Below are 144,106 nucleotides of genomic sequence, written 5' to 3'. Positions count from 1 at the left end.
GCCCTGCTCCGGGGTAGACACTGTTGTGTGGGGGTGACAGAGGAAGGCCATCTGAACATCAGGCTGCTGAGACACAGAAGCCTGAAAGGATGTCAGGACAAGGAACTGGGGCCACCTGCCAAGTGGGTGAGAGGCTGGGAGGAGATCAGCCTGCGGTGGAGGGCAATGAGGGCTGCCCCGGGGAAGACCTGGCGCCTTCCTGACCATGGTGTGCAGAGGAGGAAGAGAGTCAGCACCCTGAGGGCAAAGCTCAGGCCTCCTTCCTCTGAGCTCCCCTGGTGTCCAGCACAGAGCCTGGCAGACAAGACGCTCCAACACATGCTTGTGACTGAAGGGAAAACAGGCAGAGAGGCTGACCTTGTGAGGGAAAGGGACAAGAGGTGAAAATGCCCCTGGGATGTCTGGTGGATAACAACCCGGGGGTCCAAGCCCCCTGTGGCTGGACAGCAGAGGAGTAAGGAGTGGGGTGGCCGGAAGGGTGGTGGTGGGCTGAACATGAGTGAGCATAAGGAGCCTGGGCTGTGGTCCTTAAGCGCTAATAGGCAAGCAGGGTGTGACGTCCCCCCCTCTGCTGAGTGTTAGGATCCAGACTGCAGGCAGCAACTCCTCCCTGCCCACCAACAACCTGGCGAGGAATTGACCCCAGACTGACCACACCAGGGGACAGGGTAAGCTGGGCGGTGGGGGGGGGGGGGGGGGCGGCGGGTGGAGAGGCTCAGTCTAGGTGCCGCTGAAGGAGAAGGAAGGAACACATCTCAGAAGAAGGGATGGGCCTGCAGCCCCAGGACCTTCTTGTTGGGGGCGGGTAGGACAGTAGTTCCCAAGACTTGCTGGGATTGGGAGGAAAAGACTCAAGGGCTTCAGAGCCACAGAAACACCAGCCTTATGGAGAAGATCCCCTGCCCCCCACTGTCCCCTTTCCAGCCCTGAAAGCTATGATATTGAAGTAAGAACAGCATCAGAGGGGCTGCAGCAAGATTAAAACTGTGTAGTCTGGGGATCCCTGGGTGGCGCAGAGGTTTAGCGCCTGCCTTTGGCCCAGGGCACGATCCTGGAGACCCGCGATTGAATCCCACGTCGGGCTCCCGGTGCATGGAGCCTGCTTCTCCCTCTGCCTGTGTCTCTGCCTCTCTCTCTGTGTGTGTGTGACTATCATAAATAAATAAAAATTTAAAAAAAAACTGTGTAGTCTTGGTCCTCAGTTCCTGGCACAGAGCTCCTAAAAGTTTCGGAATTTCCTAAGTGATAGGACTGTGTTTTGTCATTTTTTTGGAGAGCCCTTAGGAGCTGATGTTAATGAGGGTTCTCTGGGTGGGCCTGCAGGTGGCTTCAAGGAAGGGGTCCTATTCCAGAAAAACCAACCTCTCCACCTCGGGAGGAGAGTTGAAACTTTCAGCTCCCCACCTCTGGAAGAGAGGGTTGGAACTTTCAGCCCCACGCCCACCCTAGGCTGGGGAAAAGGGGTGCAGCAGATTGATTTCAGTCACCAATGGCCACTGATTTAATTAATCATGAAAAGCTCGATAAACACCCCTGAAGGATGAGGGTCACAGAGACTCACCAGACTCACATGCTGGTGAGCACATCAGATGCTGGGAGGGTGGCTGGTGCTCGGGGGAGGGCATTCTCTCTCTGCTCTGTGCCAACCCCCAGACCCCCCTCCCACCATGTTTCCTTTCCATTGGGCTATTCCTGTGTTGTATCCTTTGAAGTAAGCTAGCAATCAATCATAAGTAAAGTACTCTCCTGAGGTCTAGTGACATTCTAGCGAATTATCGAACTTACAGGAACCCCCAAATCTGTAACCAACCAGGTGTAAGTGTGGGTAGGTAGCCTGGGGACTCCTCTTGCTGGCATGTGAAGTGGGAGCACTCTCATGGGGTCTGTGCTAACTCTGGGTAGTTCGTGTCAGAATCTGAACTGAATTGTTGGAACACTCAACTGTTCTCAGAGAATTGGTGTCAGAAGAAAGAAACCACAGGTTTGTAAAACCTTTGACTAAAAATTGATAGACTTGGTTTTAAATAAATGTTAGGTGAAGCAAGACCTGTCCTACCAAATCTCTCCTCAGACTCCTCATCTCCCTTCCCTGTGGTGTGTCCACCTTTTTTTTTCACTGGTGGTCGATGTTGCCAGCACCCAACACCTGGGAAGGTGGAGCTCTGCCTTTCTCAGTGGTACTGAAACATAAAGGAGTGCCTCTGAGAGAGAATTCACCTTTCCTGGTGATACTTCAGGTACAAAATCCTGTGTGGAGACAGTCCTGACGTTCCTCATTGCACCTACTAAGTGGCCTCCTCCTCTTAGGAGAGCCTACCGAAGTCTGCACGCATCGCCCTTCAAATTCATCCCAAAGACATCTACTGAGAGTCTACCCACTGGGTTGGGCTCTTGACATGTGGTATCTCGCTCATCCTCCCCACAGCCAGCAAGAGCAAGGAGATTTTACAGAAGAGGACACAGGCTCAGAGAAGCCAGTGCACCAACCAAGGTCACATGAGCGGAAGGGGCAGAGCCAGGATTCCTGGAAAAGAGCACCACATGCCTGCTTCCAGAACAATGCTGTCCATCCAGTAACAGGGCCCAATCTAGGAACAACTCAGTGTGGTTCAGGGCTTGGGGGGGGGGGGGCAGCAGGGACGTGGCAATCCCCAAAGCAGAGGAAGGACACAGGGGATGAAGGAATGAATTCCCAAGAGCAGGAAGGACTTTGTGGAAGAGGAAGCTTTTGGCCAAGGCCCTGGAGAAAGCAGGGCTTCCTTCCATGGACAGAGATGAAGAGAAAGGTGTGCAGGACAAAGTCTGGCCTGAGGAGAGGCTGGGCTCCCAAAGTACAGGACCCAGCCAGACAGCCCCGGGGTGTGTGTGTTTCGTGTACAAGTGATGCGGCGAGTGCTGTATTTGGGGCCCTCCTCCCGCACCCCTTCCATTGTGTTTTAAGCTTTTTGCTGATGAATGCCAACAACACAAAGCTTACGTGGAGCACTTCACGAGTATGATTTCATTAAGCTCTTCTAAACTGTCGGGAAGAGCAGGCATTGTTAACATTTTGCAGAGATGGCCTGACAGACACAAGGAGATACTGAATACATGCCGACTGGGTGAACGAATGAATGAATGAACTCACCCAAGGTCACCAGCCCTGAACAGGAGAATCAGGGCTGAAGCCAGCTCCGTTGCCTCTAAATCCCAGACTCTTCACTACTGGACATATCCGGGGGGACTTAACAATGCCATTGTGTGTGTGTGTGTGTGTGTGTGTGTGCACGCGCACGCGCGCACGTGTGTGCTGGGGGGGGTGGGAATTGGACTCATTATTGTGTTTTATAATGTGCTGATCGTTTGAAAAAGGCTCCAGCCCGAGAACAATACAAGCATTCATTAAAGTACTTCAATAGAATGACAGCAGCAACAATAACCTAAAATTAAACGAAGCAGAGTATCACATGTGACTCCTCTCTTAAGGAGTCAGTGCAAAGGCACCGGGCTTTGGGAAACAGGATGGGGCCTCCCGGGATGGGGGGCATGCGGCAGCGGGGGGAGGTCGGAGGGGAGACGAAGCAGAGATTTACAGAACCTGTGTGGGGGCAGCAGGCAGGGAAGGGCCCTCACCACCCAGGCTGGCAAATCCCAGTAATGTGGGACACCAGGCAGCTTCCAAGGGCCTCCCTCCTCTGGAGTTACTGTCATTTACTGAAAACCATGAGTAACCATCAGGCCAAGAAGAGGGGAGGGGCCTTAGAAATCACCCTTTTATTTTGCAGGGAAAAAAATGTTTTTGTTGGATGAACTTTGCTTTTTGGAGAAATGTGTCCCTTAAAGCACTTAGCAGAGTGGCTCTAGCTTTTTAATCCTGTTTGTGGTGTTTGCCACGAGTCCTTCATGTCATCAGGAGGGCAAGAGTCCAGCTGACAGAGGCCTCATGGAGTGAAGTGTGTGTGCAAAGCTGCTCCATTCTTTTACCCAAGAGAACACACACATACATATTATTGTGGGTCAGTCTGAGGGATGTATCAGATGTGTACTGGCCAGCCCCTGCCCCGAGGGAACGAAGACCTTATAAGGGGGTGTGCACAGTGCCCCTACCTAAGGCATAACTGTAAAATCAGTTTCCCTTTGATGTGTCTTTTCTCACTATATCCAGGACCTTCCTTGACCTGGTCATTGTTGTCATCATCACCACTCAAGGCCACAGGACGTTAACCTTCTTTGCCTCCTTCTTCCCCGCCTCTGACCACCAAAACATCTGGGCCCAGGACCCAATCTCTAAGGCCTCAAAGTTCTCCACACCTTAATCACAATCAATTTAGGAACCCAATTCTTACTCGAGTAATAGCTGATTAACACATTACCTCTCCCAGGTGATGGCATTTTGTCCGACTACAATAACTTCTCTAGAAGCCACGGAGGAATGACATAAAAGTTCGGAATTTTGGATGGCAAGGCAGGTCAGCAGGGAGGAAGGAGATATTTTTGGTTAGCCAGGTTTTTCCACAATTCTCAAATAACAACCATCTGACAGCCTAGGAGGACCAGTTTAATACACATTCATCTTTACATTCTTACTGAACCCGAACCCCAACTGTTTATGCAGCTCTTGTGTACGGGAAACCAAGAAGCTCTAGAATTTGTAATTAAAGAAGACAAGAGAGGCGCCTGTGTAGCTCAGTAGGTTAAGTGTCTGCCTTCAGCTCAGGTCATGATCTGAGGGTCCTGGGATAGAATCCCACATAGGGGACATAGCCTTCTTCTCCCTCTGCCTCTGCCCCTCCCCTCACTCCTCCCCCAGTGCTTGCACACTCTCTGTCTCTCTCTTTATTTCTCTCTTTCTCTCTCTCTCTCAAATAAATAAATAAAATATTACCAAAAAAAGACAAGAATAACTCAAAGGGAAAGAACATTAAGAAGACAATTGAGAGATAAATCTATGCTATTGATTATTCGTAGTCCTATAATAAGTCAGAGAAGAAAGGTGTGGGAAGAGTGGGAAGAGTGGGAAGAGTCCTGCTCTGTGATGGGAGGAAACTGGGTCTACAGTGTTGATGGAACACAAATATGGAATGTTCCGGGCCTTCCTAAACTTCCAAAGCTTCAAGAGCCTGTCTCCTCAAGTCTGTCCAACACTGAGGTTTGGAGTTGGGGTGGCTATCATACCCCAAACTGGATTTCTCATCAGCACCGGAGGACTGCAGGAAGCTTGCTTCCATTCTGGCAGGTCATGATCCTTTTATATAATCCTATACCATCAATCTGCCTCTTGGGAGAAGTGTGTTTTCAGCCAGAACTCCTAAGTCAACGCTGTTGAACTAGAAGAGCCAGAAACACTAAGGAGATAGTTTATCTTCCTGGAAGGCCCCAGAGAGGTTGCTCCTGGCTACCAGGGGGTGGGGATGTACCATCCACTGCCAAGGCCCCCCTGTGCCTGCCAGCTGGCCTGACAGAGTTTGGGAGCAGACCAGGCGATGACACCAAGGGCTCGCCCCAGCCAGCTCCAGGAGCTCTGCGGAAGGTCCTCAGCTGCTAACAGGCTGCCTCCGCCAGGCTTGTAGCTCTCCCCCAAACAGGAACTCTTCTTGTTTGTCTTGTCCTCCCTTCCCTGTCCTGGCCCTCTTTCCCTTCCTTTCTCTCCATTCTTTTGCTGCATCTTCACCCTCTACTCTTGCCTGGTGCCCAGGCACAGGGCTCCTGTCTTCTTGATGCACATTTCTGCCTCAGCTGCGAGCTAATGTCCACCTGCCCTGGGGCTTCCCTCTTGGGGCTGACAGTCAACTCTGGAGAAACCTGCTAGAAAGAAGGAATCAAGAGCCCACAGGGTGACATTCAGCCAGCAGAGGCCAGAGCTGGGGGATAAATGCCCCATTTTTGGGGCAGTGGACAGTTCTGTGGCCCCTCTACAGTGCTCCTCAGAGGCAACCAGAGGGTCATGACCCACTCGGCCTCCATGGAGACCAGTGTGGCAGCAGTTCCCCCCAGAATGGCTCTCCCTCCTTCCTCGTGCCACCCTTCCCAGTCCCTCCCTCCTGTTCCCAAGGACCTTCCCTAATCAACTACCTGTGTGACAGCTCTTGTCTCACACTCTACTTTGGGGGGAACCCAAACCTAAACCCCAACTCTTCTTCCTCTCCTCTGGTCCCCCACTCCCACCTGATTCACTCAATCCCCACTTGGGCTTCCCTCTTCTCTTTGCTAGTCTGCTTTCCTGTCTCCACACATATTCCCATCCCCAGTCTACCTCCGAGACAGGTGGTGTGTCCCCCAGGCCAACTGAGTGCGAGGACGTCAGACATTCTGTCACCATACCATCTCTTAGGAGCTTCGGCTCTGCATTGAAGTAGCGGGAGGCAGCAGGGATGAGAGGGACTAAAGATAGGAGGGATATTTGTGGTTTCTACAAGGCCTTAACTAAAGTAGAGGTAAGTAGCTGGGCCTGAGAGAGAGAGAGAGTGCTATACTGATCTCACGGCATTTTGGGGCATCTTGCTCCTGGTGGCCCAGTGCCCATTGGAGGGATCCTTCCTGCCCCACACAGCCTCACCCCCATACCTCCCACACCTGGGTTCACTTCCTTGTGGAGCTTCTCTAGCCTTGGGTGCCTCGCCCTCCCGTGAACAACACTGACCTTGAGCAGCACCTCTGCTCTCCACCCTCACTGAAGGAAGGATACAGTTTTTAGTCTCTGGAAGGGAACGTCCAATTGCTGAAGGATTTCTCCTCTGGGGCTGTCCCAGGCTGCTTGAGGACAAGTCACCATACACTTTTGAGAATGATAAAACTCTCCCCAAATTGTCACACTCCAGGCAACAGGTGAGATGAGGAGCTAAATTCTGATCCAGTTTAGGTCTTGGTAAAATTTCTGGGGCAGAAGAGGGGGAAGGTGAAAGCAACATTTCAGGACTTAAAAGGAACCAGAATTCATTGTTAGTGGATGATAATCTAATTCTATAACTCAATATGTGAGAAACATCACTTTCTTTATGCCCTATAAGTCCATTTAATTTCTACTCTAAGGCCCCCACCTGGCCTTGGAAAGGCCATTGTCAGTCATTGCTGAATTTTTACTTCCATTCCCCACATGGGATGCCCAGATCTCAAGTACCCAGAAAGGTAGGATGAGGTCTTATCTTCCATCCATGCAGATACATGATTTGCCAAAGCCCAGTGATGGGTGGTAGCTGGCTCGATTTTCATGTCACTTCGGGGAACAGAGATCATTGCTCCCACCCCATGAAAGAGGACTGGCCACCTCCATCATGGATGACTGTGCAAGGGTGAGGGCACCCACACCTCTCTCCCCTTCTAGGCCTTCATGATTTCTTCTCTCTCAAAAGTAAAGTTTCTACTCTTTACCCCTACCCTTCCTCCTGCCCCACAAAACCTAGTGAGTTTAGATTTTTTTCCCCCAAAGGACAGGAAGTCATTGAACCCCAGCTCCTCAGCTTTACCCCAAGCCCAAATGAAGGAATTACCAACAGGCCAATCTACTTGATGTGGAAGGGGTGGGGCTACCTGGGTGGCTCAGTTGGTTAAGCTTCTGCCTTCTAAAAAAAAAAAAAAAAGCTTCTGCCTTCTGCTCAGGTCATGATCCCAGGGTCCTGAGATGGAGCTCCCCGTAGGGCTCCCTGCTCAGTGGGGAGCCTTCTCTCTCTCCTCCCTGTTCGTGCTCTCTCTCGCTATCACTGTCGATATCTCTGTCTCTCTCTCAAATAAATAAATAAAAATATTTTAAAAAAAGAAATGGAAGGGGTGGGATGGAAAACTATGAGAGAACACAGAGACTAATATGTCCAAGTGTTATCATCCTGTCACTCATTCATACTCCAGCATTTTATGGACACCTGCTTTGGAGGCAAGCACCATGCTAGCACTGGGGTCACAGATGTGACCAGAGAAAGTCCTTCTAAGTGCAGCACTCAGCCTAGTGTGTCTTAATAGAGAACACAGACATGAGGCCACCTAACATTAGGACTATGGGACAAAATAATAGAAATATGTACTCAGAGTCATAGGAGCTGACATGAGGAAGCTGCTAGCATGACCTGGGCCCCAAGGAGGACTCAGCTAGGAGGAGACCTCTAAGCCAAGACTTGAAGAATGAAGAGAATTTTGTTTGGTAGAGAAAGAGAGGAAAGGTATAAGAGATGGGCTGGGCATCTCAGGGGAATCTAAGAGCCAGGCCACCCTGGCCATGAGTTGGCCTGGATACAGAGTGCCCATCTGGGAGCACCAAAGGCACCACGAAGAGGGGTTTGGGAAAAAGAACAAAATACCCAGAGAAGACTTAATATGTGACATGACCTATGGTGCTTTCGCCTTTTTTTTTTTTTTCTGGGGTAGGGGTGGAGGTGCAATAATTAAGCTTGCCTCTTCTCTTCCTCTAGTTTGGGAATGCATTGAGAAATAAGACCCAAGAAATAGATGAACATCTAAATGTCAACTTTATATGGTAGATAAAAACTAGATTGGAGGAGATGGTACACATGTGCCATCCCTAGGGACTTCCTGAGATGTTCCAGCCACTGCAGACAAACATTCCCCTTGCAGCAGAGAGATCTGGACAGACTCAGAAAGCAGGTCTGGTGCATGATGAGCAGCTCTGAATATACACCCTCTGTACTCAGGCGAGTCCTACAAGAGGATATTGTATTAGTTCACTATTGTATTAGTTGTCATAGTGAAGCATCACAGACGGGACCTTAAACAACAGAAGGTGATTTCCCCACAGTGCTGGAGGCTGGACCTTTGAGATCAAGGTGTCTGCGAGGTTAGTTTCATCTGAGGCCTCCTTGGTTTGCACATGGCCTCCTTCCTACTGTGTCTTCACATGGCCTGTGTGGTCTGTGTGGTCCGGGGCCAGTCTGAGTGCTGTGTCCTGACCTCCCAAGTATGCCGGCCAGGGTGGACGAGGATGTACCCCCAACAACTCCATTTTTGCTTAATCCCCTATCTTTAAGGGCCTTATGTCCAGACAGTCACATTCTGAGGTACTGGGGGTTATGGCTTCAACCTGTGAACATGGGAAGCTGGTGCTAGTGCCTGCTCAGCTCCTTCCCTCAAGCTTTCCAATCTGATGTCTTTCTTCCAGAGAGAGAGAGAGAGAGAGAGAGAGAGAGAGAGAGAGAGAGACCAGAGAGACTCTGGGCATGTAGCTCAATGGAGCCACCTCCACACAGAAACATGAGGAGCAGGGAGCCAAGGTTCCATATCACACCCCACACCCACTCCACAGGTGCTCACATTACTATTGTTTTCTGGAATAAAGAGCTATTCTCCATTTCTGTAGAGATCAAACTTGTCACAGCACTTGCATGTCCATGAAAAAAAGCATAGACAGAAAGGTAGGGGAGTTTCTAGGAATCACCTCATCCCCCTCCCACCTTTACCCGTGAAGGAGGCCAGGTCCAGAAGGTCAAGAGGCCAGCCTGGGGCCACTTGACCAATTAGCAGCCACCTCTACCAGATGTCACAGTTCATTTGATGTCAAGTGTCCCCAAGACAAAATTCTCTTCCCTCCCTATGCCCTCTTCTGGGAAGGGTCCATCCCAAAGGTCAGCACAACTGTTTGAAAAGGGAATGGAAGTAAAACATTCTGAGAGGGGCAGCTAACTGCTCGGAAGGGGCCACGTCCCCAGTCCACTGAGGACCCACCGTGGACCGGCCACTGGGCTGAGTCCTGCACACGTCGTGGCTGAAGAGCCTGAAGACTGAACACAGTCATTTCTCCAGCAATGGGTGAAGAGGGAACCCTCACACAATAGAGCTGTCAGCTTGGCCCTGATCGGGGCCTCTGCTGGGCTCGTTTGCTGGCACTTCTCCTCATCCTCCAGAGATCTTTCAGGGTCATCTTGGGCACTTTCCTCTCCTTTATCCTCATATTAAATTAGTTTCCTACTCCTCTCACATCTCTTTCTTTTCCATCTCTGTTGCCACATCCCAGCCCAGGCTCTTATCGCTTCGTGCTGGCCTGGACTCATGTGTCAGGCAGGGTTGGGCCTGGAGACCCCTGAGGCAGCTAGAAGGCTATCTCAGAGATCAGCCTGCAGGACGCCCTTGTTTTTTATCTCTCCTCCTGCTCCGTGGCTTATGTCTTCCTTCTTATCGGTCCCCCTCACATGGACCTCCTGCCTCCTCCTTCCACCGGCTCCCAGCTCCCCACTCAGCCGGTGCCCACCTGCCTACCCCTGCCCCCACCCCCTACTTCAGGTTTCAATTAACTAGCTGCCCATAGAAAGATTTCAGCAAATTTATTCTCCCTGAAATAGAAGTGACCCATAACAAGACTTAATGAGATCATCCCCCAAGGAATTTAATAAGGGACAATCACTTCAGCCTGTCACACGGGTGTGTCAGCTGTGGCTGGGGGAGAAGTTGGGGGAGGGGAGGCTGAGCATGGACACGCCACCTCTGGGGCCCCTGTGACAGGCAGTGGGAGTGTGGGAAACAAGGGGACATGATGGATTGGCCTGGTGGTGGGAGAACAGAGAAGCACACCCTCACCTACTTCAGAGCTTTGCCAAGAGCTCACAGGAAACCTGACGCCCTCCCTGACTCAGCTCCCTGTGCATCCCCCGGGGTCAGTTCCTGAGGTCATCAGCCCAAGAGCTTTAAGTGCCTGGAGATGAAAAGTGTGAGAGGGGATCTTTTGCCCCTTCCTAACCTGACAGAGACAAGGGAGGGTGCCCAGCATGGTAAAGCTTCCCTTCCAGAGCAGGGAAAGGAGAATGCTTGTTTTTCCTGCTTCTGAAAGATGATCGCTCCTGCAGCCAGGAGCAATGCCAGCTGTGGTCAGTGTCCGGTCTGGCAGCCAGGTCATCAGGGACTCAGGGTGAGTCCTCAGCTGCCTGAATTTTTTTCTGCTTGTGCACCAGAAGCCTCAATGGCATCCACAGCCTTTCCCCCTCATCTGCTCACCCACTAAGAAAACCACTCTCCTTCCTCCAAACACCAAAGCACCTGGCATCTGCCCCATACATAGAATCTCCGAAGCTAGAACTGTAAAGACTCCTGGGTGTGACCAACCACTTCCCTAATTTGCAGATCAACAACTGGAGGTTAAGGGATGTCTACAATGTCCTGATTCTCTATATTGCATGACCAATTACCATAATCTAGTGGATTAAAACAATACACACTTATTAGCTCAGTTTTCCATGTGTTAGAATTCTGGGTTTGGCTTATCTGGGCCCACCACTTCCCAGTTTTACTATGCTGGAATCCAGCTATCAGTTAGGGCTGCTATCTCATCAGAGTCTCAAGTGGGGAAAGATCCACTTCCAGGCCTCCTCAGGCTATTGGCAGAACTCCTTCATTGGCAGAATTTATCTTCTCATAGTTGCAGGACTGAGGTCCTGGTCTCTTGCTGGTGGTCAGCTGGATGCTCTCCATGACTAAAAGCTGCCCATAGTTCCCTGCCACATGGCCCTCTCGAGAGACCCTCTCACAGCATGGCAGCTTCTTCAAAACCAATATCTGAGAGTCTCTGACCTCAGGGAAGGTCTAGTCCCTCTTCTTTTTTTTTTTTTATATTGATTGATTAATTGATTTGAGAGGTGAGGAAGGGGCTGGGGAGAGAATCTCAAGCAGACTCCCCACTGAGTGTGGCATGGGGCTGGATCTCAGGACCCTGAGATTATGACTTAAGCCAAAACCAAGTCAGATGCTCAACCAATTGAGCCACCCAAGTGCCCCAAACAAGTCCCTCTTTTAAAGGCTTTTATCTGATTAACTCAGGCTCACTCAGGATAATTTCCCCTTTGATTAAATAAAAAATCAACTGATTTGAGATTTTAATTTTCTTTGAAATCTCTTCATCTTTGCCATATTCTATTACTTAGAAGCAAGTCACAGGTCCTGCCCACACTCAAAGGGAGGGGATTATACAGGGCATGTATAATGCAGAAAACATGAAATTTTCGGGCCACGCTAGGGTCTGTCCACCATATCTAATGTCACATCGCTAGATAATAGGAGAGTAAGATATAGAACCTAGATTTCATATAGAAACAGGTCCTAGGGGTGAGGTCTTAATGTTCGATTTTAGGTCCTAATGTTCGATTTTAGAGAGACAATCAGGTGCTTACATCATAGACTCACAACTTACTCAGTAGAGTCTGGGACAACACCCTGTGATCAAACATTGTAGATTTCTGTAGTGGAATGCATGAGTACTCACACCAAGTGATACGCATAGACTCAAACTGCTGGCATCGTGGTTCAGGTGAGGTTTTGCTGCCAAATGAATTCAGGTCAGATTAGTTTTGCCAAATGAATTATGAAAGACCTTTGGGTTTTTAGAGCTTCAGAAATTCTAGAAAGGGATTGCGGACATATAATAACCAACACTCATCAAGTTCTTGCCCCATGCCAGTCTTGGGCTAAGTGTTGTGTAGTCTCACAGCCCTGTGGAAAAAAACATTTTTGAGACACTAACCATTTTCCTCCCTTTTCCCTCTTCTCATTCAGGCGGGCTGTGCAATAACTGATGTGGGGGTGGGAGGAGGCTGGGTAGGAAAGAGCCTAAAAGTCTCTGTTGCTTATGTGTTCCCAATACTACTCAAACCCCAGATTGGGATGGGGGTGTGGGGCTCTGATAAAGCACGTCAGACAGTGAAAAACAAAACAAAACAAAAAACTGGAAATAGGTTCTTTACCCTTGGCTAGGAAAGAGAAGGGCTGGGCTTCTGGAAGCACCACCTTCACTGGGAGGACCCCAAGGGCCAGGGCTGCATGCTGCATCTGGAGAAGCGACTATCTTGAGCGGCCTCTTGTGTGCTTCTCCTGGAATGGAGAGAAGGAACATCCTAACTGGACCCTCTTTGCCTTGGGGCTGTCCTTACAGCATTCTCATAATGTTGGGCAAGTGAGGGCCCTCCCTGTGGCCAGAACAAGTCTGTTTTACCCCTGCTGATATGGGGCTGCTTCTTGAATAGATACTGCTCAATAAATGTATACTAACTCTCTTCAGTGAGGACTTGAAAGGAGGTGGGTGTGTGGGTGCCCTAGGCCCCCCACTGTGGGGGTTGCTATGCAGTTAACTTCTTCTAAAGTGTTTGGTTTGGGACACCATTTTACCTACTGCATTATGGTCCATGTCAGTTTCCATGACATCATCCTCTGCTCAAGGGACCAGAGCCTCATGATAAATTGGTGCAATCCCCAGGCCTGAAGTGGTTTGGGTGTGCTGGGCCATGTCTCTGTTCGAGAGAATCTCACCATGTGGATTAACTCTGGCCCTTGAACCCAGGGGATAGCGTCTCAAGGAATGGGCTTGTCCTCTTTCTTCCCCTGTGAAGTATTTTTTAAATGTGACTGCCCTCTGGTGGCTAAAATTACACATGTAAATGCCCCATGCCTTCAAATACAATCCAGACCAGTGTTTAGATGTCACGGCAATGAGAATTTGTTGGGCCAAGTCACTGGGTTTGTTTGGGGTTTGGGTGGGAGAGTGGGAAGTTACTCTTCTTTCTGCATTTGTTGGCACAAAAGCCAGATCTCAGGCACTGAATTGGATCTGGATCATTTTGGCTTTAAGCTTCCTAAGGGCTGGAACCACTTCTGTTCTGGCCCAGTGTTCTGTCTGAGTACCTACCAAAGGGTCTGGCATGCAGTAAGTGCCCAGAAATACTCACTGAATGAAGGGATCAGCTGCAGGCATGACTCAAAGAGAGAAAACACCACCTCATTCACTTTTCTCTTATTTTGATGCCTCTTCAACAGATGCTCCATAGATGCTAAAAAGGCATTTGAGAAAAATTCACTACATTTTATTTTTATTTAATTTTTAATTTTTTAAAGTAGGCTCCACACCCAACACAGGGTTTGAACTCCCAACCCATGAGACCAAAAGTCAGACACTCACTCTACTGATGGAGCCACCCAGGCCCCACTACTATTTATTTTTTAAAAACTTAATAAAATCAGGATAGAGGGACTTCTTTGACATGATGAATACATAATTTGGAACTAAGGCTTCAAGGTGCAATCCCTTTGGTGGAAGAATTTCTACTCAACTCAGGAACATAACAAGCTGTTCCTTTTGGAAGATTGTATGTTCCAAAGGTGGCCTCAAGGATATCTTTATCCCACGTGCTTTTCTTAGAATGTAATACTAACAACTCAACCACTGTGGGGAGTCTGTGTTTCTTTCTTGCCCTTGGACTCTGTGGGTGGTCTTTCGGGAATCTGCTTGGATAGATATAGTACAGTGTAACTGATGCTTTGTGACTTTTAAGGTTAGGTCATAACAATGCAATACACTTCTGCCTTGCTCTGTTGAGATGTTCACTCTTAAAAGGTAGCTACCATGTTGGGAAAGGAGCCTAAACTAGCCATCATGGAGTAATCACCCAGAGAAGGCATGTGTCAATGTGTCGCCTGGAGGCTGACAGCCTGAGACCCCAGCCAACAGCCCGCAAAAACTATCAGCTATGTTGAGTGAAGACATCAATGATTCCACCCCTCAGCTAGGGAATCATCCCACCCCTTAAATCTCCCCAATTTAAGGCACCAGATAATAAGAAGCAAGGATAAGTCATGCCCACTGTGCCCTGTCCAGATTCCCCATCTATAGAATCCGTGGTTGTTTCATGCCAGTTTGGGGGTAGTTTGTTACACAGCAATGACTAAAACACTTACTGTTACCATCACCACTTGATGTTACCATAACATGAGAGTACCTCTTAAGGAAAGAAATGAGAAGAATCAAAATTGACAAGGAGGAAGTAAATGTATCATTATTTGCTGTGAAATAATTACATGATAAGAAAAGCCAAGAAAACCAACTGAAAAAGTATTAGAACAATAAGATAATTCAGTAAGGGGCTGGGTTCAAAATGAAATTTATTTCCACTTTTTACTTACATTAATGACTAATCAAAATTGTGACTCCCAATGTCAACATTTCCATAACATTGGAATCAATTATCTTTTAGAGACACCATCAAGGGAAAATACACACTGGTGGCCAGGTTAGCAAATAAAAATACCAGTTAAATATGAATTTCAAATAAACAACCAAAAAAGACCCCTGTCATACCCTGCTTCATACATTTTTCTGAGAAATCCATTTTATCCCAAACAGATATTATTGCTCAAAGAGCAAGTATAGACACCTTTCTTCTGGAATTTCTTCCTTGGGCAATGACTTTATTAGATGAACCAAGGGTTTAGAACTTTTCCCACAAGGTTTGCATCTACTTGGTGTTGAACTAAATGGGTATATTGGTACCTCTGTCCCATGTGAATGATAAAAGAAGAACAGATGAATGGCAATGTTTGCACTTTTTTAAAAATTTATTTATTTTTTCAAGTAAGCTCTACACGAAAAGTGGAGCTTGAACTCACAACCCCAAGATCAAGAGTCTCATTGCTCTACAATGCTCTAGGCAGGTACCCCTACAATGTTTGCACTTTATATGTCCACAGTGTGGCAGAGGTCTGTAAGCCATTTACAAACATGTGTCCAATTAATTATCAGGTTTGTGAGATGATATTTGCTTCCTATAAAAAGGATGTGAACTGAAGTATACATTTCAGACCAGATGGGGTGGTACAGAGAAATCTACATTAAAGTATAAAAGTGGACCTAAGTGGGTGGATTAATCCTTTTGCTGAGAACAACTGGAAAGGCTAGAAAAATGAAAATGAAAATTCTGCTTGAAGGCCTCAGAGATCTGCCTAAACAGCCAGCACTCAAGAAGCCAAGATTCCAGTAAGAAGGGAAACTCTAACAGCTGAGTATTATAGAGGCCAAAAGGAGCCCCACCCCCCCCCCCCCCCCCGCCCAAGATGGGCCATTTTGGCATAAAAACTATTCTGAGTTAAAGTTAAGAAGCAATCAAAACCCAGCAAATTCAGGAAAAGCTCTGAACTCCCGCCACAACTGCCTAAAATAATTCATAGAGGACCTGCTCCAGGAAGAGAGCTAACGCCATTAAGTATAGTATGACGTGACCTAGGTACGGTGGGCAGGGAGGAACCTAGGAAGGCTTGTTGGATCAAACACTTCTCCATATGCCATTGTTTTCCAGTGGCCTGCCAAACATTCATTTACCAAACATTTATTCTTTTTCATTGTCTTGTAAATTACATTCCATTCCCCCCTCCCTATTTTTAAGACTTTATTCATGACAGACACACAGAGGCAGAGATACTGGCAGAGGGAGAAGCAAGCTCCCCACCTGGAGCCTGAAGCGGGATGTGGGATTCGATCCCTGGACCCCAGGATCATGACCTGAGCCAAAGAGAGACATTCAACAACTGAACCACTCAGGTGCCCCTACATTCCTTCCCTTTGAAGTCCCAGGCCTCTGCCCCTTTTCCTTGGTCCAAACTGACATATATACCCCATTTTGCCTGTTTTAGGAATTTCCATGTCTGTGTGGATTCCATATATGCAGGAAAATTTTACTTTCTCCTGTTCATCTGTCTCATATCACTTTGATTCTTAGTCTGGCTGATTTTTCCTGTCCTGAAGGGGACAGGAAATTCTTACTACCTGACCATATCTTTCCCCTTTGAAAAATGTGCTGAATCATAAATGGCGTGGGAGAGGAATGCCGAAAAGTGGGACAGTAATGCAACAGAAGTGTCTCACAAGATCCTTTTTAACGCATTTGCTACGAGGGTGAAGACAATTCTCAGCAATCAGACTGCTGACGTTCCAGAAAACGTCCATATCGCTCTGAAGGGATGCACTGTTATTGTGAAGGGCCCCAGAGGAACCCTGTGGAGGACTTTCAACTGCATCAATGTAGATTTCAGTCTCCTTGGAAAGAAAAAGAAGAGGCCCTGAGCTGACAAATGGCAGAGATATAGAAAGGAACTGGCTACTGTTCATACTCTCTGTTGTCACAGAACATGACGGAGGGTGTTACATTGGGCGTATGTTACCAGATGTGGTCTGTGTATGCTCACTTCCCTATCAGTGTTATTATTCAGGAGAATGTTCTCTTATGGAAACCCAAAATTTCTTGGGAGAAAAATATACCCATGGGGTGCAGATGAGGCCTGGCATCATTGTTCAGTATCTTGAGCCCAGAAAGGTGAGTTAATTCTTTTATATATTTTATTTATTTATTTATTCATGAGAGGCAGAGACACAGGCAAAGGGAAAAGCAGGCTCCCTGAGGGGAGCCTGATGTGGAACTTGATCCCAGTACCCCAGGATCACAACCTGAGTTGAAGACAGATGCCCAATCACTGAGCCACCCTGGTGTCCCAAGGTGAGTTAATTCTTGAAGGAAACAATATTGAGCTTGTACTGAATTCAGCTGTTTTGATTCATTAAGCCACAACAGTTAAAAACAAGGATATCAGAGAATTTCTGGGTGTATCTATATTTCTGAAAAAGGAACAGTTTAGCAGGCTGATGAATAAGAGCTAAGTTTCTCAGCTACAGAAACAGCAAGATACCAGATGATTCCTCAGACTTATTTGTGATATTTTAAAGATACAATAAAAGCTGTGTCTTGATTTGGGGCAGTGGGAGGAGGAAGTGTCTAACAGGAGTAGACTCACAAGATTAGTAATCTGGAAGATAGGTGGGTAAAAATATTCAGGCTCGAGAGAGAAAAAAGACACTAAAAATTGAAAGAGAAAAAGGATGGAGAATACAGAAAAGAATGTAAGAAACATATGAGATACAGTGAGGAAGTCTAATGTGTGGGTAATTGGGAATACCAGAAAGGAAAGAGAGAATAAAGCAGAAGCAATATTCGAAGACATAATGGCTGAATGTTCTCAAATAGATAAAAAAAACTATCCAGACACTAACATAAGAAGTTCTATAAAACTTAAGAGAAGTTCAAAGAAAAATACACCTGGAATATAATGGGATTGCTGAAAACCAAAGAGAAAAATCTTAAAAAGGAGCCACAGAAAAAAAAAAGGCACGTTACTTTCAAATGAATAATGTTAAGATAATAGGTGACTTCTTGGCAGAAATGATGTGTGGATAGACTCTTGTAGTGGCCCCTGTATGATCCACCCTTGAGGATGGACAGTGGTTTTCTTTTAATTAAGGGAATAAGGCAAAGGTGATGAGAAGTACATAATTTCATGAATATGTGAATGATGAGATTACACAATTATGCTATATAAGATCATGGCAGGGCGCCTGGATGGCTCAGTCGGTTGAGCATCCAACTGTCAATTTTGGCTCAGGTCATGATTTCCAGTTGCATTGGCCTCCTCGTTCAATGAGGAGTCTACTTGAGATTCTCTCTCTCCCTCTCCCTTTGCCCCTTCCTGACGTATATATGTGCATGCATGCTTTCTCTCTGTGTCAAATAAATAAATAAATCTTTTTTAAAAATAGAAAAAAGATTATGGCATCTGTCTACTCCCATTTCCTGGAGTCTCACCTCCCTTGCTGGCTTCCAGAAGTAAGTGGCCATACTGGAGCATCTCACTTGGCAAGGGACCTTGGGTAGCTAGCCACACAGAACTGAAGGCAGCCTCAGCTGATAGTTAGCAAGAAACTGAAGCCCTGGGATGCCTGGGTGGCTCAGTCCGTTGAGCAACTCCCTGTTGGTTTTGGCTCAGGTCATGATCTCATGGTTCATGGGGTTGAGCCCTGCAATGGGCTCCACACTCAGCACAGAGTCTGCTTGAAGATTTTCTCCCTCTGCCCATCCTCCCACTCACGCTGGTTCGTGCACTCTCTCTCAAATAAATACATCTCTTTTTTTTTTTAAGATTTTATTTTTTCATGAGAGACACAGAGAGAGAAAGAGGCAGAGACACAGAGAGAGAGAGAAGCAGGCTCTATGCAGAGAGCTTGATACAGGACTCAATCCTGGGACTCCAGGACCACAACCTGGGCTGAAGGCAGGCGCTCAACTGCTGAGCCACCCAGGTGTCCCAATAAATAAATCTTTTTTTTAAAAAAAAAGCATATGCGCTTATAAACCTAGAGACAGAGAGACACATAACTCTAGAATATGAAGCAAACATTAAGAAGAGTTACTGAAGAAATCCAAATAGAGGGAGTCCAACATCTCAAATTGGAAGAGAAAGAAAACTGAACTTTGTTAGAAAGAAAAGTGACAGAAAAAAAAATGGCAAAGCTGAATAAAAAGAAAAGAAATCTAATCTCTGTCAATCTGATTTCCACAGAATGGAGCTACAAGAGAAGGTTCAAGCCAGGACTGGTAAACTAAAAGGGTTTCTTCTGCTGCAGGGATTTCTAGACATCCCCTTTTTAATTCTTCTCACTCTTCCTTAGGTAACAAAAGCCCAGATTTATCCTGTGTAACAATGTGCCCATGAAAATACTACATTTTCCAGCCCCACTTGCAGCTGGAGTTGTCCAATGTGATGTGGACATGAAAACTGGTGCTGCGGGAGCCATTAGATGACTGTGAGGTGACCTAACGCAGCAGACATTATATGACTTGAGGATGGAAACCAATGCTAAAAAGATAGTGAATTACATAGAAAAAATCAAAGTCCCTGATGACCAGAAAGGCCCCCATCTTCATCCTGAACTGCCTGCTTCTGGTATACTACATGAAAGATAAACCTCTCTTCTGTTTAGCCATGGCTTTGTGTTTTCTATTATGCAGTTAAATGCAATTTAAGACAGATGCAATGTCTCAGAGAAACTTCTTGGTCAATAGAGAGTATTTGGTATCGTGAACTTGTGCTAATGATCCTGGGCAGCATGAGAACAGGTCCCCAATACAGAAATAGGTGACAAGACAGGGAGAACAAAGTTATCTATCAGGAAGGATCCAGAATCTATACATATACACAGGAAGACCTGTAGACTGGATATGTACCAAGTCTCATACAGACATGACAACTATTTTTCAAATATCATAGGTGCTATTTTGATGAATGAATTCCAATTGATATAAAAATGGTATTTCTTCTTTTAAAGATTTATTTTATTATTTTATTTTTCTATTTTTTAGATTTTTTAAAGAATTATTTATTCATGAGAGACAGCGAGAGAGAGAGAGAGGCAGAGACATAGGCTGAGGGAGAAGCAGGCCCCCTGCAAGGAGCCTGATGTGGGACTCCATCCTGGGCCAAAGGCAGAGAACTCAACTGCTCAGTCACCCAGGCATCCCAGATTTGTTCATTTTAGAGAGAGAGAGAAGGGGGAGGTAGAGAGAGAGAGAATCCAAGCAAACTCCATGCTGAGTGCAGAGCCTGACGCAAGGGCTCCATCTCCTGACCCTGATACCAGGACCTGAGCCAATATCAAAAGTTGAATGTTTAGCAGACTGCACTACCCAGGCATCCCCAAAATGGTATTAATTTCTAACTTCATGTAGGTTTTAGTTACTGTATATCTTCTCAATCATTGGATACTAATTTTACAATGTTAATGTAAGGCCAGGTAAGGAAAATTGAAGCTCACCACAGTTTAGCTAAAAGCAGGTGATACAGAGGAGAGATCCTTTCGTTGGGAAAGAAATGATCTGGGTTCTAATCCCAACTTGGTCAGTAACTGGGTGTGACATCTGGGCAGTCATTTTACTTCTTTGGGCCTCAGGCTCCTGGTCTATAAGACTAAAATTTGGACTGGACAGTCCCGTCCAATCTGATATTCTGTGAATTTATAAACTGCCTGTCTGAGACTGAGGGAAATTCTTATCTTTGAGGTCCCACAACCTAACACACAGTATTTAATAAAGCTTGTTACTAAATAAGCGAATGAATGGACTGAGTGATAAGAGAGGGAGGGCCACTATTACATCCTTTGGACACCTGAGAGTTTCCATGACGTCTCTAAGGTCACATTGCTAGAAGCATAAGATCTAGGCTTTGTGCTCGGTATCTAGACATGCTGTAGGAAATCTGGATCCTGAAAGGGCAGAGAGAACAATTCTCTTTCCCAACGCAGCAGAGGCAGGCTGTCAGCCCACGACCGTGGCTGCAGAATTTAAAGAAAACTGTCAATGTGAGAGCTGGGAGCTGTAAGATAAACCTAAAAATATATATCTGTACAACGTGAGAGGAAGCCAAGGTCAGGAGGACATGTGTGCATCATGGTACTAAATACAGCAGGCAGAGTGGCTTCTTTCGGTGGTGTCTCATCAAACCCAGGACCTTGAGGTACAGGGTCCTAGCCAGACGGTGGTGTACCGTCTGTCACGTGCTCCCCTGATCAATCACAAGGAAAAGATCCCCTGGCAACCAAGCAGACTCCAAGGACATCCACACACACAGTCCTCAGTCCTAAAATAGCTTCAGACACATTTTGATGAGGAATATCTTTTCATTCATGCTACACTTCCCAATATTGAGCTTCAACATACCTCCAAAGCAGCAGAAACTGTAATAGCTAATCCCATTCTGCTGGTAACTCGAGCCCCTGCCTAGGCCACAGCTTCTTAATTTAGTAATAGGCAAAGGCAACCCTATTGCCAGTACTGCCCTTCCCACAGGGAGGAACATGGGGCGAAGCTGAGTGACTCTTCAAGGCTTGGACCCCAAATGCATAGTCTCTTGATGTGTGCCGCCCTGGCTGGACTAGCTCAGACAGCTGAATTTGGAGGAGAAATGTTTCATAGACCTAGAAAGAGGGGTCTACCAAAACAGTAAAAGCAAAATGGTCAAAACCAGGTATCAAAAGCTGGCTTCAGAGAGAGACAATTACACACAAGGTATGGTCTCGGGTTGGAAAAACAATGGTTAGGAAGCACATTGTGTTATTTATTTATTTTTTTAGGAACTTTTTATGCCCCTGAGCAACCCACATTTTTTTTTTAGATTTTATTTTTTTATGTAATCTCTACACCCAATGTGGATGTCCTTAAAACTTGAACTTACAACTCTGAGATCAAGAGCCACATATCCTGTCAAATGAGGCAGCCAGCCACCGCCCCCCCCCATTTTTTTTTTTAAGTAAGCTTTACACCCAACGTGGCGCCCAAACTCATGACCCAGAGACCAAGCCAGTCAGGTGTCCCTGAATACCCCACATTTTTAAAGATTGAAGTAAAATTAACATACAGTGTTCTATTAATTTCAGGTGTACAACATAATGATTCAACAATTATGTACATTATTTAGCGCTCACCATGGTGAGGGCAGTGAGTCATCATCTGTCACCAGACAACATTTTTACAATCTTATTGATATATTCCCTATGCTGCATGTTTCACCTCTGTGACTTATTTATTTTGTAACTGGAAGTTTATATCTCTTAATCCCCTTTATCTATTTCACCCATCCCTCCACCCATGAAGCACACTCTTCAGACAACTAGAGAAATTTGAATAGGGACTATATATTAGATAGTAATATTTTATCAATGTTAAATTTCCTGAATTTGACCATTTTACTATGATCATCTAAGAAGGTCTCTGTGCTTAGGAGATCAATGCATTAGTCTTTAGGGGTAAAGCAGTGGCTCTCTATAGACATACAGCCCAGGAGTCAGAATTAGAGACAAAAAGAGGCCCCATTTCACACACTGATTCCCCAAACCCCTTCCATATGGGTATATTTGACATTTCCAGAAAATATGTAGGTTAGAGATCTGGAAATGGAATTAGAACAAAAGTTTTAATTCTGGGCTGCTTTGGATATTTGCTTGCCCATACACCACATCCACTCCCCTTAATTTCACCTGCAAATAGAAACAGCTCTACTTTTTTTTTAATCTGCATACCTTTTTTTCAACAGTTTTATTGAGATTTAATTCACATACCATACAATTCACCCATTTAAAGTATATAATCTGGGGCACCTGGGTGGCTCAGTTGGTTAAGTGTCCGACTGTTGATATTAACTCAGGTCTTGATCTCAGGGTCTTGAGTTCAAGCCCTGCATTGGGCTTAAAGACCAGTGTGGAGTCTACTTAGAAATAATAAATATATATATATATATATATATAAATAAAGTATATAATTCAATGGTCTCTGATATATTCACATGCAACCATTACCTCAAAAGGAACTCTGTGCCCTTTAGCTATGACTCCATATCTCTCATCTCCTCAACCCTAAGCACCATCAATTTCCTTTCTTTCTCTATACATTTCTGAACATTTCATGGGAATGTTATCCTATAACATATGGTCTTTTCTGACTGGCTTCTTTCACTTAGTATAATGACTTCAGGGTTCATCCATAGTGTAGCACATATCAGTACTTCATTCCTTTTTATGGCTGAATAATATTCCATTGTAGGGATAAACCACATTTTGTTTGTCTACTCATCAGATGGTTGGCATCTGGGTTGTTATGAATAATGCTAATGTAAACATTCACATGTAAGTTTTTGTGTGGATGTGTTTTTATTTCTCTTGGGGTATATACCTAAGAGTTGAATTGTTGGGTCATAGAGTAATCATTTGAGATCTTGCCTGTTTTCTGAAATGACTATACCATTTTATTCCTACCATTACTATATGAGGGTTCCAATTTGTCCATATCTTCACCAACACTTGTTTTTAATTCAACATTTTTTAAAATTCTAGCCATCTGAGTATGAGGTAGCATCTTATTGTGGTTTTGATTTTTACTTCCCCAATAACTAACGATGTTAAGCATCTTTCCATGTGCTTATTTGGGCATTTATAGGTCTTCGCTGGAGAAATGTCTACTCAAATTCCTTCCCATTTTTTTTAAATTAATTTTTATTGGTGTTCAATTTACCAACATACAGAAAAACACCCAGTGCTCATCCCGTCAAGTGTCCACCTCAGTGCCCGTCACCCATTCCCCTCCAACACCCGCCCTCCTCCCCTTCCACCACCCCTAGTTCGTTTCCCAGAGTTAGGAGTCTTTATGTTCTGTCTCCCTTCCTGATATTTCCCAACATTTCTTTTCCCTTCCTTTATATTCCCTTTCACTATTATTCATATTCCCCAAATGAATGAGAACATACACTGTTTGTCCTTCTCTGATTGACTTATTTCACTCAGCATAATACCCTCCAGTTCCATCCACGTTGAAGCAAATGGTGGGTATTTGTCGTTTCTAATTGCTGAGTAATATTCCATTGTATACATAAACCACATCTTCTTTATCCATTCATCTTTCGATGGACACCGAGGCTCCTTCCACAGGTTGGCTATTGTGGCCATTGCTGATAGAAACATCGGGGTGCAGGTGTCCCGACGTTTCATTGCATCTGAATCTTTGGGGTAAATCCCCAACAGTGCAATTGCTGGGTCGTAGGGCAGGTCTATTTTTAACTCTTTGAGGAACCTCCACACAGTTTTCTAGAGTGGCTGCACCAGTTCACATTCCCACCAACAGTGTAAGAGGGTTCCCTTTTCTCCGCATCCTCTCCAACATTTGTGGTTTCCTGCCTTGTTAATTTTCCCCATTCTCACTGGTGTGAGGTGGTATCTCATTGTGGTTTTGATTTGTATTTCCCTGATGGCAAGTGATGCAGAGCATTTTCTCATGTGCATGTTGGCCATGTCCATGTCTTCCTCTGTGAGATTTCTCTTCATGTCTTTTGCCCATTTCATGATTGGATTGTTTGTTTCTTTGGTGTTGAGTTTAATAAGTTCTTTATAGATTTTGGAAACTAGCCCTTTATCTGATATGTCATTTGCAAATATCTTCTCCCATTCTGTAGGTTGTCTTTTAGTTTTGTTGACTGTATCCTTTGATGTTTGCCTTTTATTATTAAGTTGTAAGAGTTTTTACAGATTCTGCATATAAGTCCTATATCAGACATGTGATTTGCAAACATTTTCCCCCATCCTGCGGATTGTCTATTCATTTTTTTTTCTGTAAAGATTTTATTTTAAATAGTCACTCACTCAACGTGGGTCGTGAACTTACAACCCAGAGATCAAGAGTCACATGCTCCACCTACTGAGCCAGCCAGGCACCCCCTATTCACTTTCTTAATAACGTCATTTGAAACACAAAAGATTTGAATTTTCATGAAGTCCAGTTCATCTATCTCCATACAGTAAGCTGGGGCAGTCATAGGCCTCACCTTGTTTTTTTCTCTTCTCTTATAAATTAATGTCCTGTGCTTCTTTGTTATTCAATATATGAAGACTATAGTTTCCTATTTTTTGTTTGTTTTTCTGCATAAAGCAAGACAATCAATGTGATCATTCTTCTGCATCAGAGTCAGAAGAAGAAACCCAAGTTTTGATACAGTTTTCACTATTGTTCAGTTCTAAATATTTTCTAATTTGTATTATTATTTGATTTATAGGTTATTTAGAATGTATTTCTTAAATTCCAAACATATAACTTTTTAGTTATTTTTATCTAATTGCATTGTGATGAGAGAATATGGTATATATGATTTCAGTGCTCCTCTAGTGGTTGAGCTTTTTTTACTGCCCACTATTTGGACTTTTTCTTTTTAGGTAAGCTCCATACCCAGTGTGGGGCTTGAACTCATGATCTGGAGATCAGGAGTCACATGCTCTACTGACTGAGCCAGCCAGGCACCCCTGGACAATTTTTATAAATGTTCTGGATTCACCTAAAAAGAACATGTTTCCCATGGCAGTTTGGTATAGGATTCTTTTTATGTCCTTTGGATCAAGTTAACAAACTTGATCTGTTTGGTGCTGTGCTGTTATTCACGAGATGGAGGTACCTTTTAAAGATGATGTTCACTTGTCTGTCCCGAGAACCTCCCACCTTCTAGCAACAGCATCACCATGTCCCGTGACCACCAGTGCCCAGAGCATGGACGTTGGTCAGCATTCCAGGGGCTCCCCTGATGGAGGATGGGATGAATGCCATGCTCAGCCCCAGACCCATTCCCCGGGAATGTCGATTATTCTGTCAAATGTATATCAACAATACACAATACAGAAGTCCAAAGTAAAAAAAAAAAAAAAAAAATTATGTTGTTTCAATATTCTGTATCTTCGCTAATTTTTTTCTGCTTGCTCTATCACTTATTGAGAGAAGTATGTAATGTATCATACTTGTGGATCCATCTATCCTTACTTTTAAGATATTTCGCTCATGTATAGCATACACTTACAGGTTTTTTTAAAAAACCTATTCTTTCTGTCTTCATCTTTTAACTAAGGGATTTTCTCGTTTACACCTAATATAATGATCAGTTTTATAAAATTATGCTGGTACCAAATTTCCTTGATTTTTACAGTGTGTTGTTTTTTGCTCTCCTTTTACTTTTTTTTTTTTTTTTAAAGATTTTTATGGGACCTCTTGTCAGGCTCCCGGTGCATGGAGCCTGCTTCTCCCTCTGCCTGTATCTCTGCCTCTCTCTCTCCCTCTGTGTGTGACTATCATAAATAAATAAAAATTTTTAAAAAAAATTTAAAAAAAAAAGATTTTAATTTATTTTTTCATGAGAGACAGAGAGAGAAAGAAAGAGAGAGAGAGAGAGAGAGAGAGAGAGAGAGAGGCAGAGACACAGGCAGGAGAACTGCTGCTATGCAGGGAGCCTGATGTGGGACTCGATCCCTGGACTCCAGGATCACACCCTGGGCCAAAGGCAGGTGCTAAACCGCTGAGCCACCCTGGGATCCCCTCCTTTTATTTTGAACATTAATTTCACAAACTACTTTTATCAATTATCTACTGTGGCAAGCAACCAGCCCAAAATTTCAAACAAACTTCAAACAATAATCATTTATTATTTCTCATGATATTATGGATTGATTTTGTGGGCTTCTGGCCTGGGCCAGCTTGGTTGATCTCTGCAGTCTGCTGGTGACTTGGCCAGGGCCAGATGGTCTAAGAAGGCCTCATTCACATAGCTGGCAGTTGGCAGCCTCCTTGGTCTTGGGTGGGGGCAGGGCTCAGCTAGAATCACTTGTTTCTGCTCCATGCAGTATTTCATCCTCCAATAGCCCAAGCTTCTTTACGTAGTGGTTTCAGAATTCCAGAGCCATAAGAGAGGGCAAGTTCTGAATACAACTTTTAATCCTCTGCTTTTGTTACATTTGCTATTGTCTCCTCGGTCAAACAAATCATAAGGCCAAGGCAGAAAGAAGAGATGGAGATACAGACTTCAAGGAAATACAAATGTCTTTTGTATACCCACATATTTGTGGGAAAGAGAGGGAGAAGCACCTGGGTGGCTCAGTGGTCGAGTGTCTGCCTTTGGCTCAGGTCGTGATCCCAGGGTACTGGGATCGAGTTCCCCATCAGGCTCCCTGTAAGGCAGCCTTCTTCTCCCTCTGCCTGTGTCTCTGCCCCTCTCTCTGCGTCTCTCATGAATAAATAAATAAAATCTTAAAAAAAAAAAAAAAGAGGGAAAATTTTAAGGTCATTTAGATAATCTTTAAAAAATTGATTGCAGGGACATCTGGGTGGCTCAGCAGTTGGGCGTCTGACTTCGGCTCAGGATCGAGTCCCATATGGGGCTACCGGCATGCAGCCTCCTTCCCTCTCTGCCTGTGTCTCTGCCTCTCTCTCTCTGTCTTTCATGAATAAATAAAATCTTTAAAAATAAATAAATAAATAAATAAATAAATAATTGCAAATAAAGCTCTTTTTAAAACTGATTGCTTTTTTTTTTTTTTTTTTTAAAGATTTTATTTATTTAGGCTCCCCCACAGGGAGCCTGCTTCTCCCTCTGCCTGGGTCTCTGCCTCTCTCTCTCTCTCTCTCTCTCATGAATAAATAAATAAAATCTTTAAACAAAACACAAAACCAAAAACAGTAAGGCTTTGGGGCACCTGACTGGCTCAGTTATAAGCACCTGTTTTCAGTTCAGGTCATGATCCTGGGGTCCTGGGATTGAGCCTCCCTGCTTAGCGGGGAGCCTGCTTCTCCCTCTCCCTCTGCTGCTCCCCCTGCTTAGGCTCTCTCACTCTCTCTCAAATACATACATACATACATACATAAAATCTAAAAATAAAATTAAAGCTTCTCCTTGGTTCTTTTTTCTTTTCTTTTTTTTTTTAACATTTAAATCTTTGATCTTTGGGATTATCCTGACATAAGGTGTGAAGTAAGGATCTAGCACCATGTGCTGAATTACCCACCTCTTCCCTACTGATTTAAAAGGTCATCTCTTTCATAAACTAAATCCCTGCATATATTAACATTTGGAGGTAGGCAGGTGAACTGATCAGAAGGAATGACAGCAAAACCCAGGAGGGAGGAATGGAAGAAGCATAACTGAGTTGCAGAACTCTCCTTTTCACATAGCTGACCTCATGAGTGACTACATGACAAATGTCATAATGTTTACCAAAGAGACCCAACAAAGGACACTTAACTGCCATCAACAAAGAGAACTCATAATGCTTTGTAATATGAAAACTATGTATTTGGGCATAGAAATGCAATATACAACTGGAAACTACTGTTCCATCAACAGTGACATTATTATCTAAGAACACAGGAGTTAAGTTATTAAGGAATGCCAAGAGAAAACAATTCTTTCAAGTCCTCTTCAATTTACTCTGTTTAGGGAAGATGAAGCATACTTGACTCTGGTCACAGTTCCATCATGTCTACCTTCTTTGTAAGTTCAGCTTCAATGGTGTCCTAAAGTAAGAAGAAAACACCATAAATTCTATAAATAAGGACATAAAACAAGTACTCTAACTTCCAGTATTATTTAAAATAAGGGAAGCGAAAAAGAAAAACATTAAAACAGAATTTTAGGGGCTCCTGGGTGGCACAGTCGGTTATGGTCTGACTCTTAATTTCAGCTCAGGTCATCATCTCAGAGTTTTAATTGAGCCCCACATGGGGCTCCACACTCAGTGGAAAATGTCCTTAAGACTCTCTCTCCCTCTGTCCTTCTCCCTGGTGGCATGCTCTCTTCTCTTTCCTTCTCTAAAATAAGTATATCAATCTTAAAGAAATTTTTAAAATACCATTATAAATATTAAATGTGCTTTTAGACATTCCTTGCCTTTGTATCTCCCCCCTCTCTTCCACAACCCAAAAGTTTTCTGACTTCTGATTCTAATAAACATCTCAAGGGAGAATAACCCTTTAAAGAGACGAGTCGGTGTATCAGTGTAAAGATACATGAACTCATTTTTCCAACATCTACCACTTGGGCAAAGTACTTGTGCAACGTCTCTCATGTCACCTCTTTTCCATTCTCGTTGTCACTTTCTCATTACTTCTCCCCTGGTCAAAACAGGCCAACTGGTTTATGCAATTTTCTTTCTTCCTCCTCCAATCCACCCTATACACTGACTCCAGAATAATCTTCCTAAACAACTGGTCTAACCAAAAAAATGTAGCTTTGATCACATTTCTCCTTAGCTTAGAAAATAAACACACAGCAATGTTCAGTGGTCCCCTAAACCCCTTTATATTTAAGATCCTTTATATCAAAACCAATTGATTTTCTTTAGCCCCATCACCATTGTATAGTCCTAAGCAGTGGGCAGCATCCCTTGCCAAAGCTCGGACAAGTACTGCATTTTTTAGCTCTTTTACCTTTGCTAATTCTTTTGCCTAGAATATTCTATGTCTCCCAACCCCCCTTTTCCACCCAGGAAAAGCTATGCAAAAATTTATAGAAGATAAATGATCACTGTGTATTTTTTATGGAAAGAAATATAGGGTGACCTGAGTGGCTCAGCTGTTTAGCGCCACCTTCAGCCCAGGGCCTGGTCCTGGAGACCCAGGATCGAGTCCCGCATCAGGCTTCCTGCATGGAGGCTGCTTCTCCCTCTGCCTGTGTCTCTGCTTCTCTGTGTCTCTCATTAATAAATAAATAAAATCTTTAGAAAAAAAAAAGAACTATATACACATATCCAAAAGTTTTTATGGCCTGGTCCTGGAGACCCAGGATCGAGTCCCGCATCAGGCTCCCTGCATGGAGGCTGCTTCTCCCTCTGCCTGTGTCTCTGCTTCTCTGTGTCTCTCATTAATAATAAATAAAATCTTTAGAAAAAAAAAAGAACTATATACACATATCCAAAAGTTTTTATGGAAAAGTTTTATGCAAAACTGCATAGGGGTGCCTGGTTGCCTCAGTGAGAGAGCATGTGACTCTTGATCTTGGGGTCATGAGTTCAAGACCCACAATGAGTATAGAACTGACTCAAAAAAACCAAAATTATTTAAAAAAATCATTGGTAATGACACACAGCAACTTTGGGACTGTGGTTTACCTCTGAATAAGAAGAATGAAGGGAGCTTTAATTATATGTGTCTTTTTTCTTTCTTTTTAAAAAATCAAAAGAAAAAAATGGAACTACTTACTAATTCCCGCTTTGCTTCTTCAATTTTCACCTGAGCAAGGGATGGGTTCTTTTAAAGAAAAATAAAACAAGGAGAGGTTATATTGTTTCAACTAGGACTCAAGGAGAAAAAAGTGTACATCTTTTTCAAAAGGCAAAAACCTTATAGAAGAGTATCCAGTGAACATATAATTCTGAAATTCAGCAGACTTTAAATCCTTCAACATGGATCCAGTATTTTCATGATCATTGAGTACTCTTGGGGAAAGTTAGAGATGACTTTTTTTTTAATTCATAAAAATAATTACCGGCATTAAATCTAAATATGACTCCAATTTTTTCTTCAAAGGTATAGTCTGCCGTTTTAGTTCTGCCAATTTCTGGGGGTGGAAAAACACAAGAGTCACAGAGTGATAGAGATATTCATAATGCAACTACACACTGCTCATTTCTGAAACCAAACATAATAAAGCATTAACATTAAGATATTTTAAATAATGCATCAAATTGTACCAATGGGTCAAATTTGATTCAATGACATTTGAATAACAAACTCATTTCCAATGGAAACAATCCTTATAAAATGCTTAAAAGAGAAAAGTTATACTCCCATTTATTAAGAACAGGATTAAGTAGGACATCTGGCTGGCTCAGTTCATGGAGCATGTGTATCCTGATCTCAGGGTTGTAAGTTCAAGCCCCACCTTGGATGTAGGGATTAATTAAAAATAAAATCTTTAGAAAAAGAGAATAGGGACGCCCAGGTGGCTCAATCGGCTAAGTGTCCAACTCTTAGTTTCAGCTCAGGTCATGATCTCAGAGTCCTGATATGGAGTCCTGTGTCAGGCTTTGCGCTCAGCACAGTCTGCCTGTGCTTCTCCCTCCCCCTCTGCTCCTGCCCTCCTTGCGGTTTCCCCCTTTCTTCTCTATCAAATAAATAAAATCTTAAAAAGAGAGATAGAGAATAGGATCTAAGTATGCTGTCTAGGAGTACAGAATAATGTAATTAAGAGGAATCAGAATGAGGGTGCCTGGGTGGCTCAGTTGGTTAAGGGTCTGCCTTTGGCTTGGGTCGCAATTCCAGGGTCCTGGGATCTGGCCCCATGTTGGGCTCCCTGCTCAGTGGGAAATGTGCTTCTCTGCAACTCCCCCTGCATGTGCCTTCTCTGTCAAATCAATAAATAAAATCTTAAAAAAGAAAAAAAAAAGGAACCAGAATATAAGGGAACATTTAGAATCTCAAATATGTATTTATGAATTGTCAACTTTAGATTCCAAAAATCAAAGTGCAAAAAATCTTAAAATAATAAATAATAATAAAATAAAACAAAACTCCCTCTTTATCCCTCTTCTACCAAAATAAATGATACTTATACCATCTAAAAACCCAGAATTGCATCCTATAGGAGTTTTCAGGTCTGCATTTTTACTGTAAGTGGAAAGAGAAGAAGAGGACCTAGATGGTTGACACATTATCCCTCAATAAATTTATTTTACAGATAAATCAACAACATATAACTGACTCTAACAAAAAGTTTCTAGCATATAGTAATAGTAATAAATACAGAAAACCAAACAAATGTGAGGATAGATGCAGCTAACCAAGTAATAAAGGTATAAATACTGGTGAACATAAAGTACAGAGGTTAAAAAAAAAAGCAGGTCAATAGTGAACAAAGCTCTATAAAAAGAAACAAAACATAAAGCAGATTGTGCACTAAAATTTTAAAGGAAGCTAAATTGGGTTAAAATGAGCTCACCTCTGAAAGTGCTACTAGGGACTGATGAGACAGAGAAGCATCCATGCCTCTGGCTGAAAGCTGCTCCTAGAATTACAAAAAAGGGAGTTCAGTCAAAAACAGTATTTTGAAAGTGACCATCATGACATATTTTCACCATATAACACAGTTATGAGGAGCTACAAATCATAGATGAAAAACTATACAAGCATCTAAGTACTTTATGCAGTATATGGATTATTTCAGTCGTAGATTTACCAAAAGATGGGTATAGTACTAAGAGTCTGGGCTTTGAGGCCTAGCTGCCTGAGTTTGAATCTGGATCTGCTGCTAAGTAGCTATGTGACTTTGGGCAAGTTACCCACCTTCTCCATAGTTCCCTTATCTGTAAACTGGTAATAATAATAATACTGCCTCGTTGGGAGGGTGAAGGTCAACAAGAAGTCTGAAAAGAATACATTCAGTCTTTTGTACAAACCTCTGCAGTTCTGATTCCAAATCTGAACTCCTCCGACTTCGCTTTTAGGAAGTCCATGTTCTGAAGACGATTGTCAACTTTGGCCCTTTCTGTAGAGAGATGCAGCTCTGCCTTCTTTAGATCCCTTTAAAAAGTAAAGTTGAAAACATTTTCTTCTCCGCAGTGGAATTACTATAAAGAAGAAACTCTACTACTTTTGGGATTTAATTCTGGACTATCAGAAGTTGATAATATACTTGCTGGATTTTCTACTATATAATTTATTTTATTTTTTAAAGATTTTATTTTTTATTTGAGAGAGAGAGAGAGAGAGAGAGCAGAAGCAGGAGGAGCTGCAGGCAGAGGGAGAGGGAGAAGCAGACCGCACTGAGCAGGGTGCCTGATGTGGGGATCATGGGATCATGACCTAAGCCAAAGACAGACGCTGAGCCACCCAGGTGCCCCTCTACCATATATTTTATATCCCAGAGTAGCTACCATGTATTCTTCTAGGTCATCTTTCCCTCCATGTTGCTACCTGGAATTTTTCTCAAGGAATACTAAGTAATTTTAAGATTAATATATGGCAATTATTCCTGGAGATATAAACCTGCTGCTTATGGAAGTCATTTAATATATCCAAGCCAATTTGAATTACGGACGTCCCAAAGTCCTCTTTCCTAAATGTGACATGACAGGGTCCCTTGCATATACATATTCAGTATTTGTTAAATAAATTTACACACCACCAAATTACTCGTGTACATCCATATTCCTGATTTACAGCACCTAATCTCTGGGGCAACTGGATCTAAAGAACATCCAGAACATCAAGATGGATACCAGAGCTCTAGGGGCACCTGGGTGGCTTAGTTGGTTACTTGGTTAAGCGTCTGATCTTGATTTCAGCTCTGGTCATGATCTCAGGGTTGTAGGATCAAGCCCTGCATCAGGTTCCATGATCAGGAGGGAGTCTGCTTGAGATTCTCTCTGTGCCCCTTCCTCCCCTTGCATGCATGCTCATGCACACATGCACTTTCTAAAATAAATAAACAAACAAGCAAATAAATCTTTAAAAAAAAGAGGGATACCAGACCTCCAGTAAGAATGGGAAACAAAATATAATGTGATTTTAAATTGCACCATTGCTTATAAGTAAAAAAAAAAATTCACATATATTCTCTAAATTATAAAACCTAGGCTATTTGTTGGGGCACCTGGATGGTGCATGCAGTTATGCATCTGACTCTTCATTTTGGCTCCGGTCATGATCTCAGGGTGGAGGGATCAAGCCCCACGTCGGGCTCTGTGCTCAATGTAGAGTATGCTTAAGATTTTCTCTCCCTCTCCTTCTGTCCTGCACTTGCTCACACGCTCTCTCAAATAAATAAATAAATCTTAAAAAAAAAATAATAACCTAGGCTAATTGTAAAAGAAAAAAAACAGTAAAAAATTGCATGAAATAAAAGATGAAAATCTGTACCAAACCAACCCCTATCTCCACCCAAGTCATTTTTTACTTAGAAAACCATTTATGGACCCCAGTTCCTAACAGGTATTTTAAATCATATCTAATGCTAAAACTAAACCTGGCAATGTCCAGTTACTGCCTTTATAATAACCATTTTCACCACTTCCAACTCCGTACTTACTCTCGTAAACATTTTTCTAACACTAACGTTGCAGTCAAATTTTTTTCAAGTTTTGCCAATTCAAGCTTGATTTCTTCATTTTTGGATTTGGTACAGAAAAGATCAGAGGTCAGATCATTCACTGCAGGGATAAAACTAAAAAAAGAATCTTGTCACATAAAAATGAACATTAAGGACAATAATGACAATTACTCCTCATTTCTAACAATGACTTATGTGGATTCTTCTATAATCATACTGTTTCAAGGCTCCATGCATTTTTTCTCTATGCATTTTTATATGCTGTTTCCATTGCCTGAAAAGCCCTTCTTCAGGCAAATTTCCATTTGTCTTTCAAAACTCAAATAAGATTTATTCCCATTTTGAAACTCCCTACCCCTCTGTGCTACTTAGCAACAGCTGGTATACTCTCATATTGTTACAGATGTCAAACAACACTATAGTTTTACATACCTAACTCCCTTATTTGACCATAAATAGAGACTATCCTTGCTCATAGCTATTATCCTACTCATCTCTGCCTCCTCAGTGCCTGTATGTATGCGTGTATCTATATCTGTATCTGTATCTGTACCAATATCCGTATCTATGCTTATACACTTACATATAACTAGTGTTTGGTGTCTGCTGAATTGACTTAATTCAGGTTTAGATTTCTGCTGCAATGTAGTCGTATGTTCTTATATCTGAAACACTACTGAGAATACATATAAATTCCAAGTCCTTATATGGGCAATTAAGTAGAATAGCTATACAATATAGCTAACACACGGCCACCAATGGTAATCATATGGACTCTGGAGTCAGATTGGGTTGGAATCCCAATTCTGACATTTACCAGCTCGGAGAAGTTATTTAACAGACTTTTCCTGAGCTTCAGTTTCCCCTTAGTATTGTTGAAAATAATAATATCATTATATAGCTGGAATGCCTAAGAATAAAAGTCCTTAACCTACTCTACCAGTAGGGGGAGAGTGACCATAATTCACTATGCTCAATCAGATCATTTAACCTACTGCTTTTCTTATTGTTTAGGTTGAGTGATGTAAGTAATACCTAACCTCTTTCCAAATATACATGAGAACCAACCTTTACAAACCTAATCTTGGAAGAAGAAAATTTAAAGAACATTGAACTTATCTGAATTAATTACACATACTCATTGGCAATGATAAGGATAAGTAAATTCAGTGTTTCTGCATTTATTGTTTATTTCCTATATAGAATTACCCAGAGAAAGAAAAAGTCCTCAGGTCAAGACCTTATAGTATATATGATTTCAGGAATTAAAATTGTCACAAGAATTACCTAGCTAGTGAGGTATCCTTTGTTTCAAGAGCCACTGCACTGTCAACCAAAGCATTCAGGTACCTAGAACCAGTGCTAGACAGATTGGCAGGGGAAAAATTCACACTCTCCATGAGAAGGTTCTGAAGATGCTTGGCTGAAAAGATATAGGAGTTCTATGGTAACTAAGATGTTTGTTTTATTTGAATTTTTAATAGCTTTATTGAAATCATCACATATCACACAATCCACCCACCTAAAGTATATAATTTGATGGTGTGTAGTATATTCAGAGTTGTACACCATCAATATGATCAATTTTAGAACATTTTCATCACACCCCCCCAAAAAAACCCCATATTTCTTAGTCATCATATTCCAATTCCCCAACCCATGAAGCCCTAGGAACCACTTACCTACATTCTGTCTTTACTCGTTTCATATTTGGGTATATACCTAGGAGTAGAACTGCTGGTCACACGCTAACTATGTTTAACCATTTTAGGAATTATCAGACTTTTTTCCAAAGCAAATGTATGATATTACAATCCTACCAGAAGTATATGAGGATTTCAATTTCTCCATACATTACCAACAGTTGTTATCATCATTATTATTATTTTTGCATAGTGGTCACTCACAGAACTTAATAATGATCAATATAATGATAACTCAAGACCCAAATACTTTTCTTTTTGATTGTAGCCCTCCTTGTAGGTGTGAAGTCGAATTGCAGTTTTCATTTGCACTTCCCTGATGGCTATCAATGCTGGTTTAATGGCCATTTTTGTATCTGCTTGGAAGAAATGTATATTCACACCCCTTGTCCATTTTTAATTGGATTATTTATCTTTTTATTATTGAGTTGTAAGGGTTCTTTATATGTTGTAGATATAAGTCCCCCCCCCCCTTTTTTAAGATTATTTGTTTGACAGAGAGAGAGAGAGCGCCCAAGAGCACAAGCAGGGGGAACAGCAGAGGGAGGAGGAGAAGCAGGCTCCCTGCAGGTAGCCTGATGTGGGGCTCAATGCCAGGATCCTGGGATTCTGACCCAAGCCAAAGGCAGATACTTAACCAAGTGAGCTACTTAGGTGCCCTGTAGATACAAGTCCCCTATCAGATATGATTTACAAATGTTTTCTTCCATGGTGTGGGTTGTCTTTTCATTTATTTGATGGTGTTCTTTGATAACAAAAGTTTTTAATTTTGACGATATCCAATTTATCTTTTTCCTTTGTTGCTTCTGTTTAGGGGGATCATAGTTAAGAAACCACTGCCAGATTCAAGGTCATGAAGATATATACTCTGATGTTGTCTTCTGAGTTTTAGGTTTAGCTTTTGTGTTTAGGTTTTTCATTTGTTTTGAGTTTACTCTTACATATGGCATGAGGGAGGGTCCAACTTCATTCTTGTACATGTGGATCATCCAGTTACTCTAGCACTAATCATTGAAAAAGGCTATTTTTTCCTCCACTGAATTGTCTCTTACCCTTGTCAAAAATCAACAGACCAGGAGTTAAGACTTCCAGCCAAACAGTACAAGATCTGCATACCTGCTCTCCAGTGAAACTGACGAAAATTGTAAAAAACAAAGTAAGAAACCCAACCATGTAAAAACAACAACAACCACCCAGAACCAAAACACAATGATTTAAAACCTCTGGAAATGGTCCTAAGGACAAATAGCAAATAAAGAAACAACTATTCTAGAAAATCTATGAAAATTCAGTAAGGAAGATGAGAGTTTGTGGTATTTAAACCAAGACCACCCTTACCTTCTCCCTCCCAGTTCAATGAGGCAAAGACTCCACTCCAGACTGTTTTGACTATTGGGAGAGCTTCTAGCATGCTGAGAATACCAGGGTCCCAAGGGTCCTGCACCAGCTCATGAGGTGGTGATTCCACCCCAGGAAAGGCAAACCAAGAGGCTTGTTTTTTGTTTTTTCCAAGAGGCTTGTTGTACTCCCCTGTCAACCAATCACTCAGCATCTACAATGGCAGTGCCACTCAGAGAAAAGCTTGTTAATGTTAATGTCTCTACCCCCAACTCCAGATCCCTGACTCAGAGATTCTGGGCAGAGGAAGAAGCAAGCCATAGAAGAGATAATTCCCAGCATCTTCCCAAAGGAATTGAATTCATTTGCAATAGAGCCTGGAGAAGTCCAAGCTTAAAGAGACTCTCAAGAACTGTGGAAGTTATAGTAAAAAGCAATTGGGAAAAGAATCAAGACACAGGTTAAACTGTAGGCTAGTTATAGTTAGTTTGCATAGGAGAAGCATAAAATAAGATACATGACAAAAGCCATCCTAGGGTCACAACAAATATCAAACACTGCCCTCTGAAACTATTCCTTTAAGGGTGCCAGAATTTGGTTGGATTCACTTGTAGAGCAATTTATATCCCACAACATTGCTGGAAACAATAATCAGCTGTCAATTAGCAGAATTTTGCAGTTGGATATAGTCCATGAAAGAGAGGAAGACAATCCTACCAAAGCCACTGCCATCCCACAGTGACTGTGGGATACTTAAGTATCACAGTGACTGTGGGATACTTAAGTATCACAGGCTAAATACCATCAAGGGTAAATAGATTTCATTAAAAACAGACAGTTATTAAACAAGAAAACCATAATGACAACAAGCTCTGAGGGGTTGGGGTGTTGGGAGACTTGTACCCAGAGTTACTACAATACATTACAGTATCTAAAAAGTCCAATTTCCACAAAAAAATAAATAAATAAATAAATAGAGAGGAATGCAAAACAAGAAAGCATGACCCAGAGCAAAAAGCAACAGAAACTGCCTGTCAGAATGACAGATGTTGGATTTATCAGAAAAGACTTCAAAATAGCATAATGAACAAGTTCATAGTACCAAAGAAAACCATGATTAGGGTAGCCCTGGTGGCGCAGCAGTTTAGTGCTGCCTGCAGCCCAGAGGGTGATCCTGGAGACCTGGGATCGAGTTCCACGTCCGGCTCCCTGCATGGAGCCTGCTTCTCCCTCTGCCTATGTCTCTGCCTATCTCTCTCTCTCTCTCTCTGTGTGTGTGTCTCTCATGAATAAATAAATAAAATCTTTAAAAAAAATTAAAAAAAAAAAAAGAAAAAGAAAACCATGATTAAAGACGCAACAATGGGCAGCCCGGGTGGCTCAGTGGTTTAGTGCCGCCTTTGGATCCTGGGGACCCGGAATTGAGTCCCACGTCGGGCTTCCTGCATGGAGCCTGCTTCTCCCTCTGCCTTTGTCTCTGCCTCTCTCTCTCTCTGTGTCTCATGAATAAATAAATAAAATCTTTAAAAAATAAATAAAAAACATAGACCCAACAAAAGGTATAATAACAATGTTGCATCAAATAGAGAATATAAAAAGAAATGGAAATTACTAAAAAAAATTAAATGGAAATGCTGGAGTTGAAGAGTACAATAACTAAAATGAAAAGTTGCTAGAGAAAATAAACAACAGACTTGAAGTGGCAGAATAAGTGAACTTGAAGATAAAGTGATGGAGATTATGGAAGCTGAAGAACAGAGAGGAAAAACGTTGAGAGAGAAAAAAAAAGCACCGCAGAAAAACAAGGAACACCATTAGGCACACCAACATATGCGCGTTGGGAGTCCAGAAGAAAGAAGTAGAAGAAAACAGTCAAAGGAATAATGCCTGAAAACTTATCACATTTATTGAAAAACAATAATTTACACATCCAAGGAATAACTCAAAAAACCCCACAAAACTTGAATCATTCAATAAATCCAAGCAGAATAAATGCAAAGAGATCCACAAACATACATACCAAGGTAAAAATGCTCAAGTAAAAGATAAGGAGATGATCTTGAGAACAACAAAGAAAAAAGGACTTATTATTTACAAGGAAATTCCAATAAGATTAACAGTTGACTTCTCGGCAGAAACTTTCCAAGGAGGTCAGAAAGAATGAGTTAACATATTCAAAGTGTTCAAGATAAAAACTCTCAAAGAGTCCTACATTTAGTGAAACTATCTTTAAAAAATGAATGCAAAATAAAGACTCCCAGATAGACAAATATGGAGAGAATTTGTCGTAAGCAGTTCTGATTTAGAAGAAATTCTAAAGAAGCTACTGTGGGCTAAAAGCGAGTGACCCCAAACAGTAATTCAAATGCACACACAAAAAAAAATGAATATCAGGAAAGGTGGCTATGGAATTATGAAGAGCATAAATGCATATTTTTTCTCCTGATTTTTATTTTTTTTTTATTTTTATTTTTTTTTATTTATTTATGATAGTCACAGAGAGAGAGAGAGAGAGGCAGAGACACAGGCGGAGGGAGAAGCAGGCTCCATGCACCGGGAGCCTGATGTGGGATTCGATCCCGGGTCTCCAGGATCGGGCCCTGGGCCAAAGGCAGGCGCCAAACCGCTGCGCCACCCAGGGATCCCTCTCCTGATTTTTAAAAAAAATATTTATTTATTTGGGGGACGGAGAGGAGAGCACCTGAGTACAGGGGAGGGGCAGCAGGAGAAAGACTCCTTGCTGAGCAGGGAGCCTGACAGGGGGCTCCGTTCCGGGACCCTAAAACCATGACCAGAGCCAAAAGCAGACACTTAGCTGACTGAACCACCCAGGCGCCCCTTTTTCCTGATTTAAAAAGCAATTGCATAGGGTGCCTGGGTAGCTTAGTCAGCTAAGTGTCTGCCTTTGGCTCAGGTCGTGATCCTGGGGTTCTGGGACTGAGCCCCATGTTGGGCTCCCTCCTCAGTGGGGAAGCTGCTTCTCCCTCTCCTCCGCACTTGTGGTCTCTCTCACTATCTCTGTCACTATCTGTCTCTCTCTCCCTCTCAAATAAATAAATAAAATCTTTAAAAAATAAAAAGTAATTGCATAAAATAATAAGTATATAAAGTATTGTTCCATCATGGAAACATAGCATATAGGCTAAAAGCAGTGCACCAAAACAAAAAGCCAATTTTGCTGTATGTTAATTTTTAAAAGAAAACTGGAAGAAAGCCCATACACAACAGATTTACAATATAATTTGTACTACATTCAAAATATTGCATGTAACATGTACCAAAGACATAGTTAAATAAATACAGGGCAATTGTAGGTCTCACTTTCTTCCTCTTTTGTATATTCCAACCCACTGAAAGGCTTTTGTCAATTCTTTTGTGTGTAGTTTGTATTATAAAAACAACAGGTGCCTTGAATGCACTTTTTCAAGCTACATATACACAGCAGAAAATTCTAATGTGATCCCATGAATACACAGCAATAGCGTGATTTGTTCAAGTCCGGCAGTTCATGGCTGTCACCTCAGACGTCCCGATGGGTCACTATAACTAAAGCATAAAGACTAAAAACAGACCAAAAAGATATGCAAGTGAAAAACTGAAGGCTTGTATGTCAGGCTAACTTTAGACTCCTGTGTTAGGGGTTACTATCTGGTATCAGAGTACCAATAAAATTGACATTACAATGAAGTTTATGATTTATTAAGTTGCTATAATAATGGAGTGGGAGGCAAATCTGGCTAGAACAAGAAGCAAAATTGACAAGCAGTCTATACTAAATTAACTTTGTATTCTTAGCGTTACAAAATGTAGTTACCTCGAGTTATTATCTCATCCAAAACTCTGCAATTAATCTCACCTTCTGATTCATATTCACTTGCTTTCTGCTTCAAGTCCTCTATAACCAGGTAGACGTCCCTGTCTCGGACCCTGTTGCGTTCGGAAAGGTGATGTAAAATCTCTGTGGTCCGAGCGTTCACCTCATATTGCGGAATGGAGTGATCTCCAAATATTTTCTTCAACCACGCAGCAACCTAACCATTATAAGAAAAATATTATAAGTCTTGTTTATTGTAACAGCATGAAGCAAACATCAGAAAGAAGTGATCAGAGGCAAGCAAAACGTTTTCTAGAAATATTCTGGCATCCTACTTACTTCACATTACAATTTGTCTTTACTTCACATTACAATTTGTCTTTACGAAAACAAAAACAAAAACAAAAACAAAACAATTTGTCTTTATGGAGACACACACCAGACAGATGTCAGGAAACAGAGGTGAGCAAGCACGATGAACAACATTATCAGAAAACAATCCACCCTTTCCTAAAGCTACAAAGTAGCATGGTAATAATCTGCATCACTCGATTGATTTTAGAACTCAACATGAAGGTGCTAAAGCATTATTATACGTGCAAAGTCTGAAAAAGGCGTCGCCCTCAACACACCAAAGGCCCCGCTGTACCGGGGGGCACCCGGGGTTGGGACGCAGGCCCAGGTCAGGTGTGAAAACCCTAACTAGGAAGCAGCGGTGAACGGCGAGGCTGGGCTGGAAGGTGGGTTCGGATTCGGAAATCCCACTGGGTCCAATGAGAGGGCTCGCTACCGAGGGGCTCCGCCGCTCTCCACGCCCGAGACCACGCTAGGAGAGCCCCGGGAAAGAAGGCAGGCGCCCTTGCCCGGGGGTCTAGGCAGGATGGTGAAGGCGGTTCTAAAGATGGACCAGGAGAGTACGGGGAGGAAAAAAAGTAAACATGAAACGCCCAGGAGATCCACCCGCTGGGAAAATGTGTCAAAGACGCCGTTTCCCCGCAAGCCACAAATCCCGGCTCCCGCCCCATCACCTGCGCCTCCTTCTCTTCCTGCGCCTCCATAGCCGCCGCTCCCGCCACTTCTCGAGAAGCTCCTCGCGGGAGAAGTTCGCCGCTCGCTCTGGAGGCCCCGCCCACACACCGTTGGTTCCGCCCCCCTTCTCGTCCCGGGATTTCTGGGAGTTGTAGTTTTTACTAGGCCTCCGAGCCTCCGAGTCCGAGGCTAGTCCAAGGCTCCAGCCCCCCAGCTCTCCTGGATTGACGCCTTGTGGCTCTCTCTGCGCTCGGTGATATCATTTCCTCGATGGGGACAGCGGTCTACAACCAGGCTGTTTTTTTCTTTTTTATATTTTTATTTCTGACGTGAATCAGTTGTCTTAAAAAATACCTGAAACTTGTTCTTTATAGCACATATTCGTTTCTCCCCACGTTTAAGTGCATTGACTTAAAATTTTTATTTTTTATCCTAGCAATATCAGCTGCAGCAGTCTTAATCTTAGCCTTTATTTTCCACTACCAAAGAGCTAAATGTGCTGGCGACTGCTTTAAAATAGTTGAGAGTTGGGGAGCTTGGCTGGCTCAATCAGAAGAGTGGGACTTTTGATCTGGGTCATGAGTTCAAGCCCCCACTTGGGGTGTAGAGATGACTTAAAAACCTTAAAAAACAAAAAACCAGTTGATAGCATCCAACTGCTGGCACTGTCACTGCCACATCAGCCATTCCTCATTCTTTTTTTTTTTTTTTTTAAGTATGTATTCATGAGAGACACAGAGAGAAGCAAAGACATAGGCAGAGGGAGAAACAGGCTCCCTGCAAGGAGCCTGATGCAGGACTCGATCCCATAACCCCGGGGATTATGACCTGAGCCAAAGGCAGACATTCATTCAACCACTGAGCCACACAGGTGCCCTCTTTATTCATTTCTTTTGTTTCCTGAAGTTCTCTCTCCATCATTGTAGTTAACACTATGAGAGGTTCTCTTTACACAGACAGCAATGTGTAGTTTTCTCTGTATTTTCCTATTTTAGTTTCATTCCTACAAGTACCCTGTAAAAATAGATGAACACCTTATTCTACAAATTTCACATTAAAAACCACACACATACATGGAATAAATGACTTGACCAAGATTAGGTAGTAGAGCTAGAATCTGACCATAATGTTCTGGCTTCAATTATTTTATCTTTGAAGGTTAGTTAGACCATAGTGCGGCCTGCAGCCTCCTGTAGTATACTGTGAAACAACAGGAAAGATAGACCATGTGCTTACTAAGTGGTCTGATATATGTGGTTTAATATCAAATTGTTGCTCAGTATTAGCAATAAATACTTTTAAGTCACATGCTTATTTAAAATGATTAAATTAGTTTTCAAAAGAATTTTACTAACTAGCCAACACCATATTGTATGGCTTGCTTATTCTTTTTGTTCTAGTCATATATGTCTCTTCTCAGTAATCAAATTTCAAGTAAGTAGATCCAGCCCCAGAGTATGGGGGGAAAAAGTTATCTTTAGGCCCTTGTCTGTGCTTTCATCGATACAAATTCCACAGAATAAGCCTCAGTCATTTTTGTTTTCACAAACTAATTTTTTTCCCATTAGCCTATTTTTATCCATGACAAGGATATTCACCTTGAAAATGGAATAGAATATTAGAGAAAGGGATTGCTGACCATACATTTGCAAGCTATATTTTGGGATATGAGCCTTTTAATCCAGATATTCATATGTCTCACCCAAATTAAGGTTTTGGGCGTAAACCAGATAAGACATCCAATATCCCCCTGCCAATCCTGTGCATATCACAAAAAAATTCTCAATATCACCAAAATTCTGTGTGTGTGTGGAGGGGGGTAGTTCTGCCCCAGTGTTAATGTGTAGGTACGGGAAGGAGTTTTTTTCTTCATAATTTCCATTTTATTTCAAATTTAAACACTCTCATGAAACTAGCTGCTGATTAGAGGACTTTGAATCCTTGTCCAAACTGCACCATTCTCAGTAGAATTGGCAACCACTCTTCTTCGGCTCTTTGTGTTTATTACCATTTTTAAGCAATTTGTTCTAATTTACAGATTTCCTTTACATATAATCTAAAAGCACTGTGACTTTGCAATCTAAGTGCTTCACGGATCACCTAGAATGGTATGGGCGCCTCTCTCAAAATCAGATTGCTCCAAATTTTCGACTTTAAGAGGGTCTGGGGAATGGGGCCAGAGATCTATGGATTAATCAGTTCGGCAAGTTTCCGGTGATGAACTGTTTACTGTTGCTATAAAGCTTTAAAAGCTGTAGTCTCGGACCCTACACCGTCAACCTCCCATCACCTTCGAACCAGCTGCCGCCCCAGTAAAGGGTGACGACTCTACAGTCACCAAGCCTGCGAACCACATCCCAGCGGGTTCCGCTACCCACACGGTCGCCAGGGGCAACCACAAGGTCGACTCAATAGGTCAAAATAAATGTGTAACGAAGGCCTGGGCCGAAGCTGACAAAGGTTTAATCACTCATTTTTAAGTTTAATTCTAAAAACGATACTTGAAAGAGGTGACCCCACCCCCAACTTTCCCGCAGGGGGCAGATTTCCGGCCGGGGGTGACAGCGAGGGGCGGTACTTCCGGGTCAGGTGGGCCGGCTGCCTTGACCTTCCTCGCGGCTCAGCCATTTTGTCCCAGTCAGTCCGGAGGCTGCGGCTGCGGAGGAGCCACCCGAAGAGAAACTGCAGAGATGCTGTCCGTGCGCGTCGCCGCGGCCGTGGCCCGCGCCCTCCCTCGGCGGGCCGGGCTGGTGAGTGCGGGGGACCGGCAGGAGGGAGGGTGCACGGGGGTGTCTGATGGTGCGCTGACTCGAGAGCTCTTGCTGCAAGGAGGGTGAGGGGCTGGCGGGCGCCGCCATCTTGCAGTGCTGGCCGCTCGGGCCGGGCTGCGTGGCGGCGCAGGGGCCGTCGCTCGCCCTCCGTCGGGAAGGTGCTGAGCAGAGGAGGTGGTGCCCTCGAGGCCGGCCAGAGATGGGGCCTCGGCGAGGGGAGAGGGGTGGTGTCCGAGAGGGAGGAGGTCCTGGAGTGAAGGTCAGGGGCTGGGGCGCTAGCTCTCCGAAGCCCGCTCGGAAACGGCGAGGCTCGACCCCGCCGAAGGTCAGAGCACTGTCGCTAGCTCTTGTGGAGGCGACCTGACATTGTCTGAAGGTCAGCAGGCCCCGGCATTTCTCCTCTTCCTCCTCTGCCCCGAGGTCGGCTCGGGGCAAAGCCATAAACGAAGGCGCTCCTGTCAGTACTTCAGCGGGCCGTCTCGGTGCCCGGTGCCGAAGCGATGGGGAGGTGGGGCGGATGTGCGTTTCATGTGTCCGATACCGTGAGCGGTGACGCCCAGGTGGTCTCAGGCGGGGGAAAAAGGCTTTGCTTTGTCTTGTGGTTCTTTGACGTGTTTTAAGATTCCGTCCTTGAGGAGTCGTTGGACCGCGATTGAGAAGTCAAGGTAGAACGTAGGTTGGAAAATACCCCTGAAAGGTCAATGCCCTTCGGTTCTTATCGCCCTTGAAGTTTTTAAAGCTTACATTTGCTTATGTTTTTTTCCATGGTAAGTGTGATCTCAGTTTCAAAGGTAAAATAAGCACTGGCTGTTTTACCGTTCTAATAACCATTAGAAGAAAAAAACATTTTTAACGGTTTTTCATCCAGTTCTATAGAAAGTAGTGGGTTCAGAATGGACAGTGACCAATCCCAGCATGACAGCTTGAAGGAGGAGGGAGTGCAGATTGCTGTGGGCTTTGTGGAAGGCAGGGAAAAAAAGAGCCCACAGCCACGCTTAATTTCTAATCAAATTCTAACATTTACCAGTTTAATTTTTATTTGCTTTTTTATATTTTTTCTTTAAAAAAAAGATTTTATTTATTCGTGAGAGACACAGAGAGAGGCAGAGACACAAGCAGAGGGAGAAGCAGGCTCCATGCAGGGAGCCTGACATGGGACTGGATCCCGTGACCCCAGAATCATGCTCTGGGCCGAAGGCAGGCACTAAACCACTGGGCCATCCAGGGATCCCCTTTTTTTTGTTTGTTTTCTTTTTTTTTTTTTTTTTTTCTTTTAGTAAAATAGGGTGTGTATTGATATTGGCCCCCTTTAGGAAGCACTTTATCTTACTGAGAATTTCCACAGTTCAACTGAAATATATCTAAGGATGAAATAACTACTTGAGGCCATTTAATTAAAGATAATTTGGTAACTATTGGTTTTTAAAATATGCTTTTTTTTTTTTTAATTAACTTTTATTGGTGTTTAATTTACCAACATACAGAAAAACACCCAGTGCTCATCCCGTCAAGTGTCCACCTCAGTGCCCGTCACCCATTCCCCTCCAACACCCGCCCTCCTCCCCTTCCACCACCCCTAGTTCGTTTCCCCGAGTTAGGAGTCTTTGTGTTCTGTCTCCCTTCCTGATATTTCCCAACATTTCTTTTCCCTTCCTTTATATTCCCTTTCACTATTATTCATATTCCCCAAATGAATGAGAACATACACTGTTTGTCCTTCTCTGATTGACTTATTTCACTCAGCATAATACCCTCCAGTTCCATCCACGTTGAAGCAAATGGTGGGTATTTGTCGTTTCTAATTGCTGAGTAATATTCCATTGTATACATAAACCACATCTTCTTTATCCATTCATCTTTCGATGGACACCGAGGCTCCTTCCACAGTTTGGCTATTGTGGCCATTGCTGATAGAAACATCGGGGTGCAGGTGTCCCGACGTTTCATTGCATCTGAATCTTTGGGGTAAATCCCCAACAGTGCAATTGCTGGGTCGTAGGGCAGGTCTATTTTTAACTCTTTGAGGAACCTCCACACAGTTTTCCAGAGTGGCTGCACCAGTTCACATTCCCACCAACAGTGTAAGAGGGTTCCCTTTTCTCCGTATCCTCTCCAACATAAAATATGCTTTTTATAGAATAGTTAACAGTGTCGTTAGGAGCTGCATAATAGATTTTTTGCATATATCAAAAGCGACTTCATCACATGATTAATAGCCTTCCAATTTTAAACAAGATATTTTGAATATAGTTTATATTTTCACTGATAACATGATCAAACTAAGCCTGCATTTATGCTTGCTAGTGTTATAAAGGCTTTTTTTTTTTTTTTTTTTAAGTCGAATTCTTAAATGTATTTATGTACTAGGTCTCCAAAAATGCTTTGGGATCATCCTTCATTGCTGCAAGGAACCTCCATGCCTCTAATACTCATCTTCAGAAGACTGGTAAGTCATTATTTCTGAGACTACCACACTTATTGCCTTGTCAATAAGTGAAAAGATAAGTTACATAGGTTACATAACTTGTGTTTTATTGTCATTTGTTAATTTTTTTTCCCTCTCTACTTGAGTTACTACAAATCTCAAACTCTTAGCCTGTAATGTGCCATTTAGCCGTGTCTTGGTAGATTCTCTTGTTCTAGTGAAATACTTCTTTTTTCGTGATACTACAGCTTTTTTCTTCTAATATAATATCCCTTGGGTGAAAACAGAAAGTACATGTATAAGATGGTAGGCATCCTTTCTCAACTATGAAAGACTTTTTTCCTCTCCTAAAAACCTTTAGAAAAAAGTAAGGAATTTTTACCATTATGTTTTTTTGAAGGTAGTAGCTGCTAATCCATACATGGCAACCTATAAATTTGCACATTGCAAATAGGATAGAGAAGTGTGGGGAGGTGTGCATAGGAAGATGCTGTAGGTTAGGGAATTCCTTTGGAGACATGATTGGAGCTTTTGAACTGAAGATTTAAGAGTGAATGTTAAATGTTACATGCTAAGATGAAGAATAATAAGTATTTGCCTTTGAAGGGATAGATTTATACTTTGTTAATAGTTGCTTTTAAAAATAGACTGCATTTTTGGGGTGTCTGTGTGGCTGATTTGGTTAAGTGTCCCACTCTTCATTTCAGCTCAGGTCTCTAGCTCAGGGTCATGAGTTTAAGCACCGTGTTGGGCTCCATGCTGGGCATGAAGACTACTTTAAAAAAAATATTTTTTAAAATTTTTTATTTTATTATTATTTTTTTTTACAAAAGCTTACAAATAAAGCATTTATAAGCTTCCTGCAGAATTTAGCCAAAAAGTCAGGTTTCAGCATACATACAGTTCCTTAGAAATTAAACCAAAGGAGTAGAAGGTAGAAAATATTTATTATAATGGTGTTGTTTAGTCTTACTAGATTCTTGTTTGGTTTACATTTGTTTTGTGAAATTTTCTTTTCATCGCTTAGATTTGTTTTTATAGATTTGTTTTATACTAAAATCCAAGCTTTTTTGAATAGAACCATGTATATTACATTTTAGAATAATTTGATTACTGTGATTATAAAACAATAGTTCTTACATTGTCAGGGAAGTGGGTTTTAAAAAGATTTTGGGACCAGGCTGTTTTCGCAATGGAATTTTTCTCTTAATAGGCACTGCTGAAGTGTCCTCTATCCTTGAAGAGCGTATTCTTGGAGCTGATACCTCTGTCGACCTTGAAGAGACTGGGCGTGTCCTAAGCATTGGTGATGGTATTGCCCGTGTACATGGGCTGAGAAATGTTCAGGCAGAAGAAATGGTAGAGTTTTCTTCAGGCTTAAAGGTAAATTATAAAATGAGATTTTTTGTGTATTGGGATTGGTCTCTGAGTTATTCCTTTAGTAATTCAGAGATTGTGCTAGTATTTTTTGTATTTGAACTTAAATTTCAGCTTCTTCAGTGTTTTAGTCATTCTCATAGATTGTGAAAAGAATAAAAGGTTTTGGCTACCAAAGTTTTTACACAAGGGACTGATGTATATATAAGTTGTAGCCACTGCCACCGAAAAAAAAAATTTAGTAGACTTTTAGCCAAATTCTAAAAAGTCTGTTTTGTAGCCATTAAGATCATCTTATACAAAAGCATTAGATAACTTCCAACTAAATTTATTTCTGGTGGAAAGTTGAAAGTCGTTGAATTTTTATTTCTAGTAAGGGTAGACCTATTAGTGTTGAGTTAAACTGGTGATATCAAGTTATCAGAAGCTCTCTGATGATAAAAGTCTACTTCTTTCTATTAGGTTGGGCCTGGTTGGCCAGTGGGATGAAAACAAATGGTAGGAGTCATGGGTTTTCTGAGGAAAGCAGAGAATGACCTCGGTAGACCAGGGGTCGTATGATTACCCACTCAGCACAAATGGGAAAAGTCTTGGTCCTCTGGCTAGTGACCAGTATGGCAAAAGAGCCATGTTAGGGAAGATTGCTTATAGAGCCAAAAGTTTTCTCTGTAGCTGTAAGACCTTGGCTAAAAACTTAGCTTCTTAAAAAAAAAAAAAAAAAAAAAAAACACTTAGCTTCTCATATCTTCAATTGTATATGTATTACATAGCTTTTAAAGGTGTGGCTGAAATAAATGAACCCAGTTTCTTTTTAGCTTTTAAGATGTAGGAATCTAGTATTGTCTAATAAAACTTCTTGCAATGATGGAAATATTTTATGTCTTCTGCTGTTTAAGTATAATATTGTACATGCGAGACTATTGAGGGTGTACAATGAGGAATTTCTCACAGAGAAAGTGGGTAAGCTATAGTGATGTGTTAATTGGAGAGAAAAGTCAGTGTCTCTGACTTTGGTAAGATAGTGTTAGTTAATTCAAATTTTAAATAGCTACACAGTGTGGTTAGTGACTACTATATTGAACATTAAAGATTTAAGTTACAAATTTGTACCTGTAGTAATAATCCATGATATTCCTTTATTTGTTCTGAGTACTTACAGAGCTGTCATTAGTGACCAGACTGTGTTCCGGAATAGCATTTTTCCTTAGTAATGATTAAGGACTTAAAAATCTTACCATTTTGAATTAAGGTTGTAATGATGAGAGATGACCTACCACTGTTACATTATGGCATTTTGTCCTTGTTTGGGTAGCTTGTTTCACTTTCTATTAACCCAGTGAGTTCTCATTATAATTTTTTAAACTGTTAATGGACGTTTTCACAGATAAAAAGATGTAAATCAACTGTGTCTTAAAATTTCTAGTTGATCACTTTATTTCATACTGATCATCTGGTTCAAAAGCCCTAGACAAAAGAGATCAGTGAAAAAGGCTTGACTTGTTCAGTTTCTTTGCTTCTTTTAGTTCTTTGAGGATGCAATAAAGGAGCATGTCAGGCTCATCATAATGCTCTAAGATTATTCAAGGGAGCATGTTGCTGTTTTAAAAGTCTCTACCAAAGCAGGTTGTTTGTTGTAAAAATACTTGAGTAAACCAGATCTGAAGGACATTTTTTTTTTACTAGCTGTTTTTGTATCATGTAGTGTTGACCAATGGGGAGAGAAGTACTACTGAGGCTTCATGGGGGTTCAATTGTGTTTTGTGTAGGGTATGTCTCTGAACTTGGAACCTGACAATGTTGGTGTTGTCGTGTTTGGAAATGATAAACTAATTAAGGAAGGAGATATCGTGAAAAGAACAGGAGCCATTGTGGACGTTCCAGTTGGCGAGGAGCTATTGGGCCGTGTTGTAGATGCCCTTGGTAATGCCATCGATGGAAAGGTATGTATATCATGTATTAGATGTGGTTGTATTCAGTTTCTAACAGACATCAAAACTAATTGTTCTGAGGGCTCCTTTTTATTTAACAGGGTCCAGTTGGTTCCAAGACCCGTAGGCGAGTTGGCCTGAAAGCCCCTGGGATCATTCCTCGAATCTCTGTGCGTGAACCCATGCAGACTGGCATCAAGGCTGTGGATAGCTTGGTGCCAATTGGTCGTGGTCAGCGTGAGCTGATTATTGGTGACCGGCAAACTGGGTGCGTAAAGCTTATTAAACATTCCAACTAAAATTTGCTTGTTGGAAAGATTACTTTTTAGGCTTGGAATGGTGAATGCTTTGGATATAATAGGGAAAGTGGAGTGTGATGAGGGTTAGTAGTAATGAAGTTGAGAAATCCTTGAAGTATTTATTTACTAAGATTTACGTTTACTTTCTCTTTTTAAAGCAAAACGTCAATTGCTATTGACACAATCATTAATCAGAAACGTTTCAATGATGGAACTGATGAAAAGAAGAAGCTATACTGTATCTACGTTGCTATTGGTCAGAAGAGATCTACGGTTGCCCAGTTGGTGAAGAGACTTACAGATGCAGGTATTAAAGAATTTTAGTCTGGGGCTGCCTGGCTGGCTCAGTTGGTAAAGCATGTGACTCTTGGTGTTGGGGATGTGAAACGAGCCCTACCTTGAGGATAGGATTTACTTTAAAAAAGGGGAGTGGGGGGAAGAGGACGAACTGCTGTAGTCTCATTGTTCTCTGGGAGTCCTATTGTTGCTAATCTTAAGAGTAGCTTTTCCTTAGTGAAGGCTAGTTTAAATCACTCCCTAATGAACTGAAATCTCTATTAACGTAATTCAATAAGTAAAATAAAAATAAGTAAAAAAAAAATAGAATAAAACCATCTTAAGATTTCTATTGGTTTCTTTAAAATAGGTGCTTTTTGGCTCTGGTTAATCTGACTTTGGTGAATGACTTAGTAAAGCACTTAATTTTTATTTATTTTTAAAAATTTTAAAAAGATTTTATTTATCTGAGAGAGAGAGAGCACGAGCAGAGGGGAGGGGCAGGGGGAGAAGCAGACTCACTCACTGCTAAGCAGGGAACCCCATCATGGCTCAATCCCAGGGCTCTCGAATCCTGACCTGAGTTGAAGGCAGATGCTTAATCAACTGAGCCACCCAGGCACCCCCAATTTTTATTATAGGCCTGTTATATAGACCTCCAAAATCAAAATGTTGATAACCTTGTGAAACTTAAAAAATTTATTTTCTTCCAGATGCCATGAAGTACACCATTGTGGTGTCAGCTACTGCTTCTGATGCTGCTCCACTTCAGTACCTGGCTCCTTATTCTGGCTGTTCTATGGGAGAATATTTTAGAGATAATGGCAAACATGCTTTGATCATCTATGATGACTTATCCAAACAGGTCAGAGGATATGTATCTTTAGAATCTGTTTATATTTTGCACCACAAAGGAAGGTGACAAATTTAGTTTCTAGTAACTAAACTTTATTATAACCCTTTCCTGTGTTATATAGGCTGTTGCTTATCGTCAGATGTCTCTGCTGCTCCGCCGGCCCCCTGGTCGTGAAGCCTATCCTGGTGATGTGTTCTACCTACACTCCCGTCTGCTAGAGAGAGCAGCCAAAATGAACGATTCTTTTGGTGGTGGCTCCTTGACTGCTTTACCAGTCATAGAAACGCAAGCTGGTGATGTGTCTGCTTACATTCCAACAAATGTCATTTCCATCACTGATGGACAGGTATTATTTTATGATTAAGATAAATGTAAAAGCTTTGGGTGATTCCAAGACATTGGTTGAGATTAGTGTTTATGAACTGATTTGTTAAATGCCTTTCACTATTTATTGTGGAAAATTTCAAAAGTATAGAAAAGTAAGGAGAACGGTATAATGAACCAAACCCTCCATGTGTTTCTCACCCATTTTAACTTGTGGTATAGCACACCTCATCTTTGCTTCATTTATAGCCAGCCTTCATATATAGCAAGCTAGATAATCTTGAAGCAAATCTCAGAGATCAAATCACTTCATCTGCATATATTTTGATAGAAATTTTTTATCTGTTCTTCTCATATATCTTAGCAATAGAATATGTAAGTTGGTATCTGCTATGAAAGATTGAAGGGGCTCTTGATGATGAGACACTGAACATTTTTCCTTGGAGATCTTGGGCTTTAGTTTAACTTAATTTTGAAAATAGTTGGATTTTTTTTTTGGAGCTCAATAGTACGTGTATTCTCTGTATGTTGTAGATTTTCTTGGAAACAGAATTGTTCTACAAAGGTATCCGCCCTGCCATTAACGTCGGTTTGTCTGTGTCCCGTGTTGGATCTGCTGCCCAAACCAGGGCCATGAAGCAGGTAATTTGCATCACTTTATCGAGGGATATCATTAAGTTAAAATTATAATGTATTTGTATAGTGTTCTTTGTCAACAAGTATTTTTGTGTTGCATGAATTGACCATTTCTGTATTTCAGGTGGCAGGTACCATGAAGCTGGAATTGGCTCAGTATCGTGAGGTTGCTGCTTTTGCCCAATTCGGTTCTGACCTTGATGCTGCCACTCAGCAACTCTTGAGTCGTGGCGTGCGATTGACTGAGTTGCTGAAGCAAGGACAGTATTGTGAGTTGTTCTTTAATTTCATCAAGTTCCTACTGTGTTTAAGGGCCTGGGAATATCCCATAGCTCCCTACAAGCTATATATAACAAGTGGTGTTTTTTCATTAAAGATACAGTGTTTTGAATGTGGTTGATGCCTATTTACTTGCAATACAGTCCCATTATTCAAATAACCAGGAAAACTTACTAAATATACTTAATACTTTTATTTTGAGAATTAAAACCTGTTAGATTTCATCTTCACCTTTCTCCCTTGGCTTTGAGAGAATGGAATTGGGCAGATTTAAATGAATGTTAGTATGTGTTTATTTTGCTGTAAAGTTTCAACAAATTATTTATATCTCAAATAGTATAAATGCTGCCAGACACTAAACAGTGCTTGTGGAATATGTTTAAGATTGCTCTTGAAGGCTTACAAATATAAGGGAAGAACTGTTCACTGGGGAGAGAACTGGGAAAGGGTATTAATGTAGTTTGTCACAGAAAGTAAGAGTAGGTGATATATAGAGACTTGTTAATAATTAGAAGAAAAGGCAAGTTTCTCTGACTTTGTTAATGTAGCCTTTATTTTTTTGAGCAGCTTAACTTTGTATTCTTTTGTTTTCAGCTCCTATGGCTATTGAAGAACAAGTGGCTGTTATTTATGCTGGTGTAAGAGGATATCTTGATAAATTGGAGCCCAGCAAGATCACAAAGTTTGAGCATGCCTTCTTGGCTCATGTTATCAGCCAGCACCAAGCCCTCTTGGGCAATATAAGGTATGAACACAATTGATGGCCTCTTTTTTGTAAACTTTAAGTTCTTTTGAATTTTGTAGCTAGTCATTGAATTTTTATTTAGGTCAGAACTGATGTGAACTGCTTTTCATTTCCAAATAGGACCGATGGAAAGATCTCAGAACAGTCAGATGCTAAGCTGAAAGAGATTGTAACAAACTTCTTGGCTGGATTTGAAGCTTAAACTCCTGTGGATTCACATCAGATGCCAGTTTGGTTTTGTCGTCGTTTATTCTAGTAATCAGTTCCATTTGTAAAAGGATTACTCTTAGGCTCCAGATGTACAGAAATTACCTTAAAAATAAAGGTTCCATATTGGTTGGTGGTTTTCTGTAGTTTGAGTGATTCTTTTAAAAAGAACTGAGGGCAGCCCCGGTGGCCCAGCGGTTTAGCACCGCCTTCAGCCTGGGGTGTGTGATCCTGGAGACCTGAGATCAAGTCCCACATCAGGCTCCCTGCGTGGAGCCTGCTTCTCCTTCTGCCTGCCTATCTCTCTCTCTCTCTCTCTCATGAATAAATAAAATCATTTAAAAATAAAAAAGAACTGAAATTAATATGAGGAATTAGTAAACATGCTTTTTAGCTAGTTTTACTTGAATATTATTAAAATTAGCAGGCCTAGATAATTCTAAGTGAAGTCTGAAAGATTGAGAAAGGACATATGTGTAAGTAGAATTAGGAACCTTTGTCAATATACTCTCATTTTTAAGTATTCTTTACCTTTTATAGGCAGTAGTTATAATCAATGTACACAGGGTCAGCTTTTATGGTTAGTAATTTCAGTCTTATTTAGGAAATCTTCATCCTACAAAGATCACTAGTTTTTACTAAGAGTTTTTATTTTTTTAAAGATTTTATTTATTCATGAGAGACCTAGAGAGGCAGAGAGATACAGGCAGAGGGAGGAGCAGGCTCCATGCAGGAGCCCAATGTGGGACTTGATCCTGGGGTCTCCAGGTTCACGCCCTGGTTGCGCTAAACCGCTGAGCCACCCAGGCTGCCCTTACTAAGAGTTTTTAAAGGTTGGCTCTTGTTACACCTAAGAGCTTACTCCAGGTGTTAAGAGTTCTTCAGAGAAATACAACAAATAGGATGTGTATAGAGAGTTTTGTAGAGGCTGGCAAGTTTGAAAGGGCAGATGGACAGGCTGGAGACCCATGGAAGAGTTGTCTGGAGGTAGAATTCCTTCTTCCTCTTCAGACCTCAGATTCTCTTAAAGACCTTTGACTAGACTGTACTCACCCATGTTATGTTATGAAGCATAATATTTATAGTATTTTAACTGTTAATTATGTCTAAAAAATACTTTGACAGCAATTAGACTGGTTTTTGACCAAAAACTGGATACTGTAGTTTAGCCACATTGACAGAAGATTGACTGTCACTGAGGTGTTTGGCTGGCTCAGTCTGTAGAGTGAGACTGATCTTGGGGTTCTGAGTTGAAGCCCCACATTGGATGTAGAGCTTAAAATTTAAAAAATAAAGATAAAAGATCACCACAATCCATGTGGAGTTACATTTTTGTGTAGAGATCAGCAATCTTTTTTCCATATTCCCACCTAATTTTTTAGATTCCTTTCTTAAACGATTCCTCCGTATAACCTGCTATGACACCTGTGTCTTACTTAATTTGTATGCCTGGATCTTTCTGGCTCTTCGTTTTTTGTAGGTTTTAAGATTTTGTTTGAGGACCCCTGGGTGGCTCAGCGGTTTAGCATCTGCCTTCAGCTCAGGGTGTGATCCCAGGATCCAAGTTCAAGTCCTACATTGGGCCACCTGTGAAGAGTCTGCTTCTCCCCTGCCTATTGTCTCTGCCTCTCTGTGTTTCTCATGAATAAATAAAATCTTAAAAAAAAAAAAGTTTGTCAGAGGGAGAGAACACCCAACAGAGGCAGAGGGAGAAGCAGGCTCCCCACTGAGCAGGGAGCCTGATGCAGGGCTCTATCCCAGAATCTTGCTAACATGACCTAAGCAGAAGGATCATGACCTGAACAGAAGGCATGAGAGATCATGACCTTAACCGATCTGAGCCACCCAGGTGCCCCTGGGCTATTCATTTTTAAATTGTTACATAAGGCATATAATTTAAAGAAACAAAAGGTCAAGACAGCCATTTATGAAAAATGGAAATCCCCCACTTGCCGCCTCCTTCCCCACCACCTCTTAGTATTTCCCAAAGGCAGCTAATATCTTTTCAGTTATTTTGTCAGCTCCGTATTGTAATTGTGTCACTTCCTTTTACATTATATGTAATCTGTTGATTTCACCCAACTAAGAACTTTGCTTGTGTGTACTTGTATATACTACACACTGCACAAGTCACACACTCCACAACTCTCAACTCTTATCACAATATGAGAAGATTATGATTTGGGAGAAATGCTGCTCATATGACTTATCTGATAAAAGCTGAAATGTTCATTTTTACTTATATGAGCTTTGGTATAGAATATTCTAAAGGATAGAGGGGCAAGATGGCGGAAGAGTAGGGTCCCCAAATCACCTGTCCCCACCAAATTACCTTTTCTTTTTTTTATGATAGTCACACACACAGAGAGAGAGAGAGAGAGAGAGAGGGGGGCAGAGACAGAAGCAGGCTCCATACACCGGGAGCCCGATGGGGGATTCGATCCCCGGTCTCCAGGATCGCGCCCTGGGCCAAAGGCAGGGGCCAAACCGCTGCGCCACCCAGGGATCCCCCCCACCAAATTACCTAGATAACCTTCAAATCATCCTGAAAATCTACGAATTCAGCCTGAGATTTAAAGAGAGAACAGCTGGAATGCTACAGTGAGAAGAGTTCAGGCTTCTATCAAGGTAGGAAGGGGGGGGGGGGGGCCCTGCGAGGAGCCGGGCTAAGGCTGGGGCGAGTGTCCCCAGGACAGGAGAGCCCCGACCCGGAGCTGCACCAACCTTCCCGGGTGGAAACGCACCCGCAGGTAGTTAGAGCAGGACCCTAGGAGGGCGGGGATGCCCTCGGGCTCCCTGGGACACTAACAGAGACCTGCGGGCCCAGGAGAGTGCGCCGAGCTCCCTAAAGGGCTGCAGCGCGCACCGCTGGACCCGAAAGCAGCTCGGAGGGGCTTGGGCGGCGGCTCCGCGGAGGGGGCTGCACGGCCCGGGAGCATCTTGGAGGTGGCTCCGGCAGAGAAAGCGGCTGCGCGCTCCGGGAGCAGCTTGGAGGGGCTCGGGCGGCGGCTTCGCGGAGAGGCAGCTGCACGGCCGGAGCAGGAATCCAACAGCGCAGGCCCGGGAGCACTGGGCTCCGGGACACAGCCCAGGTTCCGGCCTCCCCCCGGGACAGGCAGAGGCCGGGAGGGCCCAGGACCACAAGGACGCTCCTGCCCGGAGCTGAGCAGATCAGCGGCCCCGCCCCGGAGCCTCCAGGCCCTGCAGACGGAGAGCTCCGGAGTTCCTACGGGAGCTGAATCCAGGGCTCCAGAGCTGGCCGCTGCCACTGCGGTTGTTCCTCCTGGGGCCTCACAGGGTAAACAACCCCCACTGAGCCCTGCACCAGGCAGGGGGCAGAGCAGCTCCCCCAAGTGATAACACCTGAAAATCAGCACAGCAGGCCCCTCCCCGAGAAGACCAGCTAGACGAGCAAGTTCCAGGGGAAGTCAAGAGTCTTAAAGTATACAGAAACAGAAGATACTCCCCCGTGTTTTTTTTTTTTTCTTTTTGATTTCTGTTTGCTTCCCCCATCCTTTTTTTTCCCTTCTTTCTTTTTATTTCTCTTTTTCTTCTCTTTTTTTTTTCTTTTTTCTTTTTTCTTTTTCTCTTTTCTTTCCTTATTTCTCTCCTCTCTTTTTCTCCTTTTCCCAATACAACTTGTTTTTGGCCACTCTGCACTGAGCAAAATGACTAGAAGGAAAACCTCACCTCAAAAGAAAGAATCAGAAACAGTCCTCTCTCCCACAGAGTTACAAAATCTGGATTACAATTCAATGTCAGAAAGCCAATTCAGAAGCACTATTATACAGCTACTGGTGGCTCTAGAAAAAAGCATAAAGGACTCAAGATACTTCATGACTGCAGAATTTAGATCCAATCAGGCAGAAATTAAAAATCAATTGAATGAGATGCAATCCAAACTAGAAGTCCTAACGACGAGGGTTAACAAGGTGGAAGAACGAGTGAGTGACATAGAAGACAAGTTGATGGCAAAGAGGGAAACTGAGGAAAAAAGAGACAAACAATTAAAAGACCATGAAGACAGATTAAGGGAAATAAACGACAGCCTGAGGAAGAAAAATCTACATTTATTTATTTTTTTTAAAGATTTTATTTATTCATGAGAATACACAGAGGGGAGAGAGAGGGGCAGAGACACAGGCAGAGGGAGAAGCAGGCTACATGCAGGGAGCCTGATGTGGGACTCGATCCTCGGTCTCCAGGATCATGCCCTGGGCTGAAGGCAGCGCTAAACCGCTGAGCCACCCCGGCTGCCCCAAAAAACCTACGTTTAATTGGGGTTCCCGAGGGTGCCAAAAGGGAAGAGGGCCAGAATATGTATTTGAACAAATCATAGCTGAAAACTTTCCTAATCTGGGAAGGGAAACAGGCATTCAGATCCAGGAAATAGAAAGATCCCCCCCTAAAATCAATAAAAACCGTTCAACACCTCGACATGTAATAGTTAAGCTTGCAAATTCCAAAGATAAAGAGAAGATCCTTAAATCAACAAGAGACAAGAAATCCCTGACTTTTATGGGGAGGAGTATTAGGGTAACAGCAGACCTCTCCACAGAGACCTGGCAGGCCAGAAAAGGCTGGCAGGATATATTCAGGGTCCTAAATGAGAAGAACATGCAACCAAGAATACTTTATCCAGCAAGGCTCTCATTCAAAATGGAAGGAGAGATAAAGAGCTTCCAAGACAGGCAGGAACTGAAAGAATATGTGACCTTCAAACCGCTCTGCAAGAAATTTTAAGGGGGACTCTTAAAATTCCCCTTTAAGAAGAAGTTCAGTGGAACAATCCACAAAAACAAGACCTGAATAGATATCATGATGACACTAAACTCATATCTTTCAATAGTAACTCTGAACGTGAACGGGCTTAATCACCCCATCAAAAGGTGCAGGGTTTCAGACTGGATAAAAAAGCAGGACCCATCTATTTGCTGTCTACAAGAGACTCATTTTAGACAGGAGGACACCTACAACATGAAAATAAAAGGTTGGAGAACCATTTATCATTCAAATGGTCCTCAAAAGAAAGCAGGGGTAGCCATCCTTATATCAGATAAACTAAAATTTACCTGGAAGACTGTAGTGAGAGATGAAGAAGGACACTATATCATACTTAAAGGATCTATCCAACAAGAGGACTTAACAATCCTCAATATATATGCCCCGAATGTGGGAGCTGCCAAATATTTAAATCATTTAATAACCAAAGTGAAGAAATACTTAGATAATAATACACTTATACTTGGTGACTTCAATCTAGCTCTTTCTACCCTCGATAGGTCTTCTAAGCACAACATCTCCAAAGAAACGAGAGCTTTAAATGAAACACTGGACCAGGTGGATTTCACAGATATCTACAGAACTTTACATCCAAACTCAACTGAATACACATTCTTCTCAAGTGCACATGGAACTTTCTCCAGAATAGACCACATACTGGGTCACAAATCCGGTCTGAACCGGTACCAAAAGATTGGGATCGTCCCCTGCATATTCTCAGACCATAATGCCTTGAAATTAGAACTAAATCACAACAAGATGTTTGGAAGGACCTCAAACACGTGGAGGTTAAGGACCATCCTGCTAAAAGATGAAAGGGTCAACCAGGAAATTAAGGAAGAATTAAAAAGATTCATGGAAACTAATGAGAATGAAGATACAACTGTTCAAAATCTTTGGGATGCAGCAAAAGCAGTCCTGAGGGGGAAATACATCGCAATACAAGCATCCATTCAAAAACTGGAAAGAACTCAAATACAAAAGCTAACCTTACACATAAAGGAGCTAGAGAAAAAACAGCAAATAGATCCTACACCCAGCAGAAGAAGAGAGTTAATTAAGATTCGAGCATAACTCAACGAAATCGAGACCAGAAGAACTGTGGAACATATCAACAGAACCAGGAGTTGGTTCTTTGAAAGAATTAATAAGATAGATAAACCATTAGCCAACCTTATTAAAAAGAAGAGAGAGAAGACTCAAATTAATATAATCACGAATGAGAAAGGAGAGATCACTACCAGCACCAAGGAAATACAAATGATTTTAAAAACATATTATGAACAGCTATACGCCAATAAATTAGGCAATCTAGAAGAAATGGACGCATTCCTGGAAAGCCACAAACTACCAAAACTGGAACAGGAAGAAATAGGAAACCTGAACAGGCCAATACCAGGGAGGAAATTGAAGCAGTCATCAAAAACCTCCCAAGACACAAAAGTCCAGGGCCAGATGGCTTCCCAGGGGAATTCTATCAAACGTTTAAAGAAGAAACCATACCTATTCTACTAAAGCTGTTTGGAAAGATAGAAAGAGATGGAGGACTTCCAAATTCGTTCTATGAGGCCAGCATCACCTTAATTCCAGAACCAGACAAAGACTCCACCAAAAAGGAGAATTACAGACCAATATCCCTGATGAACATGGATGCAAAAATTCTCAACAAGATACTAGCCAATAGGATCCAACAGTACATTAAGATTATTCACCATGACCAAGTAGGATTTATCCCCGGGACACAAGGCTGGTTCAACACTCGTAAAACAATCAATGTGATTCATCATATCAGCAAGAGAAAAACCAAGAACCATATGATCCTCTCATTAGATGCAGAGAAAGCATTTGACAAAATACAGCATTCATTCCTGATCAAAACTCTTCAGAGTGTAGGGATAGAGGGAACATTCCTCAACATCTTAAAAGCCATCTACGAAAAGCCCACAGCAAATATCATTCTCAATGGGGAAGCACTGGGAGCCTTTCCCCTAAGATCAGGAACAAGACAGGGATGTCCACTCTCACCACTGCTATTCAACATAGTACTGGAAGTCCTAGCCTCAGCAATCAGACCACAAAAAGACATTAAAGACATTCAAATTGGCAAAGAAGAAGTCAAACTCTCCCTCTTCGCCGATGACATGATACTCTACATAGAAAACCCAAAAGTCTCCACCCCAAGATTGCTAGAACTCATACAGCAATTTGGTAGCATGGAAGGATACAAAATCAATGCCCAGAAATCAATGGCATTTCTATACACTAACAATGAGACTAAAGAAAGAGAAATTAAGGAGTCAATCCCATTTACAATTGCACCCAAAAGCATAAGATACCTAGGAATAAACCTAACCAAAGAGGTAAAGGATTTATACCCTAAAAACTATAGAACACTTCTGAAAGAAATTGAGGAAGACACAAGAGATGGAAAAATATTCCATGCTCATGGATTGGCAGAATTAATATTGTGAAAATGTCAATGTTACCCAGGGCAATTTACACGTTTAATGCAATCCCTATCAAAATACCATGGACTTTCTTCAGAGAGTTGGAACAAATTATTTTAAGATTTGTGTGGAACCAGAAAAGACCCCGAATAGCCAGGGGAATTTTAAAAAAGAAAACCATATCTGGGGGCATCACAATGCCAGATTTCAGGTTGTACTACAAAGCTGTGGTCATCAAGACAGTGTGGTACTGGCACAAAAACAGACACATAGATCAATGGAACAGAATAGAGAACCCAGAAGTTGATCCTGAACTTTATGGCCAACTAATATTCAATAAAGGAGGAAAGACTGTCCACTGGAAGAAAGACAGTCTCTTCAATAAATGGTGCTGGGAAAATTGGACATCCACATGCAGGATGAAACTAGACCACTCTCTTTCACCATACACAAAGATAAACTCAAAATGGATGAAAGATCTAAATGTGAGACAAGATTCCATCAAAATCCTAGAGGAGAACACAGGCAACACCCTTTTTGAACTTGGCCACAGTAACTTCTTGCAATATATATACATCCACGAAGGCAAAAGAAACAAAAGCAAAAATGAACTATTGGGACTTCATCAAGATAAGAAGCTTTTGCACAGCAAAGGATACAGTCAACAAAACTAAAAGACAACCTACAGAATGGGAGAAGATATTTGCAAATGACATATCAGATAAAGGGCTAGTTTCCAAGATCTATAAAGAACTTATTAAACTCAACACCAAAGAAACAAATAATCCAATCATGAAATGGGCAAAAGACATGAAGAGAAATCTCACAGAGGAAGACATGGACATGGCCAACATGCACATGAGAAAATGCTCTGCATCACTTGCCATCAGGGAAATACAAATCAAAACCACAATAAGATACCAGTGAGAATGGGGAAAATTAACAAGGCAGGAAACCACAAATGTTGGAGAGGATGCGGAGAAAAGGGAACCCTCTTACACTGTTGGTGGGAATGTGAACTGGTGCAGCCACTCTAGAAAACTGTGTGGAGGTTCCTCAAAGAGTTAAAAATAGACCTGCCCTACGACCCAGCAATTGCACTATTGGGGATTTATCCCAAAGATTCAGATGCAATGAAACGCCGGGACACCTGCACCCCGATGTTTCTAGCAGCAATGTCCACAATAGCCAAACTGTGGAGGGAGCCTCGGTGTCCATCGAAAGATGAATGGATAAAGAAGATGTGGTTTATGTATACAATGGAATGTTACTCAGCCATTAGAAACGACAAATACCCACCATTTGCTTCCAGGTGGATGGAACTGGAGGGTATTATGCTGAGTGAAGTAAGTCAATCGGCGAAGGACAGTGTATGTTCTCATTCATTTGGGGAATATAAACAATAGTGAAAGGGAATAGAAGGGAAGGGAGAAGAAATGTGTGGGAAATTTCAGAAAGGGAGACAGAACATAAAGACTCCTAACTCTGGGAAACGAACTAGGGGTGGTGGAAGGGGAGGAGGGCGGGGGGTGAGGGGGAATGGGTGACGGGCACTGAGGGGGGCACTTGATGGGATGAGCACTGGGTGTTATTCTGTATGTATGTTGGTAAATTGAACACCAATAAAAAATAAATTTATTTTAAAAAAAGAATATTCTAAAGCAGGTATAGGTAGGCCTGGGTGGCTCAGCAGTTGAGCATCTGCCTCTGGCTCAGGTCGTGATCCCAGGGTCCTGGAACCGAGTCCTGCATAGGCTCACTTTAGGGAGCCTGCTTCTCTCTCTGCCTTTGCCCTTCTATGTCTCTGATGAATGAATAAATAAAATCTTAAAAAATATTTTTCTAAAAGCAGGTGTACTTTAATTGGTCTAGTAAAAGCAGACAAAAATGTCTAAGAGCAAATGCACCCTAGGAAGAACTTTTTTAAAAAAGATTTTATTTATTTATTCATGAGAAACCCAGAGAGAGGCAGAGACACAGGCAGAGGGAGAAGCAGGCTCCATGCAGGGATCCCGATGTGGGACTCCATCCCAGGACTCCAGGATCACGCCCTGGGCTGAAGTTGGTGCTAAACTGCTGAGCCACCTAGGCTGAACATAGCATAGTAATTTAAGTATGTTGTTTATTCATCTAGATTAAGAAACTGTAGAAGAGATGCTTGGCTGGCTCGGTTGGTAGAGCATGTAACTCGATCTTGAAGTCATGAATTTGAGGCCCATGTTGGATGTAGAGATTAAAAAGAGGCAGGGGCGCCTGCATGGCTCAGTTGGTTGTCTGCCTTTGGCTCTCATCCTGATCCAGGATGGAGCCCCATGTCGGGCTCCCTGCTCCGGTAGAAGCGGGTGTCTGCTTCTCCCTCTGCAAGGGCTCTCTCTCTCTCAAGTAAATAAAATCTTCAAAAAAAAAATTAGAGACAATAGTTTGGGGAAAGAAAAAAAATTGTGCTAGAACTAGGATGGCAAAGGTTTTCCCTAAAGCTGTAAAGCCCTCCCACAATAGCTTTGTTGAGCCCAACCCAGTCTATTCTAACAGTGAACCAGGAGAAACAAATTGAGATTCAAATGTTATTTTTTATTAGTCACTCAGAGACCAGCAAGTTGGGAAACTTCACAGGCACCCAACTGTTTTCACCAGATGGGCCTAAATACTCTGCTCAATGGCCCGGCTGTGCGGCAGCCAGAAGGCTGTTATGAAGTGTGTTTTTGCACAACTTATCAGAAATGCACCTGACCTTTGAAATTTGAGGTTTTATTGCTTTCAGATATTTTAAAATCTATTTGATAATTATAAAGTCTAGCTCTGGAGAAGGTTTCTAATGTCTCAGCTGTGTAATCTATGTAAGAATATTAAGATAGGCATATCTCAGTGCTTAGTTTAGCTTTTGATTGCTCAACTATGAGATAAGCACTAAAGAGTATGATACAAAATGAGTAACCTAGAAGGACCCTCTTCCCTAAGGGATAGGGAGGAGGACAAAAGGCGAATACAGTAGCTAAAAGCTGTGCAATTATAGAAGTACACATAAGATGCAGTAAATGACCAATATAAAGTGCCATTTGGATTAGAAAATTTATATACAGAACTGGAAAAGAGTTCATGGAAGAATTGGCCTATTTGACAGCACAAGCAGGGGGAGTAGCAGACAGAGGGAGAGGGAAAGCGGGCTCCACATGGGGCTCATGTGGACCCAGGACCATGGGATCATGACCTGAAGGCAGACACTTGACCGACTGAGCTACCCAGGTGCCCCAGAGTGTAGCCTTTTTAATTACAAGAATACTGAGGCCTACCTAAGGAAAAGTTGGAAGAACAGCACAAGCAACACTCACTTTTCATCAGTATATGCCACTTGTTAATATTCTGATGCATTTGTTTTATTTTTCTGGGGAGCTATTTGAGAGTAAGTTGCAAGCATCCTGGCACTTCTGATACTTTTCAGCATTTGGGGGCACCTGGGTGGCTCAGTTGGTAAAGTGTCCGACTCTTGATTTCGGCTCAGATCGTGATCTCAGGCTCATTTGATCAAGCCCTGCTTCAGCCTCTGGGCTCAGCATGAAGTCTGCATGTTATTCTCTCTCTCCAACTGCGTACCCTGCCTCCTACCCCAGCAGTCTCTTTATATATTTAAAAAAAAAAAAAAAAAATCAGCATCTGTGCCCTAAGAAGAAAGACCTTCAGCTCAACAATAGAACAATCTTGGTTTTCCAAACATCTCCTTTCACCTTCTTGGTAGTGAATTTTCTCCCCATTGTGTCCATAGGCCTCTACCCTTCTTATCCCGTATGGAGCTTCCTGTTGCCTCATTGTATTTGGAATGCCATGTCAGTGTGGATTCCCTGTATGTACCCTATTACATTTGATTTTCTCCTGTTGGAAGAAAAGGGAGAAAGACCATCTATATAGCCACGTTACCATATTACCAGGGAAAACTGATTTGATAATATGCAGTCCATATTAAAATTTACCTAATTATCTCCCCAGCATCTTTTATAATAGTATTTTTTAAAAAGTTTTTATTTGGTCCCCTGGGTGGCTCTGTGGTTGAGCGTCTGCCTTTGACTCAGGTCATGAGGGTCCTGGGATCAAGTCCCACATCAGGCTCCCTGAGGAAATCTGCTTCTCCCTCTGCCTATGTGTCTGCCTCTCTATGTGTCTTTCATGAATAAATAAATAGAATCTTTAAAAAAAATTTATTTAAATTCCAGTTCGTTAACATACAGTGTAATACTAGTTTCAGGTATACAATTTAACATTTAACATATAGTACCCGGTACTCATCACAACAGTGCACTCCATATAAAAGTTATTTTTTAAAAAACTATGTGAGTATCTTGTTCCCCAACAACTTTTCACTGAATGGTTTTGGGGTCTATTGATTCTGACCTGAAATAGAACATTGGGAGCTGTAAAGTGGTGATTTTATCATTCTTTTTTACATTTACTGGCTGACATTTTCTGCAGGAAAGCTTTCCCTCCCAGGTTAGTATGGACCATGGTTTTTGTTTTTTGTTTTTTTTTTAATTCAGTATATTACAGTATAGGTTAGATTTTTGACAAGTAGAGGATGAAGGTCAAGGGCATTAAGGGTAGAATTAGCATGCACAAAAAAATAAAAATGGGAAAGTAGTTTATTTTGGGAGTAGTGACTTAACCTTCTTGCAGCATATGGTATGACGGGCAGGGTTGTGTTTTATACATTCAAAACTTGTTAACAGAAAAAAAAATTGTTAATGGGAGGCTTTAAAGACCATACTGAAGCATTTGGAATTCTCCATGGTCAGTTGTTGATCAGGGCTACTTAGGAAAATATAAAGCAATGATTTGTTGATCACTCAGAGCAAGAAAATCAGAAAGCCAATTCAAAATTCTCAGGGGAGACAGTATGGAGAGAAGTAGATTTGAAGGACCTTATATAGAAGTATTAAATACAGTATTGGGAATTAATGATGGAAAGGATTGAAGACTGACCATGAGGCTTCTAGTCAGGGTAACCAGAGAAATGAAGAAAAATCAGATTTGGAGATGGAAGTTCACTTAATTTTGGATAAGTTATTTATTTGCTGAAGTTAATATCTCAGATGCTCACTATAAACTCAACTTAGGCCAGAAATTTCTGAATCTTCAAAAGGAGGACACCGAAGTAATGAACAGTGTTCTCATGGAAATCTTAACAGAGAACAGTGACAGGTTCACAACGCTATGTCATTTTTCACAATGGGACAAGAACTTGTTAAAGTACGATTTAGCCAAATCATCTCTATTGTGGGGGTCAATGCTATCTAGAAATGGCTTAATTGTTTGAGCTAAGTCCTTCAAAGTCATTCCCCATAAATATTCTTTAGTTTTTGATGCATGCTGAGTGACACTAAGTTCTAAGACTACACTCCTTGATGGGTAAGTATATGGAAAATGCTGCAAGTTCCAAAAGAACAGCAGGTACATCCTTCAATTTGTCAACGTTCCCAAACACTTAAATATGTATTTGTTCACCACCGTGTTAGGAAATTAGTGTGTCATGACTCACTCCCTTAAGGGAATGGGGAGATGAGATAAATACATGTGAAAGAATAATTGAAAGTAATATGATAATGAAGTACCAACATGAGCATCTTCCCAAACCTAAGTCCAAAAAAGGGGGAAATGTTTGCCGACAGTACTGGGGTTATTGGAAGAGGTTCCAGGATTATGGAACATTTCCTAGTTCTCTTTTTAATTAAACCTGTTTTACTTTTCCTCTTACAGTGGTGTTTTTTTGTGTGTGTCCTGTCTAAGGAAACTTTAAAAACTTGAACTCAAAAGTAGAGAGTAAAATAATGATTGCCAGGTGCTGTGAGGGTTGGAGAAATGGGGATTTATCAAAGGATACAAAGTTCAGTTGCGTGGGATGAATAAGTTCTAGAGATCTGATGTAGATTCTCAGCTGTCTCTACTAATACTGTTGCATATACTTGGCATTTGCTAAGGAGCTGCTCTTCTGTCCTCAGGATGCACAAGAAATTCTAACTATGTGAGATCATAGATATGTTAATTAGCTTGATTGTATAATTATTTCACTATGTATATGTATATCAAAACATCACATCATACACCCTAACTTTATAAGATTTTTATCAGATATACCTCAATAAAGCTGAGGGGAAAAATCTTAGTTTACCATAGGGTTAAGAAAATATTTTTTGGGATCCCTGGGTGGCTCAGCAGTTTGGCGCCTGCCTTTGGCCCAGGGCGTGATCCTGGAGCCCCAGGATTGAGTCCCGCGTCAGGCTCCCGGCATGGAGCCTGCTTCTCCCTCCCTTTGCCTCTCTCTCTCTTTATCATAAATAAATAAATCTTAAAAAAAAAAAAAGAAAGAAAATATTTTTCTCTGGACACTTAGGTGGCTCAGGGGTTGAGCATCTGCCTTCAGCTCAGGGTGAGATCCCCAGGTCATGGGATCGAGTCCCGCATCAGGCTCCCTGCGAGGAGCCTGCTTCTCCCTCCGCCTGTTTCTCTGCCTTTCTCTCCGTGTCTCTCATGAGTAAATAAATAAAATCTTTAAAAAAAAAAAGTAGAAAATTTTTTTCTTTTTCTTCCAGAAGCTTTATTATTTTCACATTCAGGTATACGTGTCAGGAGTCCATCCCTAAGACCATGCCCAGGATCAGTAATTTTATAGAACTCACCGGACTGGGTATACGGTTGGACACACGGCTATGATTTATTACAGTGAGAGGCTACAAAACAGAATCAGCAATGTTGGAAAGTGCTCATGGAATTTCTGGAGGAAGCCAGGCCCAAACTTTCAAGAGTCCCCTCCCAGTGGAGTCACTCGGGATGCACTCAATTCTTCCAGCAATGAATTGTGACGATGTATGTGAAGTGCCTACCAGGAAGCACATTAGAAACAGTACCCAAGGATTTCACTGGGGCTGTTCACGCAGGCATGCTCTGCCTAACACATGCCCAAACCCTGACTCCAACAAAGAAGCAGGTGTTCAGCATAAACCACATGGTACACATAGTTTAGGCACAGTGGGCCACTCTGAGCCTTTAGGGAACAGTTCCATGTTGGGAACTGTTTACCAGCCAAGTGCCCGGACACCAGCCATGGGCTAACTTTGCAAGCAGGCTTCTCAGGACAGCAGTCCCGGACCCGTTGCGTGTGTTCTGCACAGGTATGATTCTGAGGCAGGGCAAGACCAACCTGTGGTACTCACCTCAGTTATGTTCTCCAGGAATCCTGGATTTAGCCAGCAAATCCTATTAGCCATGGAGGCCTGTTTTAGAACACTAGCTTCCTCAAGTGTCTGTATGAACCTTTTTTACTTGGGCCAAAGGTACCAACTCAAGCCTGGTACAACTCTGGCTAGTAAACTGAGGCTGACCTGATGCCTTGCTGGGCTGAGGCAGTCTCATGATAGGACATTAGTATGGTGTACCTGTCAATCCATGAACCAGGACTGGTACACTATGGACTATGGTCCTTACTTTATTGAGATTTTTTTTTTTTTTCACTTTCTATCTCCCCTGCCCCATTGAATTTCTTTGTTTTTTTTTACCTACTCCTTTTTTTGTTTTTTTTTGGATCCCATCCAGGATACCACATTGTTCATCATGTCTTCTTAGGCTCCTCTGGGCTGTGACAGTTTCTTAGATTTCCTTAGTTGGTGGTGACCTTGACAGGTTTGAGGGTTACTAATCAGGTGTTCTAAAAAACATCTTTCAGTTTGAGTTTGGTATTTTTCCTCATGCTCAGACTGAGGTTACGGGTGTTTGGGAGGAAGACATAAAGCAACATTCTCATCATGTGACATCAAAGGTTTGTACTATCAACGTGAATTAGCATTGTTGTTGTAATTCTCCTTTTCTATCCATTTCTCCTTTCTTTTTTTTAAAGATTTTATTTATTTATTCATGAGAGACACAGGCACAGGCAGAGGGCGAAGCAGGTTCCATGCAGGGAACCTGACGTGGGACTCTATCCCAGGTCTCCGGGTTCACACCCTGGGCTGAAGGCGGTGCTAAACCGCTGAGCCACCAGGGCTGCCCCTTTTCTCCTTTCCTTTGTGAATTATGACTGTTGATCTAAACCTTGATCACTTGCCTGAGGGTTAGGGCTTCTTCATTGTAGGGTTATTCTCTCCCCAACCTTTCCACACTGCATTCTTCGGAAGAAAGTCACTTTTCCCAGCTTCCACTTAAAGAGTGAGCAGTTATGCTCCATCCCTGTGAAGGCAGACCATCTACATAGGTTATTTGGAATTCTTCTGCCCAAGAGATCTGTGTTTCTCTATTTATTTATGTAACCAAGCACCCACATATATCAGTATGGACTCATGGTTAGTTGTTTCCTACTTTGGGTTATAATCCCATAATCCAGTATTTCTTTTAATGTTCAGATCGTTCTGGTTTTGGCCATTGGGAACTTTCAATTGGCTTCTGTGTTCCTTACTAGACCCTTAATTGTTTTGCATGTGTATCACTTTCTGACACTACAAGATGCTATAGGCTTGTATATTTCCTGCCCCAGCCCTAGAAACAGTTTCTTTCTTTCTTTCTTTCTTTCTTTCTTTCTTTCTTTCTTTCTTTCTTTCTTTCTTTCTGAGAGAGAGGGAGAGAGAATCTTAAGCAGACTCCATGCCCAGTGTGGAGCTTGATGTGGCACTCTCATAACCCTGACATCATGACCTGAGCTGAAATCAAGAGTCACACACAACTGACAGAGCCACCCAGATGTCCTTCTAGAAATAGTTCTTTAGGGCAGCCCCGGTGGTGCAGCGGTTTAGCGCCGCCCGCAGCCCGGGGTGTGATCCTGGAGACCCGGAATCGAGTCCCATGTCGGGCTCCCTGCGTGCAGCCTGCTTCTCTCTCTGCCTGTGTCTCTGCCTCTCTTTCGCTCTCTCAGAATAAATAAATAAATAAATCTTTAAAAGAAAAAAAGAAATAGTTCTTAAAAAAAAAAAAAGATTTTATTTATTTTACAGAGAGAGAGAGAGCACAAACAGGGAGCAGCAGAGGGAGAGGGAGAAGCAGACTCTCTGCCGAGCAGGGAGCTTGATGCAGGGCTCGATCCCAGGACACTGGGATCATGACCTGAGCTGAAGGTAGACACCTTAACAGACTAAGCCACCCAGGTGCCCCCTAGAAATAGTTCTTCTGGCTGTTTGGTTTTTTAAAATCACGTCGTCTGGTTTTGTTTGTTTCTTTTGAATTTTACAAGTTATATAAATACTGGATATTAATCCTTTTTGGACAAATGTACTATAAAAAAATTTGTTCTATTCTGTGGCTAGCCTTAAAAAAAAAAAAAGACTTAATTTATTTGACAGAGAGAGAGATTGAGAGAGAGCCAGAGAGCATAAACTGGGGTAAGAGACAGAGGGAGAAGGAGAAGCAGGTTCCCTGCTGAGCCAGGAGCCCAATGTAGGGCTCGATCCTAGGACTCTGAGATCATGACCTGAGCCAAAGGCAGATGCCTAACCACCTGAGCCACCCAGCACCCCTGTCACTTGCCTTAATGGTGGCTTTTGACAAAACAAACAAACAAAAAACAAAAAGAAGCTGCTGTGTGCAATAGGTTATCTTCTGTGACAGTAGATATCAAAGTTTTCCCATCTTTACACTTCTTCAACCAAGAATAGACTCTTTGAGTCCCTTACCTCACTCACATTAACTTATGAAAATTCAAATCTTGGGACTCTGGGCGGCTTAGTTGGTTACGAGTCTGCCTTCTGCTCAAGTCATGATCCCAGGGTCCTGGGATCAAGCCCTGCGTTGAGCCCCAAGTGGGCTCCCTGTTCAGCGAGGAGTCTGCTCCTCCCTCTCCCTTTGTCCCTCCCCTTGGCTCATGCTCTCTTTATCTCTCTCCCTCAAATAAATAAATTAAAGCTTTAAAAAAAAAAAAGAAAGAAAAAGAAAATTCAAATCTTGACAGTATCCACTCCAATCCTTGCTTCAGTGCAGGCCAAAGCTCCTTATCTACCATGCAACTAGCCCTTGGACACGTCAGCCCCCTCCTGGATGTTTGTCCCTTGTATTCTATCCCTGTCATGTCCTGACACTCTGCTCGATTCCTCAGTCTACTCAGCTTCCAACCATAGTGACAAAATCCAGCCTCTAATTTTGACATTGGCTTGGCAGACCTAATGACACAGCTTATTCCTACCCTCTGGTGTTTTCAGACCCTGGCCTCTGCTTGGCCAGATCTTGGTCCAAGGATCCCATCTGGCTTTCTAGCTGCTTGGCTGGTACTCCCGCCATGTTTGCCCCTACTTCCTGGAACAGGGGGATCAGACCATGGGAACTGAGAGAAAAATTGGTAGTGCTGTTGATGATCAGAGACAGTTTATTGAATTCCCCAGCTGGGTCCATCATTGTCTAATCCACGATGAGAGTCCATGAGAGAGTCTGAAATTGAAGTGCTTTGAAGTCTTCTTGAGGGAGGTAAGAGATCCAAGGGGAGCAGAAATTAGAGAACATTAGGATATAAGTAATACATTATTAAGGGTTAGTTTGTGTGATTTGGATGGCAAATTCTAGAGATTCAAGAAGTGAGAAGACACCAAGGGCTGGAGGAGTTGGGGAAGTGGTGACGAAGTGGAACTTTAGCAGGAAGAAGAGTGACCCAAGTTGCCTGCCAAGCATTAGCAAAGATGGGGTGGTGGGACAGGGAAGAGCCTGGCTGGCTTGGGTTGGGGGTGGTGGAAGACAGAATGCCGGGAAGTGAAATGGGAAAGGTCAGGGTAGAGCCAGTCCCAGGAAGGTCTTGAAAACTAGGCAGAGGTGTTTGAGACATCATTCTGTTGGGCAACAGGGAAACTTGGTAGATTTGTGAGGAGAGGAGAGACGTGTAGAAAGTAGTGTTTTAAGAATGATGAGAAAGGATTGGTGGGAGGAAAAGGAGGAAGAGTAGACATCAGATTGCATGAAAATGTGAAATGAAAATTGATGATTCCAGTGGATATTTGTTATTTTGGTCACTTACCATCTATTTATCCTAAAATAATCTTTTCACTGACACCCCTAGGGAAGTCTTTCCCTTCCTCCACTGCTGTGAGTATAGATGATAAAACTTTTCTGGAAGAGCATTTGGCACTATATTTCAAGAACCTTAAAAATGTTTATATTCTTTGCACTGTAATTTGACTATGAGGAATTTTAACAAAGATTCATATAAAAGATATTTATGACAGTTTCTAGACACATCAGGGAAATGCTAGGGAAGTATTGACAGACCCAGCTGATGGGAAATTACGCAAAAGTTAAAAATAATATTGAAGAATTCTTTTTAATTTTTGGGAGGGTTTGTAGTAAACTCATATGGTACAAATTCAGAGGTCCAAAAGGGCATGAAATGAAGAGTAGTTCTCCCTCCCTCCTACATCCCTCAGCCCCATCCCCTCCTCAGAAGGAATTATTTTAAAACATGTGTGCATGAGTGCTGCCACTTGGCCTTACTCAAATGGCAGCTTGTTTTGTATCTTTTTTTTTTCACTTAATATATCTGGTGATTGTCCTCTATCAACACACAAATGACTTCCTTATTTTTTAATACTTGAGTATAATTTCATTATGAAGCTATACCACAATTTATTGAGCTGATTCTCCATCAATAGACATTTAGCTATTTCATATCTTTTGCTAGAATAACCATGCTGCTATGAATAACCACATATTTCACTTTGCACACGTGAGAATATATTTGGAATTATGTCTTCGACATGGAATCATTGGGTCAAAATATAAGTGCATTTTAAATTTCAGTAACATGACCAAATTTCTCGTCCCAGAGATTTTTCAAGTTCTGTGTGCGCGAGTGTCCATTTAGCCAGTACTGTGTGCTATCAAACTTTTCTTTAAGGAAAAGTGCATTTAATGATTTTAGAAACTACTTATAAAATGTTGTCAAATTTAAAAAAAGTGACGTGCAACACGTGTATTATTGGAAGACATAATGCCAAAATATTAACAACAGTTATCTTAAAAGTATTGACCATTTAATATCATGATTTCAAAATTGCTATAGCAGTCTTATTTAACCTTGCTAGTAAAATCTCTCCAATTGGTTATAGAGCCTTAGAGAGAGCACACATTTTAATTGCCTTTTTACTCACAACACCTTGCCCAAGCGATGACTTAAATAAGGTTGAGGAATGAAATGGGTAGTATTTTCCATCAGAGAGGACAAGCATTTGCAATTTTCAATCCTGTCACAAGGTGGTGGAAGAGAGTTAGAATTCAGGGACCTTTGAAACCTGAGTTGTGAAAACCAAGCATTACACATTGTAAGCGTTTGGAAGAGTTCTAAGACTTAAAAAAAAATATGTATACACACGTATATAATATTAATAATAATATACTAAATATATACTTAAATATATTAGATGTATATATTTTATTTTATTTTTTTTTATTTTATTTTATTTTTTTTATGATAGTCATACAGAGGGAGATAGAGAGAGGCAGAGACACAGGCAGAGGGAGAAGCAGGCTCCATGCACCGGGAGCCCGACGTGGGATTCGATCCCGGGTCTCCAGGATCGCGCCCTGGGCCAAAGGCAGGCGCCAAACCGCTGCGCCACCCAGGGATCCCCAGATGTATATATTTTAATATATATTACATGTTAAAACTTAGACAATTAGAATTGCCTCTAAAATATCTGCCCCCAAATCAATGATGAAGACAAACAGAAGATCCTTGACAAGTGCAATGAAATCATCAACTGGCTCGATAAGAACCAGACTGCAGAGAAGGAAGAATTTGAACATCAGCAGAAAGAGCTGGAGAAAAGTCTGCAACCCCATCATTACGAAGCTATACCAGGGCGCAGGAGGCATGCCAGGAGGAATGCCTGGAGGCTTTCCTGGTGGTGGAGCTCCTCCCTCCGGTGGTGTCTCCTCTGGGCCTACCATTGAAGAGGTTGATTAAGCCAACCTGATGACAGGTATAGCATTGTTTCACACATTTGAAGGACCCAAATTTGTAGCAAATTCCATGGCAGTTTTAAAGTCAAGCTGCTATACTAAATATACTGGGCATTCTTGATACTTGAATATGGAATATGTGCACAGGGAAAAGAAATAAACATTGCACTTTATAAGCACTGTATTGTTAAGTGGGAAATGCAATGTCTTAAATAAAACTGTATTTAAAATTGGCACCACAAAAAAATATCTGCCCCCAAATATTAAAAACTTCCATGAAAAATCTTGGTGCTGTCTTCCTTAATGTCAGTTTCTTTCATCTCCCCAGGTGGTGCTAGGTCTTACCTCTCCGAAGGTTTACTCCTCTTCCTGGTGCCTACCATGGCCTAGCCTGCCTCCCGATGGTGCCACCAGGCTTCCCTTCCTCCTAACGTCACTGCTTTCCAAAGAGATAAACCACCAGGCCACTGGATGCATGCCCCTGGAGTGATCTGAGGCTGGGGTCAGTTCATCTTCTTATGGTGGATAACTCAGCTGGTGAGATCTCATCACAGGGAGACTGGGGGTGGTGTTAGGAGCAGGATCTTTCAGCTATACTTCGAATCCCCCCAGCAGCTGCTCTTTCACTGTCCCTGGACAAAGGTAGAACCCACTCAAGAGGCAAATGCTTGTCTCTCCAGGCCTGCAGTTGCAGGTGGCCATAAACAACTCCATCTTGGTGCCCTTGATCTTCATTTGCTCTGCCTTGAGCACCTACTCTTTGCCCAGGGTGGATTTGCTCCAGCGGGGATAGCTGTCTTTGGCCCTGGTCCTGTCTGGCAATGCAGAACTCTAACCCAGCTCTGCCATCTGTTTCATACCCTGGAACCTTGGGGAAGTCATTCAGCCTCTCTGAGGCATAGTTTTGGCTCAGGGCATGGAGGACCGGGCAGTAGTCTGCCCCAGAGCTCCATAGTCCCACAAAGCTGGGATGGGTCTGCAGTGTCCGGGGGCTGTGTGTGGCCTGAGGGTGGGAGAGCGCACCGAGCGGAAGGAGGCTCTGGCCTTCTACTGGAGTGGGACTGGTGGAGAGAGGTCTTGGGTCTTGAGAATGGGGAGGAGGTCAGGGTGGAGCTGCGCTCCTGGAGGCCTCGTCAGGACCCCGCTAAGGGACCTGCGGTCCAGGGCTCCCAGTAGCGGTGACTTTTCCTGGACTTTCCTGCCCAGGGGCTGCTCGGTAGCGCAGCGGGTGCGGCCGGGGTGGTGCACAGCCTCGCGGAAGCGTCGGCACCCCCGGGGAGGGGTCGCCGGCCGGGCGGGTCCTGCCCCCCGCCCCCGCCCCCGCGCTCTGACCCCGCGCGGCCCTGCACCGCCCCGCCGGGCCCGGTTTCCCCCGCGAGGGCTTCGATCGCGGGAGGAGGGAGCGCGGAGGCGAGGAGGGAGCCACCTGCGGGAGGGCCGCGGGGCCAGTTCTCGCAGTCCCCGAGGGCTTCCCGACAGCGGCGGCAGTTGCGGGCGCAAGGACTTTCCCCGGGCGGGGCGCGGGCCGGGGGTGGCGCTCGGGGAGGAGCCCTGGGCGGGGCTGGGGAGCGGGCGGCCGCGCAGTCGGGCTGCGGGACCGCGGCCGCCGGCTCGGCCACTCGTCCCTCCGGCCGCCCGCTCCTCGGCCCCAGCCAGGCGCCGGCCATGACGGGCGCGCTGTTCAAGGCCAACTTCTGGGTGAGCCCCCTTTCCGCGCGGCGCGCCGCGAGCCCCGGTGGCTCGGTCCCGGCGCCCACCTCCCAGCCGCCGGCCCCGACGCCCCGGGCGCGGGGGCCTCCGGGCGCAGTGGCCCGCGCCGTGCCCCGAGGACCCGGCAGGCCGTCCCGGGCCGTTTGCTGGCGTCTCCGGGTCCGCGCGCCCCCGAGGCGTCCCAGCGGCTCAGCGCCCGCGCTGGGGGCCGCAGCCCCCTCCCCGGCCTCTGCCCAGGTGCGCGGGCGCTTCCTCGGCAGGTGGCCCTCCGCGGCTCGGACCCCGCATCCGGAGCAGCCGCCTCCTCCCTTCGCGGCGCGAGCGCGGAGCCCGCGCACTGGGGGCTCCGACCGGGGCCTGCCCGCTGCCGGTGGCCTCTCGGCTGCCTGGCGCAACCCGGTCCCCAGGGCGGGCCGCGGGGCCGACCCCGCCTGGCGCGGTGGCCTCACGGAGCAGTTTAGATCCTGCCTGGTGAGGCCCCGAGCCCTGAAGCTTCTGAGGTTGCCCCGGGGGGCTCTGCGCACCTGTAGGTCCCACGGCCCGGCATTGCCATCGTGGGGAAAAGTAGGGCAGGAGACCCGCCTCGCGTGAGCCTCACCGTGGGACACTCGGTTCTCAGGGCTCAGCCCACATGTCACCTCTCGAGGGAAGCCTTTTCTGATTGTGCCCAGGAGGCCCTACTGCTGGCTCACATGTCACACCTTCTGTTCCTTTCCGGTTTGGGGCTGGGGAGAGGCAAGCACCTGAGCACCTTGGGACAGGTGCCTTCAGGGCTACCGTCTGCTTCAAGCAGGTGCAGGGTGGGTGCTCGCCTAATAGTTGTTGACGGAGTAAGTGGGTCTAGAAAGACGAGGGGTGGGCGACAGGGTGGGAGCGGCAGCCTCTGTCCTCAGAGGGCTCACAGCCACCCAGCCAGGGGTGCTTGCAGGAGTGGGTCTGGGCTGGGGCAGAAAGGAGCTCTGGGTTAGGAGTTAGAGGGTGGGGGAAGGTCAGGGGGAGAGACCTTTCTGTTTATACCCCCCCCCCCATCTTATACTTCCAGAAAGTATCTGAGATCCTGAGATATTTTTTGCAAAGGCATCTTTCATCTCTAATTTTCTGTAACACTTTATGTCAAATAATAGAAACTGTAATAGCCGACATTACGGTGCACAGTCGGTGACTAACACAGTTGGTTTTTTAAGATTTATTTTTTAATATTTATTTAGTAGAGAGAAAGGGAGAGTGTGTGCACGTGGGAAGAGGAAGGGAAATAGGGAAAGAATCTCAATCAGACTCCACGAACCAGGGCGAGGTGGGGGGGTGGTGGTGGTGTGGGGTGTGGGGGCTCAGTCTCAAGACCCTGAGACCATGACCCTAAGATCAAGACCTGAGCTGAAATCAAGAGTCAGATGCTTAACCCACCGACTGAGCCAGCCAGGAGACCCAACTAACACCATTCTAAATGCTTCATACACGCAATGACCTTGTGAGGTAGCTTGCTTACTGTCATTTTATAGATGAGGAAACTGAGTGCCAGAGAGGTTAAGCAACATTCCCATGCTGCTAGGGCTGTTAAACAGTGGAGTAGGACTCTGCATGGACCAAATGCTCCATGAATATCTCCCCCATCCCCAATATTTTATTTATGTATTTTGACAGAGAGAGAACAAGCTGGAGGAGCTACAGGCAGAAGGAGAGGGAGAAGCAGGCTCTCTGCCAAGCAGGGAGCCCGATGTAGGGCTCTATCCCAGGACCTTGGGATCATAACCTGAGCTGAAGGCAGATGCTTAAGTGACTGAGCCCCCCAGGCGCCCCTCCATGAATGTCTTAATGAGGCTGGCACTCAGCAAGATTGTCCCAGCATTGCTCTCTGCATGGCTCCTTTGCTACTGTCAGAGATAGATGATGGGTCATCACCCAACCCCTTTGCCTGGACATCTTTCTCTTCCAGCTCCAGTTAGGAGCTCTTGGAGGGTAGGCGCTGGGTGCCACCATCAGCTGAGCCCCAGGTACTGCCATGGTGCCTTGCATATGAGTGCTCAGGAATCAGCCAGACCTGGGGGCAAAGGGGTAGAAGGGAACCTGCTGGAACCTCAGCGGTATCTGGGATGCTTCCAACCACTCAGGGGGCAGGGGAGGCAAGGCTGTGGTGAGCCCAGAGGGGAATAACTTTCATGTTTGAAGGGTGAGAATGTTGTGATTGGATATGGTAGAAAACTTTGGAAACACAAGTGAGTATCAGTTGACTGGATTTATTAAATATTTATGATATGATTTTCTCTATAAACATTTCTCTCTCTTTCTCTTTAAAGATTTTATGTATTCATTTGAGAGAGAGAGAAAGCATGAGAGGGCAAGGGGGAGGAGGGAGGGAAGAAGGGGCAGAGGGAGAGGGAGAAGCAGACTCTCCGCCCAGTGGGGAGCCTGCCTCAGGATTCCATCCCAGGACTTTGAGATCATGACCTGAGCCAAAGGCAGACACTTAACTGACTGAGCCACCCAGGCGTCTCTCTATGAGAAATGAGGATTCCTAATTGAGGTGGCATTTATAGGGGGAAGGCCACGGCCTGGGTTAGAAGGCATATTCCCATGAGGAAGCAAGGTGAGTGGGGGGTGCAGGTTTGGCCTTAAGTTTGTGGAGGAGGAAGGGTCGGGGGTTGGGGTGGGGAAGGAGAGTCCAGCAGAGGCCAAGGACCCTGGGCCAGGAGGAAGAGTCTGTTCCAGGGTGGAGGCCATAGGGAGAGGCAAGGAGGAGATAAGGGACGGGCAGCGTGTAGAGGTCAAAGTCACAGGGCAAGGCAACCAGTTGAAGGTGAGTATTAGAAAGAAGAGATGGAAAAAAAAAAATAAAAGAAAGAAAGGAGAGATGGGCTCAGAGGAGGCTGGCTCCCTGTAATGTGAACTGGAGAATGAGGTGAGGGCCACAGAAATAAGGAAGTCAGGAGGAGGAACTGGTTTGTGGGAAGAGAGGGAGGAGGAGGAAGAGGCAGAGGTAATATTAACAATAGTTAACTGCAGGGGTAGCAGTGGCAAGGACTAAGGCCAGCAGCATCCTGAAGCCTTCACCCCTGCCTCTGCTTTTCTTCCTCATTTCCATAAAAAATGGGCCATTAACTGTGTCTACTCCGTCAGGGTTTAGTACAATGCCAGGCCCAGCACACAGTGAGCACGTGTGTTGTCAGCTATTACTACTATCAGCACGGAGGTGACAGTCACTCCAGGAGAAAGTATAAAAAGATGTGAAGTCCCCAAGGAAGTACCCCTGAAGAATACCTTTGTTTACGCAGGAGGAGAGAGAGGTCAAATAAAGGCAGAGATGTAGGGATGTAACCAGGAAAGGGCCGGCACACACCCTCGGGAAAATGTTCTGTGGAAGTTCTATGGTCAGATTGAGTGGATACTCCAGAAAGGGTGTGAGTCAGGACATTCTTCATACATAATTTACTCAAATGCCCCGTGGAAATGCTTGTGTAAAGGAACCTTGCTGTGGACCTGTCTGGAAGGGAGTAGATGGCGTTCTTTAGAACCTGGATGGTCCCTAGGAGGTGTTGTTGGCCTGGTGGGAAGCACACAGGTTGTTTCTTTCCTACTCTCTTTCCTATGCGGACCTGACCTGTGGTTATGTGGCGCCCGTACGTTACCATGTTAACATTGATGCTACCTGGTCAGAATAAGACAGTGGTGGTGGATGCGGTTTCTAGAAGTTCAGGGAAGCAGCTAGGACACGGTAGAGGGAAACCCCCAGTCTTTGACACCATCAGACAACGTCTTCCAGGTGTGGACAGACACAGGTAGAACCTGTTTCAGAAGAGGTACATGTCCTACCCCCGATTCCCCGGGAGATCCTTACTCAGTCTCCTCATGTGGGTGTGAGGCCCAGTCTGTCCCTGCACAATGGTCTAGATCCTTATTTTGACCAGGGCTTCCTGATTCTCCAGCTTCCCCGTCTCTGTGCCTGCCTTGCCCCCCCCCCTCCCCCGCTGCATCCTGTACCCGCAGGATACAGAACGGTGGGCCTCTGCCTGCGGAGCCACCAGGGGAAGTCTCAGGGCCATTTGAATTTGCTCACTGCTCTGCTCTGGACTCACAGCTGTCCCTCTGCTACAAGTCTTGGCCAACATGGAATCTTGTCATTCTGGGGCCTTTCCAGAACTAAGCAGGGACCACATTGGGCTTTGCTCAATGACTTTTTTTTTTTTTTAGAGTGACCTACAGCAGTACGGCAAGCTGCTTTTTTCTCTTTTTTTTTTTTCAAGACTATTTATTTATTAATGAGAGACACAGAGAAAGAGGCAGAGACACAGGCAGAGGGAGAAGCAGGTTTCATGCAGGGAGCCTGATGTGGGACTCGATCCCAGGACCCGGGGATTACACTCTGAGCTGAAGGCAGACACTCAACCAGTGAGCCACCCATGTGCCCCCAATTCCTTTTTTCTTGTTTTATTTTCATACAAATTTAATGAGAGGCATGGGACCTATCTATAAGGAAATTTTAAAAATTCCTGCTTTTCTCAACATCATTATGCAGACACTCATACTCTTCTAGTAGTTACCATCACTTTACAAAATAATATGATCACACTGCTTTTTCTTGATAGAGCAGTTTTAAAATTATCTATTGACTTACTGCTGTATTTGAGGATTTATTTATTTATTTGTTCTTGTATTTGAGGATTTAGTTCCTCACCTCTATTTCCCTGTAAAAATATATCACTAATTTTAACTTTTTATGTAGAAACAATTTTAAAGTTACAGAAATCTCGAGAGTATAAAGAATTCACATATACTCTTCCCTCAGATTCCTCAGTTTTAAACCCCATTTGCTTTATTATTAGTCTCTTTCTCTTGGTAGATATACATATTTTCCCCGAGCCACTGAAAATAAATATCACTATTTAGATTGTGGAGCATATAGAGATTGTTTACCTAAAAGCTAAGTATTATACTATGTTTAAATCTCCATTCATGTTTTTCCTGGACTTTGTAATTACCTTTCTTTTGGGGGGGGGTGGGGAGAGGGAATTACTCTTCTTTATCAGAGACTTTTTTTTTCATGCTCAAGCCTTCAGGGGTTTTGTATCTTGTATTATTTTTTTTATCTTGCATTATTATTTTTTTCACAAATAAGCAAATTTGTTCACAGATTGGATTTGCAGGGTGAATGCAGAGTTCAGAGCTTGGTGTCCCAGATACCCATTATGCAAAGGCCTAAAAATATAACATGCATATAAATAAATACATGTAATTAAAATTTATTCTACAGTAAAAAAGATTTAGTGAAGCAAAGCTTGGTATAAATGTGTATGGAGGCATGCTAATTTCTGGATTTTTTTTTTTTTTTTTTTTTTGTGAAACATCTATAGATTTTATCAGCTAGTCAAAGCAAAATAATGGTTATATCCAAAATACAGAATATCCAAAGCTGCTCTATTTGTACAACTAATTGATAATTTTGTAATTGATTTTTGTAACTATTATTTACTATCTCCTAAATGTAATCAGGATGTCTAGTTGTGTACAGTTGTGTACATATTTTGTTACAAAATAAATATCATCTAAATTTCAATATTAATGAAAAGCTCATCCTGAGTAGGAAATGGTAGACATTGTTTTTTCTTTACCTGTACTAGAAACCTCCTACTTTAACAAAAAGAAGAACTTTAAATAAGAGAAGCTGTTGGCTAGCTTCATTCTATGAGGCTTCATAGTCGTCATTTTTAAAGACATCAAACCATTAAAAAATTTCCAACTAAATAAATGAGGATGCTTTAAGTTGATGAAGCATATTTTGTTGCCAGGAATTTGTGGTGGTGGTTGTTGCCAGGAGTTTTAAAACTCATATATTGTGAAAATCCGTGAAGATTGTAGAACCATACAACTCACTCTAGAAAAGTCAGGCAACAGGAAAACTAGGTATTTTCAATGCGGCTGTGAATCTTACAACCTCCCGACAAGGGCTTCATCACTTGCCTCAGATCATGGGCTTCCTGTTTCCCAAACAGTATGTATGTGAGCAAAGGAGGAGAATCAGACTTCTCAAAGACATAGTAGACTGGTGGCTTGTTTGTTTAAACCTACTTTCTGGGGTTAACTCTTACTTTGCATTTTTGGGCTGAAGATTAGCCAGGAGTCAATAGGAGATTGCAACATTTTTTTTTTTTTTAAAGATTTTATTTATTTACTTGAGAGAAAGAGAGCACAGAGGGAGAGGGAGAAGCAGGCTCCCTATTAAGCAGGTAGCCTAACGTAGGAGTTGATCCTAGGGCCCTGAGATCATGACCTGAGCCAAAGGCATATGCTTAACCAGCTGAGCCACCCAGGCGCCCCTCAGCATATCTGATAGAGGTTTTTTTTCCTCATGAAAATAGGAAAGCTTTTCCCCAATGGGCCCTAATACCCCCATCGCTCAGGATAGCACAGGGCAATCTTAAACCCCAGTGTGCAAATCCATAATAACTCATCATTTTCTATCTTTGTGGACTATTATCTAGTGTCAAAACTCACTGGTCAAATATGGCTGTTTCATTAGCATTGACTAGGTCACACAGGATTGCATTTCATAGATTAGAAACCAGTTGAACACTTCTTATTTATTTATTTATTTATTTATTTATTTATTTATTTATTTATTTTTAAAGGTTTTATTTATTTATTCATGAGAGACAGAGAGAGAGAGAGGCAGAGACACAGGCAGAGGGAGAAGCAGGCTCCATGCAGAGAGCCCGATGGGAGACTGGATCCCGGGACTCCAGGATCACACCCTGGGCCAAAGGCAAATACTCAACTGCTAACCCACCCAGGCATCCCAAGACTTCTTTTTTAAAAACAGAAATGATCACAGCTAACTATTTTTGAGAATAAAATAAAAGAGTATTCTTAGATTTTTAAATGCACTATTCACCTACTATTCTTTAAAAAAAAAAAAAGGTTGTAATGATCTTAAATATTTTTTTCACAGATGACCTTTCATTCTTTACACATATTACTATTTATGGGAGTGGGTTACAGTTTTTCAAGTACTTTTATAAACCCCCAAGTGTGATATTAAAAGCTCCACGTATCTCAATGATATCACTGTTTTCACAACTATATTGTAGAAGAGAGAAAAAAAAAAAGACCAAGAAAAGTTGTAATGGCAGCAGAAGGCTGGCCCCTGCCTCATACCCACAAAGTTCACACTATAAACCACAGCCTCACAAAAGTACTTGCTATACCCCAAGGGGCTGAGGGAAGAGGGTGGGGAGATAGATGTTCCCTTAGCCCCACCCGCAGGACTTTGCACTGACCTCTGCTCCTGCCACTAGGTGTTGGTTAGGAGACCTTCTGAAAGTCCGTTCTTCTAGCAGGATACTCATCACTCTGTGTTGAGTCACCTGTTTCTTTGCCTGTCTTACGAGGCTACGGTCACCTTCTATCTCCTTCACCTCAGTGTCCCTAGAGCTTGACACAGTTCTGAGAACACAGTATGTGCTCAATAAATATTTAACACATGAAGAAATGAACATGGAAGTCTCACCTACTTGATCCAAAAAGAGGCACCCATTGCCCTTGACTCCCACACATGCTTTACATGTATGTACTATTCAGGGGCCACGCAGACAAATTCCACATGTTTAACTTGTCGTGTTACCTTTTCTTTTTTCTTAGTCTGATGCCGTATTTTATGTATTATGGCAAAATATCTATCATGTAAAATTTGCCATCTTTTTTTTTTTAAGATTTCATTTATTTATTTATTAAAGACAGAGTGGGGGGAGGGAAAGGCAGAGACATAGGCAGAGGGTGAAGCAGGCTCCATGCAGGGAGCCTGATGTGGGACTTGATCCCGGGACTCCAGGCTCAGGCCCTGGGCTGAAGGCAGGTGCTAAACCGCTGAGCCACCCAGGTGTCCCAAAATTTGCCATCTTAACCTTTTTCAAGTGTATAGTTCGGCAGTGTTAGATACATTCACATTGTTGTGCAATGATTGCTACCATCCATCTTCATACTTTTTTCACTCCATAGAACTGAAAGCCTATACTCATCCTACAATAACTCCCCGTATTCCCTTACCTCAGCCCTTGGCAACTATCATATTTCTGTCTCTATGATTTTGACTGCTCTAAGTACCTCATATAAATGGAATCATACAATGTTTGTCTTTTTATGACTGGCTTATTTCACTTAGCATAATGTGCTCAAGGTTTATCTATGTTGTATCATATATCAGAATCTCCTAACTTTTTAAAGGCTGAATAATATTCCGCCATTGTGTGTATAGACCACATGTTGCTTTTCTGTTCATCTGTAGGTGGATACTTGGGGTGCTCCCACATTTTAGCTATTGGGAATAATGCTGCTATGAATATGGGTGTACAAATATTGCAGTTATAGCAGTTGCACTGCTAGGGATTTATCTCAAAGGTACAAATGTAGTGATCCGAAGGGACACCTGCATCTCAATGTTTATAGCAACAATGTCCACAATAGCCAAAATATGGAAAGAGCCCAGATGTCCATCCACAAACAAATGGTTAAAGAAGATGTGGTCTTTATATACAGTGGAATATTACTCAGCCATCAAAAAATGAAATCTTGCCATTTGTAACAATGTAGATGGAATTATTAGAGCATAATAGAGGGTCTTATGCTAAGTGAAGTTAAGGCAGTCAGAGAAAGACAATTATACAATCTCACTCATACGTGGAAGTTAAGAAACAAAACAGAGGATCATAGAGGAAGGGAGGAAGAAATAAAACAAGATGAAACCAGAGAGGGAGACAAACCATAAGAGGCTCTTAATCATAGGAAACAAACTGAGGGTTGCTGGGGGTGGGGAATGGGGGGATGGGGTAACTGGGTGATGGACATTAACGAGGTCATGTAATGTGATGAGCACTGGGTGTTATATAAGACTGATGAATCACTGACCTCTACCTTTAAAACTAATAATACATTATATGTTAATTAATTGAATTTAAATTTAAAAAATAAAGGCCATCACTGGATATGGAATTATAAAAAATAAATAAATAAAATATGTTACTAAAAAAAAAAAAAAAGCCTGGGGAGCCCTAGTGACTTGGTCAGTTAAGCAACTGACTCTTGGTTTCTGTTCAGGTCATGAGGTCATGATCTCAAGGTTGTGGGGCTCCTAGCAGAGCATGGGGTCTACTTGAGATTCTCTCTACCCCATCCCTCTTACCCCCCAACCCCCCTGCTCATGCTCACACATGCTCTATCTCTCAAATAAATAAATAAATGAATAAATAAAATATCTAAAAATTATGTTTCTTTAAGACTCTGCTTTCAGTTCTTCTGGAAATGTGCTCGCAAGCTTATGTGCTGGATCATATAAAGACTCTGTTTTTAATTTTTTGAGGAATTACCATATGTTTCTGACAGCAGCCACACAGTTTTACATTCCCACCAGCAGTGTAGAGGGTTCCAGTTTCTCCACATCCTCATCAACACTTGGTTTTCTAATGTTTTAATAGTAGCCATCGTAAGGTATGAGAAGCATTGTAGTTTCATTTTGCATTTCTCTAGTGGTTAGTGAAGTTGATCATCTTTTCATGTGCTTGTTGGTCATTCATATATCTTTGGAGAAATGTCTACTCAAGTCCTTTGCCCACTTTTGAACCAGGTTATTTGTTTTTTTGTTGTTGAGTTTTAAGAGTTATCTGTATGTATTCTGGATATTAACCCTTTATCGGGAATATAATTTGCAAATATTTTCTCCAATCCTGTGGGTTACTTTTTTACTGTTCATGTCTCTTGATGCACACAGTTTTTAAGTATTTATGAAGTTTAATTTGTCTGTTTTTCCTTTTGTTACTTGTGCCTTTGGTGTCATGTCCAAAAAGTCATTGCCAAATTCAGGGTTGTGAAGTTTTTGCCCTATGTTTTCTTCTAAGAGTTTTATTGCTTAAATGGTCTTACATTTAGGTCCTTGGTCCATATTGAGTTAAATTTTTATATTTGGTGTTAAGTAAGTGTCCAATTTCATTCTTTTGCATGTGGATATCCAGTTTTCCCAGTTTTAATGAATGGAGGCTACTCATCCAAGTCAATGCTCTGTCTTAAAATCCCCTTTAGGGGGAAATATCATTCTGGTTTCTAAAGAGCCTGTTCTACTGTGACTGGCTGGTCGTTTTGTGTTTGGGAGAAGGATATCGTCAAGGATGGGCTCTGGCTCCACTGGGAGCCCCCTGCCCAGGGAAGGGCATAGCACCCACATAGAGAGAGCACAGCCTGCACTCTAGGTGCTGACCACCTGATGAAAGTCCCTATGACCAATAGAGAAAACACAACACTGGTTAGAGAGAGGAACGTTCTTCCCTAGTCATCATGCCATTTCAGGTAGTTCAACTCAGTAATATCTGTGAAGTCCTGAGTAGCAGCCCTGTGGAAGCTGCTACGGTTATGGAAAGACATCTCACCTTATTATCTACTATTATCTACTCAATGAGACGAGCCTCACAAGCTACTTAAAAATAACAGTTTTTAACATTGACATAACAAAGTCAAGAAAATTAAAAATATATCGTTAGTAATTTGGTACTTTTCCCAAGTTTTTCCTCTACGTGTAATTGTGATCATAGTGTATGTACTATTTTGTGTTCTTCTGTTTCCATACAATAAATAAAATATAAATATGATAATAAAGTATCATAAGTACATCTTATCTTTTGCTATTCTACTTTTCCCAACAATCATTTAAAAGATATTATAAGTGATGTAACTATTCTCTTACTGTTTGACATTATGTAATTTCTGGAGTTTTCTATAGTGAATAATGTCATGCTGCACATTTTCATTCATTTAGGGGCATTTAAAAATTGGCTTCTTTAAATACCTGGAAACTGGAGACTCATGAAGGAACTTGTCACTGCCCAGCTGTTTTACCATGTTTCTGTGATGAGATCACTCTCTCTCCACGGTGATAATGTCATACCTTTTCCCGCACTGCTCAGACCTCAGTTCCTTCCCATATGCTCACTCTTTTTAAAAAATTTTAAAAGATTTTATTTGTTAATTCATGAGAGACACAGAGAGAGAGGGAAAGACATAGGCAGAGGGAGAAGCAGGCTCCCTGTGAGGAGCTCAATATGGGACTCAATCCCAAGACCCCAGGGATCACGCCCTGAGCCACCCAGGCAGCCCTGCCCACTCTGTTTTGATGATCTTGTTTCCTACTCCATTACAAAGCCAGACACCAACCGGTGAAAGCTCGTTTACTTTCTGTCTAAATAAGATTAGGTTTGGGATGAGTAACAGAAAACCCAAAACAACAGTGGCCTAACAAGGATAATGTTTATTTCTATCTCACATACACAAAGTCCCCAGACGGTCTTCCTGGAGCTGGCATGGCCCCTCATAGCATCAGGACCCACATTCCTGCCTGCTTACTTCAGAGGTACCTGGTTCAGTGCCTGGCACATAATGGATTTGATGTAGGCACGCTGGGTCTGAAGATCCAGAGGGGGTCACCCCAGACCAGCTAAGAGGGTCATTGGCTTTTTGCAGGATAGAAAGGCACCTGGCTGGCTCAGTTGGAAAAGCATGTAATTCTTGATCTCAGGATTGTGGATTCGGGCTCCATGTTGGGTGTAGAGATTACTAAAATAATAATAATAATAATAATAATAATAAGCTTCAGGAAAACAAAACAAGGGACACCTGGGTGGCTCAGGTCATGATCCCGGGGCCCTGGGATTGAGTCCCACATCGGGCTCCCCACAGGGAGCCTGTTTCTTCTCTGCCCGTGTCTCTGCCTCTCTCTGTGTGTCTCTCATGAATAAATAAATAAAATCTCTATTTTTTAAAAAATATTTTATTTATTTATTAACCAGAGACAGAGAGAGGCAGAGACACAGCAGAGGGAGAAGCAGACTCCACTCAGGGAGCCTGATGTGGGACTCGATCCCGGGTCTCTAGTATCATTCCCTGGACTGAAGGCAGCACTAAACTGCTGAGCCACTGGGGCTGCCCAATAAATAAGATCTTTAAAAAAAAAAAAGATGCAAGGTGAAATATCGAACGTGTGTAAACAGGACCTAGCAGAGAAACAGCAGAGATGGAAGCTTTCTAAAAATTCCAGTTTCCCTGTATCAGATTCACAGGACTGTCTGTTGAATGGCTAAAAGGAGCATTCATTTACAGGACGACATTTAAAAACTTTTGACAAACATACAAAGTGATTTCCTAGAAGGCAGATGTATTCCCAGTGTCCCCAATAATATCCAAAAGGACCAGCTTCGCTACATCGGACATGGTAGGTGTGGTTTCTTCTGGCTCATTTAATATGAAAAAACAGGTGCCTCATTAAACTCACATTTGTGTTTTTATCACCAAGGGAGGGTGAACATTTGTTTATTTTCTTGTTCTATTTTGTCTTTTAAACATGGTTCTGCTTCTTTCCTTGCACTTAAATTATGAATTTACATGCGTTTTAGGAAGTGATATAGTCTTTGTCATTTACTACAAATATTTGAATGCACATTCTTGTGTCTACATATGTGTGTTGTGTATATAATTTGCATGTTCTAGCATCAGTAGATACAGTGTGGTAGTGAAGGGCAGTCTGTAGCCCATCGGGCTTCTGTGTTGGACATTCCTGCCTTGCAATCACAGCTCTGCTCCTTTTAAACTGAGGGATGTTCCCTTGTTCAAATCACTCCACTTTCTTGGGCTTTAGTATCCTCATCTGTAACATGACAATTGCACTTAAAATGTGTATATATTTTGAAAATGCTGTATACAGTCAAGTGTGTGGAGCTAATCTTTTGTTTATATCTATTACACACCAATGTTTAAAAACTTGTCCTTGGGCAGCCCGGGTGGCTCAGAGGTTTAGCACCGCCTTCGGCCTGGGGTGTGATCCTGGAGACCTGGGATCGAGTCCCATGTCGGGCTCCCTGCATGGAGCTTGCTTCTCCCTGTGCCTCTCTCTCTCTCTGTCTCTCATGAATAAATAAATAAATCTTAAAAAAAAAAAACAAAAAACTTGTCCCTATGCTGGAAGCTTGATAAACATTCAATTATTTTTGTCTGAGCTTTTCTTTTTTTTTTTTTTTTAAGATTTTATTTATTTGTTCATGAGAGACACACAGAGAGAGGCAGAGACACAGGTAGAGGGGAGCCTAATGTGGAACTTGATCTTAGGATCCGGGGATCACAACCTAAGCCAAAGGCAGACGCGCAACCACTGAGAACCCAGGTGTCGCCTCTGAGCTTTTCTACGGTGAAAGTTTTACTCAATATTTAATCATCTTTCTGAATGAGTCCCAGGTGTTTTGACATTTGTAGAAGCCAGAGATCTGGATGGACCTCTAAAGGCAGGAGAAGATGTCATGACCCCTGCCCTCAGCGGGCCTGTGCTCTCGTAAGGGGGCAAACACGTATGTCTGACCCCGATTGGAAGTAGGCTGGTCTACTCTCCTCACGCCAAACGGTGTGGGTTAGCAGAGTAGGATTATAGGGTGGGTCGAGCTGGGTGGGTACAATGGGCACCAGTCCCTAAAAAGGACTAAGATAGCACTGGGCACATGATAAGATGGGGACATCTGTTTCTAGAAGCACCTCAAGGGAGGGTAAGGCTTGCCCTGGGGCTGCAAGGAATGCTTGAATAAGCTGCTTAGGAGCCAGGAACCTAGACTCCACCCATCCTGGCAGATTCTGTCTTGAATGAGAACAGTGGATAGTTTGATGCCCTCTGAGGGTCCAGAGCCTGGTTTCAGGCTTAGTTGTGCTGGGTGATGGGTGCAAACTGGAACACTGGGGGAACAGTCGCTGTGATCTCCCCTCCTCCACTCTTTTCTTGTGGTGCTGATTTGATTCTGCTCCAATTTGAACACTAGTTTATCTGTTTGAAGAACAGCTGCTTAAAGTGACAGATTATAAATGGCCACAAATGTCTGCCAGCCCTAGAAATACAGTTCCTTTACTGCTCCAGGCCCTGGTTGCCCCGCCTCTTGGATCTGCTCTGAGGATACAAACACCGACACTAAGCTTCCTCCATCTTGAGACAGCCAGGTCCTGAACAAGGGGTCCCGAAAGGCCTTAGCTCTCTGGAATACAAAGTATTTCCTTAGGCCTTTGTCAGCACTTCTGCTAAAGGCCAGATCTGGAGATCTGGAAAACTGACCGGTACTGTGGGCTGTCCCCAGCTTAGGCTTCCTTGTCTACCTGTCCTATGTTAGCACTCTCCTGACCTGTTTCATCATGATTCCTGTGGAATTCCTGCCAGAAGAGTGGTCCGTTGGCTTTGATCTGACCCCAGCCACTGCTCAGGGCCACTGTCTTGGCCAGCAGGCTTCTCATTGGCCAACTCCAGCTGGCTCAGCCCTTTGCAGGCAGCGTGGGTGGACACTGTGGTGTTCCTCCCAGGTGTCTTTAGCTCTGAGTCAAAGGGAGCAAATGTGATGCAAATCAAGGCATCTACTATTGAGCCACGTGACCCCTTCTGCAGAAACTAAAAAAGGCACCAGGGCCCAAGGGCTCAGCAAGCTAGAAGCCTGTCTGCTCTCCAGGGCACAGAAATAAGTCCTGTGGACAGGGTTTCAGATGGGGGAAGTGGGGAGCCTGGGAAGACCTGGGGGTCCATGAGAGGCTGTGAGTACAGGACTGCAGCTATTCAGATGGAATTGTGGTTGACTGGGTGAGAATAGGAAGTGGGGAGGGACAGGCCACAAGCTAAGGGCAGCCACAGTCCTCCCACCCATGGCTACATATCATTTGGGGTCTGCACCCCACTCTACCTCAGATGAGATGAGGGACTTGCCTGAAGCCACCCAACTAACCACTCTAGGCTTGAGCTTCCTGTTTTGCAATGAGGACAATACTATCTGGCCAGCCTAAAACTAAGCCCATTCTGTGGCTCAGATGATAAAATAGATTATAGTCTTGTGAAACAGGAGGAACTGTCAGTAATGCATGTTATGTCAATAGTGTAGTGGTTTCTTTGCACTTAATTTTTAAAATTATGAGAATGAATGAAAATTATGAGTGGAAATAACTTTGAAAAATGTAAGGAATTGTTAGAACAAGTGAAATATAGTCCCTGACCCCTAAAAATTGTGATTTAACACAAGCAGCAGGAGAGGTATTTATATTATTAAATTAAAAAAAAGTTACGACCAGTTTGTAAAATAAGATTTCCTCATTTGTATTTAAAAAAATATGAAGACATAGTGGCATGTCAATAGGAAAATACCTGGGGGTTGTACAGCAAAATGTTAACTATTATTTTTTCTGGGATTTCATGTGATATGAAAAAAGTAATTTTCTTTTGGTTTATCTCTCGTTTTCCATTTTTTCTACAATAAAATAAGTATAACTTTATTTATTTTTTAGAAAGATTTTATTTATTCATGAGAGACACACAGAGAGAGGCAGAGACACAGGAGGAGGGAAAAGCAGGCTCCCTGCAGGGAGCCCAATGCAGGACTCCGGGATCACGGGATCACAGATCACGCCCTGAGCCAAAGGCAGACAGATGCTCAGCCGCTGAGCCACCGAGGCGTCCGTACATGGATTTTTTATAGTGCAGTGCTATAAATGTATTTTCTTTCTTATGATTTTCTTAATAACATTTTCTTTTCTCCAGCTTACTTTATTGTAAGGGTATAGTGTATATAATATATATATATGTTTATATATACACAAAATATGTGCTAATCGACTGTTTATGTTATTGGTAAGACTTCAGATCAACAGTTGGCTATTAGTCATTAAAATTTTGGGGAATCCAAAGTTATACTTGGATTTTCTACTGTGTAGGGTAGGAGGGTGGTGAGATTGGGGGGTGGGAATGTCATCATTCCTGACCCCCCCCCCCCCCCCCCCCGTGTTATTCAAGGCCAAATGTGTAGTAAAAAAACTGAGACTATCAAAGACCCTCCTTCAGCACCTCAGATCCCAACTTTCAGGGATAAATTATCAGGTTACTTTCTAGGGGATTTTCCAAGTGTACCTGACACACGTATTCATATAGCTTGTCCATGTTCTTGTTGAAAAAGCACACTAATGATTGTGGTAGGGAACAGTTAGTTATAAAGCTGTCCTTCCCCTCAACACTTTTGTATTTTTTAAAAGCAAATAAGTGGAAGTTATCTCTGTTTTTCAAGATGATCTGTGACCTGGTTTTCTTTTTTTGCCAATATGTTCATTGTAGAATAATCAAATATTCTGTTAATCAAAAAGTTTTAAGTGCTCCCCCCACAAGATATGTAGTGGTTAAGTCATTTGCACCTTAATGTGAACAATGGAGGTCCTTGAATGGAGGGAGGGAGGAAGGCAGGGCCAGGACCAGACTTGCCTTGGGCATAAAATTTGAAGGTGTGCACCCCCAAAGCCCAAAAATCTCTCAGTAATCAAGATAAGTAATTCTTCAAAGTAACATATATATTTATTATATATATTTAACATGCATATAAAATAATATCTGTAATATACTATATTATTATATATAGTTATATCAATAAATAATAACAATTCATAATAATTTATATAAATATAAATACAATTTATACAATTTATTTATTTAAGATTTTATTTATTGAGGCACCTGGGAGGCTCAAGTTAAGCTTCCAACTCGTGACTTCAGTTGGCTCAGGTCATGACCGCTTGGATCGTGGGATTGAGCCCTGCCTCAGGCTTTGTGCTCAGTGCAAAGTCAGTTTGGGATTTTCTGCCTCTCTGTCTCCCTCTGCCCCTCCTTCTGCTCTCTCTCTCAAATATATATATATATATATATACATAATCACTATTAAGGCAAAAATCCCATGAATAACAAAATTTAAACATTCTAAAGAAAGGATTTGCATGGCCTTGCTTCTCTTGCCTCACCCTAGCCTGGTTCTTGGGGGACAGGATCTTTGGGGAATGATGAGCACTTTGGGAAGGGTTGTTCATAGCAGAAGGGAGGGCCTGGGTCCCTTCTGGCAGGAAGAGATGGGGGAGAGGGGCTGGGGAGAAAACACATGGGCATCCTCTTTGCCCCAGGGAGTCCTTGCAAATTCCCTGACCAACTACAGTTCCCAACTTGCTGAAGAACCACCTGGACAATAAAAAAATGGGCCCAGCCCAGCCTCGAGATTCTCACCATCCCAGTTCCTCCAGGGCCGCTGGAGCTGTGGGTTCACAGACTGAGCGGGGATGGGGGATGAGGCTGACCACAGGAGGAGGGGTAGGCAGAAGGCGAGAGAGAATCCCGAGCAGGCTCTATGCCCAGCTTGGAGCTGGATGCAGGGCCAGATCTTACAGCCCTGACATCATGACCTGAACTAAACCAAGAGTCAGACATTTAACTGACTGAGCCACTCAGGTGCCCCTTAATATTTTATTTTTAAGTAATCTACACACCCAACATGGGGCTCAAACCCACAACCCTGAGATCAAGAGTTGCACGCTTCACCGACTGAGCCAGTCAGGTGTCTCCTTTAACGTGATATTTTTAAAAATCACAATTAAGGCAAAAATCCCATGAATAACAAAATTTAAACATTCTAAAGAAAGGATTTGCATGGCCTTGCTTCTCTTGCCTCACCCTAGCCTGGTTCTTGGGGGACAGGATCTTTGGGAATGATGAGCACTTTGGGGAAGGGTTGTTCATAGCAGAAGGGAGGGCCTGGGTCCCTTCTGGGCAGGAAGAGATGGGGGAGAGGGGCTGGGAGAAAACACATGGGCATCCTCTTTGCCCCAGGGAGTCCTTGCAAATTCCCTGACCAACTACAGTTCCCAACTTGCTGAAGAACCACCTGGACAATAAAAAATGGGCCCAGCCCAGCCTCGAGATTCTCACCATCCCAGTTCCTCCAGGGCCGCTGGAGCTGTGGGTTCACAGACTGAGCGGGGATGGGGGGATGAGGCTGACCACAGAGCACATCTCTGCTGCAGAGAGAGAAGACAAAATGGAAGGTGTGTGTTTGGGGCTCCTAGAGCAGCCTCGCTGGTGAGGAAGCCCATCTAAGGCTCAGCTAGGTACTTTGCCAACGAGAAGGTGCAGGTTTTCCCCTAGTAGTGAGAATTCATTTATCACCCTGCTTTCTCCACCTTTTGGCCTTGTCTTTTTAAAAAACTGATCTTTCCAACTCATAAATGAGCGTTTTTAAACCAAAAATATTGTAAAAATGTAGAAAATGTTCAACCTCACTAATAATTAAAAAGCCAAATTGAGATAGCACTGGGATTACATTTTTTCACCTATCAAACTTAGCAAGTTGAAAAAAATATATACATCAAGTACAGGGGCACCTGGTTGGCTCAGGTGTAGAGCATGAGATGATTGATCTCTGGTTGTGAGTTCAAGCCCCATGTTGGGTGGAGAGATTACTTAAACAGAAAACAAAAAGCCCTTCTAGATCAAGTGCAATGCCTCCCTGTGGGGCAGGTGCCATGAAAGAGGCACTCTCAGTCAGTGTGGGTGACAGGGGACCCCAGCAAAGTTATTTGGAAAAGGATTTGGTTGCATGTGTTATTGACTTTAACAATCATAGGCTTTCCCACGCTAATTTCTCTCCTAGCAATCAAGCTTAAGGAAATATTCCAGATATGAAAAAAGTGCCTCTGCAGAAAGGTGTGCACTGCAGTATTATTTCTACTAATTGCAAGTTTGGACTAGTCTGGGGACAGTTAAGTACTGATTTTATCCTGTGACAGAGTGGCCAGCAGAAGGCATGGGTTCAGGCATCCCATGCAGGTATGCCAAGGTTCAGAGGAAGAAAGGGAAAGAAAGTCAGCTTCAAAGAGCCATCTGGGGACGCCTGGGTGGCTCAGCGGTTGGGTGTCTGCCTTCAGCTCAAGGCGTGATCCCGGAGTCCCGGGATCGGTCCCACATCCAGCTCCCTGCATGGAGGCTGTTTTTCCCTCTGCCTATGTGTCTACCTCTCCCTCTCTGTGTCTCCCGTGAATAAAACAAACAAAAAAACAAAGAGCCATCTGCCTGGTGGCCCTACCCCTAGAGAGAGCTTGTTCTAGACCATTGACCCCAAACTACCTTCCATTTTATGGCTGCCAAACTTTTTATTTCCCCTTCTCCTGTACTACCATCCACAAGGGTCCCAAGGTTTACTCAATAGACCAAATTTTTTTTTTAAATTATTTAAACAAAAAACACTTGCATCCCTGCTTTTCCACTGGAAAACTCCTCCTCAAAGGAATGCCCCCCTTCTATGAGGCCTTCTTACCAGTACTGAAAATGCAGCACCTTCACCAGGCCCCACAGGGATATCTGCATTTCTGTTGCAAGGTATTAGCCTCAGGGGCCAGTGGCACAGGCTTTAGCACTAGGGGGCCTTGGCTTTGAATACCTGCCCAGCTATGCTATTGCTGTGTGACTTTGGAAAACCTCTGAGTATCTTTGTTCACATCTGTAACATCTGGATGTTGATACCTGTTAGGGTCGAGGTCAGAAGTCTTGCCTTTATTGACTGTTTACCAAGTTCCTACTCTGGGCTGGGCATGATACCAGATTTGAGGAACTTATATTCTAGTGCGTGAGACCCACCATGGCCAAATAAATATACTATACCATTAAGAGACAGCAGTGAAGGAAAAAGTGTCTGAGCTTCCTGTGGCAGCTGTAACAAGTTTGTTCAAACCTAGTGGCTAGGGCAGCCCGGGTGGCTCAGGAGTTTAGCATCGCCTTCAGCCCAGGGTGTGATCCTGGAGACTGGGGATGGAGTCCCACATCAGGCTCCCTGCATGGAGTCTGCTTCTCCCTCTGCCTGTGTCTGTCTGTCTGTCTGTCTCTCTCTCTCTCACACATGAATAAATAAATAAAATCTTAAAAGAAAGAAAAAAAAACCTAGTGGCTAAAACCAATATAAACGTATTGTCTTACTGTTCTGGATGTCAGAAGTCTCATTGGGCTAAAGTCAAGGTGGTGCCTGCAAGGCTGCATTCCCTCTGGGGGCTCCTGGGGTGAATCCTTTCCTTGTCATTTCCTGCTTCTAGAGACTGCCCGCATTTCTTGGCTAGTTGCCCTCCTTTATCTTCAAAGCCATCATTCACATTATTCTGTTTCTCTCTTTAAGGGCTCTTGCGATTGGGGTGCCTGGGTGACTCAGCTGGTTGAGTGTCTGCCTTCTGCTCAGGTCATGATTCCAGAGTCCTGGGATCTAGCCCCACATCGGGCTCCTTACTCTGCAGAGAGCCTGCTTCTCCCTCTCCCACTGCTGCTGTTCCCTCTGCTTGTGTGCGTTCTCTCTCTCTTGCGCTCTCTCTCTCTGTCAAATAAATAAATAAAATCTTTAAAAAAGAGAGAGACTCCTATAATTGACATTGAGTCCTCCTGGAGAATCCAGGATAATCTGTCTGTTTCAGAGCCGTTAATCACATCTGTGAAGTCCCTTTTGCCACATAGGTAACATATTTACAAGTTCCAGAGGTTATGACCCGGGCATCTTTGGAGAAGGTCATTATTCTGCCTACAACATAGGGTGATTGCATAGTCACTCCATGTGTTTGGGGGTTGGCAGAGTGATCACTGGGGGCTTCTCTGAAAAGATGACATTTGACCTGAGATGTGAAAGGTAAGGTCCAGTCTGCCTTCCAGAGAGCTGGGGGAAGAGAAGAAAAAAACAGCAAGGCTGGAAAGGGCCTGGTGTGGTTTGAGGAACAGAAAGATCAGTGTGGTTTTAGCAGGAAGCAGGCCAGATTCCTGAGAATCAGTTTGACAAAAGCCAACTTGCTGAAATGATCAAGTCACTAAAATCTTGTTTCTAGTAATTACCTAGAAAGCTAAAGCATACTGTGTTACTGAGGGTAGTTTCAATAATTTTTTAAATTCATAGGTTTTATTATATAGGACAGTTTTAGGTTCACAGAAAAACTGTATGAAAGTATAGAGTTCCCCCTGAACCCCCAGTTTGCCCCATTATTAATATCTTGCATTAGTGTGGTATGTTGGTTACTCTTGCTGCACCAATAGGGATATATTATCATTAGCTAAAGCCCTTAGTTCATATTAAGGTTCATAGTGTTCTATGGGCTTTGACAAATGCGTGATGTCATATATCCACCATTATAGTACCATACAGAATAGTTTCATTGACCTGAAAAATCCCGTTCATTTTGCCTTCCCTCCTTCTGAACCCCTGACAGCCACTGACCTCTTTATTGTCTGCAGTTTCACTTTTTCCAGAATGTCATGTAGTTGGAATCATACTGAGTGTAGCTTTTTTTCAGATTGGCTTCTTTCACTTAGCAATATGTATTTAAGATTTTCCCATGTCTTTTTGTGGCCAGATACTTCGTTTCCTCCTGTTGCTGAATAATATTCCCTAGTATGGGTGAACCTCCATTTGTTTATCCATTCACCTACTGAAGGACATCTTGGTTGCTTCTAATTTAGGGCAGTTAAGAATAAAGCTGGTGTAAACATTCATGTGTAGGTTTGTATGGACACAAGCTTTCAACTCATTTGAATTAAAATGTAGCTTTACTGAATCAGATTTATTGGTCCAGTTCAGTCAAATGTTATTTTAACACGTTTCAATCTAAGATACCTGAATATCCTCTGTGCTCAAAATTCATACAAAATGCTCCTTGGATCAGGCCGGCTAAGAAATCAGTATGTTAGAGGAGAAAAGACAGTGGGCTTAAGAGAACATGTGCTGGAAGAAATATTTCCTATTTCTTGGACATTTCCGACATCTACGACATGAGTAAGTCTGAAATTTGAATATGTAAGGCATTCTTGTTCCCAAAAGTCATGGACCCAAACTGCAGAAAATCCAAAATACACTGAACTTAGTAGGCTGGCCTCAGTGACATGGCAGTGGTGAAGTTGAAAATAAACTAAAAAAACTTAACTAGATCCAAACAAAAACTTGAACCAAAATAAAGTCCTCAAAGAGGACATAAATTGTCATCGAGTTAATGGAGTCACTAGGGACAAGTAGAAACAAGAGTCACGTATTTCAGGGATCAGGGAAGGCCGAGTCACTGACACGTGAAGGATGAGTAATTTCTGGAATAAAATGGGTTACTTGGTCTTATTCCTCAGAACCAAAGTTAATCATCCTGAGGTATACATTTAGAAATTACTGCATGTATTTGACTATTGTTGGTTGGGTAACACTTTGTGCATTTATGTATTTCTGTTCATGTTAGGAATATAATTACCACTCAAGTTGCAACCTAGTTCTACGTTCCCTCATTTGTAAAGGGATGGACTTGAGATACAGGGTTGAGCTCTAAGATGCTCTCTAATACAGTAGCGCTCCAAAGCTAGAATACTGTGGGAAAGTCAATACACTCTTTGATCACCTAGAATGTTTATAACATGGGATATTCTGCTCAATTCTGCTTTTTTTTAAAAAAAGATTTATTTATTTTAGAGAGAAAGAGAGTGAGCAAGCACAAGTTGGGGGAGGGGCAGAGGGAGAGAGAGAATCCTCAAGCAGACTCCTCACCCAGTGCAGAGCCCAGCGTGGGGCTTGATCTCAGGACCCTGCAGTCCCGACCTGAGCTGAAATCAAGAGTCACATGCTTAACTGACTGAGCCACCCAGGTGCCCCCAATTCCACTTTCTGATCAATTGATAATTAACTCTGATTCATTTTTTTATTCTAAATGTGTTAGAAATTATAAACCCATTTTCGCCTTGGTGAATCCAAATCCAGAGACTGAAGGGAATTTGTTTTTGAGGATTCTTCTGATTAGGTGCTAGGGTTTCAGAAATGGAGATGGAAATGATGGAGGATAATAGGAATGGATGCACTGAGACCCAATTGATTAAATATATGGATTATTGGAGTATGGGAAAAGGCATGCAGTTGAGGTTTCCCAGTTAACAGGTGTGGAAGTATGTTCCAGACGTTACTTCTGCAGGGACATGGCTGTTTGTGACTCTTCGGTTACATATGGTCCCAAGACTTAGAGATTTATTCTCCTTTGAGTATCTGGTTTGCCTAGTGGACAGACCAGAGGGATAATAGAGATTAAAGGCCTTTAAAATTGTGTGTAAATGGGGATGTGACATGAAGGGGATTGGAGACTTGTAGGAATGTTTATGGATTGGGCTCAAATTTCCAACCCACGTGGAGCAAGAAGGGATACAAGTCAGCCAGTGGAGTGACTTGGGACATTTCCCTGTGCTTGACCTACTTTGGACTCCTGGCTTAGTTCTGTTATTGGCTTGGACAGTGGTGGTAGTTTGTGGAGTGTTTGATCTGGCTGGCTTTCTTGGCTCTGCTAGCTGGCCTGCTGGGGTTTGGAGAAGCACCCTCTCGTTCCCTTGCTCCCCTATTTGAGGGGTGACTTCCAGTTTTAGGTGTAACTACTTCCTGGCACTCATTCTTCTCTAGGCCCATGCAGTGTCTTCGGCATGTCTGGGGGATTCTCCAGGGAATGCTGTGGACCAGGAGGAGGACTTTTGAGCCTTTATTTTTGGTCACTGATTTGTACTTACTTCGGTGCTACATATGCTAAAGGGGAACAATACACCACTGATTTTATCCTGTAGTATAGACACCCATGCCCCTCTCAGGGGTCAACTATAGAGCTTCAACTTATTTTTATTAACTGGAAAAGTGTTAGTGCTAATATTAGCAGTGCTAATATTAGGGAGGAGAGAGGGAGAGAGATTTGGATCATGTTGGAGGTTAGATGGATAATGTTGAATATTAGCCAACTTTCTGAACTTTGATATCTCCTAAATCTTGTGCTTTCTATGTTAAATTTAGAGGGATAACCGCCTTTCACAAAGTCATGGTCTCACTGCACATAATAGAAATTAATCTTTAGTAAAATGTGAAGTGGCTTTTCATTATAAGTTCAGCTTTGTTATAAGGAATCTAGACAGTTCAGAGATAGAGGTTACCACTAATAAGTGTGTGGTGTGTTCTTTCTGGACTTTTCTCTTTGTAGTTATCTACAACGTAGTTATACATTTTTCGTAACAAGTATGGGCTCCCTTATTATGGGCTCATATGTGCCACTTTCATTTTTCTCACAACAATATATTGTGGATATCTTTTTGTCACTCTAATTCTGTTTTATTCTAATATCTCAGGAACCTTGTGATTTCATTGGGCCCACCTAGATAATCCGGGATACTCTCATCTCAAGATCCTTAACTGCACCTGTAAACTTCTTTTTGTCATATAGGGAAACATATTCATAGGCTCTGGGGCTTAGACAGGGACATCACTTGGGGTCATTATTCAGCCTACCATACTAGTGTTTCTCCACTGTAAAATTACTGCTTTCCCTTTTGTATATAAAGAGTAATTCATGTAATTATATAAAATGATGAAAAATTTTAAAGATTTTACTTATTTATTTGAGAGAGAGAGAGAGCAAGTGTACAAGTGGAGGGGAGAGCCAGAGGGGAGAGGGAGAAGCAGACTCTTTGCTGAGCAGGGAGCCTATTGGGGAGCTCAATCCCAGAATCCTGGGATCATGACTTGAGCCAAAGGCAGAAGCTTAACCAACTGAGCCACCCCAGTGCCCCTAAAGTAATATAAATTATATAAAATAATGAATATCTTAGGGGAGATAATTTGAAATTGTGTAAATATATTGCTTTCCTCAAACTTTTATCCATTAATTTTAATATCCACTGGTGATTCTTGCCTGAATCAATTATTACTGGAGTGGTTGTTAATTATCATTAAAAATTTAACAGCTTTATTGAGGAATAATTGACATGGAATAAACTACCTGTGTTTTACGTAGACAGTTTCGCAGGTGTTCACTTGTGTCTATCGCCCATGAAACCATCCCCACAGTTAAGTTCGGGATCCTGTGCATCATCCCCCAAGGTTTGCTTACGTCCCTTTGAAATTCCTCCTCCTCAGCCTCTCCCCAGGCAAAAACTGATCTGTTTTTTGTCCCTAAAGCTTGGCTGCATTTTCTAGAATTTGTATAATTGAAGCACGGTAAGTACTCTTTTTTTTTTTTTTTTTTGGCCTGGCTTCTTTCATTCACCATAATTATTTTGAGATTCATCCATGTTGTATTAATAGCTCATTCTTTTTTAATGATTAAATAACATCCCATTTTGTGGACATGTCACAGTTTATCCATTGGTCTGTTGATGGATGTTTGAGTTTACAGTTTTCAGCTGTGACAACTAAAGCCACTATGACCATTCATGTACAAGTCTTGTAGGATGATTTTCTGATTCCATCTATATAACAAAGTTGGGATTCTACTCTAAGGAAGAGCTTTCTCTCTTCTCTCTCTCTCTCTCTCTCTCTCTGTTAGTATGCACATGTGGGTTCTTATTTTATTCAATGGGTTATAACATAATACCATCACAATTTACCTTGATGCTCCAATTTTTCTAGATTTGGATAGCAAGGAGCCCCTCTAAACTGAATTGTGTGTCCTAGATCCTGTGTCCTTTGGAGAGATTCCCATCATTCTTTGAGCACTCCTTGCTTTCTGGGACAAGATGTTACAGGTTTAATAGCTAATTTCTCTGCCCTAGTCCTGGAAACTGCTGTTTTTCCAGAGAGCTCTGATTCCTTTTAGTAGAGAATGGGATTTAGAAACCATGGGTTTCATGCTCTGGGTGTGCTCATTGCTACCTGGAATTCCTTGTTTCTAGGCTCTCAACAGGGTGAGAAAATACATGTATGCATAATGATATCTCCAATTCCGTTCCCCCACTTGCTGTTATTTTATCCAGTGGATAAAAATTTTGCTTTGTAGCATTTGCCAGTTGTCATGGTGTAAGAACTCCCTCTGTGGCCAGTTTCTTTTTTTTTTTTTTTCTTTCGTGGCCAGTTTCAAACCACTAACATGACATTACTGAACAGGGAGCTGAGAAGAGATGTGCTGAATTGGTCCTCACTGGGGTGAGCCAGCTCTAGTATGCCACTGTTCCCTTTCCTAGGGGAAACCTGGCTCCCATTATCCACAATATATTTACTCATTTACTCAGGACCTAAGACACATAGAAGGCAGTTTCAGAATTACTGTTACCATTGCGAGAAATAAGCTAGAGTTTAATGTGTCTACTTATTTTGGCCTTCTGCTGAGATCCCATTGTCAGAATAGGGTGTACAAAAGTGATTCGGGTTGATTGTACCTCTCTCTCCTTCGGTGTGGTGATTTTATTCATTCAAATGAAGTTAGGTTTGTTTCTTTCTCTTTGTTTCCCCTCTCAAGGTTTCTCCCTTACTTGCATATGTTTCCAGCATTTCCTACTACGTAAAATGTTAACAAATTTCAAAAGTGAGAACAACTTAAGAAATGTGTGCCCAGAGATGCATCACCTTCTCCCACTCCTTCTATCCCAATTCCACTCTTCTCTTGTCCACTCTGATCCCAATTACCCCTTGTAAGTGACTAATTAATTTCTGGTTTATTTTTTTCCATGTTTCTTTTTGTACAAATGAACAGCTAAAATATATTTTCTCCTTTTCTTTTCTTTCTTATGCAAAAGGCAGTATACTGTACAGGATGGCCACAAAAACTGGAAACGTGTATGTTATTGTTTTATTTTTTTATAACAAAACTCCTTGATTACTTCTGTGGCATGCTAATGATAGATTTATTGCATTAAAATCAGAAACATGAGTCCCTTGAAGCAATGCAAAGGTGCCGTGTGGGGATTGATAGAAATGCTGTATTAATAAACCACATTTGGGGCTCCTGGGTGGCTCAGTCATCTGCCTTCTGCTCAGGTCATGAGCCCAGTATTCAGGGATTGAGCCAACTTCTCCCTCTCTCTCTCTGCAGATCCCCCTGCTTGTGCTCTCTCATTCTCTTGCTCTCTGTGAAATAAATAAATAAAATATTAAAAAACTGCCATGTTCATAGCGGTTTTGCACAACACATTGAACTATGCATGCCAATCAAAGACAACATGTTCAACATACCATATGATGTCATCACTTTGTAATGTAATAACAATGAATCATTTATTATGTAGTATTTGCCTGTGTCTCCAGACTTTGTGACCACAGTGCAGCAACTCTCCTGCCCTTTGCTTTCTTCACTTTAAAAAATATAGGCTGGAAGCCACTCTGTATCAGTTTCTCAGTGATAGTTCTCATTCTTTTTTATTTATTTATTTATTTATTTTTATTTTTATTTTTATTTTTTTTTATTTATGATAGTCACAGAGAGAGAGAGAGAGAGGCAGAGACGCAGGCGGAGGGAGAAGCAGGCTCCATGCACCAGGAGCCCAATGTGGGATTCGATCCTGGGTCTCCAGGATTGCGCCCTGGGCCAAAGGCAGGCGCCAAACCGCTGCGCCACCCAGGGATCCCTCATTCTTTTTTATAGGTGCATAGAACTTGATTGTGTGGATGTACCACGGTTTTTCAGCCACTCTCCTATGTATGAACATTTGGGTTGTTTTTTTTTTTTTTTCCTTTTTTTTAAAATTTTTATTTATTTATGATAGTCACAGAGAGAGAGAGAGAGAGAGAGAGAGAGAGAGGCAGAGGGAGAAGCAGGCTCCATGCACTGGGAGCCCGACGTGGGATTCGATCCTGGGTCTCCAGGATCGCGCCCTGGGCCAAAGGCAGGCGCTAAACCGCTGCGCCACCCAGGGATCCCAACATTTGGGTTGTTTACAAAATTTTGTAATTGCAGACAGCACTTCACTGAATAACCTGTGCATATATGAGCTTTGGTTTTGTTGGAGGTGTGTCTTCAGGGTAAATTCCTAGACGTAGGATAGGTGGATCAAATCACATAAACACACATGTGATTTGGTTAGATATTGCTGAATTCCCTTTCCTAGAGTTTGAACTGATTTTCGTTCTCACCAGCAATGTGTGAAAGCAACTGTTCCCACAGTCTTGTCAACTAACTATGTTTCCTGCTTATTAATTTTGTCATTCTGATGGGTGAAGTTGTTTTCATTTAAATTTCTCTTTTTATAGCTGAGGTTGTATATTTTTCTATATATTTAAGGAATGCATACACATATAATAAATCATCTGTTCTGTATATTTCTTGCCCATTTTCTGGTTCATTTTCCTTTCCTTTTATTTTATTTTAGAGAGTTATTTGTTTATTTTATTTTTATTTATTTATTTATTATATATATATATATATTTTTTTTTATTTATAATAGTCACATAGAGAGAGAGAGAGAGAGAGGCAGAGACACAGGCAGAGGGAGAAGCAGGCTCCATGCACCGGGAGCCCGATGTGGGATTCGATCCCGGGTCTCCAGGATCGTGCCCTGGGCCAAAGGCAGGCGCCAAACCGCTGCGCCACCCAGGGATCCCTTATTTGTTTATTTTAGAGAGAGAGAGAGCACAAGAGGGAGGCGTAGAGGGAGAGAGAAAGAACCTCAAGCAGATTCTGCTCTGAGTGTGGATCCCCACACAGGGCTCAATCCCACGACCCTGAGATCACCACCTGGGCCAAAACCAAGTTAGACGTTTAGCCAACTGTGCCACCCAGGCACTCCATCTTTTTCCATCAATTTTAAAGAATTATTTATATATTAGGGATATTAGCCCTTTGGCTGTGATTTTATTGCAAGTATTTTACCTCTGTCAGTTTTATGTTGTTTATTATTATTTTTTGCTATGAAAAAGTTTATTCTTAGGTGGTCAGATGTATAAGTTTTTTATTCCATTGCATTTGGATTTTATGTGATAGTTAGAAAACCTTTTGGAGTGTTTACTTCTAGTACTTGCCAGCCAGCTTCATGTTTTTACTTTGAGATCTCTGATCCATTTTTAATTTATTCTTGTGTACAGTGTGATGTTTGGATCTATTTTTATCATTTTTTAAATGGCTAACAGTTGTCCCAGCACCACTTATGAAAAAGTCCATTTTTGCCCCAATGATGTGAGATACTAGCTTTAGCATACATTATATTTCCATGTGTACTTGCGTCTATTTCTGGACTTTATATTCTATTCCACTGGTCTGTTTGTTTATGCACTAGCCTCATAGTGTGTTAATTATGGAGGCTTTATTTGTTTAACTACCTGGTAGGGCAAGCTTCGCTTCAGAACTTTTCCTTCTCAGTATTTTCTTGGCCATTTTTGCAGTTTTATGATATCCATATGAACTTTGTTTAACCACATACGAAAAAATTTGTTGGCATTTTCATTGGGATAGCATTACAATTATAAATTAACTAAGAATGGGCATTTTAAGGACTGTGAGCCATCCTATCCAAAAACAATGAATATCTTTCCATTTGTATTATATCATCTGCAAGTAGAGATGTATTCTTTCACAGTTCTGGAAGTCAAAAGTCCCAAATCAGCATCACTAAGATGAAATCAAGGTGTCGGAAGGGCCATACTCTTTCTTGTTGGGAAGAATGTGTTGCTTTTCTTTCCCAGCTTCTGGTGGCTCCTGGCATTTTTTGGCCTGTGACATATCACTCCAATCTTACCTCCGTGGCCACCTGGTCTTTCCTCTGTGATGTCAAATCTCCCTCTATTCCCTCTTAGGAGAACATTTGTGATTACATTTAGGGTGCACCCTAATAATCCTGGATAATCTCCCCATTTCAATATTCTTAATGTAATCATAGCAACAGACTTGTTTTCCATAGATGATGAAATTCATGGAGTCCAGGGATTAAGACCTGGGGTCTTTGGGGTCTATTATTCAGCCTACCACAGGCATCTATGGACAAAATCATGATTTTTCTGTCTAGATTTACTACAATGTTTTATTAGGTTAATACAGTTCCTAATACTAAACCAATTTTGCATTCCTGGAATAAATCCCACTTAGTCATATTATATTCTCTCTTTAATGTGGCATTGGATTATTTTTGCTAATATCTTTTGAAGATTTATTATTATTATTACTATTATTTTTAAAATTAATTAATTAATTTATTTATGATAGTCACAGAGAGAGAGAGAGAGAGAGAGAGGCAGAGACACAGGCAGAGGAAGAAGCAGGCTCCATGCACCGGGAGCCCGATGTGGGATTCGATCCCGGGTCTCCAGGATCGCGTCCTGGGCCAAAGGCAGGCGCTAAACCGCTGCGCCACTCAGGGATCTCTGAAGATTATTTATTTATTTATTTATTTATTTATTTGAGAGAGAGCGAGGCTCAGGAAAAGGGGAGAGGGAGGGGCAGAGAGCGAGACAATCTCAAGCAGACTCCCCGCTGAGCTTGGGGGGGGGGTGATCCCATGACCCTGAGATCTTGGCCTGAGCTAAAACCAAGAGTTGGATGCTCAACTGCCTGACCACTCAGGCGTCCCTATTTTTGCTAATATTTTATTTAGAATAATTTGATTACTGTTTATAAGTGATGTTGGTCTATAACCATTAAGTTTAAGTATTGTGTTATACTTGCTTTACAAGGTGAATTAGTACATTTTCTTTCATTTCGAATCAGTTTTGGACCTTAGGAATACTTTTTTTTCCCTGATGGCTTGGTGGAATTCCATTCTCCTATGAAAACATCCAGTTCTGTTGCTTTTTTCTGCTCCTTGATTACTTTCTATTTCTTCTATGGAAATCTACCTGTTTAAACTTTCTATCTGAAATGGGGTCAATTTTTTTAAGTTGTATTATCAGAATAGGTTAATTTGGTCTTTTTAAAAAATGTCTTCTAAGTTTACAGTCTAGAGAAATCTGTTACCTCAATATTAAAATATATATATATTCTATATTTTCTTCTTACATATTTATGAATTCCATGCTTAGACCATTACTTAATCAGGTATTTATTTTAGAGTATGATGTTAGAAAGGGCTCTATATTTAGTTTTTGGCAAAATGGAGTCATTGTCACAATAACACTTATTGAATAAGCCATCCTTTGCTTTCTGGTTTCAAATGCTTCCCTTATCATATATTAAATCTCCTGTGTACCTAAGACCATTTCTGGACTGTTGTTTGTATTTTATTTACTGGATTATCAATTCTCAATGTCAGTACCACACTTTAAAAATTTTTTTGTTACTTTATACTGTTTCTCATATGGTAGGGTAAGTCCTTCCTCATTACTTATCTTTTTAACATTTTCTAGGCTACTTTCATTCATCTGTTCTTTTTAGGTGGGCTTTGGAATGAAGTTAAATTTAAAGAAAAATCCCATTAAGATCTTGATTTTGACTGAAATTATTTTACCTTTATAGATTTACTTGAGGAGAATGGAATCTTTCCAATATTAGATTTTCCATCTTGGAATAGGGTGTATTTCTAGACATACTGTGAATTTTATCTTTTTTTTTTTTGGTAATGTTTTATAGTCTTCCTTCAAAAAGACTTATTCCTAGGTATTTTATATGTTTTGTTCCTATGTGAATAGGATTTTGTTTCAAGTTATGTTCTTAAGTGGTTATTGTTGAATATACAAAAGCTAATGCTTTAAAAGAAATAATTCAGTTCCTAGCTTTTCACTTAATAAAATAGAGGGTTTTCCAACTAGATACTTGTATCGTCTAGAAATAATGGCAGTTTCTGATACTTTTTGCCTGTCTGGAGTGAGAGAGTGGGAAGGGTGTGGAGGTGAAGGACATTTATAGGACTTTAGAGCTTTGTATAACCTTTTTTTTTCTTTCAATTTTTACCGTGGAAGCCCTGAGGGTGTCTAGGGACAGTAGCCCATTGCTGTTCTGGTCTTCATGTCCTTGCTAGGAGCCTGCTGCTGGGTGGAGTCCTCACCAGTTGTGGCTTTGGCACAAAAGTCAGAATCAGCTGCTCTGCTTGCGTTCAGAGCAGGGCAGGGCACTGGCTGGGTTCCCATGGCCTTCAAACACCCAGCTGATTTTCCATGGTTGCTTCAGTTTCAGCCCTTGCTGATCTGAGCTTGAGGGTTTCCTAGGGCTTTGCTGGGAAAGTTTGTGGAATTTTTTCTGTTTTGCATGGGTGGGAACACTGGCTTCCATTCTCTGCCCATCTAGCCCCATTAGCTTTTCATAGGACAGAGATTCCTACAAATTTCCAGCTCCCTCTTGGAGCCCTTCCTTACTTTCTATTGTTGTTATGGATCTCATTTGTTATTTTACTGGAGCCTGGGAACACATGGGAGAGAAACAAGACCTCAAAAAAAACAAAAAAACAAAAAAACAAAAAAAACAGAAGATCTTGCCACCTTATTTAAGGGATGGAGGTAGAGAAAAAGACTTCAGATTATAAATGTGATATAAATATTTTATAGAAAGTTTAGAAAATACAGAAATGTGGTAAAAATAGAATTGCTCTCCTTTTTTTCCTTATTAAACATTTTATTTATTTATTTGAGAGAAAGAAAGAGAGAATGGGGGGATGCACAGAGGGAGAAGTATAGAGAGAATCTCAAGCAGACTCCTCCTCACTGAGTGTGAAGCGTGACGTGGGGCTGGATCCCACAATCCTGAAATCATGACCTGAGCCGAAACCGAGTCAGGTGCTTAACCAACTGAGCCACCCAGACCCCCAGAAGAAAATTGCTTTGAACATTTTGGTGCACATCTTTCCAATCTTTTTTTTTTTTTTTTCCTGATGCAGAGATTTGGCATTTCTTTTTCTTTCTTTCTTTCTTTCTTTCTTTCTTTCTTTCTTTCTTTCTTTCTTTCTTTCTTTCTTTCTTTTTCTTTTCTTCTTTCTTTTGATTTTATTTATTTATTTGAGAGGGAGCAAGAGAGAGAAAGCATGGAAGTTGGGGTGAAGGGAGGAGGAGCAGACTCCTTACTGAATGGGGAGCCTGACTTGGGGCTCCATCCCAGAAACCTGGGATCATGACCTGAGCCAAAGGCAGACACTTAACCAACTGAGCCAGCCAGGAGCCCTACACAGTTACTTTCAAATGTATTTTCAGTTGAGTCAGAGTTGCCTTTTTCATTGACCTGCTGACTTATAGGAGGGACATTTCAGTATGTAAAAATGGATCCAGGTCAGATAGAGCTGGGGATGTGTGACTGAAAATTGGAGGAGGTGTGTGTGTGTGGGACCTTGTGGGCTTGCACAGCACAGCTGGAGTGGGAACTGGGGTGGGGTCCATTCTTGCCTTCAGAGTCCCCCATTATGGCTTAAGAGAAACCTTAAAGATACAAGCATGATATGATTTTGACTTTAGGTTTTAGGAACACATGGATGAAAATCCCAATTTCCATTATCCCTTGTTGAGGTCTCTCTGACACCTTTCCAGCTTCCACCTCTGATGATGACATACTTAATTTTGAATAGCTAACAGGCTACATTTATTTCACTGTTGTCTGCTTTCAATGAAAAAGTTCACATGGGTCCAAATACATAGGCTTTTTTGTTCATGTGGCCTGGTTTTGAGAAATTCAAACATGTCTCTCTTCATTCCGTCAGTTTATGAAGCACTTGAGAAACTCTAAAGCATAGTATCTCACTTAATCCTTTCAATATTCCCTATTTTACGGCCTTGTAAATTAGCACGAAGGGAGACAGTTCTTAGGTCAAGGTTACATAGCTGGTGCAGTACGATTTGAACTCAAACCCAAGTGTGGCATTAAAGCCTGGGTGTGTCCATGTGGAATTGCTGGGTGGGAGCAGGGTGCCTGTCCATGGAGTCCCCCACTCTCCACCTGGGGGTTGTAAATTGCAGCCCCACGTTGGGTGTAGAGATATTTATTTATTTATTTATTTATTTATTTATTATTTTTAAAGGTTTTATTTATTTATTCATGAGAGACACACAGAGAGAGGCAGAGACACAGGCAGAGGGAGAAGCAAGCTCCATGCAGGGAGCCCAATGTGGGACTTGATCCTGGGACTCCAGGGTCACGCCCTGAGCTGAAGGCAGGCACTCAACTCCTGAGCCACCTAGAGATTACTTAAAAAAAAAAAAAATCTTTAGAGTTGCTGTGAAGTGGACTGACAGAAAGTTAGCTATGATTCTTGTCCTCCAGGAAGAAAAGCTGTGTGGCTAAGTAGTTTATGAATAGAGACTTGGACTCTCAGTTTCTTGTCCTATAAATGAACATAACAACAATACCTGTGTCACAGGATGGTTATGAGAATTAAACAGGACATTCCACACATAATAGTCATTTGCTATTTGGAATGCAGCCAGAATTCAATGTATATTAGACCTAATTATTGATATTAATTTACAATAATTAATCCGTATTAGCTGATGAGGTGAGCTGGAACCATTTGGTTTTACCTCTTTGGGTAAAAGAGATGGGAAGGTGAGTAGGAAAGCAAGGTCCAGGTTGAGAGCACAGGGAGGTAGGAGGAAAGCCTTGGTCTTTATCCTGAATCTGCTGTGGTGGGACAGCTCTTAATGAGTGAGAGAGATTTGGATATTATTGTGGGTTAAGGGTTAAAATCTTGCATTGTGGTTGGAGGCAGTGATAAGGAGACTCTCACTTCCTAGTGTCTTATTGTCTCCAGCTGTAAAACGGGGAACTAGCTCCGGTTTACCGACCGGGCTGTGACCCTGTCCTGCAAAGTGCAGCCTGTGTGCATCTATGCCCAGGTCGGGGACCAAGGGCAGCTTTTGTACTGAAGGCCAAGTCGGCAGCCCCGCCCCGTTCGCCCGGGGACTCTGGCTCGCAGGAGGCGTCAATGCCAATTTGCATCTTTTACTCAAAATGGGAGGTTTCAAAGTGAAGCGCAGACGGTGGAGTCTCTACCTGCCCTCTCTCCGCGCCGGTTCCGCAGCCGTGGTCCTGCCACCCCAGGCTGCCAGGTCTCTAGCTTCCCGGGCAGGTCCTGCTTTTCTCCCTGTTCAGCTCCTCTGCGCAGGACCCTCGTGGCTCGTTTGTCTTTTGTCATTTCTGTGCAGCAGTTCTCAAACAGCATTGAGCTCAGGACCAGGAGGTCTGGGTGGGACCCGGGGGTGGTGGTGGGGGGCTGCCTGGCAGGTTCTGGCGCGGGTGGTCCTGGGAGCCCCACTTGGAGAAACTGTGTGAGGCAGACACCCGAGGGGGTGGTGAGGGGGCGCCACATGTGGCCAGACGTGGGGATGCTCTGGCGCAGCACCTGTCACTCAGATGGTCGCATCGGAGGTCGCAGGTGCTCTTTGCTTCCCCTCTGCCTTCATGCCTTTCCATCTCTCTTACCCACATGGTTCCAGCTCACCTTATCAGCCCATATGGATTGTGAATTAATGTTAATAATTAGGTCTCATGTACGGAAGCCACATGGTGGAAAAGGAGTCTGGAAATAAGTTCTCAGAGGCCCCTGCAGCCGAGGCTCAGCTCTGGGTGGGAAGGAGTCGTGCATGTGCCTGGACTGAGTGAGTGAAAGCAGACCAGAGTGTTAGGTCTGGGCTGGGGGGCTGTGGACAGTGGAGTTACCCTCCACCAGGCAGCCCACATGCAGGCCTACCAGACTGTTATTACTGTTCTTCGGTTCTCATGCCCGCTGATGTGGCATACGTGTGCTCACTGCTGGATCTGACAAATTTTTTGTCTTAAAAAAATTGAAGGGCTTCTGTGGTTAAAGTACTAACCTATTGGTTGGAACTTGAATGCTGTTTAACTCTTTATAATTTGAGCATTATGAAGCCTTACGTTCTGGGTTTTGAGGAGGTTTGTTGGGTGCTTGGATCTACTCTCCCTTCTTTATTGTCTCCCTGCCTCAGCCCCGGCTTCAAGGCTAGGTCCACTTCCAGGGCTTAGTCAGTATTCCTTCTACTGACTATCTCCCACCCATTCTCCCTCTGAATCCTTATCCTTTTTTTTGTTTTGTTTTGTTTTTTGGCCTTTTGATATTGTTGAGGAGTAATCTACATAAGAGAAAATGCTCAGGTCAGTGAGTTTTGAAAACTGTATACACCTGCACAACCCACATCTCTCTAGGAAGATCTTGATAGGAATGCGGGTCACATGGGTGTATGCTTTTCCATCATTCCAGGAAGTTCCCTGAAGGGCCCTTCCCACTCTACCCTCAGTTTCTCTCCTGGCTCAGGTAGTCACTGTTATTCATTTTCCCATAGAGATAAGTCCTAGGACTGCCTGCCTGTCCTAAAATGCCATGTGAATGAGACTGCACAGCAAATACTTTTTGTATCTGGCATTTTCCACTGGCATAGTGTCTTTGAGATCCATCCATGGGGTTTCATGAGTCAGTGGTTTCATGTGTCAGTAGTTCTGTCTTTTTATTGCTGAATACTATCCCACTGTATGAATATACCACAAATTGTTTACCATTCATCAGTTGTTAGACATTTGGGTTGTTTATAGTTTTGAGTTATTGTGTCTAACACTCCTGTGAACATTCTCCTGTTCACTCCTATGAACGTTATGTGAACATTCTCGTGCAAGTCATTTTGTGGACATACGTTTTCATTTCACTTGGGTAAACACTTAAGGGTGGAACTCGGGCTCATAGGGTATGTGTATGTTTATCTTCTTGAGAAATCGCCATTTTTCAAAATGTACCATTTTTCTACTCCGATCGGCAATGCATGAGAGTTTTGGTAGTTCAGCATTCCTGCCTACATTCAAATGCTGACATTTTAATTTTAGCTGTTCTAGTGGGCACGGAGTCAATATTACTGTGACTTTAATTTGAATTTCCCTAGAAGGTAAGCAATTTTTTTTTAAGATTTTATTTATTTATTCATGAGAGACACAGAGAGAGAGAGAGAGAGAGGCAGAGACACAGGCAGAGGGAGAAGCAGACGCCATGCAGGGAGCCCGACGTGGGACTCGATCCCAGGTCTCCAGGATCACGCCCTGGGCTGAAGGCAGTGCTAAACTGCTGAGCCACCTGGGCTGCCCGTAAGGAATTTTTCATGAACATTTTGGCCAATGGAATATCTTTTATGAAGCGTCTTTTTTTTTAAGCTTTATTTATTTATTTTAGAGTCAGAGAGTGAGTGGGGGGAAGCCAAAGGGAGAGGGTGAGAGAGAATCTCAAGTAGACTCCCACTAAGCACGGAGTCCCATACGAGGCTCCATCCCACAACCCTGAGATCATGACCTGAGCTGAAACCAAGAGTCAGACTCTCAACAGACAGAGCCATCCAGGTACCCCTAGGAAGTGTCTTTTATGAGGTGGCTTTTTAAAAAAAGATTTTATTTATTTATTTATGAGAGACACACAGAGAGGCAGAGACACAGGCAGAGAGAGAAGCAGGCTCCATGCAGGGAGCCTGATGCAGTACTTGATCCCAGGATCCCGGGATCATGATCTGAGCCAAAGGCAGACACTCAACCACTAGGCCACCCAGGGGCCCCTGGAGTCTGTTTTTTTGCTTCTCCTTGGATGTGTCTGGGTGGAACACAAGAGGTATTTTTACCCTGCAGAATTTTACTGTAAACCTTTGGGGTGCATCATATAAAGCTAGATGTTTTGGTTGTATGTGAATGTGTGTGCAAGAGTGGCCCAAGACTTGGAAGAAGCTGCAGGAACTTGCCGTAAAGTTGGGGCAGCAAAGTTTCGCATGTGGTGGATTCCAAACAGCAAATTCAGAAGCTGGGTGCTCCGAGAGCCCAGGGCAGGGGTATCAGGGCTACTCAGAGGAGGCTTCCAGAATACTCAGGGGCCGAGGGACTGAATTTGGATTCAGGAGGGGATAATGTAAATACTATCTTAGGGTTGCTGCTGAGCGCTGCATTGCAGGTGACAGAAGCCAACCTGGCTGAGACAGAAGAGAAATGAAGCTTTGGTGGCTATTTCTTTAGGCTTCTTGAGACCTAAATCTGTGCTGGGACAACAACCAGAACTCATAGAATTAGAGGTATTTCTTACTTAGATTGAATTATGTGCCCGTGTATAAAATTGACTATGCCGATAATAATCCATCTTTAAAAATGCAGTGTGAGTTACAGCCAGTTAGGTTTCTAAATGCCGTGTTGAAATCAGCCTTGAGCCTTGGTCCTGCTGGATCTCTCTGAGACCCTGTCTTGGAGGCCAGGCCATGCAAGTGGCAGCAAAAGGAAGAGAGAAATTCTGTTTCTCCAATGCCCAGGGCTGAGTAGAGAGGTGTCTTCAGGAGTCTCCCAGGACCCCCCAAGAGCAATGTGGTACCTCCCTGAGCTGGCTGGGGGCTGGGAAGGGGTGGTGGCCTGGGCTGGGCTGGGGGTTGGTGTGTTCAGAGCTCCCCAGGGCACAATCCAGGGCAGCTTCACCAACTGCCTTAAGGAACTGGAGTCTGAAACAGGCAGCCTATTGTATGCATTTGGAGGTAGAAACCCAGAACCAGCCTCATTAGGGGACACTTTAGGGGATGTTCTTTAGGCCCTGATTTGTTGGTTTGAGGAGTGGAGGGACTTTGATTTAAAAAATGTACTGCCTCTGGGGCAACTGCTTGCGGGACTTAGATCGCTTCCTACAACCTCAGAGCAGCACAGTAGGATAAAATAAGTATAAATTGCTAATTTATTTTTTTTAATTGCTAATTTAAAATGAAAAAAAAAATCCTATTCTCCTTCTGCTCCCCTTTCCCCCCAAATTGGGGTCAACCAGCGACCATGTGATGGATCACACTGGTTCCCCTTTGTGTTTCCTAGTGAGAAGCGATCCCCCTTTCCACTCCTGGGGCCTGGCTTCTGGCTCAGAGCTGCCTGCCCTTTACAGGGATACCCTCACCCTCGATCCTCAGACCAGGCTTGTTGGCTGCGGGAAGAGGCATCAGTGTCCAGCTCTGTGGCAAATCTAAGGACAGAGGGAAAACCATGTCGCCCTGGATAGGGCAGCCCTGCGTTGGGAGGAGGCCTCCACGAAGTGGGTGTTCCTGCGCCCTGCCCTGGTCTGACCCATACCCGGGTTTGGGGGGCCCACAGCGGGACGGGGCCCGGCCAGCTCCCTCATCTATGTACTCTCCATGTCCTGTTACTTCCTGTTTCATGGCCCTCCCATTTCATAACTTTGACAATTTTCCCATGGCTGCATGCACTCTGACTTCTTCTATTTTGTTCTCTTTGGTCACAACTGGTTGGTGAAGCACTTCAGAAACTTCCCAGCTCCGGCTTCCCCCTGTGCTCTGCCCTGTGCCCCCTTTAGGCTCCGGGTGGTCATCGCTGCCTCTGCTCTGACACCATGTCCTCTGTCCCCAGAGCTCGGACATCCTCAGCACCGCGGGCTACGACTGCATCATCCAGCACCTGAACAATGGCCGCAAGAACTGCAAAGAGTTTGAAGACTTTTTAAAAGAAAGGTACTTGCTGTTCTTCCTCGAAGGTGGAGGGGAAGCTGAAACACTCCCACTCACAGGAACAATTTACAACTTTCTGTTTCTTTTTCGGGGTTCACAGGCCCTCTGCTCTGGGTTATGGAATGATACCCACGGTGTAAATGGTAGGTGTGTCCTAAAGGCCTTAGGAATCAGCTTGAGAGATGAGGTTTATAAATGAAACGGCAAATGAAATAGAGTAAAATGTGAAGTGGGGTGATATGCAGAGCACTGATGACCTCACAGGAGGGGGAGATCATGGAAGATGAGTCAATAAAGGAAAATATATGGAAATTAAAAATTATTAAATATATTTTTAAAGATTTTATTTATTTATTTGAGAGAGAGAGAGAAAGAGAGAGAGCATAAGCAGGGGGAGAGGCAGAGGGAAAGGGAGAAGCAGACTCCCCGCCGAAAACTGAGCCACCCAGGCACTCCCAAATTATTAAATACTTATGTTTTTAGTATATGGTCACTTTTCTCCAGGAGTTTTATTTTACTTTTAATATTTATTTATTTATTCATGAGAGACATAGACATACGGAGAGAGGCAGAGACATGGGCAGAGGGAGAATCAGGCTCTCCGCAGGGACCCCGATGTGGGACTCAATCCCAGATCCTGGGATCACCACCTGAGCTGAAGGCAGGCACCCAACCACTGAGCCACCCAGGGATCCCACTCCAGGAGTTTTATAGCAAAAGAAACCAGTCCCATGTTATCCGATTTTGGGGAAGAATCTGCTGGCATGAGGTCAGAGTGTCAGACACACATGCCCTGGGTGTGGGGGTCCAAGGCCCTGGATCTGGTGGCCTGCCTGGTCTCTGGGCTTCCTTTCTGCTCGGAGGAGGCTGCTGTCATGAAGGGAGCATGCACTCCTCCCCTGTGTCACATGCAGAGATGACTCCCATGAAGGAGCACAGCCCTCATCAGGTTTTGGGAGCCTAGCCTTTCCTCCTGCTCTGTGAGTGGGAGGTGCTCATGGTGTCTGGGACCTGGTCTGCTGAGTCTGGACCAGGGTCTCATATTGCTGACCCGTTCTCCTTGGGTCTTGAACATTATTTCTCTGAGTTGCTGTAAATTCCAGGCAGAACCCTGGCCTATTTGGGGTTTGGACGGGCTGGAGGCAAAACCTGCAAACACAAGGGTGAAGGTAACAGCGGTCTGTCATATATTACTATTTTGAGTTCACTAGATACAATACACAAACATTTATAAAATTTCATAAATTTGTAAATATTTTGTTATTAGGTGGCTAACTACGCACAAATGTCGTGTCCCATGCTGCTCTGGAATGCTGTCTTTCTCGTATCTGTCTGGCTGGAGCCCCGGCTCTGGCTCAGTATGTGCTCTCCAATGATTGGTCCCCAGTAAGTCCTGGATGACTCACTGTAACACAAGTAAATAACAAAACAGTAACCATCCTTCAGTAAGTTGAAAATTCACCTAGTTTACCCTTCTGTCAGCTGGAAAGGCATGATGATGACAGTCACCAGGAACATCTGAGCAGCTAAATGCTAATCGTATATGGAGCACTTGCCTCGTGCCACCATCTTTGTTGCAGCATCTCTGTCAACATAGCATTGGAGTTCAGCATCCCTTCAAAAATTTCTCTTTGATTCATGTTGACTGCATGAGGTGTTATTATTTATGTTTCCTTTGCATGGAAGAGCAGTTTTTAAAATGTTTTTATTTATTTTATTTGAGAGAGAGAGAGAGAGAGAGAGAGAGCGCTGGCGTGCAAGCATGGGGAAGGGCAGAGGGAGAGGGAGAGAGACTCTCAAGCAGACTCCCAGCTGAGTGTGCAGCCTGACACAGGGCTCAACCTCACCATCCTGCAGTCACGACCTGAGCCGAAACCAAGAGGGGGTGCTTAACTGACTGAGCCACCCGGGCACCCCGGAAGAATACTTTTTTGAATGAAGTTGAATGATTAACTTACCATAGGAATCTAGAAAGTGACAGCTCCAGAGGCATCACAGACACAGACCCTGTGTTTGTGACTTATCAGTACTGGCCAGAAGGGCAAGGGACAAAAATTTCTGGGAGGATATGCTTGGCCCTTGCACAGCTGTTCTTTCCCACCCTTTACATTCTATTTCATAATTCTCACTCAGTACACCTACTCTCTCTGTTCCCACCAGAGTTTATTAGTACGCTTTCAGTGTCTCCGCCTCGACATCTTTACTCCATCATTTCATCACCCGGATGTTCTCTCCATCCTTCAAAGTCCAGGTCAAATTCCCACTCCTCCCCTCCCCCTCCCTCCCTTCTTCCTCCCCCCTCCCCACTCACCCCCTTTCCCCCTCCCCCCTTCTTCCCTTTAGGAAGAATTCTACAGAACATTCCAGTCTGAGGTCTTCTACTGGTTAATAATGAAATGAACCTGTTTTGTCACTGGTACCTCAAGTCCATGGGCTCTCTCATCCCTTGAACCCCAGGTTGGGCCAGCTGACATACTGAGCTACCGATAGGAGCAGGAAACGAGGATTAGAAAAATGAGGATGATCATCTTGCAGCCAGTAGCTAAGGGGCGATTAAATGAGATTATATTAATAGCTGACAGTTATTGAAGGCTTGCTGGATACCCATGTAAGCTACCATATATTTTGTACATATTATCTCATTAGTTCTCCTAATAACCCTGTGGAGAAGTTTTATCATCCTTATTTTACAGTTGAAGAAACTGAGGTTCAGTGAAGTTATATAACTTGCCTAAGGTCAGACAGCTAAGAAAGGATAGGTCTGGCATCACACCTGGGAAAACTGGGCCACAATATACCTGCTACCATACCTGGGACACCATAGTGGTGGGGAATGGGGATGCTTGGTGCTTTAGACAGACCATGCTACACCCAGGCACAGTCAGTTGTTTTTGTGAAACTTGCCAACTGCAGAGTTTATATTCTGAAATTTCCCTCTTGTATTTGAATTGACCATGAATGAGGCACTCCATATAGGATGGTAAAGAGGACACTCTTTGAGAACATGGGAGGAGGGGTGGGCCTCAGGAGTGTAGCATTTAATGGAAATATCTCTTACTCTATGTGTGCGTATATATATATACACATATATATGTATATACATACACACACATATATACACATGTATATATATGTATATGTATGTATATACATATATATATTTTATATATATATATATATATATTTTTTTTTTTGTAAATAAATCCTTGGATCATAGTTTTGAATAGTCAGTCTGTAGTGTGTTAGCCTGTGCTGGTCAGGGGGCCATATTTGGTTTTGCCATGATGCCCATACTGGTGACTTAGAGTTGAAGGCTACTGGTCTTCTCACAATTCTTCCTGTCAGGTAGAGGGAGTTTTGAATCTAGAGAATGGTGTTATATCTGAGCTTCTCCCATCAGAGGAGTAGTTTTGCCCTCAAGGGGAGTGCCATGTGTTTTAACTGAGAATCAGCCCCAACAAGGACTCAGAGCTCTCTCTTCTGTTCCCCCTCAGGGCATCAATTGAAGAGAAATATGGCAAAGACCTTCTCAACCTCTCTAGGAAGAAGCCCTGTGGACAGTCGGAGATCAAGTAGGTGCCACGCTTCTTTCCAGGTTCCAGGTTGATCAATGGTGCCAGGAGCCCCCATCGCTTCAGCAGACAGAGCTGGCCAGTGGGGTGAAGTGTGTTGGATGAAACAGTTTTTCGTAGTTTTTTTTTCTCCCTTATTCTCAGTTGTGAAAAATACAGAAAAGTAGAAGTCTCAAATGGACTGTGAAGCCACAAACCATGAGTAAAACTTTCTAGATTTTCACTGAAGTCTTTTTCTATATATACTTTTTCATAGGAAGTATTATACTATATATAATTTTATACTAGGCATTTAATAGAGGGACTTATGCACACATACTCACATGCATGCACACTTGTTTGTGACAATTCTGAGACAGAGTCTTTGCGCCATTTTATACTTCTCGTAACTGATGTGAGGTGTCTGTACAATTATATATTCTACTATCACTCACTGATACAGAAATGGCCTTAGGACTCCCTCTCTCTCATCTGCAGGACTGGCTTCGTGGGCAGTCATACAGGAGCCCACGCTTCGAAGAGCTTCCTAATAGGTTTGATGCTCTTTGCCATCCCCATTTTGAAATTCTGATTTATAAACAAGGGGCCCCACGTTTTCATTTTGCAGTGGACCTCACAAATTCCATAGCCCATCCTACTCATATGGAAATTTCTAGATTCCTTCTCTGAAGTAAGCATATTGAGGGAGGCTTGGGAGAAATAATTTGGGGTAGACTTTTGCAGGCCTCTGCAGTCCTAATCACATTACACACTGACCTGCATTCTGCTTTGATTGATGAATGAATGACAAAGAAGGTGATCAGGAGCCACGCTTTGAACCCTTCCTTTATTGGTTTGTACCTACATTTCTAATGATCATACTTTAAAGAAGGACCAGTATTCTTATGAGAAAGGGACCATAACTCCTTTTATACGATTGGGGGAAATGAAGCGTAAGGAAGTTTAGCATTTTGCTCTACCCCAGTGGACAGTGGAGAATTTATAATGCCCGTGCCTTGGGATTGAGAGAGGAAGAAAGAGGAGACAGTGAGCTGCAAAAGTCTTGATCCTTTGCTGTCCTCCCAAGCTCATGGGCAAAGATGAATCTACAGGCTGTGAGATGCGGGCAGAGAGAAGCGTGCGGTGGTATTATAATAAGACTGTACAGCCAGTTTCCAGAACTGAAATTATATATGTGCTTCTTTTTTTAGCACCCTGAAGCGGGCCCTGGAAGTCTTCAAGCAGCGTAAGTGATTCTCTAAACTGTATTTGCAAGATCCAGGACCCTGGGATCATGATCTGAGCCAAAAGCAGACACTTAGCCCACTAAGCCACTCAGGAGCCCCTCTCTTTCTTTCTTAATTTGCAAAGATGCACATATACATAGAAGTGAGTTTTTATATAAATGAGATCATACTACACCTATCTCTACAATTTGTTTTTCTTAACAATATTCTCTAAGCATCTTCCCATTTCAGATCATTTAGCTGTGCCTCATTCTTGCACATTTGAAAGTTTTGAGAGGTCCCTGGCTGGCTCAGTTAATGGAGCATGTGACTCTTGATCTCATGGGGTTGTGAGTTGAAGCCCCACATTGGGTGTAGAAATCACTTAAAAATGAAATCTTTTAAAAAAAAGAAAGTTTTGATCCTACACAATGCCATACTTCTCCCAGAAGAGTTGGACTGATTTTTCCCTCCACTGAAAGTGCTGTTTTTCCCCCATGCTTGCCAAAATGAAGAATTTTCACACTTTAAAAAATTTCCCCAACTGAAAAGCAAAAAATTATATACTTCTAGGGTTTTCAAGTTTTTTATTTTTTTCAGTAGCTTTAAGGCTGAATACATTTTCAAATGTTTATTGTCATTTAGCCAATCTTTTAAAAAATGTCATGTTTTTAACCAATTTTCTTATACTGGAATATATATTTTTTTCTTTTGATTTGTGAAAGCTCTTATGACATAGCTATTTACTCTTTGTTATATAAATTACTGATATTTTTCCAATTTGTCATGTATCTTTGAACCTTGCTTAAGGTTATTTTGACACACACAAGTTTAACATTTTTTCTTAGGTTAGATCGGTCCAAAATTTAGCTTTAATGTCATACTTCAATTTGTTTTCTTAGAATCAGTAAAATAAGAGTTTTGTTGTGGTGGTTATAAAGGGAAGCCATGCTCATTGCAAAGATCTTAGAAAATAAGGGGAAAAAATCACCAATAGTCTTTCTATCTAGAAATAACTATCAATAGCCAAAATTCCCATGCATGACCTTTATTACCAATGCTCAGGCCCATGTTAGAGATGGAAAGACTGTCAGAGTCATCTAATGAGAAATAAGTATTGAATTTGAAATTGCAGTGGGTTTAGTGATGTCTTCTAGCACGTAAGCTCCATGAGCTGGGGCCTTGTCTGTTTGTCTTCCCAGCCCTGGGCACACACTAGGGACACACACACTGGGCACACACACACACTCCTTCCATGGTAGGAGGCTAAGCTAAAGATTTTCTAGCTTTGGTCTTGGTGGCCAGGGCAATGCTGGCACATGGAAGGGCTCAAGAAATGTGGTGACCAAGTGAAGTAGGTTCGTTTTACCGCTTGCTCCAGTATTTTGTGTACACATTTTGTGTAGTTTTGTATATTTGAATTCAACATTTGTCGATCTTGTTTATTGTTTTTTCTTTTTGTTTTAAAAATTATTTTTGCAGAGATAGACAGTGTGGCACAATGTCACATTCAGCTTGCCCAGACCCTAAGAGAAGAGGCCAGGAAGATGGAAGAATTCAGGGAGAAGCAAAAGCTACAACGGAAAAAGGTTGGATTTGCATCTGTGTTAAGATGTTGCTTTTCCTATGGCAGAAAACTGCAGGCTCATTTGTTCGCCAAACTCCTTGGCTCATTCCTATCTTCATGCAGCCATGTTCTTCTTTTAACCTATGAGATTATTTATCGGGAAGCCATGTGGAGACCCAGTCTAGATGGTCAGTTCTCTTTGAATTCTTGCAGGATTTAGGGGTCTGGCCTGCCTTCCTCTTCTTTTCATATCTGCTGCCACTATTCAGACTGTGACTGGCAAAGGGGAGCCCCGAGTCTTCAGTAGAGTCTTGGGCATTTGACCTGGAGGGGCTCCCAGACCACACTCCCTCCTGGACGAGGCAGTAAGGGAAGGATAAGATGTGGAGAAGACTCACATTCTCCCAGAGACCATGTAGTCCAAATGCCCTGTTTTACAAATAGGGAGACCAAGGCCCTGGGAAATCCAAGTCCTTTTTGTCTTCAGATCAAGTGTACATAGGCTCTTTTCCATTGATGAAATTTACTCTGTCCAACTACATGGAAGGAGATGGAGTTAGCAGGAGTTAATAAAACTGGCAAACATTTAAGAAGTTATAAGGATCAAGAAAAGAAGTCCAGATTTATAGCAGTAAAGTGTTCCTTAGACTAGACCAGCCACTATTCTGACTCCTTTCTATTTTGTTCCTAAATGACTTATATATTCAGGTTAGCCTGAATAGGCCCTTCTCCAATTTCCTTTTTTATATCTGGTCTATAAGATTGGAACCTCAGCTTCACAAGGGCACAAGCTCCTTCCTATTTGGCATCCAAAGATTTCTAGCCAGGTCTCCCCAGATAGCTTTGCATGGACTTTTTGGAAATCCATCTTCATCCTGGCTCCTGACCATTGGAAGGTCATTGTCGAATAGTAAAGCATCCAGCTGTTAAGGCTGATTCTACTCGTACATCAGTCTTAGCAACTTTCCCTGTGGTTCTAAGTCAGAGTCTAATTGCAGCTTCTTTGGTGACCACTAGGCATGTGGCAGCATCTTAAAAGCCTGACTGCCTTCATCTGTTGTCATTTCCTGAGCTGCTCCTACAGCTGTGCCTCTTGTTAGGAAGGAAGGGTGGAAACTAACATTTAAAGAACACCGTATTGAGTGGTTTTATACACACTCATGCTTCATGTATCAGGTTTGAGAAGGGTATCTGGCTTCAGATATTTTTCAGACCATAAATACTATGGGTATTACACCCACCCATTGGATAGTCACACTGTTTTTGGCTGACATTGCCAACCTTGCCCAAAAATTGAATCAAAATTTTTCAGGGGTAAAATGCCTTAGACGATCAGAGTCACTGAGTACGTGATTTCCGATAAGAGGAGCAGAGGGTCATTTCCTCATGTTCCCAACTGCCTTCGGTAGCCTTGGTCATTTCAGGGAGAGTTTTGTTGGTTTTGCAAGGCTTCTGGAACTTCCCCTCCTAACAAGTTACAAAGACCAAATTCTCGTAGCTAGAAGAATGTGTTCTGAATTTTGTTAAGTAAGCGAGGAGCCAGTGTTCAATCCGCTGCTGTCTTCCCAATTTCCTATGTTCTGTGGGCTCTCTATAGCAGGAAAATGCCTTCTGAGCTTTCTTGGAGAAGCCCAAAGTTTATTAATAAATTTGTAGTTCTTTGTGTCACAGTGAACTCTGGTTTGTACCACTTCCGTATTTAGATACTTTTTTTTTTTTTAATCAAACTTTGGGAGAAAATGTGTCAATGGTAACTTCTCATTTTCACTGGCCAAACCCTGCCTGCCTTGGTCTTCCACTTTTTAGAAATTAAGCCATTTCCACTTATTGGGGAAAGCCATCAGCTGGTTCCTTTTAGTAGCTTGGAGGAGGGGAGGTGCAAGTAGAATGGCTGATCAGAAGTTAATGGTGTACTCACTTAAACAACTAGATTTCTGTGGGTGGTGAACGATACAGACATGGTCACCTTTCCTTCATGGAGTGTAGAGCATGCCAGAGACTGATGTGACATGGCCATCATGATAAAGTGTGATGAACCTTAACTAATAGGGAAGATGAGGATCCCACCTGAGCATGTGGTAGGGACATCTGACCTCATCAGGGAGGCTGGAAGGCCTCCTGGGGGAAGATCTTTTAGCTTGTCCCTTGAAGGGACAGCACACGGTCAGGAACTCTCCTCTGGTGCCCACATTCCATTCTACACTCTCAGCTAAGATTGCGAGGATCAGGGCAGAATGTTGCTCTGCCTGTGTAGTGAGCAACCTCTGAAGAAAGGAACTTCCTGAGTGATGCAGAATGACCGGCTTTCTGAATACAGTCTGAATGTGGACAGACAGACAAACAGACCACTAAGCAGCTATTCCAATAATTTACCACAGGGGCATTTGGGTCCTTTATAATATCCCATCCTTCTTTACCTCACCCTCTTGCTTTTCCCCACCTTAGACCAGAGGTGATAGTTCTTGCACTACTTTGTACTATCAATAATACAACAATTAGATTTCCATTGGGTTTGGCCATAGAAGACCTGCCATGAGTAGGTCACTCTGTATGTGAATATGAACATGAGGAGATTTTAATCAAAGTGATGTAGCAGACAGAGCTGGACTTGGTGTCACTGGATGGCCTGGATCAATATCACCCCTTGGGCCCTGGGGATCATACCTGTCAGGTTAGAGCCAGACTTCCTCTCTTGGGTCCTGTTCACATACAGATGCCTTCCTGGAAGGCAGAGAGGAAGAGGAAGGGAGAAGGTCTGGTTAATGAGACTTTATAGCCACCTGAGAGGTGCTTGAAGCAGGTGTTACATGCAAGTTGGACATAAGGAGGCCTGGCTGGGGCCTTAGACTATAAAATAATAACAGCTCCCAAACTGGAAGGATGGCAGTGTGTATATTTGGACTGGAAAGGACCATGGACTAGACCAACATTGCTAACTGATCTGCTCCATGGAGCCTGGGAAAATTAGAAACCATTGACAAATAAACCCAGCTCCTCCCCCTGGCAAAGGTACACAGGCACTCATGTGAACTTCACAGCTTCCTGTCTGTGATGGCAAGGACCTTCCCGGGAGTCTTTGCATGTGGGGTTCATGTCTGTTCTCTGTGTCTACAGTGTCTTCACTATTAGCAGATGCATGGCCACCTCTTGGTCCCTCAATTTCAGCTGGGCTAGATGACTTCTTGGTTCTCTGAAGACCTCTGACCCACCCACCCTCAGGGGAATTTCATGTATTCTTCAAAATTTATATTTGAAGTTACACATCCCAAACATTCCATTCAGATATCTTGAAAATCTATACAACCATGTTTGTGTTGGTAACACACAAAAATTTAATTGTCTAGAAGAAAGGGAAACCACATTTGAATATCATTTGCAATATTACTATTTTGCATTATATATTTTTGCACAAGAGCAGTGCCATAGTTCACTTTGAATTATTGCATCTCTCAGTCTTTTATAAACCGATTTGGTTTTATGGAGCTATCATAAGGGATTAGGGTAGTGATTAGAGGTTAGGGTTTTGTTTTTTTTAATATTTTATTTATTTATTCATGAGAGACACAGAGAGAGAGAGAGGCAGCCCCCTTTGGGGAGCCTTGATGCAGGACTCTATCCCAGGACCCAAGAATCACTCCCTGAGCCAAAGGGAGACACTCAACCACTGAGCCACCCAGGCGTCCCAGTGTTAGGGGTTTCATAAAGCTATCATAAGAGGTTAGGGCAATGATTAGGAACAAGAGCACAGGAGTCAGCCTGTGTCCAAATCTCAATTCTGTTACTTGCTTGGGTAAGTTAATCCACCTCAGTTTACTGTCAAGAAAATGGGGATAAGAATACTCAGAGTCATTGTGATGCATGAAAACCACTTAGCACATAGTAATATCTGATAAATGAGAACTACTATTACCTCTGAGACCTACGTTTTTATTATTTGCTTCATTATTTTGTGTAGTGAAAGTGTTAAGATCACAGCCACAAGAAAGAAATTGCTCCCAATTGAACTCAACAGAGTCCCTTTCCTGGATTAGATGGAGTAAAGGAACACCTTCTAACTCTCCTTACGCACTTCTTTCCTTCATACTGCCTGGGCTCCTTGCTGATTAAGAGTTTGCCATTTCTGGATGCTGACATAGGTTTACAGAAGAAAGACCTCTTTTAAAATATGAATGGTGCTTTAACAAAAGTCTCAAAATCCTTTTTGAAACCTAAATTCCTTCAATCCAGATTTCCTGAAGACCCAGTTCCAAGGATCAGTGATTTTGAATGGTGGCTGCTCAAGTTCAAAGGCAGGTCTCCCCGTTAACCAGCCATAAGACCTGGGCTAGGTTGTTCAGCCTCTCTGCTACACTTTCCTCATTTGTGCAATGGGGATAATTAATAGCACACATACCTTCCAAGTGTGTGAGGACTAAGTGAGATAGTTCACATTGAACACATAGTCCTCAAGGTAACTTGTGGTTAACAGTAATTTTTTCTTTCTTTTCTTTTTTTTTTTAATTAACTGTGCTTTGTCCTTTCTTCACAGACAGAGCTTTTAATGGATACTGCCCATAAACAAAAGAGCTTACAGTTCAAGAAAACCATGGATGTGAGTCTCTTTATTTATTTATTTATTTTTAAGGGATTATATTTATTTGAAGGAGAGAGAGAAAACAAGTGAGGGGAAGGGAGAGGGAGAAGCAGACTCCCCACTGAGCAGAAAGCCTCACTCGGGCTGGATCCCAGGACCCTGAGATCATGACCTGATCTGAACAAAACCAAGAGTCAGACTCTTAACTGGCTGAGCTACCCAGATGCCCCCTGAGTCTCATTTTATTGCCTTCTTTATGTCATGGTGACATTTTCTGAAATCCTGTGCTGTGTAGGAGTGTATTCCTGGAAATAACATTTTAATAATTTTTTAAAAAGATTTTTATTTATTTATTCATGACAGACACAGAGAGAGAGAGAGAGAGGCAGAGATTCAAGCAGACAGAGAAGCGGGCTCCATGCAGGGAGCCTGATGTGGGATTCGATCCTGGGTCAAAGGCAGGCGCTAAACCGCTGAGCCACCCAGGCGTCCCAATATTTAAATAGTATTACTCATTACTGCAGTGTTTTGGGGAGACAAAAACCCTTAGAAGTTTGACTTTCCTTCTTTTTAAGGCCTTGGAAAGACTGAGGATAAAATTAGATAGAGGAAACAAAATAACAGGGCCTTTCTGGTAACCTGAGAAAATCTATTTAAATATTTCAGGCCAAGACCAAGGCATCTATACCCCCCATAGCACCATTTATCTTGTTGGATTTGAGCTTTTTTCCTGTGACTATTTTGAATCTTGATTTCTTACCTATTTTACTGAGTGACCCCTTCCTGTTTCAAGATCTGAAAACTATAAAAGCCTTACTTAACTAATTTATTTAAAAAACACTTAACAAGACAGAGCTAAGATAAATTGCTAGAGCCCTCACTCTAGCTTTTATGAATCTGTTCACTTGGACACAGTGAACTCTGGTTTTGCAACATCTGTGACTCCATATCTGTACAGAGGTATCATGATATACTCTGACTATGACATGGTATCTGGTAACCCAGTTACAAAAGAAAATGTCACCATGTTGATGGCATGTGTGGTCTCTTCTGCATCATTTTTTCCCGTGATGCACAGCACCTCAAAAGTAACTGATAAATAGGGAGTGATGTTAATGTAATCACAGAAATTGTGTTGGACAGCAAATTTGTTCTCAGACGTTCTATGTTTTGAGCAGTCTAGGGTGAGATTTCTCACAATTGAAGGGAAAGCCTTAGTGAAATATAAGTTTCTTGACTCTCTCTTCTACCTACATGAAGAGCCATATCAGTGTTATAAATTTTGCTTGGACTGTCAAAAGTGATTTAGAAAACTCAAGAGAAAGGAAGACTATTATATTTACTCAGTTTTTGCTTACTGTGTCTTTTTTTTTTCCCTCTTGATGTTTCAAGGTTCCTTCTTTTATAGCTTCCTTTTGCTTAGAGAATTTTTTTTTGGTAGGCTCCGTGCCCAGTGGGGGCTTGAACTCACAACCTTGAGATCAAGTGTCACAAGCTCTACTGACTGAGCCAGCCAGGCACTCCCAGAGAATTTCCTTTAGCCATTCTACAGAATGGTCTGCTAGCAACAAATACTCTGAGTGTTTTTTCATCTGAAAGTGTCTTGATTCCCCTTCCAGTGTTAAAAGCTATTTTCACTGGATATGGGATTATGTGTTGACAGTTCTTTTCTATCAGCACTTGAAAATGTGCCACTTTCTTGTGGCCTCTGTGGTTTCTGATAAGAAAGCTACTGTAATTAAAATTGGTTTTCCCTTATTAGTAAAGTGCCAATTCTGTTTATGTTGGTTTGTTTGCTTGTTTGTTTTTTAGTTTTCAGAAGTTTACCTATGGGTCTTGTCATGGATTTCTTTGGGCTTATTTTGTTTGGGGTTTGTTCAACTTCTTGAATCTGTAGGTTTACATCTTTTGTCAAATTTCAGAAGTTTTCAACTATTTGTTTCTCCAAGTGTTTTCTCAGCCCATTCTCCTCTTCTTGGATTGCAAGGACACAAGTGTTAGATCTTTTGTTATGGTGCAAAAGATCCATGAGGCTCTAAGCATTTTTTTTTTTCAGCCTATTTTTCTCTTTGTTGTTCAGATTAGGTAATTTCTATTGTTCTATCTTCCAGTTCACAGACTTGTTCTTCTATCTCTTCCATTTTTTTTTTATCTATTCCATTTTTAAGCCCATCCACTGAGTTTTTTATTTTTATGAGTGTATTTTTTTTTTTTAGTTCTAAAATTTCCATTTGGTTCTTTAAAAAGCATTTTTTTAGATGATTTTATTTATTTGAGAGAATGAGAGACAGAGAGCACACAATTGGGGCGAGGGACAAGCAGACTCTTGGCTGAACATGGAGCCCAATGCAGGGCTTGGTCCCAGGCCCCCAAGATCATGACCTGAGCCAAAGTCAGACATTTGACTGACTGAGCCCCCAGGCACCCTACCGTCTGGTTCTTCTTTGTATCTTCTCTGCCTTTGCTGAGCTTTTCTATTTCTTTGCCAAGACCATCTATATTTCATTTATTTTAAGTGTGTTTTTAATTGCTTGTTGAATATATTTATGATGGCTGCTTTAGAATCTTTGTCAGATAATTCTAACAATCTCTGTTATCTTGATGCTGGCAACTTTTAATGGCCTTTTTTTTTTTTCCCCCAATTTCAGATCTTCCTCATTCTTGGCATGATGAGTGATAGTCATTTGATTTTCGACATTTTAGGTATTATATTGAAAGACTCTAGGTCTGATTTAAATCTCTGTTTTAGCTGGCTTACTCTGACACCATTCTAGCAGAGGGCAGTGAGGTACTGCCTCATTACTCCTTTATGGGGGTAAAAAAATCTAGCCTCCACTGAAAGCACAGTGTGGCTCTGTAACTTAAAGTTCTAAGTTCTGAGCTTCCACTAGACTTCTCTGACACCACCCCAGCAGACAGGGGGTGGACACTTGGAGGTGGGGTGGTTGAAGTCCAGATTGCCCACATGGTTTCCACTGGCACCGTGTGTAGGGCTGTGTTACCTCCCAGTGGGAATGAAAGTTCCAGTTCCCTATTTGTTCCTCTCTGACACTACCACGTCAGGGAAGTTGGGCATCTCATTATAGCTTGGTGAGAGTGGAAGTCTAGATGGCCTTTCTTGGATGTGTGGGAGTGAGACCACACTCATTTTAGGTGGTGTTTAGCTGCAGTAGGATGGTTACTTTCTAAAGGTTTCTCTCCTCAACACTGTCCCTTTTCTGGTCTTTTGGCTAGAGAAGGCAGGTTTTTGTTGGGACTTGTGTCTATGCTTGTTGTCATTCCCTCATTGCTTGGCTTCCTTGGCACTCAGTCTGCAATATATGAGGCAAAAAGAAAACCCAGAGAACTTACATGTAGGTCATCCTTCTGAGACCAGAGTCTAACCAGGTTACCCTCTTCTCTCTACTTTTCAGAGTCTTATTTATTTATTTATTTATTTAAAAGATTAGAAAAAAAAGATTTATTTATTTATTCATGAGAGACACACAGAGAGAGGCAGAGACACAGGCAGAGGGAGAAGCAGTCTCCATGCAGGGAGCCCGATATGGGACTCAATCTCAGGATCCTGGGATCACGCCCTGGGCCGAAGGCAGGCACTCAACCACTGAGCCACCCCGGTGCTCCAAGGAAAAAGATATCTTTAAAAAATATCTTATACATGGTTTCAAGAGAGATGATAAATGGGGGAAAATATTTGTAACTTATATAAATTATAGCCAGGTAGTATTCCTAATATGGACTGAGCTCTTAAAAACCAATGAAAATAAAGAATGCTCCAACAGAAAGTGGGTAAAAGTCATGAAGTAGAAAGACTAGACCATCTTAGTGGTCATGAAATATAAATACAAATAAAACAACTTTATGCTAACATTTTCTCCTCTAGTCTTAGAAAAGTCAGGCATATTGTCTAAGTTTGGTATTGGTGAGAGTGAGGAAATTTACTCCACATAACTGCTGGTGGGAGTTTCAGTTGGTGTGGTCATTTTGGAAGGAAGTTAGATACATACATATTCTTTCACCAAACAATTACACTTTTAGGTATTTGACCTTTGTAAATAAATTCATACTATCCAAAATAAAATCAGCATATTTTTATGTTACAAAAAAATGGGAAACAAGATAAATGTCCACCAATAGAGAGACAGCTAAAATTATGGTGTGTGTGTGTGTGTGTATTTACAACCATTAAAGTGTTCAGCTACAGGGCTCATGCTTGATATAGAGAAATGTCTCACATATTGTTACAAAGGAAATTGTTGCATGAACAGCTCGTGTGCTTGTAATTATGAAAAATTATGACATTTCTGTGTGTGTGTGTAGTGTATATAGGGAATTCTTTGGTTGTTTACTGAAAGGTTAACCCCAACTGAATTGCAGAAGAGATACCAAGAAATCCAAGAACGCGCATGAAATATTTGATGAGCACAAACCATCTCTGCAAATGAGTCTTCATTCTTTTTTTTTTTTTTTTTTTTTTTTGAGTCTTCATTCTTAATCAAGCAGTTTTCAGGGGCCAACATTTTTATTTATTAGCTGATTGGCAGCTTTGTTACGCTTGAACAAGTTAAATCTTTGCTTCAATAGTTGAAACAGAAAATGCTCTGATTCACTAACTATAGTTTGAGAACTGTTTTCACTCTCATGGTAGTAATGTTAGCCCCTGCTAGACCATGGCCTACTTTTAAAGTACCTAAAACAGAACTCTTTAAATCAAAAAGGAACATTGCTGTGCTTAAGTGTCAGAATTGATGGAATTGATGCCCTCTCCACTAGAGTGGAGAGGGCATCACTTACTATGGTGGGCACGTTAGAATATCAAAGTGTCATTGTAATTACCATGGCCAAGTGATTGCATCTAAGTTTTGAGGCTTATATTATATAAATATTGGGTTGTACATCTAACAGTTACATACGTATTTTCATTGTACCTATTTCAAATCACATCTTTTGTTTCTGTCATCTTTTAAATCTCATGTACTTTGTATTGCCCAAATAGGAGTTATTACTTCCTTGATCAGGTCGGCACCACATGCATAGTTTGGAAAAGGGCCAGAGAACCTCCCAAAAAGAGATAAGGAGGAGCATTTGCCCTCAGAGTGCCCACCACCTGGTGGTGATCCCAGCGTTAATCAGAGTGTCGTGTTCTTTGCTGGGCTTAGTGGGCTGGCATAGCTGCTTTGCAGGGTTGCATTCCACTTACCCGCTTTGGTTCTCTTTTGGCTTATAACAACAAAGGCAAAGAAGAACTATGAGCAGAAATGCCGAGACAAAGATGAAGCAGAGCAGGCTGTCCACCGGAGTGCCAACCTGGTAAACGTGAAGCAACAAGAAAAGGTACCTGGGGGAGCCGACAGCCTGAACAATCTGAAATTTATGTATTTGAAACTAAAACCGAGTTAATAATCTTAATTTAAAATGGAGCTGCATCCTAAGGTCCTGACAATATTCTCCTCCAGGCTACCAGGATCCTCTGAACCAGAAAGTCCCTTGTCACAATCTTGGGGTTTGGGGAGAGCTGGAGAAGTGTGGCCAGGGGTAAGGGAGAAGGGTGATAAGAAGTAGGGGAGGAGGTTTTGGTTTTTTTCTTCTTTCTTCAAAATGCAAGTATTCTTTGTAGCCAGGCCGCCTCCTGCTTGGGTATATAATCAGTTTTACATAATCTGAATAGAAGATTGTCAGCAAGAAGAGGTCAGGGGTATGTCTTTAGGAAAACACAGGGCATGGTGCTTGGTGGCTATTGCCCAATGGCCATAAGATTAGAAGGGAAGTTGAACAATTTGCTGAGAGAAACACAGGTAAGACGTGGGCTACATCGGGGGTGTCTTCACAGTCTTTGTTTTTAAGTCTGGTTTGCCTGTGGAGGCCTGGTTCAGTGTTTCTCCTCTCTCCTTCTTTGTCCTCACAGCTTTTTGTGAAACTGGCAACTGCGAAGACCGCAGTAGAAGACTCGGGTGAGGGGCTGCTCCCAGGGATGGGGGAGGATTGTTGTGGGGTTGACATTTGCAGAATCTGTCCAGGAAGGTTGTTTTATATACCCCACAGTAATGTGTGCACAGACAGTGGGGTGACAGAGATTATCAGGAGGGAAGAAGGGAGAGAGTGAGGGGGAGAGGGTATATTAGAACCTGGGAAAGTGAGAGGAAGCAAATGGGAACCCCCCCTTAGGTTGTGGGCCTTACTTGTAATTGAATCGTGGTGGTAATGGCGGGGTCATGGGCCAGCAGCTTTATAATCAAGTGCTCACTCTGATTTATTGGGAACATCTATCTAAAAAGCCCATTTCGGCCCTGCTGACTCTTTTCTGCTACGAAGGAAATAGCCAAGTTGTAAGGCCTTGTCATGGCTGAAATCTGAAATCTAAAACAAATGTTTGCAAAGCCTTCTAATCCCAGAGTACCTTGCAGGAGACAAGCCTCTCATGACCATGGTCACTTAAGTCTCTAAATCTAAAACCAAAGTAACTTGATAGTTCTCTTCTCCACACCTCTGGCTGGATCATTTTCCTGAAAATGGAAAGGCGTAGAAGCAATCAAGGCCAAATTAGCCAAAGAGAACCCTGGCTGAGGTTCCTGCCAGTCTTCTCTCTCCTTCTATGAACTATTTCTTGCCTTTTGCTTGATCCAGTGTCAGTGCTCAGAGCTCTGTGGGGCCCTGTGAGCTCACTGCCATTCCGGGGAGTGTCATTCACCATCTGGGGCTAACCGGGCAGTGGGTGTGTGAGCCCTGGTCCTGTGTGGTTTCTGAACCCAGGCCCCTCCCCTGCATTGCAGACAAAACGTACATGATGCAGATCAACACTCTGGACAAGGTCCGTGAAGACTGGCAGAGTGAGCACATCAAGGCCTGTGAGGTACAGGTGCTGGGGAGGGAGGGGTGGGTCTTCCTCGAGAATCTGGAGTGTCTACTCTGGCAGACCTCAGTTCTCATAGAATTGCCTGAGGGCAAATTCGAAATGAGAAGTTTCAGTGGAGGATGGAAGGAACTGAAGTTTTCCCCCCAGACCTCATCTTTCTGCTGCCTCCCAGTCCTGACCATTGTGTCCTACTCTGCTCAAGGACTTCCTCTGATGTTTGGTGAGCCCAAACACGCCATAGCGCAGTGAAGTAGCTAGGCGGGGGTGGGGTGGGGTGGGAGTGCGGGTTAGGTAATTAGCTTTCCAGAGCCTCACCTGACCTTGCTCTCCCATAAGGACTATGCAGACTGAAGGTGAGCAGGCTTTAGAAGTTTTTACTCTCCTTACACCTTTCATTTCACCAGTTCCCCACCCCCACTTCATTTTCAGCACAGGACCTCGCTTACAATTTCCTGGAGAAAATAGAGATGTAATCTGGAATCTTCCTCAAGCTTCTTTCAGCCTTCTATACTTTTTCTTACCAACACTTCTCAAAGTGAAGTCCCAGGACCTGTAGCATCAGCACCGCCTGGGAATTTGTTAGAGAGGCAGATTCTCAGACCAACTGCAGCCCTACTAAACAGAGAAGGTTGGATTGGGCCCAACCCTGTGTTACTAAATCCTCGGGTGATTCTTATGCAGATTAAAGCTTGAGAATCGCTGAGCTCCACCCCCCACCCTCTTTTTCTCCTGTTAGCTGCTCCTGCCCTGTCAAGAGCCCATGCCACGACCTGAGCTCTAGCTGCCATCATCCAGCTGTCTTTTCCTCATGCCCAAGCACAGCTGCCTTTATTGTGAACTTCTATCGTCATTTGCTGCACAACTCAGCTCATTCTTGGTTTTAAAATGTATGGGCTGTTGATTCCCATCTGCTACCCTCTCCTCTCTTCACAGCCAGGCTTCTTAAAGGAGCTGTCTTCACATCCTCATTGCCTTTGCCTTTCCCAGCCTTCTGGGTCTGGGGATCCCCACCCCCCACCCGCCCCACTCACTGCTGCTCACTGGAGGAACCAGTGATCTCCATGATGTGAGGTGCAGCAGGCTTTTGTAGTTCCTGATCTTATTTGACCTGTATCTACTGTCTAGTACTGTGGGTCACTGTCCCCCTCCTAAAGCACTCTTGTCTGCTTTACTTCCTTGACTCCACACTCATGGAAAAGCCTAGAATAAGACCCCCCTCCCCTTTTAAAGATTTTACTTATTTATTCATGAGAGACACAGAGAGGCAGAGACATAGGCAGAGGGAGAAGCAGGCTCCCTGAGGGGAACTTGATATGGGGACTCAATCCCAGAACCCTCGTATCACACCCTGAGCCGAAGGCGGTATCACACCCTGAGCCGAAGGCGGTATCACACCTTGAGCCGAAGGCGGACACTCAACCACTGAACCCCCCCGGGGGACCCCAAGGCCCCCTTTTAAAGATTTTTAAAAATCCAAAGCAATATCATATACATTTTATGGACACATACATATTATAAAAGCTTGCATGGGAATGATAACGTTTAAGAGAATGGTTATTTGTGGGGAAGGTGGTGGACATTGGAGAAAGCACATAAGCAGTTCAAACAGAACTGAGGCACCTATGGCCAAAATTGTTGACCGAGCTAGGTGGTTGATATGTGGGTATTCATTACATTGCTCTCTATGATTCTGTCATGTGTAATATTCTATAATAAAAATAATGAGAAATTTTAGTATTTATATGCTACCTAAATACTAAATATACTAATATAAGCATACTAAGTACTAAATAAATTCTAAAATATATGCTACATGTAAATACTAAAAGGTTTGCAGGTGAAATGATGTATTTGGCTTCAAAATACTCTGAGGAGTAGATGAGTTGGTAAGCATATAATAAAACGGAATTGTTTGTGAGTTGATAAACATTTAAGTCAGGGATGGGTACATGGGCATTCATTAAACTGTCTCTTGTGTATGTGTGAAGCTTTACATTATAAAAAGTTTTGAAATGTAATAGTGTTATATTCAACATTAAAAATACATTAATATATAATATCCACTGTTGAACAGAATAACATCCACTTTATAGAATAATTTGATTTTCCAAAAGTTGATATTTGCTTATATCCAAAAACCTATTGTTTGAGGATTGACTTTTTTTTTTTTTTTAAAGATTTTGTTTATTTATTCATGAGAGACACAGACTGAGAGAGAGAGAGGGGCAGAGACACAGGCAGAGGGAGAAGCAGGCTCCATGCAGGGAGCCCGATGTGGGACTCCATCCCAGGACTCCAGGACCACGCCCTGGGCTGAAGGGAGGCGCTAAACCTCTGAGTCATCCAGGGATCCCCGGGATTGACTTTTTTAAGAAAACCTTTTTATTAAAGAAAATTTCAAAAATACACAGAGATAGAAGGCAAGGGCGGGTTCCCCCATGTTCTCATGAAGTAGCTTGAACAATTGTGACTGTCTTGCTGATTGAATTCAGGCATGGAGCAGGGCAAAGTTTTGAACTGGAGGCTCTAGGAAGCTGCCCCGGTGGAGATGCCTGTTAGGCAGTTGGAAATGTGAGCTGTAATTCAGGTTAGAACCTTGCTATCTAGTTTTGTCATTACCTCTTACCTTAGAACTATATCCAATCCTGTTTGTGTTAATACCGGATTGAGAACACCATTTGCATTCTTTGCTTGCATTAAGAGTTGATGAAAAAAAAAAAAAGAGTTGATGAGTTTCCTCACAGGTGGGGGCAATAAGCTTACAGATAATGAGGGTTGATACTGTTTCTTAAGTCATAGCCAGTCTAGATAAATGTGCTGTTTCTCTGCCTGTGAATGGACATGTGGTTATGTTTCCATAGATTTTTGAAGCTCAAGAATGTGAAAGAATAAACTTCTTTCGGAATGCATTGTGGTTACACCTGAATCAGCTGTCACAACAATGCGTCAGGAGCGATGATGTAAGTTAGAGGTGTCCATGGGGGATTCATTAGAGTGGAAGGAACCATAGATATTAGTCCACCCTCCTCATTTGAGGCCCAGAGAGGTACAGTGACTTGCCCAAGCTTCCAAATGAGTTGATAGACCCAAATAAATGCCGACTGCCTGACTCCTAGTCTGCTTTGCCACCATGACTTTCTCTTTAAGGAAATCAGAGTTAGAGCAGGAGAGCAGAGAATGGAGATTCAGATGCAGGTTTTGTTGTTGTTGTTAAGATTTTTTTTTACTTATTTATTCAAGAGAGAGATTGAGAGAGAACGTGGGAGCAGGGGGAGGGGCAGAGGGAGAGGGAGAAGCAGACTCCCTGCTGAGCAGACCACAAGCGTTCTCTTTGTTAAGAAATAGCCACCCTCACTTAGATGGGACATTTGCTTTAGAAGAACAATTAAACGCATAGAAAACCTGTCAAATTGCCTAGAACTTTTTTTTCCAAATTAATTAATTGTCTTTGCATTTGTGTGTAGCATTGGTCTTGGTATCTATTTCCTTTGGCCATCAGTATTAAAAAAAAAAACAAAAAACTCTGCGAGGTATTTATACTGCCACAGAGATACATTTCTTGTCATCTTTAAAACAATTTAAAATTTTATTATTATTATTATTTATTTATGATAGTCACAGAGAGAGAGAGAGAGAGAGAGGCAGAGACACAGGCAGAGGGAGAAGCAGGCTCCATGCACCGGGAGCCCGATGTGGGACTCGATCCCGGGTCTCCAGGATCGCGCCCTGGGCCAAAGGCAGGCGCCGAACCGCTGCGCCACCCAGGGATCCCTTTAAAACAATTTTAATAGCAGATAAGCATCAGAGAAATCCCTTTATATGGGTCATGTAAAAGGAGACTTGGGAATGTCTCTTTTTCTTCTCACAACAAAATTTGGGAGAATCAGCCATTCATCAAACCTGTTTGAATAAGCTCTGTTACAATTATCACCGACATATACCTCTAGCTTGATTTATCTTCTTTTTGTTAGATGTATGAAGAAGTCCGTAAGAGCTTGGAAGCGTGCAGCATTGAAAAGGACATTGCGTACTTTGTGAGTCACCGAAAAACTGGACAGACTCCACCAGGTGAATTGAGGGGCAGGGCTGGGGGGTTTGTGTAAGCATTTCTACTGGTCTTTTGTGTCACATGTCAGGAAGGGAAGACCTCAGCATCTTAATATTTTGTTTCTTGATTCCCCTAGCACCCATCATGTATGAGAATTTCTACTGTCCCCAGAAGAATACAGCTCCACAGGGAAAAGCTCCAGGGCCTAACTTAGCAAGGTAATAACCAGTTGCCTTTCACATGAAGAAAAATACTTTAAATCAATGTTGTTATCATTAGCGTTCTAAGAGGTATTAGAATTGGAACACATCTACCACTGCATTTGCTTAGAGGTTGCTAGATTGGGGAAGTAGCATTTTTAGGACAAATGTGAAGTGTAGTTTACCAGTCATAGTTTAAGGATGACTATATCATACTTGAGTGTGATTATTGCTACTCATGTATAAATCCTATACCTTTTTCTAGCTTATAGAAAGCAGGAATCAGCAGATTCTGGCCCCTGTGAGTCATCTCTGACCAACCTCTTTTAGTAGGGCCCAAGCGTAAAGAATAGATTTTGTATTTTTAAATAGCTGAAAAAAGAGAAAAAGATACTATTGTGTGACACGTGAAAATTACACGAAATTCAGATGTCAGTGTTCATATAAAGTTTTATTGGAATCTGACCATGCTCATTCATTTACATTTTGTCAATGGCTGCTTTGGCATTCGAGTTGACAAGAATTTTGATAGAGGTGCCCTGGTGGCCGGCAGAGCCTAAATCATTTGCTGTCTGCCCCTGCTGTAAAGGATCCCGAAAGAAGAGAAACTTCTGTTTCACATGCAGTCAATTTCAAGGCTAAGCTGTTCATTTCCACTCCAGTTTTTTTAAAAAGAGAAGAGAGTATTTGAGGGGGCATTGCATGACCCCCATCAGTATTTTTTTTTTAAGAATTTATTTATTTATTCATGAGAGACAGAGAGAGAGTGAGAGAGAGGCAGAGACACAGGCAGAGGGAGAAGCAGGCTCCATGCAGGGAACCGGACGTGGGACTGGATCCCGGGTCTCCAGGATCACGACCTGGGCCAAAAGTGGCGCTAAACCGCTGAGCCACCTGGGCTGCTCCCCACCCCCCGGCCCCAATCAATATTTAAGGATGCCAGGCACCGTTCAGAACAGTTCCTGTGAATTAGCTCATTTCATCCTCACAGTGAGGTGGGAGTAGCTTGTATTTTCCATCTTTACATGTCGAGATACTGAGGTGCCAGGAGATCAGGAAATTCCACTCACAGCAGAGATTTGGTCTGGGTTGTGGGGACATGGCTCCATGTTTCCTGACTGCTCTTTATTCTGCTCGTCAGCGTAATAGAATGTCAGCAGCCTGGATTCCCAAAGGTCAGTGGTATGGGCCTCACACTTCATCTGAACTCTCCTTGACTCTCCAGAACAAAAACCAGATCTGATTAGAGTGTGGTACACTTGGAGTGTCAAGTTAAAAATTAGGAAAAAATAACAAGCACTCATCTGAAAGACTTTGGTTTTCGTTTCTTACAGGAGAGGACCTCTCCCAGCTCCTAAAACTTTACCAGGTAGGACAAAGAAAGACCTTTTGAAATGCTTATGTTGTGTTCTGTCTCTCTCTTTTTGAAAAGATTTTATTTATTTGAGGGAGAGAGAGAGACAGACAGACAGAACTACTAGGGGGCAAGGGCAAAGGGAGAAGCAGACACCCTGCTGAGCACAGAGCCCTGTGCAGGATTGGATCCCAGGATTCTGAGATCATGACCAAAGCTGAAATCAGATGCTTAACTGACTGAGCCACCCAAGTGCCCCATCATGTTCTCTTTAAGTTTAAGTAGCTAGAATGTTGAAATAAAGGGAAAGAGGAGAATAAATAGAATCAAATTCTCTTGAGAATGACACTGTATCAGGATCTTAATATAATACTGTTTGCCACAGAGTGGACTTTGGTAATCAGTGGTCTACTTTACAGCTTATTAAAGAGAATTCAGTTCTTGGAGTACCAAAAGAAACTTACTATAAGGAAGTCTTACTTAAGAGATTATTTCAACTTGAACCAGAAAAACAGCCAAGGGAGGTATAGTTTCCTTTCGATTACACAGAAACATGACTGATAGAAGGCATAGATGTCTAGAAACACATAACCTGATATTATATATTTGTACACTGACCATAATTGGGTCTTCCACTAATCACTCTGGTCTCTTTTTCATTCAGAACTCCCATGATACCTGTGGGACAATGATACATTTTAGCATTTTTTTGTTAGTTTTATTCCTTGGATAATTATAAGATCCTTGAGGGTGGGCACTTCTCCCATATCACTCAGAGCACCTAACACAGTAGTGAGCACATAGTAGGTGCTCAACAAATGTCTATTATTTGAGTGAAAGAAAGATATACTTACTTGTGTTCAAGGGACTGAGGGAAGAGGCAACTCATGCTGCTTATGGTAGCTTAGTACAACTTCAGTGATTGAAGAGGAATTTCGGGCCTGAAATGATATCTTCGAAAAATATAAAGATTTAAGTTATTTTATTTTTGTAAAACAAGTAGCACCTAATAAGGTGGGAGTTATTTATGTCTGTGATTGAAGATGACTTTGCTCTAGGTGCTGCCATTGGTACATGGATGACTAAGGGCAAAGCCATCATAGTAGTGATTTCCAGAATGTAGGAGAGCATCCTCTGGCTTGTAGTTATGACTACCATTTGTAGATTTTGTTGCCAGATATTTTCTTTTTACAAAAGGGCAATCACTGGAATCTTTAAGTGGAATGTTTTGATTTCAAAAGGGCTGAGATCTTATCATGAAACGATATTAACTTAATGTTACTCTGTTCTGCCCGTTGCAGATGACCCTGATTATTCTTTGGTTGATAATTACAGTCTGATCTATCAGTAACATCAATGGTAAGAACCTTTAATTTTCACATAATCAAGTTGCATTTAGACTGGTGATTGTGTTTTTGAGTCTTTGAAGCTTTGTTATAAACACTACTGCAGCAGCAAGGCCTCACCTTAGGCTGGCCCCCTGATGCATGGGGTCCTGCAGGATGGCCTCTCTGGGTCCTGTACTGCAAGGGGACTGGAGCCCACAGCATATCTATTTGAATGAGGAGATTCTCCCTTCATTAATTATTCTGTAGCTTGTTTTCTGCTCCTGTTAAGTTTTTTTGTGGCTATAACACACTTAATGCTTAAGGCGATGTTTACAAACAAAACCCCGCATGATCTTCACTTGTGAAGAAGGTACTCCCCCTTCCCAAAAGAGGAAGAATCAAGTAAAATGAAGTTAGTGAAAATGAGGCAAATACTATCACACTCACTTAGTACATAAGGGCATCGTAGGGGTCATCTCATATCAGATTATAACTGCTCCAAACTATCAAACTACAGGGATTCCAAGAGCAGAACTCTGGAGCCAGCCATCACTGCAAAGGTGACGCTTTGTCTTTGGTTCTCAGGTGCTTACAAGTCAATCTCAGTCTTCAGAAATGGGAAGGAACGCCTCTGAAGCCAAAATAGTACAAAATGAAACTCTACAAAGTATAAGTGTTTTTAACCCAAATGAGCATATCTTGAGATATGACAGACAATATATGTACATAGAAGCAAAGAAAAGACTTGAAAGGACTTATTCCCAAATAAGTAATAGTTTTTCTTTTGCTTTACCTATGTTTTCCAATTTGTCTGCAATGAAACCTTATTGCTTCTTTAATAAGAAACCATTTTTGAAGAATTGATTCTCTTGCATATGCCTGATCTTAGTATGTTCCTGGGGGTGAGAGGAGCAGGGGTGGGATGCAGGAGCTGGAACAGCCTCTCTCCTCCTCTTCCTGGTGTGGTGTTCCTATAACTTAGGAAACAAAGCAAGCTTTAATCGTGCCTCATAATGGCTTTCCTTCAGTATTCTATAGTACTGAGAAGTTCTTGAAGTGAGCACATCAAACATCACTTGTCTTCAGTCCTCTGAAAACCCGTACTTCATGACTTACAGTCCATTAGCTAGATGGGACGGGAGCCATGTTGTTTTGACTACATAGAAATAACCAGCTAGTACGTATTTATATTTAAACATAAGTCCTTAAGGTGTTTAATACACGTATATAACATCTAAACAATTGTGCTGTGAGAGATAATGGAAATTGAAGACCTAAAATACCCCAGCCTCTGACTTTCTGACTTACAGACAAATTGGAGTCTTTACAAGTGGTCATCATTTCTTCATTTCATAAGGTTCCCTTTTTCTCATGGAAAGAGGCACGGCCCATATTAGTGGTAGAGAGGGACACGGGAATCAGTGACTTGGGACTCTAAGGCGAAACCTGCACTCTGGAACACCATGTAAATGATGGCTACAGGCAGCCATTGGCAGCTCCAAGTTGTTTGTTTTTTTTTTGTTTTTGTTTTTGTTTTTCATTTTTAACCTCTTCCTTTCATACCCTCACCTATTTGCACAAAGCATGTATTCTAGTTGTTTAATAGTAACCTTTGACTCAGCAACTCTAGTTCCTCAGAGCTCAAGGACCTGTTGCTCGGATGCAAGATGGTAGAGCCAACATATCTACATGAGCTGTATCACTTCCTCGGGTTCACTACTGTGTGGCAGTTCGACAGACAGAGACTCAATGTATACATGTGTTATTGACAGAATTGAAGAGAATTTTACAGAAAGAAGTCTTTCTTAGTTAATAATTTAGCTAAGCAATTTACCACAACACTTAAAATAGTTTGAGCCTTTGGAAATGAAATAGGAAGGTGTAGGAATTTATGATTTGTTTGGCATCATTGGTATTAGCTGCTGTAACTATTTTTAGTTCTAACATGTTTAGGTAAAGATAGATTATAACTCTGTGTACTAAAAAATATAAATATGTGTATTATTTACCAGAAAGCAATATTGTTGTCATCATAATCCATTTTTCATGACTTAAAAAAATTTGTTTAAGAAAGAGCATGTGAGCATGTGCTCTCATGAGCGCGGGGAAAGTTGTGGAAGGAGGGGGAGAGAATCTCCAAGAGACCCTCCCCTGAACATGGAGCTCAACCTGGGGCTCCATCTCACGACCATGAGATCATGACCTGAGCCAAAACCAAGAGGCAGATGCTTAACCGAATAAACCACCCAGGCACCTCCATTTTTAATACATATTCTTTGTCATTTGCTTTCTTTGGCCAAGCATACTTATTCTTGGTGAATAATATACCAAGGTGGGAGTGAGGAGCTGATGTGAATGATTCATTTAAATGAAATTTCTCTGTTATTCTCTTTCAGAAAACAACCCTTTTTCCGGCTGGTGCTTCTATGGCATGGGAGGAGGCACTCAGAGCAGTAGAATCTGTAGCCAAGCTATGTCAGTCATGAAACTTTGAAATTAAACCTTGCTGTAATTTGTTGGTATTTTATATTGATTGTAGACATTTAGACCAACTGAGGTTAGTCAAGTTCTGAAATTTAAAAAAAAAAAAAGTTTACACATTGCCCCAGACTGAAAAAGTATCCTTTTCCAGTCAGCTACCAGCGCTGTGAATGAATTGTGTTCTCTCCTTGATCTGGGAAAGTCTCTGGGAAGAGCCTTGACTCTTCTTGGGGGAAGGAGGTGGCTGCAGAGGGGTCTGAACCATCAACCTATAGGAGCATCTTGGGCTTTGGGGGTAGCGTGGCTATAGAATGTTCTCAACAGCACACATTCTCTCAGTGGTACACAATTTTAAATCACCTTCCTTTTTGGCTGGAGGGACTTAGAGGCCATCTGATTATATGTTCTCATCTTACAGTTGAGGAAATGAGACTCAGAAGTGTGAAATCCATTTCCTAACTGATTAGGGACAGAACCAAAACTGGAGTGTAAGCTCATTCCACATCACCATTCTTACCAATCTTTCCCGTGGCTCTGGTATTCATGTTGAAATTTCAGATGTCAAATGTTTTTGCCAGTGTCTTTTCAACTGGGAAAATTACTAGGGCTTAAATGTCAGATTTATTTTTAAATGACTCACTGTGTGTACTGAAGGATAGGACACCATATTTAACTTAATCTAAGAAGCCAGTGATTGTAAAGCATGCCATTATTTTATAGACCACTGAGTTAGGTGGGGGAGTGGACCATTAACTTGTGACAGTTAATGGCCAAGCCTATTTGAATTTGATTTGCTAAAGTGTGAAAAAAAAAAAAAAGGTACATCCTAGAATCAGTGCAACAGGATATTTTGACTCCGTTCCTAAAGTGAAGTCTAAAGCTCCCAAGCCAGGAGTCCTCAATCCTGGGTCTTCACAGAGAATCTTTTTCCCTTGCTAAATGCTGGAATTTTTTAAAGTGTCGATCTTCACCTTTCAGGGGTATTTAGGTCTTTCTTTTGGTGCCCACAAACAGCAGGGGGATTGCATCCCTTTTGCATAATATCCATACACCATGAGAAAACAGTACAGTGCAGTTGATACCAAATTAAATTAGCACTGGTACTTATTTGGTATGTAGTAAAGTTCTGTTTTCAGAAAGAGCACAGGTTTTCTTCTCTTGCCTGTGCAATAGATTTTTCAGAACTATGCATAAATTTACTGAAACAAGATTGATTATTTTCCCCTATTTAATGTAAGGTGTTACTCAAAGTGGCAGCTTCTTCTCATGACAGGAAACTTGCATCAAATGAATATCCTTTTGAGAAACTGAAGTTTGCAAAGGGCCATTGACTTCCCCAAATTGAGCAGACTCAGGAAATTTTCCTTTGAACTCAGAACATTATATTTTTTAATGTTTTATTTATTGTTGGCAGTTCCTCAGGGATTTCACTTTTCTTTCTATTGGTCAGTGCAATTGATGTCAAAGTTTTATGAATTGAAAATATTTTTATTTTATTGCTTTTTCAGTTTGATATGAAGTAAAATAAAGGTTCTTGGTGATTTGGGATTCATTTTGCATTTTTGTGTTAACTGCATCCTCTGTTCAAAGGCTGTGTGAAGTGCAGATGGTTGGTAGGGGAGGTAACACACCGCTTCTCCCAATCCTTCCTTCAGGTATCAGGGCAAAGTCATTTCCTTGGGGAGGCACTGTCTTCACATTTGAGCTAGATTGGATCCCACTGCTGTGTTCTTCTCCTCTCCCATATTTTCCATGATATTGCATGATTCACTCTTGACATTCATTAATTGTTCAAAGTCTGCCTTCCCTCCTAGATAGTAACCTTAATGACAGTAGGTCCCTCTCTGTCGGTTTTTCCTGCTGTATTCCCAACACTTGACACAGGGTAGTAAGTATGAAAGAATTAGTGGCTAGAAGACAGCATGCCTGGGAAAACAACCAGCTGAGAAAGAAAATGGGAGTGTAAAGGGAACGAAGCCAGTCAAATAAACATACACATTAAATTTAGTGAATATGAGCTACCCTGAAGACTGTAGGTATCTTTTTTTTTTTTTTACGATTTTGTTTATTTATTCACAAGACACACAGACACACAGAGAGAGGCAGAGATACACAGGCAGAGGGAGAAGCAGGCTCTCTGCAGGGAGCCTGATGTGGAACTCCATCCCAGGACCCTAGGATCACGACCTGAGCCAAAGGCA

At 42.5% G+C, this 144,106-nt stretch overlaps 3 protein-coding genes and 1 pseudogene across 3 annotated transcripts; 3 read left to right on the top strand and 1 right to left on the bottom strand.

The window, feature by feature from the left end:
- Positions 1–16,534: 16,534 nt before the first annotated feature.
- On the top strand, positions 16,535–17,373 carry LOC121487535 (annotated as a pseudogene).
- Positions 17,374–28,169: 10,796 nt separating this feature from the next.
- HAUS1 (HAUS augmin like complex subunit 1) lies at positions 28,170–41,932 on the bottom strand. The gene is made up of 9 exons (XM_041767262.1): positions 41,829–41,932; positions 40,843–41,017; positions 35,233–35,368; positions 33,925–34,059; positions 32,294–32,417; positions 31,837–31,902; positions 30,385–30,456; positions 30,099–30,146; positions 28,170–28,415 (listed from the first exon to the last, which is right to left on the bottom strand). The coding sequence occupies exons 1-9, from the start codon at positions 41,856–41,858 to the stop codon at positions 28,365–28,367; spliced, it is 837 nt and encodes a 278-aa protein (XP_041623196.1). The 5' UTR covers positions 41,859–41,932; the 3' UTR covers positions 28,170–28,364.
- A 2,493-nt stretch (positions 41,933–44,425) lies between these two features.
- Positions 44,426–54,088, top strand: ATP5F1A (ATP synthase F1 subunit alpha). The gene is made up of 12 exons (XM_041767250.1): positions 44,426–44,579; positions 46,968–47,046; positions 48,239–48,408; positions 50,169–50,342; positions 50,432–50,598; positions 50,788–50,936; positions 51,619–51,770; positions 51,883–52,107; positions 52,620–52,727; positions 52,846–52,990; positions 53,595–53,745; positions 53,866–54,088. The coding sequence occupies exons 1-12, from the start codon at positions 44,520–44,522 to the stop codon at positions 53,945–53,947; spliced, it is 1,662 nt and encodes a 553-aa protein (XP_041623184.1). The 5' UTR covers positions 44,426–44,519; the 3' UTR covers positions 53,948–54,088.
- A 21,527-nt stretch (positions 54,089–75,615) lies between these two features.
- On the top strand, positions 75,616–143,453 carry PSTPIP2 (proline-serine-threonine phosphatase interacting protein 2). Its single transcript, XM_041770055.1, has 15 exons — positions 75,616–75,782; positions 114,627–114,727; positions 118,219–118,296; positions 119,487–119,521; positions 120,984–121,090; positions 125,597–125,659; positions 130,877–130,975; positions 131,547–131,592; positions 132,412–132,491; positions 135,356–135,454; positions 136,466–136,562; positions 136,679–136,760; positions 138,077–138,111; positions 139,398–139,455; positions 141,821–143,453. Exons 1-14 carry the CDS (start codon positions 75,750–75,752, stop codon positions 139,445–139,447), a joined length of 1,005 nt encoding a protein of 334 aa, XP_041625989.1. The 5' UTR covers positions 75,616–75,749; the 3' UTR covers positions 139,448–139,455; positions 141,821–143,453.
- Positions 143,454–144,106: the final 653 nt, after the last annotated feature.

This window comes from Vulpes lagopus, chromosome 1 (assembly GCF_018345385.1).
Source record: "Vulpes lagopus strain Blue_001 chromosome 1, ASM1834538v1, whole genome shotgun sequence".
NCBI classification, from domain to species: domain Eukaryota; kingdom Metazoa; phylum Chordata; class Mammalia; order Carnivora; family Canidae; genus Vulpes; species Vulpes lagopus.
The sequence above is the reverse complement of the archived record's forward strand: the minus strand, read 5'-3'. Positions and strand labels throughout refer to the sequence as shown.

Excerpts from the sequence above, each read along its gene's own strand:
- HAUS1 (XM_041767262.1), bottom strand. The coding sequence starts at position 41,858 with ATGGAGGCGCAGGAAGAGAAGGAGGCGCAG. Across the intron at positions 32,418-33,924 it reads TTAGAAAAATGTTTACGAGA|GGATCTAAAGAAGGCAGAGC; the intron begins GTAAGTACGGAG and ends TACTTTTTAAAG. Across the intron at positions 31,903-32,293 it reads TTGGAATCAGAACTGCAGAG|GAGCAGCTTTCAGCCAGAGG; the intron begins GTTTGTACAAAA and ends TTGTAATTCTAG.
- ATP5F1A (XM_041767250.1), top strand. The coding sequence starts at position 44,520 with ATGCTGTCCGTGCGCGTCGCCGCGGCCGTGGCCCGCGCCCTCCCTCGG. Across the intron at positions 50,343-50,431 it reads GTAATGCCATCGATGGAAAG|GGTCCAGTTGGTTCCAAGAC; the intron begins GTATGTATATCA and ends TTTATTTAACAG. Across the intron at positions 50,599-50,787 it reads ATTGGTGACCGGCAAACTGG|CAAAACGTCAATTGCTATTG; the intron begins GTGCGTAAAGCT and ends CTCTTTTTAAAG.
- PSTPIP2 (XM_041770055.1), top strand. The coding sequence starts at position 75,750 with ATGACGGGCGCGCTGTTCAAGGCCAACTTCTGG. Across the intron at positions 136,563-136,678 it reads AACTGGACAGACTCCACCAG|CACCCATCATGTATGAGAAT; the intron begins GTGAATTGAGGG and ends TGATTCCCCTAG. Across the intron at positions 136,761-138,076 it reads CCAGGGCCTAACTTAGCAAG|GAGAGGACCTCTCCCAGCTC; the intron begins GTAATAACCAGT and ends CGTTTCTTACAG.